The sequence below is a fragment of the Mytilus edulis genome, chromosome 8, assembly GCF_963676685.1.
Source record: "Mytilus edulis chromosome 8, xbMytEdul2.2, whole genome shotgun sequence".
Classification (NCBI taxonomy): domain Eukaryota; kingdom Metazoa; phylum Mollusca; class Bivalvia; order Mytilida; family Mytilidae; genus Mytilus; species Mytilus edulis.
Window position 1 is genome coordinate 47,930,654 of NC_092351.1, and position 111,655 is coordinate 48,042,308.

Sequence of the window (111,655 nt, forward strand, 5' to 3'; positions counted from 1 at the left end):
TTGTCCGCGATGAAAGCAAATCGGTTAAAATGTCAGTGTAGGAAGCTCGGTTATCTATTGCTTAGACCACTTGTCAAACAAATCATTTTAAAACCTTACGTAGAAAATTCTCATATCAACTGTAATTAGAATTCTGAATCCCTTGATTGACCTGCTAAAAAAACAGTGATAAGAGATAAATTGCTCATATGATAAATGTACAAATATTGAAAACCAAAACATTTTAGGAGATTTTGCTCTTTTTTTTTTTGTCTTTGTTCTTCCTTTTTTGTACGCTTTTTATGTTAAATTATGATAATCTTTATATACACTTCAAAACTCATCTTTCTGAAAAGGATAACATTAAATAAAAACATATAAACTTTTGAAAGACCTTATGTAAAACATTGAAAACCATATCAAATAAATTCTAAAAAATTCTCAAAGTCATCGATTGATCTAGGGATTCCTTTTCCTGGTATGTTTTTGTCTCCTATTTATCTTCTTATAACCACATATTTTCCTGATGTTCTCTATGTGCTGTCGAAACATTACTAGGTCCATAAAAAAGACAGTCCCGAAAATAACAGTGATAAATAACGCACCAACATAACCTATCGTGTGAGATGACGTTCGTTCGTCTTTAGCCGAAGTTAGTTTGCGGATGGTTGATGAAAGCTCAGTTTTGTTTACTTTCAATTGATCTTGAATCTGCCTAATGACTGGCTCTAACTCTTTCCTCAATTCTTCAATTGTTAGATTTTGCTGTAATTTCGACTCCCAATATTCTAGTTTTCTTCTGTATTCACATAGGCAAGGACACATTTCTGTTGCTAGAATAGACAAAACGATTATCAAATAGTTTTGATTGAAACAAAAGAAAAATTCATCAATTGATATATGTAAAATGTATATATATATAGGACTAATGAAAACGCATAACAAAAAGGGCACGTTCATTATATTCGTAGGGGGGTATTTCGTCATCTCTCGTTGAAAAAGATTAAAAACTATCAGTAAAATGATTGCTATAAAAAGCATATTTTTGAAAGATTTTTTTATCAATTTTCAATACAATGTTAATATGTATAGCAACATACGCATTTGTACACCTTGTATTGTGCGTGTTAAGTATCACTTCACCAATAATTCCAATGTTGGATTAAAGAACGGTTTGAACTTGTAAACATCTTATTTGGGAAACTGCTGCATCCCGCATCCTGGTGCAGAATTTTCACGCTTTGTTGAAGACATATTGGTGGCCTTTGACTGTCTTCTGCTCTTTGGGATCAATTTTTACAGCCAGATTTGAATTGCACTAAATGAACCTTCTTGTACTTCGTACCATTATTCGTGACTAATTGTACACGTGTGGTATATATACACAACGTCATACTCTCATTTGCAAGTCCTGAGTGGATATCACGGCTGGTGGACAAAAGCTCAGAAGTCATTGATTTACAAGTGACATGATTTATAACATACATTCCTTAAAAAACACGCTTTGCTTGATTAGAAATTATCCAGAAACAATGGTTCTAACTTCCTCAAGCAAAGTTGATCTAAGTAGGTTTTAACAAGTATTATATTTTCTCTGTTCGTATTATTGTCTTTCTTAATAGCACTAAATGCGAAAAGAGATCGAAATTTAAGTTTACAATCTTACGTTCGAGTTATGTTTCTGTCCTAGACAAATATGTAAGAATTATTTTAAAATCGTTAGCATGGCTAATTTTAAAGTGTATTTTAAAACAATGAAATCAATTCAACATACAAGTGTTTACGAATAGTCTTGTGATTCTGGTTTCCAGTAATCCTGCGGTATTGGTAAAACTGCATTCATAACTTCCTTCATCAGACCACTTAACAGAATCTAATACTAGACTTGGCAAAGTCAAACCATTTGCATACTCAGACACTATCACACTTGTATCATTCACAGATCTGGTCCATTTAGTCTGAAGGGCACTGCCGCCGCCACAAGTAAGTTTAACACTTTCACCCTCGTTAACTATAATATCTGTAAAAAACATTTAACTTATAACCCACTTAAATCCTGTTAATATGATATATATGGTACACCGTTTGTTTCCCATTCCAAGTTCCTTAGCAATGGCTTTTTATAATATTATTTTATAGATAAAAACTAGCCATATTCAGTGTAGTGATAAGATATAAGTAGGGAACGAATGTGAGATCTGCGCTTGAGATTGTCGTCTTGAATTCTCAATGAAAATTCTGATTCTTATGAGAGTTAACGGTACGATGAATTTTATCTATATGACCATAGCAATGTAAGTGTTTCAAAAGTTGGAAATACCTTTCAGCTGACAAATTGCACTGAAACTAACATCAACGCTACAGGAAACGTCCTGCCATTGTGTTACGTCCTTATTAATAACTACACAATTTTCTCCAAGACCCCCTTCTGGTTGTCCTACAAAAAAAAAAGCATGCACATTAAATACTGTCAATGCATGTCTAAATGAAACTAAAAAGATACTTTATTTCGTAACTGGTTTTCAAAAACACAAAGTGATACCTAGTAGTAGTCTATGACCATTGAGACTACAAGCTTATATTTTTATAAACCTTGTTTTAGTATCATATGGGAGAAACACTTTATATGCTGGTGCTGTTGGTATTTGGCCACATAGAAATTTAAAGTTCCCAATAAGGAAGCAGATTTGTTAACTCTCACACAACCCTCTTTGTCAATTGCTAGATACAGTGAAACCTGGCTTAACCGAATCCTGCATAAACCGAAAATCTGTATAAACCAAACATGTTCTTAAGCACTGTCATGTCAAGTTGTATGCGTTATGAACCTGATTAAATTGAACATCGGTCAAAACCAAACCAAATTTTAAGTCCCGAAGAGGTTCGGTTTAAACAGTTTTCACTTTATACGTCATGATATGAGACAGACTCATTTATTTTCTATTATTTCAAGTTCATCATGATGCTTTATATAGAAAAAAAACTGGCTTAACAGGATCCTGCATTAACCAAAAACCTGTATAAACCAAACATGCTCTTACGCACTGTCATATCAAATTGTATGCGTTATGAACCTTATAAAACCGAACATCGTTCAAAACCGAACCCAATTTAAAGTCCAAAAGAAGTTCGATTTAACAGGTTTGACTGTATACCAAAGCCACGAAACAAGACATTTTTAGCGAGAACACATCGTCTTTATAGCGGATCTGCGAGTAGAATGTAAACACTAGCTGACTTTTCATTCATCTGGTATCAAGTTGTTGACGTGTTTATAAAGTTGGTAATACAATATTATCTGATAAACATTCTGATTGCTTGTTAAAAACAACAGCCGACAAGCTTACCGAACTTGTTGTCAATTATCATGTATCCCTTGTTGTGATCAGTTATTTATATTTACGTTGACAGGTTCCTTTTCTGAAACAATTTAAGGATGATATCTTTACTTTTGTTTTAAAAATTTAAGGGAGAATACTTGTTTAGGTAGGAAAGTCAAAAGTAAACCCACAAAAATACTGGACTCCAAGGGAAATTCAAAACGTAAAATCCCTAAAAAAAAAATGGCAAAATCAAAAGCTCAAACACATCATACGAAATTATAACAACTGAAATATTCCTGATTTGGTACAGGCATTTACTCATGAAGAAAATGATTTATTAGACCTGGTTGTGAAGCTAGCTAAACCTCTCACTTATGTGTCAGTCGCCAAATATTCCATAATATAAACAACGATATGTGAACAATACAAACAGACATAATCGAAAAAATGTTAAAAATAGGGGTACAAATGATTTTGAATGTTCGTTACTCTGTTTTAAAGTAATTAACAGTTTATAGATAAAGAAACTAAAAAAGCAATACAAAATAAGGGTTCAAGTGCTTGTTTTCGAGATATACGCCATTAAAAGTTTAGTGGGAAATACTTCTATGTAGATTTTTCAAACATTTTACATTAACAATGTTTTTTTCTTTCAAAAACTAAAAACGGATTGTATCAGATTTTCGAAGATGACATTTTAAACTGTGTATAATAAAATCATGCAAATAAACTCATCATAGATACCAGGACCGAATTTTGTATATGCGCCAGACGCGCCTTTCGTCTACAAAATACTCATCAGTGACGCTCGAATCCAAAAAAGTTAAAAAGGCCAAATAAAGTACGAAGTTGAAGAGCATTGAGAACCAAAATTCCTAAAAGTTTTGCCAAATCCAGCTAAGGTAATCTATGCCTGAGGTAATGATGTAAAGGAATTTAGGGGTTGTTAAAGCACTAGATTGATAAAATCAGAGGATTTTGCATATGTTGTAATAAAATCCAAAACAAGGGGAGAAAACATAATTAAATACTATCGTAAGAGAAACAGACTTAAATTGTTTACTATTTAAATCATTTGTAACTTACTTCTCTAGATTAGATACACTGCTATTTTTGCATATACCAAAACGCTGTAGTACTGGAAATCCTCTTTTGATGTTCAGTACTATTTTATTGATCATTAGAATATTTTGGTACCTGTATTTTACAGTCTATGATTTGTAATTGAAATTTGAGTACTACAGATGTTTGGTTATACGGTACCGTTACATTTTCAGCATTCTGAAAGTTTGTCGATTTAAAATATCTCAAAGTTATGAGGTTCACATATGAAATATTGTTATAACTGTTTCTGTATTTCTGTACCAACATTTTAATTACAAGTCAAGTACTTTAAAATATAGGTACCTAGATATTACAATAGTTTTAACGTAAAGAAATAGTACTAAGTATAAAAAGTAAATTTCCAGTACTACATATTTTAAGTACAGAAATAGTACCTATACAAGAGAATCAATGTAGTTTCACAATTACTCTAATGCCCGGTTTTTATTTCTAATGATAATTATTAAGAAAAAGGCTTCGTTGTGCTCCATTGTGCACGTGGAAATCTAGTAATGAAGCGCTGTTTTGAAAACAATTTACGTTGTAATACAACTTTATAATATAACTTTTGGTTAAAATTCCAAAGAAACATAGAACAGATTTATTATTATCTAGAATTTTCTACATTTGTATACGGTATATCTTAAGTTTCCAAGAGAATTTTCAGTACCTGATTCGTTTATCAAGCAGTTTATGTAAAGTGGTTTACGGCTTTATCTGTACGGATAAGATTTTTTTGTGATGGAAGTAGCAACATGGATTTCGTAAAGTAGATGTAGATTGATAATTGATAGACCCGTTTAGTTTTAAAAAAACATATTTTGATCATTATCGTGACAGCCTTATCGTCAACTATAAAACATATGTCATGTATGTTCCATATCGATCAACTATACTAAAATTGCTGTTTTCGATAGATTAAAACAAATCTTAAAGATTTCTTTATTGACGTATTTATATTTTTTATTTTTTTTTTTGTAAAGTTTCTCATCGAAAGCAATCTTTGTGAAATTAGGTATCTCCATTACGGTGATTTGGTATGATTTCAACTTTTCAAATTGTATATATCAAACAAAATATATAGACAATTCTAACCATGCAATTAAAAAATCATAAATTATGACACTAATTTGTCTGCCTTTCAAAACAATTACAAAAAAAAGATTTTTTTTTAACTCGGGTAATATTTGGTTTCAAATTAATTGTTGTTGTCTGCAAAAGAAACATATATTTATGACACAGACGTGATCAGTACATTGTGCAATTTAAAAATTATATAATACATAAATATAATGCAAAAGTAACACATATTGGATTTTTTATTTTAAACATAGGGATACCTTCTTTTTTAAACTCGTTAGTTTACGTAATTGATTAGTATTCAAAAGAAACTATCATGGGTGTGTACCTCCATCTGGAATCAACTAGAAATTTCAAATTTTAACATGTGGTAATTTTCCATCCTTTCGGACGGATTACAATAGATATGTGAAGGATGTATATTGACCTAACTGTTATGCTTAAAGACGTAGTCAGGTGATTTGTTTTTTTAAATATGTATTTTTTCAATTGATACTTTAAACTAGAACATCATTAGTTATCTTTGTTTATATTTGTTTCTAGTTGGTGAAAAAAAGAATTTGCCGAAGAAAAATTTTCTGAAGGAAAGAAGGTGGATGGTAGGGTCACCCTACCCCAACTTTGGACCTCAAAAAAAAAGTTCCGTAACTTTACCCACCTGGGTATTTGGGCCCAGGCAACCTTAGGCAAGTGCCTATCATTTGTAATTTGTGGGCAAAAAAGGTTTGCCGTAGGGAAAATTTTCTGAAAGAAAGAAGGGGGATGGAAGGGGTCACCCTACTCCAATTTTGGACCTAAAAAAAAGTTCCGTATCTTTACCCACCTGGGTATTTTTGCCCAGGCAACCTTAGGCAAGTGCCTATCATTTGTACCTAGTGGGCAAAAAAGCTATATATCCATGAAACATGATTACCAAAATCAGTCAACATATGTAGAATCTAGTTCTGTCCCTTCATTCCAAATCCATGTTAAAGCATATTCATTATAGGTTTGTCTAATCCAAACTCGATTTAAGATATCAGGAATCTTGAACTTGATCCTTTACACCTGTTCAATTCGATGTTGATTATACAGCATACTTACCAGATAACCAATCTTCAAATGCAGAATCTAGTGTTGTGCCATCATTCCAAATCCATATGTTTTCATTTTCTGTATCAGTTAGTCCAATCCAAATTCCATTCCATTGAGAAGAAATCTCGAACTTGACTCTTTATATTGTAAAGATATTATACAGGTTAATAATAAACCTTCAAGTATTATATCTTATCATAATGCAGATGTATCGAACAAAATAAATAACTAATTGAAAAATGAAACTTTTCTTTATTGAACTCATTTCCTCGCAAACAGTTAACAACTATGCTCTATATCATAAGACTGATTTGATTGCCCCGTGAGACAAATATCTGTTAAAGACAAGACTGTCTTTTATCACAGACTCTTAAATTGACCCTTTCAAGTGTAACAATTGTATGCATTAATATAACATATGTATATGTTTACATAATTCGAAGGCATCGAACAATGAAGAATACAACGGAAATAAAAAAAAATTGTTGTTTTTTGTTGTTGTTGAAATACCTTACTTCGCCATCAATTCAAATATAGCTCTATAAAATCAGACTGATGTGGTATGATTGTAGAGCCTACTATCTGTGAGTGGAATACCAATTGATAAGCGGGTTCTCAATATAACTCTTTTATATAACCTTAAGCTTTTCCTAGTTTTATTTTCTGAAGGTCAACTGTTTAATTTGTTGATATTGCATGACAGTCGTAGAATATAAAAATGTGAATCATTCATGTTACCTTAGTGTCATGTGAACGTTTTTGAGGTTGCTCGTCATTTGGTCTCAAGGTGTATGTAGTTTCAATGGCAATTATATCACATCTCCTTTTTTTATTGAGCGCTAACATATGTATACGCAGAAATACATTTGTGGTGAGGCTTCCTTTTAACAAATATTTATTTTTATGATTCTTAGAAAAACATCTTGTATTGGCATAAAATTACTTACTGATTTAGCAGCCTTTTGGCTCTTTTGTTTTCTTCGTCTGTTTTCGGCATGATCACCTCAGCATTTTGATCATGACAGTATTTTTGTGCATTCAAAAAGTTAGAAAATTTATGAGACATTTTATAACATTGCTTTCCATGAGATTCCCAACCAGTAGGACAAGTCCAAATACCTATAAACACAAACAAAATATTAAAACCCAATGTATTGTTATCGAACTATTTATATAAAAAAGAAGATGTGGTATGTTTGCCATGGAGACAAATCTCCACAAATGACCGAAATGACAAATGTAAAATAATTCAAACGAGAAACCTATCGGCCTATGTACAAAAAATGAACGAACAACAAATATGTAACACATCAAAAACCGACAACCACTGAATAACAGGCTCTTGACTAGCTTGGGATTGGCATATATCTACATACGGTTGCGGGGTTATACATATTAGTGGGATCCCAATTATTCCTCTAACCCGGGAGAGTGGTGTAACAGTACAACATAAGACGCTTGCACTTGTCGTAGAAAGCCATTGATTACTAAAAATCATTACACCTTAAAAAGAAAATTTGGTATAACTCTCCACCAGAGACAAAACGAGACACAGAAATAAACAATTATATATCATTGCATTTCAACAATAAGCAAAGCCCCTACTGAATTTAAGTACAAGAAATGATCAATTTAAAACAATTCTAACGAAAAAACTAATGGTCTAGTTAATGAACGAAATAATAAACAAAAAAATATACGTTACATTGCAACCAACAAAAAACACAAAATTCAAGCTCCTGACTTGGGATAGACACAAAAATAATGTTCAACAGTTTAGAGGATGCCCAACCCTCACACAAACCTAGGGAAGTTGTGTAATAGTTCAATGTTAGATCAAACTATGAAAATCAGTTGAAAAAGGCTCAACTCGTCAGATGGATACAAAAAGAAATACATCTGACAAAAACATAGTGTACGTGGACGGCTACTTGTTCATCTCAATAACAAATGGACAATAAGTACAGACCTGTCAGCACTCGCAGTTATTGGCAGCTAGTTCAAAGACATAACTAACAAGAAACAAGCATGCATCTAAGACTTAGTAAGCAAACTGTTCATATCCAGCATCCAATTGATTTATTAAAAAGACTTCATAAACTGTTTAAGAAAATCAAGACTTAAAATGTGAAAAGGCATTTAGACAATTAAATATTCTAAAACGTATTGGTAAATATTTAAACAGGCTATATGTATGTAGGTCAACAGCATACTACTCTTCATTCTTTCAAATTTTAACTTTATTCCAGTAATTTGGAAACAATTAAGCGAAAAAGATTCTTTTAAAATTGAAAAAATTCAAGAAAGAGCTCTTAGATATGAAGATTATGAATGTTTTAAACAAAAAACTGCTAGAACAATCAAAACTACTATCTTTAAAAAAGAAGAACAACAAGAATGTGTCCATAGTACACGGATGCCCCTCTCGCACTATCATTTTACATGTTCAGTTGACCGTGGGTGAAATTTGGGCCAATACTTTAATTTGGCATTAAAATTAGAAAGATCATATCATAGAGAACATGTGTATTAAATTGCAAGTTGGTTGGACTTCAACGTCATCAAAAACTACCTTGACCAAAAACTTTCCAAAATTTAAACCAGAACTTCGCACTATATTTTTCTTTGTTTAATGGACCGTGAAATTGGAGTCAATACTTTAATTTGGTATTAAAATTTGAAAGATCATATCCTAGAGAACATGTGTACTAAATTTCAAGGTGATTGGAGGACTTCAACTTCATTAAAAACTACCTTGACCAAAAACTTTAACCTGAAGCGACGAACGGACGGACGGACGGGCAGACGAACCGACGCACAGACCAGAAAACATAATGCCCCTCTACTCACTGTGCTTAAACGGCTGTGGGTAACTCCAAGATGGCGGACTCTAAACTCGTTGATATTTAATTCATACAAAATGTACCTTTTGCGACGTTTTTCATGCAAAATGTAAATATTTATAGGATTATTGAATAAATAAATGACTAACAATTACCATAAATTTGTTAATATAGAGTTCACTAAAGCGCAAGGTCAACTTTAAAAAATGCATAAGATGTCCGTAACTTTTTTATCGAAACTAAGCAGGCTGTCCGTAACTTTATTTTTAGATGTGGGTAACTTTTGATTTAAAATTTTAAGAATTATAATTTCAACAATTAGAAGACAATTAACATCATATTTGTAACCTTCGCGGCCGTTTATACTACTCATTCCCCACCAAATGTGATTTTATTAACGCATCATACTTACACCACAGAAGTTTTATGTGGGGTTTGTGGTACTCCATCCTGGTTATGGTTTGAACTTTTATTTACTGATGTGCGTCTTATCGACGTTTTTCGCTTGTCAGACCAAGGCTTTTCCATACCGTGGCTCTTTAATGTTTTGAGTTTAATTATATGTTTGAGGTTTACCTTCACCTCCGTTTCTTTCTATGTGTATTTTGATGAATACTCTTTGACGCGGCTCGGTATTTATACACCCCACCAGTTAGTTATAGTGTTATTTTGATAAATACTCTTTGGCGCGGCTCGGTATTTATACATCCCACCAGTTAGTTATAGTGTTATGATTTTTTGAATATGTTTCCTAGTATGTTTTTTTTCTCTCTTTGTATGTTATCAGGGGTTGTTAGACTATTAAATTATCCTGTTGTCCTACGTAGTTATTTATATTTTTATAAACTATGTCGAATTGTTACACTATGTTGACTGCTCTTTTCCTTTTATTGTCACTGACTTTTACCTATTGTATCTTTTAGTTTTATTCAGTTTAATGAGATTTAATGCAACTTGCATACAAATGAAATATGCAGCTAGCTTTAAAACTAGGTTTATTCATTTATACAAAATGTCCTTTTTTAAAGTTTTCCCGTTTACTGTAAATCTTGGCCAGGGTTGCGCAATATCACCGTGCTCAACGTCCCAGTGTGTCCAGATTGACACCCCTTTTATTTTACTGTCAATGCTGATTGGATTTGTTTTTGTGGGGATGAGAGAAAAGTGTTTTTGGCTTTTTCAAAAAGACGGAAAAAGTTTGTGCACTTAAGTCTCGTATAGTCTATCCACTGCATGCCTGGGCAATTTGGGTTCCCCTCCAAAATCCCGGATTCACGCTACCCTTGTCGTTGCTGGCAGAAAATCAGTAAGTGTATACATGCTACATGTATGTGTAAAAAATACTTGTGTAGTCTACTTGTTCAAAAATAAAAACGAACAATGATGTTTCAACAGTTTATCTGCTATGATCGGAAACAACCCTCCGAACTAGGCGATTTGGGTACCCCGACGTTTTACAAAATGAAACCCGAGTTTTGCGGATTTATCGTGATTTTTTTCATATTTTTTCCAATTTTGTCTTCCATCGATACAATGAATTATATCATACTAGACATCTACTTCGTTTTGTGAATATGTATTCGATGCAATCTCTATCATCGGTTTAAACATTACATCCGCGTATGTCGATTCTTTGAAAGTTACGGACATCTCTATTGGTATGATGAAAAAAGTTACGGACAAGTTGTTTTGAAGTTACGGACAGCCTAAGTGTTTTTTAAAATCGTGCTGTGATCGTTTATTTTGTAGAATTTAATCACCTTTCCAGTTTAGGGGTTTCCCTAAACGATTAATACAACTTTTAAATTCAGTTGTTTAATTGATGCATTCGTGGTATTGTTATTCTATAGGAGAAAAGTATCTAACCGACGCAAGGCGGCTCCATCTTGGGCTGTGGGTAACTTAAGTTACCCACAGCCGTTTAAGCACAGTGTCTACTATCACTACTATCGTATGTGGAGCATTATAAAAGCAATTACGATATGAGCATTTAAAATGATTCACAAATTAGACAAAGTGATGTCCCTTACACCTTACTCAACTCTGAAGTAACTGTATTTTAATATCAAAATCAATGTAGGACTTTCTTTAAGATATTATTATGTCTGGGATACACAATTGATGCCCCCGCAGATGCAAAGTGTCAGGTTAAAATTACTATAACATTAAACCGCTTATACTCCAAAAATGGCAGAGTTCAACTTCATGTATCTCCGAAACGAGAAAATATTGATAAAAAATCAAAACCTTGACCACATACACACCTTCAATATATGTTCAAACAGCCAGCTAAGTAGAAAAGAGAAAAGATCTTTCCTTAATCTTTTCTTTGCCAACAAAGGTATCGATGGCGTCAACTTAGGCAATATCCTTCATGATAAATTACTTCAATCGAAAATACCTCCTTATTTCAAAGACCAGTTTGTACCAATCATTTCTTATACCTATACCAAACCTATTGCAACTAAAATTGTCAATTACAAACACGTTTTGCAGGATCTCGATATTGACGACTTCAAGTCTAAACCTCCTGATTGCACTTGTGCTAGTTCCCAATTCACATATAATCCTGCTGGCCACGTTATTACCGGTGACCTCAACATTGTTAATAACACTTTTCTACGAAATGTGTTATCGAAAGGTCCGAAATATCGTCAGCCTAAATCCATCAATTGGAAATACAACTTTAAAATTTTGATGGATTCAGTTGAGGATTATGCCAGGCAATGGGCTAAGCGCGAGAAGGAAGACGTAGACACTCTTTCCGAATGGATTAAGGCAGTGAGGTTGTTGATACAAATCAGAATTAAGAAACTGAATGGGTCTATCAATGTCCATGCTACGTCAATAATTAAAGACCCAAATGTTACAAAACACCTATCCTACCTCAATGATAAATATGTTGTTGTTCCCGCAGATAAAGCCCCAAACAACATCGTTTTTGTATGTAAAACTCATTACATTAACGGCTTGATAAACGAATTAGGTATTGACAATTCACTTGGAAACTCAACATATACCCTCACGACACTTACCAAAGAGGAAACTCTGGATAATCATAGGTCTGTTCTGTGTTCCTTTTGGAATTTCAACCAAAGATGAAGAACTGGATCTGCCATCACTGTATTGGATACCTAAACTACATAAGTGTCCTTACAAACAACGGTATATTGCTGGATCTTCCAAGTGTATTAACATCTATTTTATCAGCAAGCAAAGACGGGCTCCAAAGTTATTGTGAAACTGCCTATTCTAGAGGGGGCGTGAATCAGATGTGAATACTTAAAAATTCCAAAGATCTTTTAGAGTTCATACAATCTAACTCTCTTTCATCTTGTAATAGTATGAAAACATTTGACTTTTCTATTCTTTACACTAGTATTCCACATTCCAAACTAAAAGACAAATTGAAAGAGTTGGTATTGCTTTGCTTCGTAAAAAAGAATGGTCATCGTAGATACAAGTATCTTGTTTTAGGAAGGGATAAATCCTACTTTGTAAAGGATCACTCTGATTCGAACAAAAAATTCTCTGAAACTGATATTATCAAGATGCTTGATTTCTTGATTGACAACATATTTGTTACGTTCGGAGGACGTGTTTTTCAACAGACTGTCGGCATTCCAATGGGAACAAACTGTGCCCTCTACTTGCCGACTTGTTTCTTTATTATTATGAGGCTGACTTCATTCAAGAACTTCTTAGGAAGAAAGATAAGAAGCTGGCAATATCCTTTAACTCTACTTTTCGCTATATAGATGATGTTCTTTCACTAAATAATTCAAAATTTGGTGACTATGTGGAACGCATCTATCCAATCGAGCTAGAGATAAAGGATACTACAGATACAGTTAAGACGGCCTAATATCTTGACTTACATCTAGAAATTGACAATGAGGATCGGTTGAAAACAGAACTTTACGACAAAAGAGATGATTTCAGCTTTCTAATTGTGAACTTTCCATTTCTAAGTAGCAACATTCTAGCAGCACCTGCATACGGGGTATATATCTCCCAATTGATATGATATTCCCGTGCTTGCATTTCCTATCATGATTTTCTTGATAGGGGGTTGCTGCTCACAAGGCAGCTATTAAACCTAGAGTTCCAAATGGTGAAGTTGAAATCATCTCTTCGTAAATTTTACGGACGCCATCACGAGTTGGTTGACCGTTATAGACTAACGGTTTCACAAATGATATGGATATGTTCCGTACGTCGTAACTACAATCCCCTCCCCTTTCATTAATGTGACCTACCAAATTAGACTATTTACCGGATTTGTTATCACATAAGCAACACGACGGGTTCCACATGTGGAGCAGGATCTGCTTACCCTTCCGGAGCACCTGAGATCACCCCTAGTTTTTTGGTGGGGTTCGTGTTGTTTATTCTTTAGTTTTCTATGTGTGTCGTGTATGCTGTTGTTTGTTTGTCCTTTTCATTTTTAGCCATGGTGTTGTCAGTTTGTTTTAGATTTATGAGTTTGACTGTCCCTTTGGTATCTTTCGTCCCTCTTTTAAATTAGTTTTTGTTTTATGCAGCCAAATCGGTCATTCACATAGTAACTAACCTCTGGCAATAACAAAACATATTATGCCGTTAAATAAAATATATGACAAAATAAATCATCCTTAAAGAATACAAAAATAAAACATTTTACTAAAACATTTTACTTAATGAGACACAAATATAAAATCTGGTTTTGAACTGAAGGGAATCGGAAATTTTAATTATTGAAATTAATTGATGGTTAAATCTACTTATCTTTAAAATACCCTTTTTCATCTAGATCCAAAGATCAATGATTATTGACATTCAGCATTAAATTTTACTAAATTTCAAGAGATCACAGCAAGTATATGCACAATGATGCATGACCAATATTATTTTACGCATTGTGTCTTTTTAAACAACACTCTATTATAACATTCATCTCGATTCAACAGTCTACATTATATTTTCAATATTAAAATTCCTCAACGGAATTTCTCAAATTAACATTCATGACTTTATGTCATCATTTCGAACCATCTTTAAGATTTTCATATTCAACATTTAAACTCATACCTCAAAATTCTATTTTATTGTTCAACAATTACCTATCATTTTCAACATTCACCATTTGTTTTACAACAATAGACAATCAATGTTAATTTCATGAATTTCAAACTGCAACTATATTTGATTTTCAACTTACAATATTCGTTTTATTTATTCAACATTCAGCTTTCATATTCTAGCCTTTCAACATTTTATTTACAAGATTAGACATTTTATTCCAACAATCGACTTCAATATTAAACCTTCTTTTTTAACACTTAATCTTCGATTTTAACCTACGATTGCAATTTCATTTTTATGCCATCAATTCTTAACACACCTGATAACGGACCGACGTGTATTTGTTTTATTTAGCAGCAGTGCTATTCTAATGGTAATCTTATGCTTTTTTGTTTGTAAGGGAGAATATTGGAAGGAAGCGATTTATATATGATAACATTTGTTTTTATAATTTGCTTTTATTATGAAACAATAAAATTAATGTTCTCGAACATGACAAAGACGATTGTCAAAGTGAGTAGCAAAAAACCTTACCGTCCATGATATAATCAACGATCGATGACAAAAATAACAACATGTCCAACCAACAGTAAAAATAACTAATACTAGTAACCGGATTTTTCCAATAACACACATTGCATGTGTGTTCTCCCTTTTAAAACATAGACAGCATGTTCTCTATGTATGATAAAAAAAAAAGAAAACACGTGTAATGAAATAGTACTTGTAAACAGTTGATTTTAATGTATATCAAAACCAGATATTTTCACATCTTAAACAAGGAACACCTATAGATTGACTGAATGACAAATTAAGAAATGAATTAATAGAAAAAACAGTAAATCTCTATTCACATGTCCATACAAAGTTGAAGTGTACACAAGTCCATACAAAGTTGAAGTGTATACACAAGTCCATACAAAGTTGAAGTGTGTACAGAAGTCCATACAAGGTTGAAGTGTATACATGAGTCCATACATAGTTGACGTGTATACATAAGTCCATACAAAGTTGAAGTGTATACACATGTCCATACAAAGTTGAAAGTTATACAGAAGTCCATACAAAGTTGAAGTGTATACACACAAGTCCATACAAAGTTGACGTGTATACACAAGTCCATACAAGAAACAGCTATGTATATTCCCGATCCATATGTGTTTTACAATGCAGGCCTTGTCGTGTGTTGATATATATTCTTTATCTTGTTCTTTTTTTTTACAATAATCAGGTCGGCCGTTTTCTAGTTTGAATGATTTCATATTTTTCATGTCGGAACATTTTATAGCTTGCTATTTATTATTGTTTTTTTTTTTTGGAATATTGTTTTCCTCTTCTTTGTAACGAGTCTTCAGATTACAATTCAAATATACAGATGTAACATAGGGGATAAAGACATGAAAGGGATATTGAAATTCATAAATCGAAAATAGACTGAAAATGTAATGGCTAAAAAAATTTAAAAAATTAAAAGAAACAATATTACACAAAACTCGACAGAAAAAGTAGAGATTAAAGTGCAGTTTTTTTTCAAACAAAAATTTTGTAAACGTTGTTTGGCGTTTGGTCTTGTTTTTTAAACGCTACAAATGTCTAAAAAAAAATACATCATTTTATCAGTGTTTACTGACCATGTTTAAACTTTCAATAATTGCATGCACAGGTTGCTGCTAAACAGGGGCCAATTTCACAAAACATCGTAAGTCTAAGATTACATTTAAGTCAAGTCTCAAGTCAAAAACCAATTTCACAAAAGAACGTCTTACGTGAAAGCTTACGACCAACTTTGATCGTAAAATTAAGAGTGCCTCTACCTACACTTAAGTGTCCAAGAAATACTTACGACCACTCTTGCTATTATCTTATAATAACTATTTATAAAATGATAGCCAAGTTGCCAATTTTATTCTGTATACGTCACTTGCGTAGCGGAAGCATGTAAAGAGACCGTACGAACCCACTAGATATGTGTACAGATGCCGAGATAATAAACCGCTACCGTGTCAGGTTAAATTCGATCACGCCGATTGGATAGTACCTAAATCTGACTGTACCGATGATAAATAACATAAAGTAGTAGGTCCGGTAAGGACCGATTTTGGCCTAAAATTTCAGGTTCTTCTGACGAAAGATTTTGACCACTTTTTAAACACAAAAGTGTCTATTTTATTTGAATTAATTAGTTTATGTGAAAGATTTTAACAGATTTAGTCATTAAAAAGGATCCGATTCAAGCTCAAATATGACAAATCTACCTAATATGCCGAAAAATGTCACTTTTCAGATGGTTTTGGTAAAAATGAAAGTGGCCGCATCCGTTTTCATCCTCAACCTTTATATATGTTATGTATTATCATAAAAAACAACTTACATTTCAATATTAAGGATGAACACGAATGCGGCCACTTTCGTTTTACACGAAAACCGTCTAAAATTTAACTAAAATGCTAGAATTATGAGGATTTCAGTAATTTAGCATGACTTAATGGTGATAGTACCGGATATATGTGTATTGTATTGTCAAAAAAAGCCCATATTTATGTAGCAGAAGCATTCTATTGTCCAATAAATAACTAAAGGTTTACATTTAAACAATTTTGTAAAACTGCTATATTTTGGGGCCAAAAAGGGGTCTTACTGAACCTACTCCTTTATACCCGTCTGCATTCAGCTCAATCACCGGTTGTCATCGGTACAGTGGATATAGGCACCAACCAACGGGGCGTGATCGATATTTTCCGAAGCCGGTAAGGCAATCTTTGTGTTGTTTACATAATATCAATGTTTAATTCATTCGATCTAAACATACATTTGTAATTGGGTTTTTTTTTAATATGATTTAATCGTAGGTTGATGATTAAAAACAAATACAACGTTTAATCAGGGTGAAGTTAGAAACAAAAGCGTTTGTTCTAACAAACGATGAAGACAAACTGTAGACGCATTTTTAGCGAGTGCATAGTTTGTCAAAGTTTATGTAAACTATGCAAACGTTTGTTTGAAACAAATGATCAAAGAATGTGTGCACTTAGCAATTTGAATCGTTTGTGTTAGAAAGAATTGCACCCATAGCAAACCCAACCCCACCAAAAACTGGGGAGACCTCAGGTTCTCCGGAATTTGATGTGACAGGCATGATAATTATGGTCATTAAAGATTTAATGTTTTAAAAAAGCAGGTTTATAGTGCGTTTTTTTAAATGAAAAAGACTTGTTAACATATAACAAGATGCGCAAACATAAAACTACCAGCTGATATTTAAAAAGTTTATTCCTTTATTTGCGTGATCTTTTTCACATATATAGGGTCAGTTTGGATATTCAAATTGTGCTAATTGCGATAAATTCACTATTGGAATACATTCCTATATTTTGATTCTGAACATCGAGAATTTAGCAATTACAAATTGTTAAATACACGTTAATAAACGGTGAATTGCATTTTGCAATATCAAACAGTTAAAACATTGAATCCTTTTTGACAATATATTCAAATATGTATGGTACATTTCACATGTAGTACAAAAGTTTTCTGTCACAAAAATTGGTCATCAAAGGCGAAGACACATACGTTTAAAATGCAATTGTAATTTATATAAAGAAGAAATTAATATGATAAATTACGAGTGACCGAGACGAGAATTTAATTTAAAATGGAAATGCTGAATATGTCAAAGAGACAACAACTCGAGCAAAGAGCAGATAACACCAAAAGGCCATAAAGGGGTCTTCATCGCACCAAGAAAATCCCGCACTCAGGTGTGGATCTCAGCTGGCCCCTAAAAAATGTGTACTAGTTCAGTGAAAATTGACGTCATACTTAACACTAAAACAAATAAATATACTAAAATCAAATAACATACAAATAAACTAAAATCAAATAACAAACGAGTAACAAAGGCCAGAGGTTCTGAATTGCAACTAGTTTAACATTTACATGTTTTGTGAGTTTTCAGCCCTTCCGTATTCCGTATTCCTCTAACCAATGTAGAATTAAGAAACACACAGTAATACCCACAGTAAACCTTAGTTTAAAGAAGCCCGAGTCCGAGGAAGAATTTATTCAAAAACAATATCAATTTACTTACTTGGCAGTGATCCTGTCACCATGGTCAACTGATGGATCATAAAAATGATCCAGGGACGTACAAAGTACAAAATGTATATCATCTTAAATATGTACAGACACAGCACATGGTATTCATTTAGACACTAATAACTGATAAATAATAACACTATAACTGTTACATTACTGAATCAGATATTGGATATTTTAATTATTGAAATATGATGATATGCATATTAACTTTGACTTAAACTTTTACATACGGGTGCTCCGATCGATGATAGACATTTCTTAGACATTCAATATTCTTTATTAGATCTGTATAAGCAATAGTAAACGTATTATTTTAACATTTGTCATTCGTTGAACATTTAATTTCGCGCAATACTGTGATATTGTGCAACACTGTGCTATTGTGCAATAGTGTCATACTGCTCAATACTTTGCTATTGCACAAAACTGTGCAATTGAAGATTTCTTTCTATAGTGCGATACTTTGCATTTGGATATTTCTTGCTATTCCGCAATACTATGCAATTGGATATTTATTGCTTTTGCGCAATACTGTGCAATTAAAGATTTCTTGCTTTTTGTAATACTGCGCAATTGTTGATTTATTGCTATAGCGCAATACAATGCAATTGAACATTTCTTGTTATTGTGCAATACTGTGCAATGAAGATTTCTTGCTATTGTGCAAGATTGTGCTATTTTGCAATATTGTTCAATTGAAGTTTTCTTGCTTTTGTGCAATATTGTGCAATTAAAAATTTATTGCTTTTACGCAATACTCGCCAATTGAAGATTTTCTACTAATGCACAATTCTTCATATAGTAATTCACTCATCATGTTTGGTGTGTATTTCCTGCTAAATAACTATGTTTTACTTTTATATATAATTCCGAAATAATCAATGGAAAAATGGAAACAAAACAAAATCATTAATCACCCCCCAAAATCAATCCCAGCTTTCCCTTTGTGATATCGTACCTTACAGTACAATTTCAGAGAGATCCATACACTTAAGCACATGTTGTTGGCTGGAAACTAGAAAAGTCTTGTTTTAGCCCCTTTCTAATCCCTAATTCCTAAACGTATAATGGAATTATCCCCAATATTCAATCCTAGCCTTCTCTTTGTTTTACCTTGTTGTACAATTTCAGAAAGATCCAGACACTTACACACAAGTTATTGCCTGGAAACTTTAAAAATGTTTATATGTGCCATTTTTTTTATCCATAATTCCTAAACTATTTGTGGTTACAAACCTTTGTGTTTAAATTTCATAGATTTCAAGTCGCTTATAAAAAAGTTATTGCCCGGTGTAGTATATTATGTTTATTTGGTTTTGTGGTAGTTAGTCATAGTAATAGACATTGTAATAGTTTCTTTCCCTTTTCTTTATAGACTCCTGTAATCATGAATGATGGTTTGGATTTAAGTTGATAAATAAATCATGTATCTACTTGAGAACTCTTTTGAATGATTATTAACTACACTACAGTTTTATCAACTTAAATCATCATGCATAAATACCTCAGACCTAAACGATTGGATGCCAATCCTGATTCACCTACAGCAGCAAAAGAATGGTTTCACTGGAAACGAACTTTTACAAACTTTTTAACCTCTGCCGGAGAAGAAGCTCCAGACAAACTAATAATGTTGATCAATTTTGTTTCGCCGCGTGTATATGAGTATATTTGTGAATGTGAAACTTACGATACCGCTATATCACTGTTTAATAGAAGCTGTGTATGTTCGACCAAAAAACGAGGTTCTGGCTAGGCACTTGTTGATAACACGCAGACAACAGACAGGTGAGACACTTGACCAGTTTCTACAAGAGCTTAAAGTATTGGCAAAGGATTGTAACTTTCAACCAGTGACGGCCGATAAATACAAGGAAGAATACACAAGGGACGCCTTTATAAATGGACTTTGCTCACAAATTGTTCGACAACGTTTGTTGGAAAATAAAACTCTTGACCTTAAGACAATGTTTGATCAGGCGCGAACATTAGATCTAGCTCAACGCAGTAATGAAGTGTATGTTCAGCCATTTTCTGTGACAGCCGCGATTGGACAAAAATCAGATGAAAGTGTTCCAGATAGCACAACAAAACTTCAATTCGTTACTGAAGAAGACAAGCTTACAGCAGCTGCTGCACAACGACCCGGAAGTAAACAAAAGTGCTTCTTTTGTGGAAATAATGCTCACGCGAGACGTTTTTGTCCGGCAAAGGATGCCTCTTGTCATAACTGTAGTAAGAAAGGACACTTTTCGAAAGTGTGTAAATCTAATACAACAAGTACTGGGACATCTGCCTCTTGTACTCCCATATTAGCAACCGTGACTGCTGCATCTCCGCAATGTTTAAAGAAAGCGGTAATAAATGTGCGCGTGAATGAACGTCCGTGCAAAGCCTTGATAGACACGGGTAGTTCTGAAAGTTTCATTGACAGACAATTTGCAAAATTAATGTCAGTAAATATAAATGACGCTACCGGAAGTGTATCGATGGCATCCAGTGCTCTCAGTAGTCCTATAGTAGGAATTTGCAAAGTAAACTTAAACATTGATGGACATTTCTATCGGAATATGCAGTTGTCTGTCCTCAATAAACTCTGTTGTGACATTATCTTGGGACAGGACTTCATGAAAAGACACGACAGTATAGAAATAAGTTTCGGTGGAAGCAGACCAGCCGTAGAAATTAATGACTCAAATACAGTTTGTGGTTTAGCTGCTTCAAGTGTTGATCCCCAAGAAATATTTGCCACCTTGACAAGTGAATGCCGACCTATTGCTACAAAATCAAGGAAGTACAGTGCAGTCGATAGAGAATTCATAGAAAAGGAGACAACAAGATTACTTACCGAAGGTATAATTGAGCCTTGTATGTCACCATGGAGAGCTCAAGTTTTAGTAACTTCAAATGAAAGGCACAAGAAAAGATTAGTAATCGATTACTCTCAAACTATAAACAGATTTACTGAACTTGATGCTTATCCGTTTCCTAACATTAATCAAATGGTCTCAGATATCGCCAAATACAAGGTATACAGTACGCTTGATTTACGTAGTGCCTATCAACAAATTCCGTTACCTGAACATGAAAAGAAGTATACAGCTTTTGAAGCCAATGGCAGTTTGTATCAATTTCGGCGAGTCCCCTTTGGCGTTACGAACGGAGTTGCTTGTTTTCAAAGGGTAATTGACCGTCTAGTGGCCGAAAACAAATTAGAAGCAGTATTTGTGTATATTGATAATATCACAATAGGCGGAATGGACCAAACCGAACATGACGAAAACTTACGTAGATTTCTTGATGTTGCCGACAAACATATGCATCAGCTAACATTTAATGAGGACAAATGTGTGTACTCTGTCAAGTCAGTTGATCTACTTGGATATACCATCAGTCAAGGTGTTTTACGACCTGACCCTGATCGAATGAAGCCGCTAAGGGAACTCCCTGTTCCCCACAGTCCTAAATCAGTGAAAAGAGCCATGGGAATGTTTTCGTATTATAGTCAATGGATACCAAGATTCTCAGACAAAATCAAACCTTTAGCTAACGCTACTTCTTTTCCGTTAGACTCTATTGCAGTGAAAGCATTCGATGATTTGAAATCCGATCTTGAAAACGCAAGCATAAGTGCAATTGATGAAGCTATTCCTTTTGTCGTAGAAACCGATGCGTCAGATTCTGCAGTAGCCGGAAGTCTCAATCAGGATGGAAGGCCTGTTGCTTTCTTTTCGAGAACTTTAAATGCTCATGAATTAGGACACTCATCTGTAGAAAAGGAAGCATGTGCCATTATAGATGCGGTTCGCAAATGGAGACACTTAATTAGTGGGAAACATTTCACTCTTGTCACTGATCAGGAAGCAGTTTCTTATATGTTTGATTCAAAGAAGCACGGTAAAGTGAAAAATGACAAAATAATTCGATGGAGAACTGAATTGAGCTGTTACAGCTATGACATAAAATATCGTCCTGGACAAGACAATGCATCAGCCGATTGTTTTTCTCGAGCTTACTGCTCATCCATCAGCTCCGATTCTTTTTCTGAACTACACAGTGCACTTTGCCATCCGGGCATCAATAGACTTCTTCACTTCGTCCGTTCAAAGAACTTACCTTTCTCAGTTGATGACGTCAAGAGAACAATCAAACAGTGTGAGATTTGTGCAAAAGTAAAACCTCAGTATGCTAAACCGAATGCATCACCTCTTGTGAAAGCTACACAACCATTTGAACGCTTAAGCATGGATTTTAAAGGACCACTGCCGTCTGTTAGTACAAAGAAGTATATTCTTACCGTTGTTGACGAATACTCAAGATTCCCGTTTGCCTTTCATTGTTCCGATATGACAAGCGCAACAGTTATTCAGTGTTTACGACAGTTATTTGCTCTTTTTGGTATGCCTGCTTATATTCACTCGGACCGTGGTCAATCTTTCATGAGTGCCGAACTCAAAACTTTTCTACAATCGCAGAGCAATGGGCAATGTGAACGCTATAACGGTATCATCTGGAAAGCCGTGACACTAGCATTAGAATCTTTGGGACTTAAAGAGACGCAGTGGGAGAGTGTATTGCCAGATGCACTGTATTCTGTTCGCAGTTTGTTATGTACATCAATAAACTGTACTCCACATGAAAGGTTTTTCAACTTTACAAGAAGATCATCATCTGGCCAATCTATTCCGTCGTGGTTAGCCAATCCTGGACCAATTTTAATGAAAAAGCATGTGCGTGCGACTAAATATGATCCTCTCGTCGAGGAAGTAGATCTTTTGGAAGCTAATCCAACTTATGCTGATGTTAGATTGCCTGATGGACGCGAAACTACTGTATCAGTCCGACATCTAGCACCAAGAGGACAATCAATAAGCAATGACAATATTGATCATTCTGTTTTGAACGATCATACAACTATGGACATTTCCGAAACCGATGTTGAAAATACAACACAGGAAGCTACCAACAACACGGACAACACTATGGAAACATCTCCCGTTATTAGACGTTCTCCACGTGAAGTTAAGAAACCATCTAGATTTGGATTTGACGATTAACTGAAATTTTTAATTGAACTATTGTGTTGACTTTTAGAGGGGGTGAATGTAGTATATTATGTTTATTTGGTTTTGTGGTAGTTAGTCATAGTAATAGACATTGTAATAGTTTCTTTCCCTTTTCTTTATAGACTCCTTTAATCATGAATGATGGTTTGGATTTAAGGTGATAAATAAATCATGTATCTACTTGAGAACTCTTTTGAATGATTATTAACTACACTACACCCGGAAACCAAATGACTTCGGACTACGCTGACGCTGACGCCGACGACGACGACATGCTACAAATTAACGACCGCTGTTTCTGTTTCAACATAACAACAAAGTCTGAAGTGCCGGTATGAATTCTAGTATTGAAAAAAGTGAAAATTGCATGACATTCACACGCAGTTAATGACTCATCATAGATACCAGGATAGAAAGTGTGCAATTTTGTGTCAAATACAGCTAATGTAATCTATTCATCTGGTGGTAGAATATCCTTAGTAAACTTGGGAAAACTAGCTTTTGAATCTTGAATGTAGTATTTATGCATTCTCTGCATCGAGTAATTTTACTTAAGCGTATAAATATATCATACTTCTGGCCGTTTAGTAGTGGCACTTGCAAGTTACATGGACAGGCAGAGAGGAGGACGGACTGACAAATAGAAAGGTTAGTCCTTTATACATTTACTCTAAAAAAAAAAGAAAAAAGGTAATTGATATAATAAAATATAATTTTTACTCAAGATATTCTCTTTAAAGATTTTATAATTTTCAATTATCTTTATTCGGTGCATAAATTATATTAGGTTATAAATAATTAGAACTTTTATTATATAAAATGAAAGAATATAACTTTCCGCTGCTGATTTGACATTTTCCCTACGGATGAGAAACATTAATTTGACTTTCAATGTATGATATGTCATTCAAATATTATTTGAGTAGGCCATTGAGACATACCTTATTTATGAAATACAATATTGTACAAATTGTTCTAACATAAAGGATCAAACAAAGCTGATATGGGATGGTTTTGTTTTTCATGTTGTATTTTCCAATTTAATATAAAAAAAAAGAAGATGTGGTATGATTGCCAATGAGAAAACTCTCTACAAGAGACCAAAATGACACAGAAATTACCGCATAGTTAGCTATAAAAGGCCGAGGAATGACAATGTACAGGATGTAAAACAATTCAAACGAGAAAACTAACGGCCTTATTTATGTACAAAAAAATGAACGAAAACCAAATATGTAACACATAAACAAACGAAACCACTGAATTACAGACTCCTGACGTGGGACATGCACATACATACAGAATGCGGCGGGGTTAAACATGTAAGCGGGATCCCAACTAGCCTAGGACAGTGATATAACAGTACAACATTAGAACGAACTATAAAAATCAGTTGAAACAGGCTTAACTCATCAGATGGAAAAAATATAAGTAAAATCATTTATTTTCTCTTTGTTATGTTTTGCCATAGAATATTCTTTAACTTTTCAATTTTATTTGTCATGATTGTTTTTCTAGTTTAAGAAACTTTAAGGTTCAAGTTGACATGACGAAAGTTTTTCGTTTTCCTTTAACTAAACCTGTTAAATGCTGTTTCTATCTTCAAACTGTTTTTAGAGGGCGGGGGAGAGGTTGACACGAACTTCCAAACCTGAATACCAAACAACGACGCTTGCATATTAGTTAAATAAAATACAAATAGGGCATTCATAGGCATATTTTTCCGTGTTGGCTCAGTGGCTGTTTCCATAATATTTTCATGTTTTTTGAAAATTGCGAGTTTCTGTTGGCACACGTTCAAATGTTAACATTCCATATTGCAACACTTAGTCAGCCATGAAATTAAAACTCTTGTACTAACCATTACAATACAACAATGAATTGCTTCATCCAAATATGACCAAAACACCATCGTATGGGAAATCAATTGTTTCTCCTATCTGATGCATCAAGTCCTTGCAAGAATAGATTATGTAAAGTAGTTTTAATTAACCAGGTTTAATCTACCATTTTCTACATAAGAAAATGCCTGCAGGAATATGACAGTTGTTATCCATTCCTTTGATGTATTGTAGCTTTTGATTTTGCCATTTGATTGGGGACTTTCCGTTTTGAATTTGAGTTCAGTATTTTTGTGATTTAATTTAATACTGGTGTTCTGTCGTATTTAATGAAAGTGGTCCGTTATAATTCTGTTGTTTAGATGTTGTAAAGTACTATTCTATTACTAGTATTTGTATGTGTGAGACTGTCTTGGAGTGTTCTTTTGTTTATGTGTACTGTTTTCCTGTCACGTTATGTTGTCATTTTAGCAGTATTTTAACATTGGCATACAAGAGGGAGGAAGTTTGGCTATCCATACGACCAGGTTCAACCCATATTTTTTTCTTTAAATGTACTTACCAAATCAGGAATATGGAATTTGTAATTAAATAGTTAATTTATATATGCGTTGACGTGTGTTCTTGTGAAAGTTCGGTGTGTCTGTTGTTCCATTGTATTCCTCTTATAGTTGATGTGCTTCCCTTGGTTTTAGTTTGTAACCATAATTGATTGATGCCTATTGAACGGCTGAATACTACTGTTGCCTTTATTGAGGTCTCCTCGGAAGCTGGAACTTAACCAACAAGACAAAAAAAATCAAAAATTACAACATATACATAACATACATACAAGAGGGTTTGGATGGGGTTAAATGATTAAAGAATAATGCCCTTTGAAATGAAGATTAGAGAATAACGGGCAAAAAAATGAAGAATAAAGAAAAAAGGGGTTAACTTTTTGAAGATTATAGAAAAAAGGGGTTAATTTTTTAAAGATTAGAGAAAAAAGGAGTGAAAATTAAATGTTTACAGAATAACAGAAACCACCCCCACCCCCAATCCAGACCCTCGTACAAAATAACAAGATAAAAAATATCAGCATTGATTATTACACTGGTGATGAACCTTCACATTTATCATTTTGAAGAGCTTTCAATGGTATTTTCCATATCTTGCTTTATATTGCAAAGGGCCATAATATAATATAATTTACCTAAACATAAGCCAACGTTCTAGTTTTCTAAACTTTATCAAGCGTCACTAATGAGTCTTTTATAGACGAAACGAGCGTCTGACGTAAATATAAGTTTTTTTTAATCCTGTTATCTATGATGAGTTTATTTAAAATGGAACTTTTATTAACATTGCTATTTCATGTTACTACAAAATAGCAGACCTGTGTGTTGACTAAACGTCCATCAGTACTGACATCGTCCATTTAGTTATCTGATCAAGGATTCCAGGCCTATGTTTTGGTACGCCAGATAACAGTTGGAAGGAGCATATGCAAGAGTGCTTAGAAAAGTAAACATTCTAGTAATTTACATAATAAGAACATGTTTAATTCGTATGATACTAGAAAATAACATAAGGTTGATCTGTTCTTTATCAAAACACTGAGTATTTTGTCAAGTCATTGATATTGTGCCTCTCTTATAATCTTATTACATATACGTTTTGCCTTCATTGATCTTAATATATAATGTTTGCTAGGTCCCTTACGACATATAGCTTCCTATTCATCATATATCTAAATAATGATACATCCTAGTGTAAAAGATATTTGGTTTTGAACTCTTTTAAATGTCGTTACTATTCATAGCTAAACTATATTGACGTACGTATTTACACCTCTATGGCCTTAAAATGTTTAAAATAAAAAGAATATATAGGTCTTGATAAGACAGAAAACATGCTTCAACAAATTAAATACTGAAGTCAGTTACCTTTTGAATTAAACGTCTTCATCTTTTTATATAAGCTTTAGATTTCAAATGTTTTGGTATCGAGCATAACTGAAGTGACATAAATTGTCGAAATGCGCATCTAGTGCAGGAAACTTTGTACCGTTAATGTTATTACAGTATGCTGAAAGATTTTTTTTGTCAATCCATCGGCTCTGTTTCTAGTCTTAAAAATCAACAAAATAAGACCTGTTTTCATTGAACTGCCGTGGACAAGTAAAATTGTCCACTATTTGTAACATTATGAAAAGAACCCTAATTTGTCATGTATGTACATTTTAAGGGAAAAGCCTATTTTCTACCTAGTAATTATTCCAGCTATATTAATTTTCAAAATCAGTCAATAAATCCTAGTCTTAAATTTTAGCTGGAAATAGGTGCCATATTGGAGCCTTATAGTGACTTATAGGTCCAATGGGCCGGGTGTACAAACATTGTATTGACGAATATTATTATTATACGCACTATAATAAACAAATTCGTATTCGTATAGAACCTACTCTACCTATAACTACCATTTTCTACATAATAAAACGCCTGTACCAAGTCATGATTATGACAGCTGTTAACCATATGAACCATTTATTGGCTGTGTTTACATTGGTGGTAAGCGGCTGTCCTTAATCTCCGTCACGTACGGCTCAATATGGCAGATGACAGTACCGATTGGAATTTATAATTCCTAATTACTTTTGATCAAAAGCATTGTTGGTCGAGGAAATTGATAAATGTCTGTATAATATGTGGGACAACATGAATATCAAGCGTTCTGGGGAAAGAATATCGAAATAAGGATGTTATACGACGTTAAAAATTCAAGACGTTGTATATAACTTAACAGGTAGTCGTTCGTAACGTAAAGTTTTCATATAGAACGGCTGTTCGTAAAATTGAAAGATCAAAAATAAGCATAATGTGAACATCATCTATATAGCTTTATAATATGCATATTGAAAAAAAAGTTCTATTATATCAAACAAAATGTACGCATTGGGATGTTGTATTGAAATTTTATTTGACAAGTAATAAAAAGACATTTTACTGAATAAAACATTAGCACTTTTAATAGAGATGTGAGAGATAATACGGATGGCAAACATTGCCGTCCCAATAGACGTCTAGAAATAGATATTATACAAAAGTACAAATTTCGATTTGACGCTATATATATTTATGCCATGTAAAACCTGTTCTTTTTATTAGTGTGTACTTTGATAATGAATAAAGTCATATAAAATAAAATTCAAAAGATAAAGAATCGCCATAACGCGATATTTGTTATTTGTTTTTTCATTATAAATAATTGTGCATCTGTGGTTTTAATTCTATAAAACTCCGACTAGAAGCAACCCACATATAATCATTCATTGGACAAAAGAAACATCCTACAGAAAAAAAAAAACAAAGAATATCTATAGAATAATCAACAAATTGTAGGATTTGACTATGGAAAAATTTTCAACGATGGCCCGATTAACACATTAATTCACAAATACGTGTAGCGCATGAGTTATTTGTCGGTTTTGTCAGTTTTGTTAAGTCACGAGCAACGTAGTTATATTTTGATCATGCATATGGTGTCTGTAAAAAAAAATAAAAAAACATGAACGCTAAAAGCAAAACATTTGAAATCCGAGGAAAATATAAGTACCGAAACATTACCACTGCTACAAATAGACGAAACGCGCGTCTGGCGTACTAAATTATAATCCTTGTACCTTTGATAACTAATTACAGTAAACTGCAAGTCAACAGGGAAAATCATCAGCATACTTTCCATCGAAAAAGCGCGTTAAAAATGCCATACTGTATTTTCAGACAAATTAATGTTGTAACAAACTAGATGCAAACATCTTTGACATTTCAAAAAGGCCGGAAATGTCTTTATCAAACTTCTTTAGTCGTAAATTGGAAAAATATCAAAAAGTGTATAAAAGTACAATTATCATCAGATACCAGGGAAATAGTTTGTTACCCTGCTGTTTTACTCTTTGAAACTTTTTTTTAGTTCCTTTGAATACCTCTGACAGAGATGACAACATCTGAAAATTTGTAAATTGTTTAAGATATTTTTGGGATTTCTTGACTACAAAGGCCAAAATTTGGACTACAAAAGACAAAATTCTGGACTTCATAAGGCAAAATTCTGGACTACAAAAGGCAATATTCATGACAATTTACAGCTCCTATACAAAAAGTTACTTATGCAAATTCTTTCGTTACATATTAATGTTGCTGATCCTGTTGTGTATTTGCTATCTGGTTTACTACCCATAGAAGCAAAAATACATCTGAAAATCCTTATAATGTTTGGAAATATTACAAGGGCAAATAAAAAATCATCTGAGTCGAAGCTAGCAGAAAGACAACTACAGATTACAATGGATTAAAAGCATGGATAGTAACAGCTGGTTCATAGATATGAAAAATAGTTGTATCAAACATGATTTAGAAAATTCATTATTAGTACTTTATAATGAACCGCCAAAAGGAAAATTATGGAAGAAAATGACTACCACAGCAGTAAATAAATATTGGACAAGAATCAACGAAGAAATAATGTACTACTCCAGCAAGAAAAACATTCAGACATCATCATTTAAAGTTGGAAAAATTCATCCTTTGGCCTTTGCGAATAGAACTAATCAGAATAGAACTAATCAAAAAGTTATCAAGAGAATTCCAATTAGAATATAAATTGCAACCGGGACCTTTATTCTACAGACAAATAGAGCAGCTTTCAATCAAAACAACGTTGATAATATATGTAAATTATGTGACCAGGCTGAAAAAACACTATCAAACTTTTAGCTGAGTTGTAAAGCCCTAGACCAAATTCGAACACCAGGACAATGTACTGAAAAACATTATATGTAAATGTAGTGAGCTTCCTGCTTTGCAATTTACTAATATACAGTTAGACATTTTGCAATTAATTATTAATCCATTCCACTATGCTAGCAGTGGTGAGTCAGAAATTGATATAAGCTGTAAAATAGAACATCTGCGTAGGCAATTAGCATATAACTTGCACAATACGAGATATGAAATACTTTCAAAAATAGACTTGGAGTAGCAGGAGTAAAATGAACTTTAAAGTCAATTAGACAGGTCGCATAGAGTGTTTGCAGATCGCCTAGGATAAATCTTATAAAATAAAAATTTTAAATTCCTATTTTAATAATATAGAGACAATTTTTATCTTTAACATAAACAAGCATAAATTAATATCTTTATTGAAACTGTGAACTGTGTACATAATGCTTAAAGTGTAAATATATTGCGGTGGTGGAATTATTTTATTCTTTTACTCCATATACGGAGGTGTGTCTATATTGTCAGAAATTCATTGGATACAGATACAGATGACATCCCTTCATGATGTTCGAAATACTGATTTGGAAAATTTTGGACTGCAACTAGAAAATGAGGATATATTGCCACTGAAGGACATCACAAGTATTATTGCAATGTTTCTTAACTTGCAGAGAGAGGGTTACTCTCCGTACAAAAGGTATCTAATTTGATTTCAACATTCTGACGGGTCGTGGCTATGTGCCTTTATATTCTGAACAGCCAAACCGGACAACCGTGGAAAGACCTAAATTCCGTTAAAACCTGTTCTAGGGCCGTGTTAACATTGTAATAAACTTTCTTTTCTATTTTAATGGACATGATTTTGAGTTCATGTAAAGGACACCCTTTAACAAAAATACATGTTTTGCAGTGTTCATTTATTTGTCTTTGTAAATTAGTTTATACCTTTAATGATTGTTCTTTTTTTTTTGGTAATATCCTTTAGGCGTGGCTATGTACTTATGTATCACGTGAATGTATTGTTGTGCTGTGGTAATTTTTTGTATTCTCGCCTTTCATTTTAAATTTGCTTGTGTTTGTGTGTATGACATTTTGTTTATCTGTTGACATATTTTTTATTGAAGAAACATTGTGTTAAATAAAACAAGAGTGCATACATACCCTGAAATGTCTCACCTTCTTTACTAATCATTGATATCATCTTGATAGTCATAAATATAAAGCTTTACTACAACTATCACATAAACTTAACCAGATCCAAGAAAATGAGGTCAAGGTCATATAAACCAAACAAGAAATACACTTACACTTTACAATCATTCAATACACTAACTGTGGTTGACCTACTGCTTAGTTTCTAAGAAACAGACTAAATCAAGAAAACTAAACATCTACCAATGAACCATAAAAAGGAGGTCAATGTTAGATGAACCATGCCAGGCAGATATGTACTACTTACAATTATTCTATACAACAAATATAGTTGACCTATTGCTTATAGTTTGCATTTGAGAAATCAAGGTAACAGTAGTATACCGCTGTTTTTAAACTCATAAATCGATTGAGAAAAATACAAATCCAAGTAACAAACTAAAACTGAGGGAAAAGCATCAAATATAAGAGAACGACACAACAGAAACACAACATTAAAATGTAACACACACAGAAACGAACTATAATGCAACAATGGCCATTTTTTCTGACTTGGTACAGGACATTTGAAGAAAAAAATGGTGGGTTGAACCTGGTTTTGTGGCATGCCAAACAACCCGCTTTTATGGCGATGTTAAATATAACATTAAAATGACAACATTACATGATAAGACTACAATACAAATAAATGGGAGAACATTTAGGACAGAGAAACACACGAATAATAGCTAACAAAAGGTACCAGGTTTAGAAGTTAATACGCCAGACGTGTGTTTCGTCCACACAAGACAAAAACTTAATATTTAGTAATAAACTGAAAATGAGGTCATGGTATATTAAAACCTGCGAGACTGACATGTACATCATAAAATATTCCCCGACACCAAATATAGTTGACTTATTGTATAGAGTATTAAAAAAATAGACCAAAACTCAAAAACTTAACATTGACCACTGAACCATGAAACTGAGGTCAAAGAATGATGCTACCTGCTTGCTAGACATGTATACATCACAGTCCTTCCATACACCGAATAAACTAGACCTACTGTTTTAAGTATCAGAGATATGGACTTAACCACCAAAACTAAACCTTGTTCACTGATCCATAAAATGAGGTCGAGGTCAAGTGAAAACTATCCCTATGTCGAGCTTTCTGCAACAAAAGTCAGAGGCTCAACAAAACAAGTTATCTGTTCGTAAATATGCGTAAACCAAACATACATTATAGAATAATTGTAGTATACATATCTTTGTGTATACATAGGATTCACATGTTATACTGACAATTAAAAGCTGCCTCAGGTTTTTTTCCATGTAAAGCAATTTTGCGCCTGTCCAAAGTCAGGAGCCTCTGGCCTTTGTTAGTCTTGTAAGATCTTTAATTTTAGTTTCTTGTGTATAATTCGGAGTTTAGTATGACGTCCATTATCCCTAAGGGTCCAGCTGAAGGAAGCCTACGGGTGCAAGAGTTTCTCGCTACATTGAAGACCCATTGGTGGCATTCGGTTGTTGTTTGCTCTATGGTCGGGTTGTTGTTGCTTAGACACATTCCCCATTTCCTTTCTCAATTTTAATGATGATTTCTTCACTAGTAAACAGGGTTTATCTTAGCAAAAACGGGTATCCCGCATTTATCTAAGAAAAAGAAAACTTGAGAAATTTTGGATCTACATACAAGATGTCACTTTTCCTGGTTTTTCTGGCAAAAGTTGCTTCTTTTATTATAATCCATGAATATAGAGAAAGGCACATGTCAATTGTCTTCAAACCTACTACAAGAACAACAATGAAACCAACAGATGTGTTGGAGTGCAGAATTACTCCCACTTTAAACAAATCTGAGACTACTATAGCTGTTATAATAGACTCAGTACAAATGAAGCATGTAAAGAGCCATTAATTGGATGCATTATTAGGTCTTTCCACTTTTCGTGGAAAGACCTTTTGTTTTTCTTCTGATAATTTTTTTTTTTTTTCTTCTGCCGTCTGAGATGCTTTTTTGTCAAAACAACATATCGAATGAATTTTTTGGCCAATGATGTTGTACAGTAATGGGGGTTTCAAAACTCACCCTGTGTGACCGAACACTTATTCTTATAGGAGTTATCTCCCCGCGTCCTTTTTTTCTTGTTATTGCTTTATCTCTAAAACTGTAAAAGATTTTAGCAAACTGTTTTCACCAAATTGTTCATCTACTGTTGAGAATGATTTGGTTTATTTTGACTTGAGTGATCGGAAGACATCTTATGGGAGTTATTTCCCTTTGAAAATTTAAAATAGGCGATTTGTTGGATAAATTTATACATTATAAGTCGTAGAGGCCTACAGTCTTTTATTATGAAGTCCTTGGTCCATTTGAAGGAACTTGAGGTCAAGGTCAAAGGTCAAGGTCATTTTCTAAATTTTGAATTTTGCTTGTTATCGTTATTCCACAGAAACTGTGTCAGTAAATGCTATGATGTGTTTGCCAAATACTGCTTATAATAAGGCGCAACTTCAACCTATTTCAGTCAAAGCGTTTTGGTTAACCCTTATAGGAGTTTTCTCCCCTTATGTATTTCAAATCAGTATTTCTCCACAACCATACAAGTGATAGACCTCCAGTCTTCCGTTTTGAGTTTACTGACCTATGACTTTGAAATTGAGATCAAGGTCGAAGGTCAAGGTCATGTTCTAGATTTTGACCTTGGCTAAAAATTATTTTCTGTTTATAATAAAACATTTAAGTCTTCTGCACATACCTATTAATCTTTTTTTATATCAATTTGAAGAACCAAATTACATCAACAAGGAGTGACATTTTTTAACATTGTTTTTTTAAATTTCATTCTTATTATCGAGGTGGAAAGACCTTCAATTGTTCTCTGAAGAATTGGTTTTTAATTTTTTTTGTAATTCGTATTCTCCAACTTGTCTGTATTTTGTAAACAGCACTATGATGAAAAGAAGTTTTCAGTCTAAAGTTGCAAAAGTTGAGAAATCAATTTATTTATAAGCAAATTAGGCACAGCTGTAAAATATGTTACAGCTTTTCTATTTTCATTCTTAAAGTTTTGAGTTTTTTGTAATATAAAACCATGATTTCTATATTTTGTCTCCAGAACGCTTGATATTCATTTTTCTCTCATATTATACAGACAATTACTGATTTTCTCTACCAACAATGCTTTTGATCAAAAGTTTTTAGGAAATGTCATAACCTACCAGTACTGTCATCTGCCATATTGGGATAAAGTAACAGAAATTAGGAACAACTTTATTCCCCCAGTGATTATGTACTTTCGATTTTGAATTATCTTCTGTCAGTTTGGTATTTTTGTTATTTAACTTCTTGACACCATTCTAATTAAAGTCATCTGGATGAGTTCACTATTTCTATAACAGTGGAAATGGTAGACGTAAATAACGAAGTAACTTGACTATATTGCTGTTATTATACATTTATGTTGGTGTAGCTAAATACCAGTAGATAATTAGTGACAAATAAGAATACAAAAAGCTGTGTTAATAGCTACATGTATGATATGTCTAAATACCTATATATAACAAATATAAATAAAAACAATCAGATCTAAATGATATAAATTAAAATAAAATAATGTCTTTTGCTGTCCTGTTATACCATCTCCATACTTTTTGCCATCTCTTGTAGCTGCTTTGAGAGATTCTGCAAAACATGCAAAAAAAGTAATCAAAGATTGTGAATAGGCAGTCCACATTCTTAGCAATTAGTCTGATGCCCACAACTAGTAAAATTTTATTTTAGAAATAGTAGATATTTCAAAATTATGTTTGGATACATGATAGAATGTTGGAATCTTGGTCTTTTGAAATATAAATCATATAAAATATTGAAATGATCTAAATATGGTTAATAAACAAAATGTCCAGTATATTGATCACAGATAAGACCTATTGTCATTATCAGCATGTTAAAAGGCTTGGCCTGTAATTGCCAATCTGTTCACATCATCATGGTAGCTTAACAAATGCTAAAAGGTCTTCTTAAACATGATAAATGAAATTTACAAATACACCAGATAACATCTTTTGTGTAGATATATAGTCTAAGAGCATTTAGAATAAGAAATGACAAATTGTGAATGTCAATTTAATTTAATTTCAATAAAATTTATGATTTGAAGAATCTGACAGACATTACCTGAAGGTGTTGAAAAAGATTTTAGTGCATACTGAAAAAGCAATGTCTTTGTGAAGGAAAAAGAAATACACATAAATACTGATATAGAATATTTATGCAATGTCTGACATATAAAAATCAGATATAGATCTTTATTTCAGATATTGGGGGATATTTCAAAAGTACAATACCTTAAACTGTGGAATGGTCATTTCAAAGGCATGTGATGTTAGGTTTCCTGAGGTATCTGCTACTTTTAAGGTCATAGCAACAAATGTTGAATTGAGATTCCTGCAGTCATCAGAGCTTACAGCAACACCTAATTTCCACTGCATATCTATAAGCTAAAATAAAACAACTGATTAATATAAGATTTTCTCATTTCACTAAAGACATTTTTGTTTTTTAAGTCACAACCTGTTTTTGTCTCAAAGCTTCATTTATAAACATACACTGTGGTTGTTGTCTGTTTATGTGGTTCATAAGTGTTTCTCGTTTCTCGTTTCTTGTATTTTTTATAGCTTGCTGTTTGGTGTGAGCCTACGCTCTGTGTAGAAGACCATACCTTTACAAATAATGGTTTACTTTTATGAATTGTGACTTGGATGGAGAGTTGTCTCATTGGCACTCATACCACATCTTCCTATATCTGTATAAGTCAATAAAGAAATGACAGTTTTAATATAAATAGTCAAAAATAAATTGAACGTTTATCATGTTTTCAATTACCATTCTTTTTTCAATGCCAGCTTATGCTTTCCACACACACAATAATAATGTTATTAACAGTTAGTAACAGAGCTTAAATTATTAGTCTTGCTAGAAACCTGTGGTACTGGTGAAATGAGACATTCTTGTATGTTTGTTCAACTAGTTGTGGTGACATTTTTTTTCAATTTGATAATTTCTTTAATCACAAACAATCTATTTGTAAAAGGTAAAATGAAAACAAATCATCCAAACTAAGGTCAATAAATTCAACTAGAAAAAAAATACTTTAAAAAAATACAATCCATAAGATCTTAGAAAATATAACAGCACATAAATTACCTTCCCTACATCAAACATTGGAAAACTATGATCACTCCTCAATACATCTCCCTATAAAATGTAGAGTAAAAAATGGTAATTCTCATATTTTATTTTTTTCATTTTTAGAAATACATGTAAAAAAAAATCCATTCTTTTCATTTATATCAAAAATAGATGTGAAACAGCATTTCATTTTTTTTATTTGTATCCTTTTTACTTGTTTATCAGTGTAAACTATGGTTTTCTTGTTACTTTCCTAAAATAATCAAGTGGTTAAGATACAGCATGCACTATACTCCCAAATTTACAGCAAAAAGCTGCATTTATGTGCACCTGTCCTAAGTCAGGAACCTGATGTTCAGTAGTTGTCGTTTGTTGATGTGGTTCCTAAGTGTTTCTTGTTTCTTGTTTTTGATATAGATTATACCTTTGGTTTTCCCGTTTAAATGGTTTTTCATTAGTCATTTTTGGCGATGATTATAGTCTGCTGTTCAGTGTGAGCCAAGGCTCATGTTGAAGACCATACTTTGACCTATAATTGTTTTGTTTTATTTTTAAAAATTGTGACACAAATGGAGAGTTGTCACATTGGCACTCATACCACATCTTCTTATATCTTTTTCATTTGTTGGAATGGACAATACCCCTTCACCAATAAAGTCCAATAACTCCGGAAAGTCATCAATTGAAAAAGTCATCTCTTTTCACTTATTCAATTTTCTGAGAGGAGATAACCTTTCAGACCTATTCTTATTGCCTTTTTCTGTTTTCAATCTGAAATTCTAACAATATATCGACAATTCAATACTGTTAAAATTAAGAATAATTATTTGCAGATATTGATAATCTCTGAACAATTAATTGCAGACATGTTTTTTTAAGAAGACAAACAAGTTGCATTTATCCTTTAACAGTCTTTTTCTATTCAATAGTAAGTCATAACTGAGTTATGGTTGGCTTATATACTGTAAATTCAGAAAATACTGTGTGCATTTATTATGGTAATTTTAGACTAAAATGCACTTTTAATTTTTGCAATATTAAGAAAAATCCTGTTTGATTCATGTAAAAAATTATAAAATGTGAGTTTTAATTATTGTGATTATAACCCTGTCGCATTTTTCACTATAATAAAAACATCGCAATAATTTCTGAATTTACAGTATTCTATCATACAGATTATTGTCCTTACATATTCTTTCCAGTTATAAGCTATATTCTCTGATGTTTCTTCTGTAAATTTTAAACTTGACAGAAGTTGCTTCTTCAAGCTGTCATGATGAACTTTCAGTTTACCTGCAGATCTGAAAATAATAACAGTAATAAATGAAAATATTAATGTGAATGAATTGAAGTGTATTTCTGAATGATACAGTAACTAAAAGATATCAAAACCTAAGTTTCATTTTACAGTCTGCACAAATAATTCTACTTGCAAGAACTTCTGAGTATGCCTTCTTATCTTGGAAAATCCATTCAGGACCAATTAAGGTGGTACCTAACACTACAGGGAGATAACTCTTTAGAATCAGCAAAATGTTTTAATGACATTGTGTTCTCATGGGAATATTAAGCTCCTCAATGATCAAAATAAGTGTTTGTCAATCTGCTATATAACCAGTGTTTTTTTTCTGATTAAACGGTTGGTTCAAATTTTTTGAACTTTTTATATTTTTGTCAAAGGGTCAAAGTAAATACTTTGTCAAAATTTTAAGAAAATTAAACGAGCCAAATTAATTTTAGTTAAGGTGTTAGGTACCACTTTAAAACATTTAAGATAGTCAATTTCATGTCTTTGAATTGTGTGTTACAATCTTTGTTGGCGAACCAAAATCTGCCTCTGAAAGAATGATTTCTAATGGAAAAAATATTTGCAAAAGCCCTCTTTAATATCTTAATTGATTTCTTTAAATTGTAACTAGGCAGATTAATCATATAAGCTTAATATAATTAGAGCTGTATGGTCCTACTGTGTGAAATAAACAAAATAATGATAAAATTGAAATCAGTCACCAAATTATAGATATATCTTACACTTTAATTTATCTCTCAACTTTGTATAATTTCTGTTGTCAAGGTTGCAGATTTGGTCATATCTAAAAATAGATTTTACCTGGATCTTTTCATATTCACACACATGCATCTCGTCCAAAATCTGTTATTAACTTTCAAACATATTTTGTAGAGAATGACGATCCTACCTATCATATTAAATTAATTGTTAATTTGATCTTGTACTGAATACACATGAAATATTTGCCAATGGACAGTCTGCATCATTTGCCACTAGTCTGATGCCCCAGACTAGTAAAATATCATTCAGACTATTTAGTAAGTATTCACAAAACTTTGTTCAGACACAGAAGAAAAATGTCTGAAAATTGGTCTGCAAATTATGATTCAAAATGATTTTGCTGCAGACTGCTTGACGTGGAGAAAACAACAAACAGCAATGTATCAATGGTATTTTAAAACAATTTGCATACCTGTATATATATTTGAGTATGTGTAGGATACTTTGAAGATCTTTATCTTCAATATGAATGTTGTTCTCGTCAAATCTCTGAAAGAAAAAACATATTTGGTCATCATGGTCATAGGGAGTTATTGATATTTAACAGATGAAGTAGTTATCAAAGGTACCAGGATTATAATTTAGTACGCCAGACACGCGTTTCGTCTATATAAGACTCATCAGTGACGCTCATATCAAAATATTTATAAAGCCAAACAAGTACAAAGTTGAAGAGCATTGAGGATCCAAAATTCCAAAAATTTGTGCCAAATACGACTAAGGTAATCTATGCCTGGGATAAGAGAATCCTTAGCTTTTCGAAAAATTCAAACTTTTGTAAACGGGAAATTTATAAAAATGACCACATTATTGATATTCATATCAACACCCAAAGTATCAGACAAAGGATAGTTGGATGGTTATAAGATACTGTGTTATGAATTTTTCAAAAACTAAGTATTATCCTAGGCATAGATTACCATAGCTGTATTTGCACAACTTTTTAAAACTTTGGGTCCTCACAGCTCTTCAACTTTGTACTTGTTTGGCTTTATAACTATTTTGATCTGAGCGTCAACGATGAGTCTTATGTTGACGAAACGCACGTCTAGTACATTAAATTATAATTCTGGTGCCTTTGATAACTATTATTAGTGTCAGTGTAACAGAAAAACATATGAACAAACTATTAAAATCAGTTTCATTTTTTTGTTTGAATTTGTAATTTCAGGGCTTTTTGTAGCTAACTATGCAGTATGGGTTTTCCTCATTATTGAAGGCTGTACTTATAAATCATTTGGTATCTTTTGTCTCATCAGCAATACATTAATTATACCACATCTTTTTATTTCTATAAATCTACTTTGAAGCTTTATTGAAATTTCTATTTAGATGTATTTAATCGCAAAACCTTAACTCTGTTCTGTTGGATATTTAATAATCTAAAGGCAGATTGATACATACTTAAAGTCCACAAAGACCATATTCCTAAAACTTTGTTTTAAATTTCCTAAAAAATTGCTGAAAGTACTTATATTTGTATATCATTTTATGATATGTGGTGCAAAAGTTCTTAGGTAATGGATTTTTCTATTCATGAAGAAATTTGTTAGCATAATGAATTAGCATCATTTTCCAAATAGATATATGCCACATATAACAGTATATTCAGTACAGAACTTTTAAGTTTTTAATATGAATGGAGGAATAAATTATTTTCCTGTCATGCATAAATTCATGAGTCTTGACCAATATTTTCCCTTAACTAGACTTTTAAAGAAAAAACAAATGCTTCTTAATGCAGATTTATTTACTTTTTTTCATTGAGTAAACAGGAATAGTAAATAGAAAATACATTGTTTCTTTAACACACAATATATACATATATATACCACATCAGAGAGTATACAGATAAATAAAGTGGAGCCTTGAAATCTAGCAGTTGCTATTCATCTAACCTTTTTAGGTTCATACAAAATGACTTACTTCTTTCAGTGTTTCAACATCAATGGCTGAAATTTTAAACTGTAGGAAAAACAAAACATCATGGCACTGAAAAATAAAAGTGAAAAGTTACTTCTGATGATAAGCATGGTTTTTAGCAACCTTGACTACATTTGTACCCATTAGGGTCTCCTACAGTCAGTCTGTTATTTCTAATAGTCAGGGGTAATACTTATTATTTTCCTGTCATGCATAAATTCATGAGTCTTAACCAATATTTTTCCCTTAACTAGACTTTTAAAGATAAAAAACAAATGCTGTGATTTTTATTTACTGGTAAAGTTATACTTTTTTTTATGTAGAGTTATTTCCCTTAGACAGTCAGATTATTTCATAAATAAAATAAATGTCTTATTTTCTTCTTTTCTCGACTTCAATAGATCTGTCAGTAAAGGTTGTCTCTCCCATCCATAAAAATATCACTTTATGATCAATGAAAATCTTATGTATCAGAGTTCGCGAAATCTTTTTTTTCCCTAGTGGTCCTTCAAAAAAATCTACTGGTCCTCGCTACTAACTCTATTGAAAAATACTAAAATTGTGTCAGTCCTATGCAAAATTTTGGTGGTAAAATCCTGCAGACTGACACTTTTCTAAAACTCTGATGTATTTATCATCATTCAAATATTGCTCATTTACCATGTTTACAAGGGGCAATTTTTGAAGGACTTGTCTGGTGGGTTAACATCTGTGTGCAGTTAAGATTTCTTTGTCTAATATTTGAAATAAAAGGTTGGGAAATTATCTCTGTATCGTGTTTATTATGGTCAGCTTTCAACATAAGTATTGTATCATGCGTTTAAACTTTTCGTCAATGGATGAAATTTCTGTTCAGAATCAATATTTTCTACGCCAAATACTTACAATATCTGAGAAAACTTCACTTGGTAGTTTGTTTAATATATCAATTGTGTGATCACAACCTAAAATATAAAAATTACCATTTTTATTCATAGACATTGTACATGTTATTAAGATAAAAGTCAGAAATTTAATTTCAAACATTTGATTTGGAGATGTGAAAATTAAGAGACAAATTTCATTAAACAAATTCATGAAATTGTATTTCTTAAGCATTCAATTTCATTTATATCGTGTTTACATTACAAAATAGTTTAATCTTTAATGCTTAATAATATATCCTGATCATCATATGATCATTATTTTTTTTGCAACTGTCAATGACTGTGATAAAGGATACTAGTATATAAAATCAAATCTTATTGTTAAGTCTATTAAAGTGGGATTATTGATTGTTCTAAATAAAAATAATGTGCTTGTAGATGCATGACATGTATTAAACTTCTGGTAACATACCTAAAATTGATTTTTTTTTATACTTCAAAAAAGAATTTAAGGAGAGGTAACCCCACCACCCCCACCCCCAAATAAAAGAGGTACATATATAGCTCATAGACTTTGTAAATGATCTACTCTTATTTTTGACTAGGTGGGGGATACTCCCTTTTTCAAAATCCTGGATCTGCAACTGGTGTGACACCCCCTGAAACCTTTCAAGACCCTCCCCTGTTGTAAAACCAGGCAGATCCAGAAATTTCCATTCAGGGGGGGGGCTGACTGCCTAATAGGGGGCCTGCTCCAGTCAATCTTCAGCAATAAACTATGCATGATAATATATAATTAATATAAACCAAATGTTTCCCACAAAAGGGGGAGGGGTCTTGGCAACATTGACCCCCTCTTAGTCCGCCTCTGTCAAGTGTACTAAAACTAGCATGTAATATTATTAAGGTATAGACATAATGGGCGTTGAACTACTGTGTCTATATACTGTCCCACTGATAACAGTACAATTTAGACAGTAGACATCTGTACATAACCAGTCCTGACCTATGGACACCATGTGATAAATACAGGACTATCTTGTGACAATATTTGATTACTGATTAAGATAGTTATACGATTTTGTAACACTAATTGTGACAAAAAATTAAAGATAACAAAATTGTGATCAGAACCTTGTGGTAATTTCTCAAGAACTTCCGCCATAACCGGATTTTAAATCATAAATAGAGCATTTATGACTTGCGAATAAATAACTGTCGAAATGGATAGAATTCTGGATAAATATTGGATACTAATTTGCTGTGTTATAGCATTTTTAGCAGGAACTTCTCTTGCAGGTCCTTGGCCAGCTCCATACAAGTAAGTTAATTCTAAAACTGTATTGTACTCGGATATGGCCAAGTAAAATATACGGATAAGATAATTTGATCATCATGATGTGTGTTTAAAAATCGTAACTGACAAAATATTGATCTATTCATTCACATACACGTTTGGAATGATTAAAGTTTAATTCTTGTTTGAAATTATAGAGATCATGCTCATAATAATGAACAGCCACTTTGAATTATAATAGGCACTTTTCTCGAAAATAATGCCATATGTACCTCAGTTATACTAGAGGGGATTCCTCCCACGAAAGCTCCAATACGACCGGTCAGAAATTTTGACTGACTGGCTGGCAATTTTATTCACAATTTTATACAAAATATAATCAATTTTACAAAGAACTATATAAGAGCCATATTGCACATGAATCCCCTTGCAGAGAAACAAAACTATAAACATTACTAGTTTATCTTTTTCCAATATTTTGTAGCATCAATCATTTATCATGTTTGTATGAAAAATTTATATAAACTAGTAAATATTGCTTATACTTCATAATTATCTAACTAAGTTTGTATAATTGAAAAAAATCAGATAAACTAGTAATGTTTATAGTTAAAGATATTGTAAAATTTATAAATTTTTGACAGGTAGGTAAAAAAAGATGTCTCAAGTCCGAATAGTAAAACTGTTAACATTGTTAAAGAGGGACTAAAGAGGCAATTGATAATTAAAAAAATATGTAAAACATTGAAAGATATATGAAAGGAGACTATGCCATATCATTTCAGGGTTGAGTTCAATATCATAGCAGCTACGTATAGTGTTACGTCGATTTTGACTATTGAACGTGTAGCTATAGACTAGTTGCTACATAAGTATTGATAGCAGCTATGTAGCCGCTTCGTAGCTGCTACGATGTTGACCTCAACTCAGGATAAACGAACGGCTCAATCGTGTAACCATCGCAATTGACTTGTTAGTACCTATTGTTCAATTCAATATGTTATATAATTCTAGGCGCTATACTGTAAGACCTCAGTCGAACCCATTCTGTAATGCAGGTGTCATTTCGTTCTGCCCGACGGGCGAGCCAGATAATATCATGCCCGAATTCAATCCCGCCGATGCCATAGAAATATATGCTCTGAAGAAACCTGTCTGGCAATTTAAATTTGGTGATGTTCTTGGAAAACTAGTAAGTTGATTTACATGATTTATTACATTTTTTTGTATTATACTATATATGTTCTTTCTATTATATCTACCTAAAATTCAGAATCAAATATGGCTAATCTAGATTGGAGTTTCTTGAAGGATTCTTATTATATATTTTAAGTTCAAGTCATAATATTTACTTTGAGTCTACTATGCTGAAAATGTATATCAATTATTAATAACGACTCGAACGTTGAAGTCTTATTAGACAGTCCTTCATGGCTCGTTTGTTAAACAAAAAGCTGTAACTTTGAAATACAAAAAACTAAAAATTAAACACAAACAAACAAAATATAAACTGCATACAAACATGGAGTTAATTCTAGTGTTGTACTGGAGAAAAACATATATATAGGAAGGTGTGGTGTGAGTGCCAATGAGACAACTCTCCATCCAAATAACAATTTAAAAAAAGTAAACCATTATAGGTCAATGTACGGCCTTCAACACGGAGCCTTGGCTCACATCGAACAACAAGCTATAAAGGATCATAAAGGGCCCCAAAATTACTAGTGTAAAACCATTCAAACGGGAAAACCAACGGTCTAATCTATATAAAATTAAAAAAACGAGAAACGAGAAACACGTATAAATTACATAAACAAACGACAACTACTGTACATCAGATTTCAGAAATGACTATTACTAAAATATAGATTATGGAAGATACAGTTAGTTGAAGGGACACGGCTAAAGAAAGAAATATCTGGGATGGTTTATTTTTCTGTGATCATTTATAATTTTCTTGTTTGCTTTAATCATTACATTTTACGTTCCAATCGACCACCAAATTAGTCCTTGTTCACTAGTAGCTGTAAGTTGCTGTAAAGTTTTTGTTTGCCGCATGTACAGAGAAGAACAAATTAGAAATAATTTTAACTCGCTCTATCATGGTCACACATTTCTTGATTTAAGAAAACAACGCATTAATTTCACAATTCTGAGAAAATGGATATCAATGAAAAATATTCTTAAATTTAGCGACTCGATCAAACATGAAATATCATATTTACTGTTAGTATAGAAAATTATTAACGATACGTATACATGCATATATAATAATAAAAAAAGAAGATGTGGTATGATTGCCAATTAATGAAACAACTCTCCACAAGAGACCAAATGACACATAAATTGACATTATATATATTTCACCGTACGCGCATTTGGCTTTAAACCAATACAATGTGTGGCTAGTTTTACTTTTACCCATTTCAGAATATAATGCACGATGCTTTAGGATTTAAAAATCTTAACACTGGTATGAATTACACCATGGAATGGTATGAGCTATTTCAACTTATGAACTGTACGTTTGCACATGTGCTGAAAAATGAGACAATACAGTGGTGTAATCAAGGAGCTGTGTGCATCTACCCTGGAATCGAGGACAGATTATGGTCAGAAAATGGAACATTAGCAAAAATAGCAACAACTACAGGTACTAGACGTTCGGAATTAGTGCTCTCTGGGATTTGTATGTGTTTTGACAGTCAATTAATCCCAAAACAATCTGTTTGCATGGGTTTTGGAGTAGACATGTGTTATAGACAGCTATCGCGAAATTTTAAAATTAAAGAAGCAGTAAAAATTAACTCGGACTGAAATCCCTAGAATATACATTTCTGAAGGGGAGAGCAGTTCGCCCTAATTCAAGGATTCGCCACTGCAATCACCCACTTTAATTACGTACCACCATGAGCCAAATCACATGTACTGAACTCGATGGTGACTATGTTCTTTAACGATTTAATTCGCAAATGGCTCAGAGTGGGTGATGGAATATTTTTTACTCGACGGGAACACATTTTCCACTTTTGAAACCGATAAAAGATTTTTAATTAAGATGTAGGCAGCTAGTGATTTACATTCTGATAAAGATTTCAGTATACTTCATCGTATCGTTCGTAAAGTACATGTATAATAGTAAAACCTCATCACATTTTGTGCAGGTACCAATTATTTGGACGGCTTGCATGGATCTTGCTGTTTGACTTTATTTGTGGGTCCCAGTCTTACGTATAATGGTGTTTGGTTATAGTATGGTTTGTTGTAGTGTCCAGTATGTTTTGGTGATTTTTGTAATCCCTTTAATATGCATTATGTGGCTTAATTTTGTAAACTTTTTCCTGAATAATCAACTATATAGTATTTTTTGGTTTACATGTTAGCCTCCCCCCTTTTCCGTCCCTATTAATGTATAGCTGCGCTAGTGAAGTACTTCTTAGGTTTAGGTTGGAAGCTGGTTTAGGGGATCAGGGGGTCGAAGATAAATTTATAAAACAAATGTAGTAGTTCATGCATAGTTTTTAAACATATTTTAATCCGAACGTTGCCAAACGTTTGCAACAACCCCAATGAACATGTTTTACTTCTAGCGATGTCTTCCTGGGGTAGGGTCTCGGAAACTATTGCCAACAGGAGTTATTATTTTTTTGTGTCCTCATGCTACACATGCAGTAGTTGATGTTTAAAAAGAAATGGTTCAATACCCAGAAAGATAGTCTAAACTAACATCTTATTCATATGTTTGTCATGAAGTCGGGAACCTGGGACACGGTTGTCTCTTGAAAGATATTCATATTGTTGATCCTTCATGAATAAAATAAGGTGTTGAAAATTGATTTTAAACTCGAGATTGATTGTTGCATGAATGACGTCCAGCAGCAAATTGTTCATTCATATCTTTAATAGATAAGTCCTACAATGCGGGTCATACGGGATAAAGGACCGCAAATTGAGACTAACTTTGGGAAATGATGGTATCAGGGCAGTTGCAATCTTCGTTACCCAAGGGTAATGAACCGCCTATCTACTCTTCGGTGGGCTGAATACAAGCGCTTATTGTATGGCTAGCAAAAATGGACAGGGACAGATATTTACACACTGTCAGTGTATGTTGTGTTAATCTTCTCGATCGCAACACAATTGCTAGCTCTTTTATTGTTTCGTCAAAATTGTATAAAATATGTCTTCAATCAGGTTTTCGCGGTGATGTCAATTCAAATTGTGGGATGATTCAAAAGTTAACTTTCATTTTGCCAAAACATATGTTTCATAGTTTTAAATTTGTTTAAGTAAATGAATATGTCTGTTTATATACAAAACATAATAAGCATTATAAGAGTCCAATAATTAACCTTATCTTTTAGGTCTATTGATGAATAAAGACCATGCAGATTTTTTTTAAGTCGTTAGGTTACTGTCTCATTGACATTAACCCAGATCACTGGGTTTTCATATTCAATATTTTGTATTTCTTTTTTCAGGATCAGTTTTCAATAGTTTTTCTGACTGGGTGCTTTGGGATAACAGGACTGGTCTGTTTTACGAAACATGGACTGTAAAAGATAAACCAGGTGTGTACTTAATTCATTTATTGACTATGCTGAACGCGTATCTATACTATTGAAATTGAGTTAAAGGATACAACATATGCAGTTAAGTCCGTCTAATGTCTTAAATTAAATGCAGAAATTGACAATGAGGGTCAGTCGAAATCAAAACTCAATAACCAAAGAGATAATTTCAGCTACCCTATTGTAAACTTTCCATTTCTATGTAGCACGTACCATTCCAGTACCGTCTGCATACGGAGTATATAATAATAGATCTCCCTGTTGACACAATATTCCAGGGCTTGTATTTCCTTAATGGAGGATTGCTCCATGCAAGAGTTTTAAATGTCAGTCAAGGATGAAGATGAAATCATCGCATCGTAAATTTTACGGCCTCAATCACGAGTTGGTTGACCATTATGGAATATCTGTTTCACAGATGACGACGGATATTTTCCAATTGTCGTAACAACAATCCTTTCCCCTTCCCCCGAAAGCAACCTACCTAATAAGAACCTATCACCGTGTTTGTACATACAACGGATGCCACTCTTTTTAAGCATCACTGCAGATACATTAAATGTTGTAGTGTGTGTAATCTGGTGTAATTAAATTGGTACTGTTAATCTTATTGCATCAAATATATGTGGGTCTAATTCATTGACATGAACACCAAACTCCTTTTATTATTTTTTGTGATTGAATATAGAGTAAAACATAATATATATTTCTTGATAAGTCAACCAATATATCCTTTTTAGAAATTACAACATGCAAATATTGCTATCAAATATAAATAAGGAGTTTATTAAAGAAAATTTGATTTTACAGTATTTTATTTTTTCATATGTCACTTGATTTTTTTTTTCCAGATGGGAAGACCTAATGAATCTGATTTTACTGTATTTTATTTTTTCATATAAAATTTATATATATCACTTGGATTTTTTTTTTCAGATGGGAATACTTGGTTTCAGCCTTTTGACTGTGCTAGCTGGGTTATACGTGCCTTGGATAAATTTGGTCGACTTGGTGTCAGTTTTAATCAAAGTGTTCAGTTGAATTATACCAAAATCAATCTCTATTCTGACCAACCAGAATATTTAGGAACTTCTGCTGAAGTGTTTGACAAAAGTGCAAATAAAACAATGAAAGCTTCTGCAACAAATATTGTGAAATTTTACTCAAAATTCCAGTCACAGAAAAAATGGGAAGACTTAGCTATTGAAATAATAGAAGATTTATATGAAATATTCGAAAAAAATGAGCCTTTCTACTTGTACTACAATGATGCATACTGGCTTCTCAATTTGACATCTCCCATAGCCAAGCTGACATATGAAGAAAGTCCCTTACCGAAACCAGGACGACGGATAGATAACAAGCTATACGAAGAAAGTCCCTTACCGAAACCAGGACGACGGATAGATAACAAGCTATACTTTGAAAATCGTTTTCCATGAATATATTACAGTACATAGCAATATGAATGTTTCACAAATGAAATTCTGATTTCTGTATTTTGTAAATAGAAGCATGTGTGATAGGTAAATAAAAGGTTCTACAACGACTTTCAAACAATTATGTGGTGTAGTTTGAGATACTCACTAATTAAAACAAATGTTCCTTCTGTTGTCTTAATTCATTTAATATCTAAAATATATTCTGCATAGTTTTATCTTTACACCACTGAGTCATATGCGTAGGATTTACTTTTTGAATGTTCATTTTTTATTGGGGCCGATTTTGTAACATCATAAAACTCTATCTGAAGCATTTTGTAAAGAAATCTGCTAAAAATAGTGATAGGGGCCAAACTTGCATTGGAGCAGTGTTCTTTGTTGAAGACCTCACTATACTGAATTCGTGAGGAAGAACAACAATAAAAACGCTGTTTCTTTGCTTTTTTTTTGGATTTTTTTTTGCTGATTTTATGTCATAGATGGATACCCATATCATTTGTGTGCCGTTTTTTTTATTATTATGCTTTACACATACACTTATGGTTCTGAATTTTTTTTAACCTCCCAACCGGTGTTTTTGGCAAATACCCTTTGCAAGCATGATATATTTGTATGATAACAAAAATGATGAATTAAGATATGATAAATGCTGGTAAAGAAAGGGTTCCAATCAGAAAATGAAAACATAGAACATTTAATCAATTGAGGGTACATATAAAAAAGAAGATGTGGTATGATTGCCAATGAGACAACTATCCACAAAAGAGTTCTTTTTCTTTGTACAACTATACATCAGAAGCTGTGCTATTGTTTATTTTGACAGGGAATAAGAACATTCCGAATGTCGGTTCCAGACTGAATAAGGCTGATCAAAGACAATGACTGTGATACAAACGCTTCTTATGGATTAAATTAGATGGCTTCAGTTTAGAAAATGTTTATTGTCATTATATCTCATTATGCAAAGTTGCATACTTTTAACTAAACAGTTGGCAATTGTACAAATATATTTAACTTAGCCTCTTGACTATTGGTGGCCATTTTAGATTTGGCAGCCATATTGGATTTGTTAATATCGCCTCATGTTCAAAAGTGTTTAAAACCCTCATAACTAACACTGTGCAATGTTATGACAAAAATAAGAAATCTGTTAATTACAATTTGTAGTAGTAAAACTGAGAAAGGAAATGGGGAATGTGTCAAAGCGACAACCCGACCATAGAGAAGACAACAGCTGAAGGCCACCAATAGGTCTTCAATGTAGTGAGAAACTCCCGCACCCTTAGGTGTCCTTCAGCTGGCCCCTTAAAAAATATGTAGTGTTTGTTTTTGTTACTGAGAGGCATACAAGACATATTTTAAAATGGTTGACATTTGTATTTCATTGATTTTACGAGAAGAGTTATTTCCCTTTATCAAAATCTTAATTAATTTCTCAACATACTTGGTTTTTTTTGTAAACTTTGAACACAAACATGATGTCATAAAACATCAAAAGGTCATTTTAATCTATTTAAGTTAGGTTGTTCTCTAATCAATTATTATCACAGTTAAGAATTAAACTCAAATAAAAACATTAAATGTGTTCTAGAAATCTAGGTTTCACTGATTATCATACTATGTTTTAAACCCACTGCAATCGTTTGCATCTGTCCTATGTAAGTCTGATGTTCAGTAGTTGTTGTTGTTGATACGGTTCATAAATGTCTCTCGTCTCCTGTCATTTATATAGATTAGACCGTTGGTTTTCCTGTTTGAGTGGTTTTACACTTATTATTTTTGGGAGCCTTTATAGCTTGCTGTTTGGGCCAACCTTAAAAATATGTTTGTTTGCAGTTTTCCGACTGTACCTTCAGACTGAAGGGTCGGTAGGTAGGAAAAATATTTTATTTTATCAGCCAAAATACAGTTTAAACAAGCAGTTACACTAAACCAAGTTTCTTGTGAAGAAAAAAAAAACATTTTAAAGCAACAAACACTGGACATGCTGAAAACCAACATCAAATCAAGGACGTATATTATATATAGTTATACGTCCTTGATCAAATGAACAGGCATTTTCAGTTAAAAAAACTTTTAAACCAAAACTGAAACTTTAACATAGTGTCATTATCCAATTTATGACATAAAATATGGTATAATTATAAAATACTGGAACACTTTAACAAGGAATGTCATTATGACTAGAATGTTTTCATGAGTAGAGTATTTTCATCAGAAAAATGTAGGTATTAAAGATTTATAAGACAATGTATTAAAGAGTGCATTTTTAATAAAAAAAAAAATAACCATTGAAAAAAAGGCAACTTGAAAAAAAAGTATTGTAGTTCCACTTTTTAAAAAAGACGAAAGGCACCTAGCATCTAACTACAGACCAGTATCTCTAACTGCCATCACGTGTAAGGTCTTAGAACATATTGTACATAGCAACATCATGGACCACTTTGACAAAAATAAAATACTAACGGATGCACAACACGGATTCCGCAAAAGAAGATCATGCGAATCCCAACTAATCGTAACCATCAACGACATTGCATCAAAATTAAAAAGCAGCGGCCAAGTAGACATCATCCTGCTAGACTTTGCAAAAGCATTTGACAAGGTACCACATCACCGCCTCCTACACAAGCTGGAATACTATGGCGTCAACCCCAAAACCAATAAATGGATTCGCTCCTTCCTACATAACAGAAAGCAGAGCGTGATATTAGAGGGTGCTGTCTCCTCACAAGTACCAGTACTCTCTGGAGTACCCCAAGGCACAGTCCTTGGTCCATTACTGTTCCTGGCCTACATAAACGACATGCCAGAAACAGCATCTACATCAGAGACCAAATTGTTCGCGGATGACAGCCTACTCTTTCGTACCATCACCAACCAAGCTGACAGTGAACTACTTCAAAAGGACTTAACAGCATTGGAAGACTGGGAAAACAAATGGCAGATGAGTTTCAATGCCAAAAAATGCCTTGTCATCAGAATATCCCCAAGAAATAGACCAGTGATACAAACATCGTACCAGCTACACGATCATACTCTAGGCACAGAAGAAGCAAGTAAATATCTTGGAGTAACCATCAGCAACAACCTAACATGGGATAAACACATAGACAATACAGTAGGCAAAGGAAACAGAACGTTGGGATTTATACGTAGAAACCTCAAAGGCTGTACAAAACCTGTAAAGGCAGCTGCGTATGTATCCATGGTAAGACCTGCAGTGGAATACGCAAGCACAATATGGGACCCAACCGCCCAAAATAAAATCAAGGCAATTGAACAGGTCCAGAAAAGAGCTGCACGATTTGTAAATAACAACTACACAGACCGAACACCTGGCTGTGTCACAAATATGGTTAAAAATCTTAAATGGGAAAGTCTCGAAGAACGGAGGAAAACAAATAGATTATGCATGCTATTTAAGATCCAGCATGATCTTATAGATATAGACCGTCACCAATATCTGACACCGAATGATAACCGGACCAGAGGTAAAAACCGCTTCTTCCAAGAAAGAACAAGTACAGACACTTACGGCCAATCTTTCTTCCCGAGGACAATCAGGGACTGGAACAACCTACCAACAACAGTTACAGCGACCAACACCGTTGAGGGATTCAGAGCTGCCCTGAAGGCATGCTCTGAAAAGAAGTAGGAAAACCCAGTTGTACATAATTTTAATTGTATATTTTTGCGAACGTTTTAAAATTATTTGTAAATAGCCAAGAGAAAGCTTTCTGTGTTGCCCGACACTGCGTAAAGTTTTCGCGCGGAACCATGAACATTCAATAATGAGTCCGGTTCCGGCTTTAATGAAAACCAAAGAAATCTAAAGTTTGGGGTGAAATTCATAGCACCCCATTAAAAGTAAATGGTCTGTACGGAAATGTTTTTAATGCATAAAAAAAATTGGCAGCATAGCTCCTAAGGACATGTTTTAATTGAATTCACACAGGTCACACAGTTTGGGTATATTTAATATTTCAAGAAAGAGAATAATTGCAATGAGTGGGGCAGCCCCCCTTATCCTAAAGGAGCATACTCATTGCAATCGAAGATAGATTTAATATAGAGAGAGTATATTTATTTTTCAAGCTAACCATTCATTTTCTATACATCTTTGTGTACCGTAGTTAGGGTTGCTTCTTATTGATTTGGCATGATCTATATCCATTAACATTTCAAATGAGCCCTTCCTCTGTACAGGCATGTTTACAGATATCCATGAAGATTTAAGTCACGGAGGAGTGGTTTCATCTTTGTCGTCTTCACAACGATTTGTAGAAAATATGCCATACTTCAAGCTGCTGTCGATTTATTTAACCACTGAAATTGGTTCCATAAAGTCAGGCTCCACAGATTCTGTACCCGATTTGTTTGAGACAGAATGGTTATCGTGTCAGTTATGAATATCCGCTGCATCATCGTCAATGATATCATCACACATCATTACATGTGCCTGAATCTTTATAAACAGTTTACTAATAAACTTTTTTGTTTGTTATTTGTCTTAAAATTGACACGAGACGACAGCCTAAAGTACTCCTCCGTGACTTCATGGATACCTGTAAACAATTTCCATGTGCTTTATCATTAAATGGTCACATGAACGCTTGACGGGAAGCTAAGAAAAACCGAACTTGAAATGCGTAATTGACCCAGACTTTAAATCATTTCCGGAAAGGACACAAAGTTCCGGATCGCGTCAATAGAAGTATTAAAAAAAATTTCTTCAAATTTAAAGCAATAAAATTTTCACAGTCGGGAGGATTTTCAGGGGTCGGTCGGTAAACTGCAAACAAACAATATTTTAATTTAAGCCTTGGTGTGAGCCAAGGCTCCTTGTTGAAGACCGTACTTTGACCTATAATTGTTTACTTTTATAAATTGTGACTTGGGATGGAGAGTTGTCTCATTGGCATTTATACCACATCTTCTTATATCTATTAGTTTCATATTAGGGAGCTACCATTTGATTTTTATGGGGGGGCTAGGATGAAAAATTTTGTCCTGCATTTTTTTTTAGCTGTAATCTCTGTCCTGCCTTTTTATTTTTCACTCTGTTCGGTCCTGCTTTTTTTTTTTTTAGTTTATCCAGACTTTTTTTAACCTAATTGTCGTCCTGACTTTTTTTTTTGCAAGAGTCTCATCCTGCCTTTTTTTTTAACTCAAAACTCCTGTCCTGCCTATTTTTTTCAAATTTCATCCTAGCCCCCCCATAAAAATCAAATGGTAGCTCCCTTAGCATGACTTAGAACATCTTCACATAGAGTTATCAATATGTATGAGTCTATACCATGTCAGGCTTCCTTGTTTAACTATGCCTTGTTTTTTGTGTTTATATCTATTGTTTTTATGGATTATGTGCAGTTTCAAATACTTTTAGTATTTTCTGTTACATGAACAATGTATTTAATTTATGCTTCAAAAACACAATTTCTTTAACTTTTCATTAAAAATTTATTTATTTTTATACTTATTTACAATAAAGTACACATATACAATAACAAGTACAAATTTATATATATATGAAATAAATAAATAACTTGAAAATATCTAATTGAGACGACATTCAAATTAGACAGAACCTGAAAGTATGTGAGGTCCAATTGCATCTGTTTGCTAGCAGCTCATACATGTACTTGGTTTCTTTTTTAAAGACAGAAAAGTCAAAAATGCCAGTTGCTAAATCATGTTTTCTGTGATGTATAGATGACTAGCAATTTATGATTGAAACCAACCAAAATTTGAAGATTCTTACCCATTTCGTCAATACTTTAATTTGTGCAGATACATACATTGTTTCTTATTTTTCGTTATAAAATGGCAGTATTTCAAAAGCAGAATGCAAAAATATAAAGAAAACAATATAAAACTGCATTTGAAGTAAAGTTGACTGGGAAATAATCAATAAAAGAATTATTTTAAATACAGAGAAAACCCCTTTTCTAGCAAATGTCAATGATATAACACTAACATGACTAACAGTCGTGGATTTTGAAATGAAATTTCACTCAGAATAGCTTCATCAGCACCTTTTACTCACTCAAACATCACATTCATATCAGATATACTTTGGTCCCATTGAAATAGTGGTAAATGCTTCACAATATTCAAAATATGATTTGAAAGGGAGATAAATCAGATCTAACAAATGACACCAATGTCTCTAATATAAACTTGTCTTTTTCATGATTTTGAGGAATTCTTCTTGATTGATTTCGCCATCCCCATCTCTGTCTGCTTCATCTATCATCTCCTATAATAAAATACAGCAAAATTTAACATAACATACAGTACTGTTTTAATCTCACCCAGGGTGAAAGGTTAAATTTTGAAGGCTTTAGTGGCTTCAAGACCAATAAAACCTGAATTATAAAAGAACAGAGTTTCAATGTCCCCCCACGTTGCACTTATTTTTAAATCCAAGAGGCATAATTTTGTTTTTTAAAGTTTGTCGTCAACCAGTATAGAACTTGTCCAAAATATTGTTGATATTTACCTATAGTATAAGTTTTGTAGAAATCTGGCAAGAATTGTGAAAGTGAGAGTGCTAACGAGGCCATTTGAATTTGAAAAGTTATTTTTTTAAGTAATACCATTGACTGGTTGTGATAAGGAGCACTGATGCTCACTTTCATATTTAACCATACGCCAATCTATTGAATCTAAAACCAGAAGCCTGTAGTCAAGTGGTTGCCATTTGTTACTTTAAACAATAATTGCTTATTTTTTGTTAAAAGTTATTAGCTTAAACATGTTGAATTGGGCAGTGGTTTTCTCATTAGAATTGCTTTGAATATCAATATTGTAACCCCTAAAAAGACCTTTCATCTCTTACTTTCAGAAATAAGAGATAGTTCAAGCAGAGAAAAAAACATTATTATTCATGGGGTAAAAGAAAGTCCAGAAAATCTTCCTTCTGATCGTAAGGAAGCAGACAAACACTTCTTCTCAGAACTTTTAGAGTATCTGCATGCAGATAGCAACTGTTTTAACAATGTTGTTAGAATTGGAAAGAAAACAGAAGATAATGAGAAATCAAGGCCTATGAAGGTAACATTAAACAATACCGAAAGTAAAAAGAGTGTAATGAAAAAGCTTTCAAGATTAAAAAACACAGGAACTGAAAGCCAATTTTATAACATAAGTGTGACCCATGACATGACTAAAACAGAGAGGGAACAAAACAAAGCAAAATTAAATGAGGCGAAAGAGAAAACAGAAAATGACAAATCGGGGAAATACCACTTCATAGTTCGGGGGCCCCCCTGGGCAAGAAGAATAGTAAGGGTATTAAAGGAAGAGTAATACCAAAAGATGACAATGTAAATAATGTAAATTCTTTTAAAGTTATTGGTGACCAGCATTTTAACGGCCAAAAACACGCAAGTGTTTTATCTTAACTTAAGTGTGTTTATACTAACGCAGATAGTTTTATAAACAAATTTGATGAGGTCAAAACAAGATTTATTAATGAGGAATCAGATCCGGATATCAAAACAATAACTGAAGTTCTTCCAAAGAATAGTAGATACCGTATTTTAAAGGCAGAATTGTCAATTGATGGATATGATATCTTTCCTGAGAATTTTCCAACAAACAGTGTTCGTGGAATTATTATTTATGTAAAACAGGAACTTCAAGCAGTTGAGAAAGACATTAAGCATGAATTTAAGGAATATGTTTGCTTAAAGATAAACCTAGTGAATAACGATAAACTATTAGTAGGTTGTATTTATAAGAGTCCATCTTCATCTGAAGAACAACACAAGGCATTAAACGATTTACTTGTGAAAATTAGCAAATTAGAAGACTCATATATTCACATGTGCTCTTGACAGGTGATTTTAATTTTCCGGATATAAACTGGGAAACTTGGTCTGCTAAAGATAATATTAGAACTAACTTTTTAGAATGTATACGTGACTGTTATTATCAACAGATGGTAGATAAACCAACACTCAGGGCTCACGCTACCAGGCGACTTGGGCGAAGAAGTCGCCTTCCCAACTGTCACTTTGCTTTCCCCGACCTCCAAAAGCGAAAACAAGTCGCCCTGTTCTTGACGACAGTCGCTTTCAGTCGCTTCCGTCATCGGACATTTTCAATTTTTACCAAGTTGATGAAACATCAATTTTTTAATGATAATTAAAGAAATTCAGACATAAACGATTCATTATCTTTAGAAAAGAGGTTGAAGCATTGTCTTCGCAGTGTGTAGCAGGTTATTTGATAAAAATACAACTTTTTATCACTTCGTGCAAGTCCCGGTGCTTGTTACTCGAAAACGTACATCAACCTAAATTTCGGCGGCAAAATAAGTTTGTTACTTCATTTAAACGTGATAAAAGTTGCCTCCAGTAAATGTTTAATCCATTTATTGCATTAAAACCGTCATGTTCCTTTCCAAATAACTTGACAAACATCGTTTATTTTTGTAAATTTTCTTGCATTTGTCCGCCATTGACCGATTTCTAAACTACGGATCTGAACCGGACCAGCTATGACCGAAATCCGTACTTTTACAATAATTACTACGGACGCACGGATGGAACAGCTGACAGAAGAATATTGATCCCAAAGGGGAAAATTACGCATTCCACACGCATTAAGAGACTTTTGGTTACATCTAATTGATTGGTGTTTATAATTCCCTATATTTTTTATGGATTGTTTTAAACTATTGATTAAAGTTGCTTAACTCTGAGACTATTCTACTAATATCAATATATTATGGCCCAGCTTAATAACTTTTATATTTTTTTATGAGAAACACTGAATTTCATACACAAGATAATTTTTAATTAAATTGTAATTGATATATTATAATTTCTTTACATTTTTTAAAATATTTTTTTTTTAGTGCTAGATATTTAGTTGGTTAGTTTCTCACAAGAACCTTAGTAAAACTGAAACAACTTTTAATTTCAAATGTTACTTTAATTGTAAATTTTTACTCATATGAATTGAACAACATAAAAAGAACATTATTTACATATGGCCCTTTATACTATTGTAAAATCCAAACATTGTAGCGCACCGCACGAATGAGCACTTCTCTTTCAAATCTCACCACTTCTCCCTATCAGTTTCAAAAAGAGAAGTCACTTCTCCCTATAATTCTGAAGTAGTGTGAGCCCTGCAACACGATATCGTATTAACCAAGAACCATCATTGCTTGATCTTATATTAGTAAATGATAAGAACTTTATCCAGAATATTGAATATCAAGACCCGATTGGGCACAGTGATCATAATGTTTTAGCTTTTAACTTTAAATGTTACTTAACATATGAGAACTCGAAAAGCGTAAAATTTAACTATTTTAAGGCCAAGTTAAAGGAACATATGAATGTTAACTGGGAAGAATTACTAGCTAATAAAGATACAAAAGATATGGTTAGCATGTTCATGGACAAATTATCGGATGCTATGAATTTACATATACCGAAAAAACATATTTCAAAAAAGAAATTTAAAACACCTCTTAGTGCTGAGGCTAGATTATCAATCAGGAAAAAACACAGAGCATGGGGAAAATATAGAAACAATAGAGATAACGAAAATTACAGGGGGTATACAAAAGCTCGAAATAAAGCAAAAGCAACAGTTGCTAAAGAAAGGAAAAATCGGGAGAAGTCTATAGCAGAGTCTGCAAAAACAAACTGTAAAATCTTTTGGTCTTATGTTAATGCAAAGCGAAAATCTAAAAGTGGCGTATCAGAACTTCATGTAAAAAGAGATGGTAAAAACTTTATTGCAAGTACAGATACAGAAAAGGCTGAGGTACTGGCTGAATTTTTCACTAGTGTTTTTACTGTAGAGAATGATAATGAGGATACATTTATTGAAAATATACCATATATTGAAAAATCTAGCAATGATAACTTTAAAACCAAAGAAATCAACAAACTTCTTAAACATTTAAATACTTCAAAATCACCTGGACCAGATCAGGTACATCCAAAAGTATTATTTGAACTGGCTGATATAATAGATACCCCACTAACCATGATTTTCAATAGCTCATTCAAAACCGGTACGGTACCTAAAGATTGGAAAATTGGCCAAATTACAGCTCTCTTTAAGAAAGGTGACAAAAAACTAGCTTCAAATTACAGACCCGTAAGCCTGACTAGCATTATATGCAAGCTGATGGAGAAACTTATAAGAAAGAAAATAGTAGACCATATGAACCGTTTTAACCTTTTCAGTGATAGACAATTTGGTTTTATTGGAGGAAGATCTACCTCATTACAACTATTAAAAGTCCTAGATCACTGGACCAGTATTTTAGATAGTGGTGGGTCAATAGATGCAGTTTATACCGATTTTATGAAGGCGTTTGACAAAGTCCCGCATAGACGACTTATCAACAAACTAAGATCATATGGCATGAGTTTACAAACATGTAATTGGATCAAGAACTTTCTGAGTGACCGCCAACAAAGAGTACAAATTAATGGAAATTTTTCAAAATGGCATGATGTTACTAGTGGTATTCCGCAAGGATCAGTTTTGGGCCCAATTCTGTTTGTTATCTTTATTAACGATTTGCCGTCATGTGCAGAGTCTGATGTATACATGTTTGCCGATGACACTAAACTTTATAGAGCGATAAACAACGAAATCGACAACACCATAATGCAAAACGACATAAATAGTATGTTTAAGTGGAGCGAAAAATGGCTATTACGTTTTCATCCGGACAAATGTAAAGTACTTCCAATTTCTACCAAATCCAATTATGGGCAAGATAGCACTTATAAAATGTCGACATACGATGGATCCGAAATAACACTAGAAACAGTTCAATCAGAGAAAGATGTTGGAGTAACTATAGATTCAAAGCTAAAATTTGATAAACATATACAGACACAAGTCAACAAAGCAAACCAACTAGTTGGGATTATTAGAAGAACTTTTAAATATTTAGATTATAAAAGCTTCTGCCTACTATTTAAGGCATTAGCCCGTCCTTATCTTGAATATGCTAGTAGTGTATGGAACCCCCACAAAAAGAAAGATATAGAGACAATTGAAAATGTCCAACATAGAGCAACAAAAATGTTACCCAACCTTAAAGATTTGTCATACGAAGAGCGCTTAAAAATTCTGAAAATTCCAACTTTAAAATTTAGAAGGCTAAGAGGCGACATGATAGAAACATACAAGATAACTACAGGAGTATATGACTCAAAAGTGACAGAAGGTCTATTTACTCGTAATACAAGCTCGACAACAAGAGGCAACTCTATGAAATTGGTAAAATATAGAAGCAGACTAGACATTAGAAAATACTACTTTACTAACAGAGTAGTGGAAGTATGGAACAGCCTACCAGTACATCGTAGTGACCGCAAAGAATGTTAAGATTTTTGGAAATCACCTAGACAAGCATTGGAAAGAACACCCAATGATTTATAACTTTGACACTGAATACACCTATAACACCGGAAGTAGCACAAGTGTAGTTAGTGACGATGAACCAGAGCCAAATATAGAGGAGCAAACTGATCTCCTGCGTTTGGAAACACTTAGGTAGACTTAGGTAGGTATATCAATTACTCATACATTTTGCACATTGTTGAAGGTAGTGTGGTAAACCTCAAGTTGTACAAATCCTTGTGTTTATCTCCTTGTTTGATTGTAATTTTTTTGAATTCTTATGCTATGATATATGTGCCAGTGGACATTAATGACATAAATCATAACAATGCTACATGTAATTACCTGTAATTCTTCATCTGTGAGATTTTCCCCCAATTCTTTTGCGACTCTTTTTAAGTTTCTGAATGAGATTTTTCCTGTCTCATCATCATCAAATAACCTGAAAGCTTTCAGAATTTCTTCTTTCACATCTTTTTCACTCATTTTCTGTGTCATGATGGTGAGGAAATCATTGAAATCAATTGTACCTGAGAAAACAATGGAAAATAAAAAAAAAATATCATAGATAATTATTTTATACTACATGTACAAATGTATGTTTTGTGCATGTTGCCATACAAGTTGAGTCTTATCAGTTTTCCTCTATTTACAGTAAAGCAAAACTGTAAATCTTTTCTTCCAGAACAGTTCCCTATCTTTAAAGAGATTTTTTTCTTTTACTTTAAATTTTTGAATTTTCCTGTCTGAATGTCTTTTCTTTTTAATTTTTTTTTTTTTGGTCACCAGTTTCCATAAAATGGCTCTCAATAAGCACAATAGTGAACATAAGATGTCCAACTACACTACTGTCGGCATTTCAATGGAAACAAACTGTGCCCCCCTACTTGCCAACTTGTTTCTTTATTATTATGAGGCTGACTTCATGCAGGAACTTCTTAGGAAGAAAGATAAGAAGTCAGAAATATCCTTTAACTCTACTTTCCTCTATATAGATGATGTTCTTTCACTAAATAATTCAAAATTTGGTGACTATGTGGAACGCATCTATCCCATCGAGCTAGAGATAAAGGATACTACAGATACAGTTAAGTCGGCCTCATATCTTGACTTACATCTAGAAATTGACAATGAGGGTCGGTTGAAAACAAGACTTTTTGACAAAAGAGATGATTTCAGCTTTCCAATTGTGAACTTTCCATTTCTAAGTAGCAACATTCCAGCAGCACCTGCATACGGGGTATATATCTCCCAATTGATACGATATTACCGTACTTGCATTTCCTATCATGATTTTCTTGATAGAGGGTTGCTGCTCACAAGGAAGATATTAAACCAAGAGTTCCAAATGGTGAAGTTGAAATCATCCCTTCGTAAATTTAACGGACGCCATCACAAGTTGGTTGACCGTTGTGGAATAAAATGTTTCACAAATGAAATCGGATATGTTCCTTACGTCGTAACTACAATCCCCTTCCATTTCATGAATGTGACCTACCAAATTAGACTATTTACTGAATTTGTTATCACATAAGAAACACGACAGGTGCCACATGTGGAGCAGGATCTGCTTACCCTTCCGGAGCACCTGAGATCACCCCTAGTTTTTTGGTGGGGTTTGTGTTGTTTATTCTTCAGGTTTCAATGTTGTGTCATGTGTGCTGTTGTTTGTTTGTCTTTTTCATTTTTAGCCATGGCGTTGTTGGTTTGTTTTAGATTTATGAGTTTGACTGTCCCTTTGGTATCTTTCATCCCTCTTCTATTGAGCTATTGAGACCAGTTACGATGGAAATAAATGGGTTAGGGTCAGTAATATAGAGAATTCAATTTGGGGAGGGTCAGGTAACCCTATACATGCTAAACAGAGTACTTTAATTCATTGGCCTTGTATGTGAAATGACATGGTACATTTTTTGTAACAAACCTGATCCATCTTTATCTATCTCTTGTATCATTTTCTTTATTTCTTCTTTCTTTGGCTCAAATCCTAATGCCCTCATAGCTACCTATAACATAAAATACTTGTTATTTACATTTTGTAATCATGGTTATAGCCCCATTACTTTTTAACAATGTTTAAATTGTGTATGGTAAATTCAGAATTTTCAAACATTCCTACATAAATTTATCTGTTGACATACAATGACATAGAGATACATGTACATTTGTATGTCACACCTTTATAGTAGTTTTGATAGTATAAGTCATTGTAAGTCAACACTTGGAGTTAAAATGGTAAGACTTTTACCATGTAATAAAACTGTACAAATATAGATGCAAAATATTCAATGATAAATGTATACAAAAAAAGGACATAATATAATTAGGGAAAGCACAATCAGGCTAAGTAATAAACATGAATGGAATGTTTCATTGAAATCTAATCAACAATTTCAGAGAAATGGGCTCAATTCAAATAATTGATTCCCTTAATTTACATCATTACTTAATCACACCTGCGAAATTGCCTCATTTAGAGTATGGTTGAAAGTATGTAAAATGTTGTAGGATGAACTTTTATAAAAGATTTTATATCTGGAGAATTACAGGAAGGGTATCAAAAGTCATAGGTACTTGGCCTTGGACACTGAGGACAATTTGATTTTGCGTATTCCTATATATATAATAAACATACATAATGTAAGTAAAATATATTTGCTATTAACTTTTAATCAGCCACGGCAATCACTGATATAATATACAGATTAAAGAGACTATCTATATTAGTGACCGCCGTGGATAATTAACTAGAAATGAAGGTAAATAGCAAATAAACATTATTTATAATACATGTAGTATATGTTTTAGTGTAGAGAAAATTGTGAATATAATTGTCCCCAAGTACCTTTGAAAATTAATTACAAATTAAGAGTCCTAAACAGAAGTTGTCTATGACTTAAAAGTCTGTCAGATGACAGAAACAATATCCGGACACCTTTAGTTTTGCTTTTCTCCCAAAAGAACCCAAACGAAATAATCATAAGCGAGGATGACAAATGCGACTATGCATGGTACCTTTAGGACACAGAAGCATGATGATTAATTAATTGTGGAAGGAAGACAAGCAACACACAAAGTGAGGTCTTCTTGATTAATAGTATAAATCCTAAGTTTAAAGAATACAACAAACAACACAAATATACAATGTATATACATGTACATGCACATGTATGGTGCTTTATATGTTTATTTATAATAAGTTACATAATATACTCCCATTACTGTAAAATGTAGATTAAGAAGGTGGGAACTGACCAGCAAACCTTACTAATGTTCACATTCCTTACCAGCTTATTATATATATTTTAAAATAATTGAACCAATTTTCAGAAACAAGATTTAGAGGGAACATCTATTTACCTTTAATTCTTTGGCATCTATTGTTCCTGAGCCATCTGTATCAAACAGATCAAAAGCTTCTCGTATTTCCTGTTTCTGTTCTTCTGTCAAATCTGGTTTGGCACCTCCCTTTTTTCTACCCCCTCCTGCTAGAGCTGTCTTTTTTCCGTAGCTAGACTACAAAAGACATCAATGTTTTCTAAGTTATCTTATTGACTTATAAATTCAAATAAAAATACACTCGTGTTGCTATTAAAATATCAAGTAATTACAATGAATCAAAAGACAAAATGTGTAACAATTATGTGGTTCGCTTGCAATTTGGATATGTATACAAAGTTATATAATAAAATAGAGAAAGGACATGAAGGATACATGTACATGTATTATATAATCATGCTAATGTTATAATGTACAAGAAAATAGAATGTATCGATATATCCATAAGACACTGATGGCTCACTCGCACAAAAAACATTTTCCATGTTCAGTGGACTGTGAAATTTGGCTTTAAAATTAGAAAGATCATATCATCATGATCATAGGGAACATGAATATTCAAGTTGATTGGACTTCATCAAAAACTCCTTTGACCTAAAACTTTTACCTGAACATGTTAACATGAAGCAAGCAGACAACAAGACACAGACCCAAAACATAATGGGCATGAATTAATGGAGAATCAGTAGGCCAGTTCCTGTATACAGTTTTAAACCAAATATTTCACGTGAGTTCCATCACCAAGTGACTAAAATGTATGCATCAAAATTTCCGACACGTGATGAGCAAATGGGTGAAATGCTTGATTTCATACTGCACATAATATATTGGAAATTAAAATCTAATAAGAGGGTCACCCTCCCTCAGTCGAACAGTAATCAAGATTATGTACTTATGGAAATAAAAATATTTCAACACTACATTTTTACCCTTCACTCTGATTACAATTTTGAAAGTGCTGGAAACTTTTAATAGAGCAGTTGAAACAAACAAGCCTTCTTTCTAGTAAATGACCTCATAAAGGGGTGCAAAACTGACGATCTTTCCTGGTGTTAGTAGATATAGGAAGATGTGGTATGAGTGCCAATGAGACAAATCTCCAACCAAGTAACAATTTATAAAAGTAAACCATTATCATGTGATTATAGGTCTAGGTACGGCCTTCAACACTGAGACTTGGGTTACACCAAACAGCAAGCTACAAAGGGCAAAGGAAGATGTGGTATGAGTGCCAATGAGACAACTCTCCATCCAAGTTTATAAACAATTTATAAAAGTAAACCTTTATACATTGTAGGTCTGAACATGCTGAAAGGTATGGACTTCAACAAGACATGATTCCAGAAATGACATGTTGGGTCAGTTAAGAAGAAAGCAATAAATATACCAGTTGTAATGCCCTATATCATACAAAATGTATAACTTGAAACTTTTTATTCTAATATTAGTTTAATTTTGTGTAAAAAATGCAATAATTAATTTGTATTTCAATGTTGTTAAAAATGTAAACCTGTTGCATAGCCTTCGTTCTCTTTCACGAACAACACTTGCACCATGGTCCGCAAATATCAAAAATCATCAAAAGGACCTTAAGAGCTACGTTTTCGCAGCTAGAGCCTGTGCCGCTCATACAAGCTCAGTCTTGCTCAAAATTAAGTTCGTATCTTGTTCATGTTGTTAGTCATTATTTAATGTATCTCTCATAGATTTATTATCATCTGCTCTTCTTTTACATGCTTGAAGATGAATTTCGTGAAATGAAAACGGCATTATTGTTCATACTAGTGACCGTTTTAAATATAAATAACATACCATAATCTGTTTTGTTGATCTTCGAAACGGACAGGCGCTTATTTCCCGGATGTCACAACGCACTGAATTATTACGATAAATCTGATTGGTTTAAAATTTAATCAATTTAAGTTACAGGCGCGGTCCATTTAAACGTACAATTGTTACCGTGTCATAATATTCTAACTACTACGCGGACGGACCAGAGACATATGGGTCATGTATCTACACATGTATGTATGTGTCTCTGGATCCGGGCTCTGGATATACCTATTATTTTTTCTTTTTAAGTCTAAACATGATAATATAATAATAGGAACAGTGTATAAGAGCCTCGCATTTCCCCCAGTTTCTTAATTAGCCTCATACAAATAAATTTCATATTTCAACTTGAGACACGTATATTGTCTAAATATATGTTCCTGTTCAAAGGACAAAGAAGAAATGAAACGTGATGATCAAACTACAATAAAATCGGAAATGAAGTATTAATATATTATTCAATAACGATAAAGGCAAAACCAGAAATTGTGATTTCGCATATGATGTTTCAACTTCGTTATTTATAAAGTTTGTGTAATTCGATAAATGTTCATGGTTTCTGAATTTCAATAAAAATATGTTACACACTGAGAAGAACAAGTTATCACATGCTGGAGTTTCTTATTGGTAACATTTTTGAGGGGGGGGGGGGGGGGGGAGGTAAGAGTTATCCTGATCCCGAAATCCCGGGCTTATAAACACGAAATCCCAAGGTCCGAATTTAAATAAATTTAAATCCCGACATCCCGAAATTCGAAAAGAGAACTTATGATTCCCAGATCCCGAAAGGGTCAATCCCGAAAGCCCGAGCTTATAAAAACACCCAATCCCGGAGTCCGGATAAAGGTCCTATCCCCCCTCATAATTTGTTAAATTTGAAAGCAGAAATTTTCTTCAGGTTGTGCACTTCTCCTTCCAGACCTACCTTATTTTCATATAAGACGGAGTTCCTTTATTCACTTGTAAAACATCAAAGAGATAGACATTCCCTATTTCTATTCTCAATTTTATTTACATCGAATTTGACTGTACAGCGGTCATCTCAATGATTCTCAATAGCAGAAACCACGAAAAACGAGACTATTTCAATCATGAAAACATAAATTTTCCCCGATTTAGCAGCCATATAATATTTGATAAAGGCTTTGCTCATCGAGTTGTTGTAGGCTGTATAGGGATCTTAAGTTGCTAATATTTGAGTCATTTGGTCTCTTGTGAAGAGTTGTCTCATTGGCATTCATACCATATCTTTTTTATATATACCAATTACACCCCCGTATGGCTAAAACATTTCTCAACTCTACGATATTCAAGGGCTCTCAGCTATATTCTACTTATAGACTTTATAGTCAAAACATTTACTAAATTTTATCATCGGTACAAGGACATCATTCATAAATATAACTCTACATGCAGACTTCTTATACGTTCATGTATTTTACATCCAATCTTTTATGGTAATATTCTTTATAAAGCACAAAAATTTCAGTATTCACCTCAGAAGCTAACAAAACCTTTAAATAGACTTATTTAAAAAATACAGTTGTTGGCATGACGTGGGTTGTGTTCTTCTCATATATGTTATGATGGTATGATACTAAACCCCTGACGGCCGGAGGGATTGTGCCTGATATTCATATGATGAAGACATAATCTTTTAATCAGTGTAATTGAAGTCTGGAGCTGGCATGTCAGTTAACTGCTAGTAGTCTGTTGTTACATCTTCTGACATCAGACTCGGACTTCTCTTGAACTGAATTTTAATGTGCGTACTGTTATGTGTTTACTTCTCTACATTGGCTAGATGTACTAGGGGGGTTGAGATCTCATAAACATGTTTAACCCCGCCGCATTTTTGCGCCTGTCCCAAGTCGGGAGCCTCTAGCCTTTGTTAGTCTTGTATTACTTTTAACTCTCTTGTGTATAATTTGGAGTTTAGTATGGCGTTCATTATCACGGAACAAGTATATATATTTATTTAAGGGCCAGCTGAAGAACGCCTCCGGGTGCGGGAATTTCTCGCTGCATTGAAGAACTATTGGTGACCTTATTCTGTTGTTTGTTAAATGGTCGGGTTGTTAATTGTCTCTTTGACACATTTCCCATTTCCATTCTCAATTTTATTTATAAAACGTCATGTTTATCTATGATTAAAAAAATAGTGAGTCAGGGCTTTGTCAAAGGACGTCTGGTCCTTTTTCTAAAAAAAAACCCATCGAAATGTACCAAGACCTAATAGAGAAAAAAATTAATCAGTGTCTACTTCACAAGAAAAACATTCACAAGATGGCATAGAGTTATAGTCACTTCTTGATGTGAGCAAGGACTCCGCGATGAAGGCCGTACCTTGATCTACAATCATGGTTCACCTATATGAATTGTTACTTGGACGGAGAATTTTCTGATTGGCTCTTATACCACATATTCCTATATCTAATTACAGATTAGATGTAATTCGTCTTAAACATAATTATAATTTTCATATAGCAGATCACATGTTTTAAGGAATCGTGAAACATGTTCAGTGCCAAAAAATCTAAAGCAAAAGACGTGAAATTATTTCCGACTTCTTCCCTGAAATAATTTAAACAAGAATGTGTCACCAGTACACGAACGCCCCACTCGCACTATCTTTTCTATGTTCAGTGGACCGTGAAATTGGGATAAAAAAACTCTAATTTGGCATTAAAATTAGAAAGATCATATTAAAGGGAACATGTGTACTAAGTTTCAAGTTGATTGGACTTCAACTTCATCAAAAACTACTTTGACCAAAAACTTCAACCTGAAGCCGGACAGCCGGACGGACGCACGTACGAACGATCGGACACACAGACCAGAAAACATAATGCCCCTCTACTATCGTAGGTAGGTGGGGCATAAAAAGGATTTAGCTAACATACACATTGTTACTCATTATATATTTTATTTTAATTAAAAAGACCTATCAATGTAACAGCAGTGTTGTAAATACCAAGACTTCTTAATAATCCAAGCTGAACAGCAGCATCGACAAAGTAACTACTAGCAAGTTTGTCTATTAAAGCGTCAATTTAGTCATCGTCACCAATCACATCGGTGAAAAGTAAGTCAAGAATAGTCTCCCAGTTTTTCACAATTCTTTAATATGTTACCACGACTATAATTTTTAAAATATTTATTTTGACTTTTGATATTTTCTAAGAACGACCAAAGGACTGTTACCGTTTAAAACGGAAACAAATGATGTGTTCACTTCCGCAATAGTTGGTTCTATCATATAAAATTGAGAATGGAATATATATAGACATTGCAGGTGAAGATTACTTTGTGGGAAAAAGTCCGCAGATATTCTTCGTTGCTCACGTCATCAAGCACACATATTTTTGCATTAGTCTTTCAGACAAAATACTTTTAAATATAAAATAAGAAGATGTAGCCGGATTGCAAATGAGACAACTCTCCAAAAGAGACCAAAACGACACAGAAATTAACAACACTATTGGTCACCGTACGGCCTTCAACAATGTGCAAAGACAATACCAAAGGAAATTTTAAACGGTTAAAGAAAAGTACAAATCGCTTATCATAGCTCCGAAATACCTTTTCATATATGACAGTGTAAATATGCAATGTTAACTGTAAAAAGTGAGTTTCTTTATCCGGAAAAATACAGAATTATTAAACTTTTTCTTCAGATGCTATCTCTTGATCTTGATGGTAAGCGTTTGTCAAAGTTTCATAACAATCAATTTATATAGGTTTAAAAATTTACCATGAAACAAATTCAATCCCTGACTGTCTGTGAAAGTTTACTGTTACAACTAAGTTCATTTATCAGAAAAATACTGAATATGAAAAAACAAATATATATTCAAAAGTTTGCTTCAGACATTATGTCTCAATTATAAAAACGCTTCTGCCACCGTTCATAAAATTCTATTAAGGTTTGACAAGTTATTGAAATTCCCATGGAGACCAACTGTGCAACACTTATTGGCGACCTGTTTCTGCATTGCTATGAGTTACAATTTATGACTAAAATCAGCAAAGAACCATCGAAACAACATCTGATTCGAAAATTTCATAACACTTTTAGATATTTAGATGATATATTGGCTCTCAATAAAGACGACTTCAGTATGTATACCAAAGAGATTTATCCTGCCAAACTGACTTTAAATAAAGCCAATACTAATAACGAACACTGCCCTTTCCTGAATATCTATATATATCTTAAACGGCAAGCTTAAAATCAAAATTTATGATAAATGAGATGATATTTCATTTCCTATTGTAAATTATAAATTGTCTATTTAAGATGGTGACATTCCCTTGTCACCATGTTATGGTGTTTATATATCTCAACTTGTTTGATTCGTTCGTATTTAAAATAATGTATTTGATTTCAACGAAAGAAATCTCTGTATTACTGAAACAATATTATACCAGGGTTTTCAAAGGCGATATTACAAACTAGTCAAAACGTTTACCAAATTTTAACATTGGTATAAGGACATCATTCGTAAATATAAATCAACATGCATACATCTTATACGTTCCAGTATTTCGCATCAAATATTTTATGATAATGTAGGGTTATTGCATTAATATTGGGGAATATTGTCCCGAGTAGAATTTTATATTGCACGAGCTTGTGAGTGCAATATATGTTCTACGAGGGACAACATTCCCCAATATTGATCAATATTCATGCAATAATCCTTTTATTGTATAGCAATATAATATTTGAAAGTAAAAGGGCATACGATACAGTTGCAGGGGAGGTAATGACGTTGCTAATGTAAAATGTTATTTTCGCGACGTCAAACTGTGACATATCGGGAAAAGATGCATTTTTCGACTGATTTTTATCATTCAAACTGATTTAATTTGAAAACGAGTGCATGGACCCCTATTTTTCAAAACGGCATTTTGTTTCATATTGCAGGGAGATTATGTGGACCAAATTTCACAAAACTATAAATAGTGCAATTTTTTTTAATTTTGGTAAATATACAGCAAAAAATGACGTTTTTTTTCTCAATTCAATATGAGTTATTCTGAATAAAAAATGCATAAATTGTTATGATACTTATAAAATGCAGAAATTACAAATTATTTAACAAAAACCAACTTGAGTTTATCTTTTAAAATAAAAAAAGTTATGTCTTTCTTTCGAAAGGAAAAATACGGCCACAAATCCGAATTTTGAGCAAATATACAAAATTTCGACCTCATTTAACTCAAAAAGTAGCACATGAAGGCTTATTTTTTATTCCATATTTGATTTAATCAGGCAAAAAATGGGCGCGCGCCGAATGGGACTATGGTGGTTTTGTACAAAATTCAATTATGTCATAACAAAATCATTTTTGTCTTACAAAACTATGTGATACAGACTTGTTTTATGAGAACTTCAATTTTGTGATGACAAAATTCATTTTTGTAGACAAAATTTGTTTTTGTCATGACAAAAGTCAATTTTGTCCAAAAAGGTATGCAAATATAAACTTATTTGCATACACAATTGACTTTTGTTACCTGATATGGAAATTAAAACACAAAAGTCAATAGTGTGAGACAAAATTCAATTTTGTGAGACAAAATTTGACTTTTGTGAGACAAAATTTGACTTTTGTGAGACAAAATTGACTTTTGTGAGACAAAATTGATTTTTGTGAGACAAAATTGATTTTTTGTGAGACAAAAGTCAATTTTGTGAGACAAAAGTCAATTTTGTGAGACAAAAGTCAATTTTGTGAGACAAAAGTCAATTTTGTGAGACAAAAGTCAATTTTGTGAGACAAAAGTCAATTTTGTATGCAAATTTGTTTAGTTTGGATTCTGTGAACTAATTTGCATACAAAATCGACTTTTGTGACACAAAATTGACTTTTGTGAGACAAAACTCAATTTTGTGAGACAAAATTCAATTTTGTCAATTTTGTCTCACAAAAGTCAATTTTGTCTCACAAATGTCAATTTTGTCTCACAAAAGTCAATTTTGTCTCTCAAAAGTCGATTTTGTGTCACAAAAGTCAATTTTGTCTCACAAAAGTCAATTTTGTGTTACAAAAGTCAATTTTGTGTCACAAAAGTCGATTTTGTATGCAAATTAGTTCACAGAATCCAAACTAAACAAATTTGCATACAAAATTGACTTTTGTGAGACAAAATTCAATTTTGTCAATTTTGTCTCACGAAAGTCAATTTTGTCTCACAAATGTCAATTTTGTCTCACAAAAGTCAATTTTGTCTCACAAGAGTCAATTTTGTGTCACAAAAGTCGATTTTGTATGCAAATTAGTTCACAGTATCCAAGCTAATCAAATTTGCGTACAAAATTGACTTTTGTCGCCCAATTTTCAAATTAGGTAACAAAAGTAAAGTCTGTGTTACAAAAATGAATTTTGTCATGACAAAAGTAACTTTTGTCCACTGAAAGATAATTTTGTATGACAAAATTTTAAATTTGTAGTATGCTACAAATTTTGTTAAACTGAACTCATTTTTGTTGAACAAAACTCACTTTTGTCCGTTCAAAATTGAATTTCGAGTACAAAATCACAAGAGTCCCATTCGGCGTCCTGTAAAAAATAGCCTATATGGAAATTTTCATTAAACTGTAAATACGGGATCAAAACTGTATCGTATGCCCTTAATCGTTGATGACGTCATGAATTTTGAAGATTTATTGCACTAGTGTAATATTAGAATTTATTGCACGCTAACTTTTGGTTACTTTCTGTGGGAAATATTATATTTCTATGCAATAATATTCTTTACTTAGCACAAACATGTTGGCATTCACCTCAAAAGCTTAACAAAAACTTTAAACAGACTTATTTGGAAAGGATATAGTTATGATACTGTTTTCAGGTCATTAAGGATAACATATTTTGGTATTAATATTGATTCACTCATAGGGTCTTTGTATTTGAAATAAACAGATTTATTTTAAAACCAGCTGTTCTCATATATTTTAGGATGGTATGATACTAAACCCCTCACAGGAGGGATTGTACTTAATTTTGATATGATAAAGACATAATCTTTCAATCAGTTTAATTGAGGTCTGAAGCTGGCATGCCAGTAACTGCTTAATTGTTAATTTTATTTTGCTGAGTTTCTTTTTTGACCAATTCTGACATAGGATTCGGACTTCTCTTACACTGATTTTTACTGTGCGTATTGCCATGTGTTTCTTTACTCTACATTGGCTCCAGGGGAGGGTTGAGATCTTACAAAACATATTTAACCCGGCCCGCCACACTATCTCAAGTCAGGAGCCTCTGGTATTTGTAGGTCTTGAATGTTTTCTTAAATTTTAATTCATTTATATGTTTTGGATTTAAATGTGGCGTGCATTTTTTCTCTAAACTAGTACACAATTTAATTAATGGGCCGGTTTAGAAACACCTCCGGGTGCTAGATTTTTCCGCTGCGTTGAAGACTCATGTGACTGTTTCTGCTCTTTGGTTGGGTTGTTGTCTCTTTGAAATATTCCCCATTCCCATTCTCAATTTTATTGAAAGCGTACTAGTACTTGATTTATAAGTGAAAAACTATAACCACAGACTGTATCTATACAAATCTGAGTGAAATTATCGAAAATTTGAAGAAAGTTATTTTGGAAACTTCCCTCTGCATGGATACTATCATTTGATCATAAACAAGATTTTCATCATATACAATTCTATATTGGTTTGAAAAAGTTCTTGGTGACTGTTAAACTTTAAACTTAGACTAGTTTAAAATGTAAACTCTAAATAACGAACCCGTTTATCGATGAAATACGAAAAAATTAAAATAAACATGTTCAAAATTGCTCAGAATACTGTCTATTGGTTATAAATCCAATGAATGTTTGACGTATTGACGAGGGAACTGGTTTTATTCTTTACCACTGACTAGTCTTAAACAGACGAAATGTGCGCGAATTGAACTTGGAAGTTCTGACCATATTAATCAATTTGGCAGTCTCTATTTATAATGCTGACCCTTGTTCGCACAATGTTTCCTTTACTTTATAAAATGTAAAAGCTTGGTAGATTTTATAAAATCAAAGGAAACATTGTGCAAACAAGGGTCAGATTTATCAAAAGAGACTTCCAAATTGATAAATATGGTCACAACTTCAACCAGATTGGTCACCTCAGTAAATGTACCTCGATAAGTACAACATAATGCCCCTTGTCGCAAACCCTTCTCCTTGTTCCCTTACCCGCCAATTGTAAACACACTTGATACATATGTCATGTGAATACTTCGTTTTTAATTGTTTCAATTGCATAATATTATATATGACCACTTAATTGGTAAGAATCTTTAAGCTAGTGAGAATAGAAAATTTTCTATTATGATCTTATTTCACTAATGTGTGTCTGAAATTAACTAACAGACGTCTGTGCAACAGAGATGGGCTGGATTATATCATATCTTGTCTTTTATTGTTTCACCAGACAAGTAACAGGTATTGTAATGATTTAAATGTTTTGTATGCGAATGTAGATGTGAAGTGAATCATCTGTTTAATCGCTCTGTGTCGGGTTGACATTAAAGTCGGTATTCGACCCAGGAAAATAATTTTTTTGGGAACTATTTAAAACAACCTCAAAATATGAAAACAATGCCTTTACATTAGATGTACAAATCAATCATACGAGATCACCAATCATGGTATAGTGTCGTAATTATTATCTTAAAGTGGTGAAATTGATAACTTTCAGCCGATTTCCATCCATATTTCGTTTTTTTTTAATATTGGGCAATATTCAAGATATTCTTTACAATAAATGTACCTTTCATATTTTCCATCTGATCTAGAAATAGTTATAATTTGTACGTTCATAATTTTCCATCCCCAAAAAGCAATATTGATACAAGTTTTTATTTCTCAAGAGGGTATGGCACAGTAGTATACCAATGTTCAACAGTTATAATTAGATCAAGCGAAAACAATACCGGGTTACAAACTAAAAACGAGGGAAACACATGGAATATATGACGAACATTTATACATATTTCGTAATGGTTTGTAGTCGTGCTACATTTGTTACTCGTCATATGTGAAATTATTATTTTTCTTTTACAATATTTTATGAGTTTTATTTTTGTTATTAGATTGAATAAAAACCAAGCAGCAATATCAATTCCATACAAATGATTAGGGACCACAATTTTCATCTGAACCAATTTTCTTTCAGGTTAGGTCAAGGTTGGCACCAGAAAATACGTTAAAACCAATCTAATTAAAATATTGATCTCTGATTACGTTATAATACTCATATGTAGTATAACGTAATCAGAGATCAATATTTTAATTAGATTGCGTTAAAACCAGATGCCGGCCGTGTTTATTGTTTTTATATTCTGATTTTTTTTTTAACTTCGTGTTCTGGTTTTATAAAATGTGTTGAAATGAACCTTTTTTATAAGAATTATTGAAATATAAGGAGGAAAGAAATCAGTAAAAATTTGCTTATGAGGATTTAAAAATATCATCATACTGAAATATTGAAAAACATCTGTGTATAAAAGAAATAAAGATAAATAGTGTAAACACAGAGTCTGACTTATATATGCGCAAAATATGCGCAAGAGTCTTTTGCACTCGTATATTTTTTGTGTTATTAGGAATTTCTTAGACAACACAATGTATTTATGAAAATCATACCTATCCCCTATTCCGTGTATTCCCCAAAGTTTATTTTTCTATGTGGGTTTGGTTAATATCTTATTTGTGCTGACATCTTTATCTGTATAAATCACAGGCTTACTGATTAGATATACTAGGTACATTGAACTGCTCTTAGCTATACAACAAGAATGTCACGGCCACATACTAGTATATACAATATCCGGTACTACAACACGGTACTTGTTCGTCTTATAAGTGCATGCCATGTTAACTATTTTACACAATTATATGTATACACAATGTTTGCATCGTAGTTCAAAGAAAATTAATTGAAGTGCGAGTTTCAAAACAGCCCCCGTTCGGAAACATCGCAATTTATTTCCCTGTGTCTAAGTAATAAAAGTACATTGTTTTTAAAGACGAGCTAATTTTTGATTTATCAAATGAATATCTTTAATTTCGTTCTTATCTAATCGTGTTGTTTTGCAGCTTTAACTGTTGCTAGTGTTTTAGAAAAATGTACTGTAAATTTTAAAGGACACTGAAATAAATGTAACCCGTATGGAAAAAAGTCTTTCACAAATGATTTATCCGATCAGATGTCATTTGTTGATACGATATGCTACTGTTACTGGTTGCATTAACAGTTTAATTAAGAATCATATATCTGCAATGTGTTCCTTATAACAGAACACAGTGTATAACTTTACATTTATTATTTAAGAAGCTATGCAGTCCTTAGATGTGAAAGGAGTAGGTCCGTCCGGTAAGGACCGATTTCGGCCTCAAATTTCAGGTTCATCTGACGAAAGATTTTGACCACTTTTTAAACACTTAAGTGTCTATTTTATTTGAATTAGTTAGTTTATGTCAAAGATTTTAACAGATTTAGTCATTAAAAACGATCCGATTTAAGCTCAAATATGAAAAATCTACCTAATATGCCGGAAAATGTCACTTTTCAGATGATTTTTGGTAAAAATGAAAGTGGCCGCATCCGTGTTCATCCTCAACCTTTATATATGTTATGTATTATCATAAAATACAACTTCCATTTCAATATTAAGGATGAACACGGATGCGGCCACTTTCGTTTTACACGAAAACCGTCTAAAATTTAACTAAAATGCTAGAATTATGAGGATTTCAGTAATTTAGCATGACTTAATGGTGCCAGTACCGGATATATGTGCATTGTATTGTCAAAAACAGCCCATATTTATGTGGCAGAAGCATTCTACTGTCCAATAAATAACTAAAGGTTTACATTTTAACAATTTTGTAAAACTGCTATATTTTGGGGCCAAAAAGGGGTCTTACTGAACCTACTCCTTTATATTTGTCATTTAAATATTAGTACAACAACATTATTTATTAAAGCCCTTTCGACCAACAAATGGAAGACTTTTGGTAACTTTTTCCTTTTTTTCATTTTTATAAAGATGACACAGACATTCGTAATACGAGTATAAACACTGTGCATATTCATGATTGAATTCCGGTGATGTAATTTTGACGGACAGCAAGAGAGTAGTTGAAGTTAGGCACACCGACCAGTCGGCCTGGGCTTATAAACGAATTCGATCTTATAAATTTGAACCATCATACATGTAGCTAAATATTACCCCTACCCAAAGAAATGGTTGAAGCAGAAAAAGTCATGCGACCAAAAAAGAGGATATCTTTCAATTTAATAAACAGAAATCTCAACTTTAAAATTGTACTGGAAATCGTGTACTTACGGGTACAACCATTTAAGTCTGGGGAAGCTTAAAAAGTTTCCCTTTACGTATTTAAATTATATTCTACCAATATCCTTGCAAAAACCATGATTTGTCTATTGTTTATATAAAAGATTTACATATAAAGTATAATTATGGTTTTCCAGATGCATCCCAAGTAAGACTTGTTGATGGAAAATCCGTTTACGAAAATGGCGTTGATGTCTATCAGGGACGGTTGGAGGTGTTTTACAATCAAGAATGGGGCAATGTCTGCGATGATAACTTCAATCAGACGTCAGCTAGAGTGGTTTGTAGAATGTTGGGATTTGAAGGGTTAGTATCAATACCATCTCTATCATTTATTTCAAAATACTAGTATACTAGACAGAAATGTCTTTTGATGTAATTATAAAAAAGTAAAATACCAAAAAATACTGAACTCTGAGGAAAATAAAAAAAGGAAAGTCCTTAATCAAATGGCAAAATTAAAAGCTCAAACACATCAAACGAATGGCTATTTATCGTTCATAAATCTAGGATATGGATTTTGATTTTTGTGTGCAGTTCTTTTGAAACATAGTTTGGTGTAAAATATGTTCGAAAATAACAGAATTTTTTTTGTCCCACTGCCTCTTACAAACCAGATTTAACTATATGTATTTAAGTAATTTTTGGTCCTCAATGCTCTTCAACTTCGTACTTTATTTGACCTTTTTAACATTTTTTTATTCAGCGTCACTAATAAGTCTTTTGTAGACGAAACGCGCGTCTGGCGTAAATATAAAATTTCAATCCTAGTATCTATTACGAGTTTATTATGAGTTTATTTACAACCCCTGGGTCGATGCCACTGCTGGTGGATTTTTTATTCTCCGAGGATATCACCAGTACAGAAGTCAACACCTCTGTTATAAGTAAACTGTTTACAAAACTATGAATTTTTGAAATACCAAGGTTTTAATCTCAGGAATAGATAACTTTAGCTGTATTTTGCAAAACTTTCAGGAATTTTTGGTCTTCAATGCTCTTCAAGTTCGTACTTTATTTGTCCTTTTTAACTTTCTTCGAGTCTAGCGTCACCGATGAGTCATTTGTAGACGAAAAGTGCGATTTGCGCAATAACAACGTCTCAATCTTGGTATGACGAGTTCATTTACAAATATTTTGCAATATTTTATGTTTCAAAATACCGAATTTTCATGTATTATACAATTGCATTTATACCTGAAGAATTCTAAATTCTTTAAAAAGAAGTAAAAAGTAATTTTCGGGAATTTTCTAAACAAGTATATCTTTTTTTCTGTGGGATTTCCTACGAACTGTAACAAGTGTTTTATCAAACTTCTATGCCGTCTTTGTATGATAAATCGTTGATTGAGACGATTTAGAAGCGGTGATATGTCTGAATCAGTTTAAAACATTTTGATATTCTCCTTCGAATATGACCCAAAAAATTGTAGAAAATCTTTACTACTTTGGCTAACTTGATATTTGGCCGATAGCAGTCAAGTCGTATACATTTCAGTCCCAAACTGACATGTATCTCATAGACCTTATGCAACAATACACAATTTAAGATGTACATATTTCAAGGAATAAATTAAAGATTTTGTTAAATTTGAAATTGTTGCGTGCATCAATTATTTTAAATTTTAATGAATGGACACTTTGGATTAATTATTGTGAATTGAGGAAAAGGTTCATACTAATATATATATTATTTTCTTTGACTGTATCTTGCATTAATTTGTAGGATCCTTTACTATAGATAATTGAGCTGATCTGTAACAATAACATCTCCATGCCTTATATATCATGTACTGTAGTACGCCGCTAAATTAAAACTGACGAGGAAAGGTAACACATGGCCACCGAAAGCTTTATTTTGAAGCCCAGGTGGTCGTGTGGTCTAGCGGGACGGCTACAGCTGTATATATATAAGTACGTCTGAGTCAGTGACAACTATCCAACAGATTGATCCATCGGATCACCAGCAATGATGGTGATACATGGCTGTGTACATTATGTATATACAACTCGTCTAAACATCAACCCAACAATGTTAGATCTGTAAATTTGCTTTCGCAAATTTTTTGTTCTTTCGTCGCCGGAATTCGAACCCATGCTACTGAGATATCGTGACACCAAATCACCTGCACTGTAGCCGTCCCGCTACAGTACAAAAAGAAGAGGCGCAGCAACATAGTTCCATTTGTTTTAACATACAATCCCCTTACTAACCTTTCACGTTTGATCCGTGCCAATTGGCAAAGTATTGCCAATCACCCAAAATTATCCAAAATCTTTCCCGATCCTCCTGTCTTAGTTTTTCGGAGACCAGCAAGTCTAAAAGACTTATTTGTGAAAGCTGCCGTCTCCTCTAATAAAAGCTGTTCAACTACAGGATGGTGCAAGTCATGTGGTAACAAACGATGTCTGACTTGCCAACAAATACTGAATACCCAAACATTTACTTGCCACTCCACTGGGTCTGTGTACACAATATTTTGTAATGTAACTTGCAAAACCCAGAATGTTGTATACATTCTTCAGTGTCGATGTGGCATGCAGTATGTTGGCGAGACAGAACAGCCATTCAACAAACGCATGAATGGTCATCGTACTGACTACACCTGCAAGCCCGACCTTCCCGTAAGTCGTCATTTAAGATCACAGTAGTAAGTAAGTAAGTAATTAGTTTATTACAGTGTCACAATCTAACATTATACATAATATATTATACATCAGATAAAAACAGCATAAAAATATATTAGATTCCTGCCTTAAAAGACATATGAGACACTTTTACCTCATGTACATTAAATGCATAAACAATTTAATACATTTTTCAAAAGTAAAATTTAAAAATACGAAACAATTACTTCGTAGATCAACAATTTTAAACTTACAAGAACAAGAAGGGCACGCCCAAGCTGATCTAAAAAAAACTTACCATCACCATCATAGATCACAACGAGGATCCGTCAAAGGCCGACAGACTTGCTCGGGAAAGTTTTTGGATAAGAAAGCTCAGGACAGTTTCCCCAGAGGGCATTAATGAAAAAACATAGAAGAGTCACTCATTTTCCCTACCATCACTAATTTCCTGCCATCGCTTGTGTCAAGTAACTCCGGATTCCGTACTGGACTCTTCACTTTTCAGGAATTTTTTAAATTATACTAGTTTTGATTACAGTTGGCAGGGATGTGTAAATACGCAGCCACGTTCTATTACTTAACCTTAGTAAAAATTTATTACTCATTTTTCTTATCATCAAATTACTAAATTTTTGGGATGTTTTAAAAATACGCAGTCTCTGTTGCAATTGCTCTACCGTTATTATATTTTAAATATTATACCAGCTTAGATCGGTCAGGACTGTTTATTGGGACTGTATTTACACGCAGTTGTTTAACATCTCAACTGTCACCACCTTTGAGAATTTAGGGAAGGTTAGTAAAGATGGGATTGTATGTTAAAACAAATGGAACTATGTTGCTGCGCCTCTTCTTTTTGTACTGTAATAGGTCATTGCGGCTGTTATTGTTATTGCGCGCAAACCCCTTATCTTATTTTGGCATATCTTTGTAGTCTTTGCGCCGTGTTTGGAAATTTTAAAATTGTTCCAGCTTTCGCTTAAATTGTATAAAGTTCAAGATTTAGATAGAGTCTTAATTTGAATTGACATGATTCATTTGTCATCGTGCAATTACCGAGGAAGGATATCTGTTATCCGAAATATCTAACATATTGTTCGTTTTATTGTGTTTTTGGTGATGTTGTACCCTTTTAGACTTGTTATATATATATATAGAAAATGAAAGCCCATACAATGAAGAGGGATTATAAAGAAGTTTAATTGACAGAATGTCTCCATCAAATGAATATTGATTACAATCCCTCCCGTTAAAATATATTTTGTTTGGATGTATTAACAATTTCCTGGAACGTAATAAAATAACTTTTTTTTGTGATTATGTTTTTTTCCTTCTGTTGTAAAATATAACAGTTTAATATGTTCATATAAAATAAAGTCGATCCTCATTCGTTTAGGATCTACCGCTCGATCGAGTGCGAGTGGTCGTAGGTTCATATTGGCAAGTTGGATGTATGAAATATCAACTTGGAAGTAAGACACTTAATTTCCAGCTGGAAGAGAGAACTATCAAATTGGTAGAGAAGTACAAAATTGAACTGACAAAACTTAACATAAGAAGGAGAATATAAAAACATAATGTTTGAAGGTATGTCATCTTTTATTTGTACTGTATGTCTTTGTTTTCCAGTAATGCGGAGGTGAAACTTAATTATCGTTATGGACGTAAGGCAATAACCCTTGACGATGTTACATGTACTGGAACTGAACAGGACATAATGGACTGTAAACATGCAACCTGGGGAACTCATAACTGCAATCATGAGGAGGATGTAGGCGTTCGATGTGGTAAATTTTTATCTGCCTCTATAGTTTTTTTTTTTTATCTTTTCGTTATAACATTGACATATAAGTCTTTTATTTTATTTGAAAAGGAATCGTATATCTCATTTTTCTTCATATCTATTCGTAATGGGAAGGCCTAGAGTATCAATAATACTAGCAAGACGTTTTTTTTTTTTTTGGGGGGGGGGGGGGGGGTTATATCTTCGCCATTATAATAGATTTCATTGAAGTGATAGATAAAAATTGTTGGTCGTCAAAATTATTTTACAGAGCAGATGTGGAGGATGAGCAGGTTTAAAGAAGACGTTGTACTTGAGTTTTTCATAGATAAATCCTATGTGCAGGTGTGTAACACAAATTTTGCTGACGAAAAGGTTTGCCACATGCTTGGTTTTGAAAGGTATTTAACATTCATCAAATTATCTGAATTAATGGAGAAATAGGTCGAGTAATGAGAACATATTGCCATGAAATATAAAAATTAAATTGAAAAAAAAGAACAGCGTTTTTTTGCATCTCCCCTTCATATATATATATATAACCTGTTCGAATTAATTTTCATTGTGTTATTTAAATTCAAGTAAACGAAATATGGCATGCCTAACATGTTAATTTCATATCGCAGATATTACAGCACACGAAAGTGTCAGTCACTTTTCAAAATGTGAAAAAAGAATTAACGCGACGGTACCGAAATTGCACATATTTTTACGTTTTTAGCTCACCTGGTCGACAAAATCAGCTTTTCTCATCATTTGGCGTCCGGCGTTCTTCATCTTCCTTCGTCGTCCTCTAACTTTTACAAAAATCTTTTCCTTTGAAACCACACTTGGCCTGAATCATTAGGGTATCTAGTTTAAAAATGTATACATCGGATAGGGAAATAAATCATTTTGGTGTGTAGTGTTGTTTCAGATGCACAAATGTGTAACGTAACGGTACCCAAATTGTACCTATTTAGCAAAAATAGCAGCGGAAATCTTACAAGATTCCTAGAGACTAAACAATTTGTATTTTTTTTATTTGATACTATGCACATCTGTCAACATAGGTAAAACTATTTAGATATGCACAAAACGTTCACAGTATTATCAACAGATGAAGTGTTAACTGAAAAAGCAAAATGTACCGAAATGTCGCCATGCGACGTCATCAAGACGTCATCTTTTTAAAATGAGAAAATACAATATGTTACAAGTATCCATTTAAAAAAAAATGAAGAGTAAACATGGACTAGTATCCAATTGTTTAAAATATTTGAAGAAATTAAACAAATGCTCTGTTATTAGACTTTTGACGATGCGAATTTAAGCATGGATGCAATTTGGGTACTCCTTATTTCAGAATCATTGATGGTTTGGAGATTAGTTAAGACCAATTTTTCTATGGTTCTTTATGGATTAAAAATCAAATTGGTGTACCTATATAATAAAGAAGGATACGGCTACTAAGTAAACACAGAATGGACAGTTTTGTCTTTATCATAAAAAAACGTAGGTGAAACAATTGTCAAAATAGGTGCAATTTGGGTACCGTCCCATTACATTGCAACTTCAACTACGGATGTAATAAAACGTTATATGAGTTGTTAGTGAGATAATTTATTAAAACGTATTCTGATTGAGTTCAAACTTGTCTACAAAACAAAATGAGGATAAACCTATGTAAAAGAAATCAAAATTTTACTGAAATATTTGATATAAAAGGTAAAATCTACCGATTTAAGATTGCATAAAATAAAAGTTAGTATTGAAAAACAAAGGTTCGAAATTGAATATTTCCCTTGATTGGCAACATGAGAGTTACGTAATGAAGTATTACATTAGATTCCATAAGAAAGCCATGCATTTTTATGCCCCACCTACGATAGTAGAGAAGCATTATGTTTTCTGGTCTGTGCGTCCGTTCACCCGTCTGTTCGTTCGTCCGTCTGTCCGTCTGTACGTTCGTCCGTCCGTTCGTCCGTCTGTCCCGCTTCAGGTTAAAGTTTTTGGTCAAGGTAGTTTTTGATGAAGTTGAAGTCCAATCAACTTCAAACTTAGTACACATGTTCCCTATGATATGATCTTTCTAATTTCAATGCCAAATTAGAGTTTTTATCCCAATGTCACGGTCCACTGAACATAGAAAATGATAGTGCGAGTGGGGCATTCGTGTACTGAGGACACATTCTTGTTGTTTCTTCATTTGTCAACTTAATATGCGATACTATTATTTATCAAGCAAGCAAGCAACTTTTTACATCCTTTTACTGCGTCTAGTTAACAAATGTGTACGAAGCAGATTTCATACAGTCCAATTTCATTTATTCAATAATTCCAATCACCCTTTTCAGCAAAGATTTTTCCATCAATGTCATTCCTTCCACCAAGAAAGGTCGACGATTTATGGATATGAAGTGTAATGGAAACGAAGATCTATTATCACAGTGTCGAAGAATGATTCATTTAATGGGTGATTGCAAGGCTAGGTCGAAAGCTTTTAGATGTGAGATTAATTATATTTTTATAATGGATTTATGAGACTTGAACATTTGGATACTTCTGCTGCCTCTTATTACAAATGCTTGTTTAAGTATGCAACACGTGATCTTCCACCTTAATGTCTGTTCAACTATAAATTTAACGTTACTTCATCTAGTCACAAAACCATACAATTGCATACAATCATTGTAAAATTATGTTAACTTATATTATTTTGCGTGTATTAACCTCTATTTTGATCAGATAAGTCATCATATGTTATGATTGATATTCCACAAAAGAAAGAGTTCTAAAATGCATGTAAACAGTCAATCGCCCGATAGAAATAGAACCACAAACGCCAAACTATACCATTTAAAATGTATATGATTACACGAACAAATGTTTTCTAAATGACATTGTTGTCTGATCAATGTCAAACGAAATTTGCATCAATATATTGTAATTTTATTGATTATGTCCCCTTAGTATTACATACTCATCAGAATCCAGTTAACTGAATACTTAAATATTTTTTGAAAAAACATTTGAATGTGTAGCATTTTACTGGCTATTGGAAACAACAAATCAAAGCTTTCTGATATGTGTTATATGGAATCCTTTTAACATGCTGTACCGTTTTAACATGCTATACCGTTTGATGCGTCATGATTAATATATCATTAACTTCCTAGGTCTTCCTATTTATCAGATTACCGACAACCTAAAGTGGGAATATCGATAGTGAAAAAAAGCTTACACCTGTAAATGTTGTCATACAATTTAGGTATAATGAAATTACTACTAAAAGGTTGATTCAAACTCAAATGATTATTTCCCTTAGTGTATGTTGTACCTTTCAGGCTTTGGACAGAGACTGACACACGGTGATACACCTTACAATGGACGATTAGAGCTTTACCATGATGGACAGTGGGGACCTGTTTGTGATGATGGTTTCGACGATGATCAGGCATCCGTAGTGTGCAGATATTTAGAACTATCTTGGTCAGTTATCTTCTTATTTCTCATAAAAATCATTAAAATGTTAGAAAAGATTGTCTTGGGGTACGTTTAAAGACGTAGATCTGATAATGTAATGATAACAAGTCGAGTATACTCTAGCAAATTGAATTTGGTGGAATTAACTTCGAACACAGTTAAAGTTGTTATTGATATTGTTGTGATTGTAATTGTGTTTTCATACAAAAACAATTATTAAAGATCTTTCACACATCTTTATGAGTTTGACTGTCCCTTTGGTATCTTTCGTTCCACTTGCACATCACTTTATTTGTTTAGGTAAATACAGCTGTTGCTCAAAACACGCCTCTTTTGGGGAGAAATTGAATATTCATAGAAAATTAATTTTGTTTACATACTGGTTCCCAGTTATGCTCTATGTGTTCCATATCGCAGAGACAAAACTTGGGAATGTTACCAGTAAATAAACACGTGCATATTGTTTACATTGAAATCTGTGGTAACCTTTCATTCGAGGTAGAGGTAGTTAAGAAAATTAGTGTAAGTTTAAACTCTGAGAAGTTCAGGGCATATAAACGTTGAAAATATGCCGTACAGCCCTATATTTTGAACTTTGAAAAAAATTGTAGTGCATATGAACTTTCAATTCTAGGATAAAGTTTTTTTCAAAACTTCATAGTAAAAGTGGTACAGTTTTAGCCGTAAAAGGAGTTTCTATGGGAAATTGCATTGTCAATATTTACAGAAATGCAACTTATAGATAATCTAAAGAAAAGTAAGATCGATTTAATTACAACATGTAGAAATAGTAAAATAATCCACAAACACAATACCAAAAACAATTGATTAGGCAGCATTAACCCAACTCACATGCGCAAAAAGATCAGCAGTTATACCTATCTAGTGGCAACATTGTGCTGCCAATGGCAAATGCAAGTCCTGTAATAGATTAAGGTTTTATAAAGAATGATAATTGGATATCGATGGATATCAACAAAAAAGCTATTTAATTTCAATATAATTATAACTAGCCTTCGACAAGAGTATCACTATAGTATTAAACGCCTTTTTAAAGAAATTTATTGGTGCATAAACTCGACCAATTCACTTACAAACAAATAAAAGTCTTATTATCATTTAAACGAATGTTTTGTGTATAATTTGATTTACGATTAACGTGCAGTGAAAATAAATTTGGTAACGTCGGTGTTATTATTGCCATCATCTTGTTACATCGGTTACGAAAAGAAGTTCGGTCAACGTCGTCTATCGAAAAATAACCAACGTCAAGATCAACTACCGGAAGTTCTCTCGACCAACCATATCAACGTATTCTTTTATATGCAAATCATATCAGAATTATTACAATCTAATTTTAATAATCCAATTCTCAAAAGTTCTTAAACCTATTTCTCTTATATGGTCAACACTCTCATTCAGTTCAAAAATTACAAATTTAGCGAATCGTTGATCAACATACAAAATGACGTCATATATCCTGTCCTAAACCTTTCTTTTCTTCTGTAATCTTTGTCCTTACAACAATTCAGGAATGGACGTTTTTCCTACGAGTTTAAAGATCGGAGTGACGATACAAATTACATACTAGACGACATTGTTTGTACCGGAAGAGAGACAAGTATATTAAATTGCAGACACACTTCATGGAATACTCACAACTGTGACACCAAACACAGAGAAGATGTTGGTATTCAATGTAAGAACAAATAATGGTAATCAATTTACACAAATTTGGAGACAAAATACATCATGTACATGAAATTATCTACATTGTATATTTATTGTGAAACTCTTTGAATTTCATTGGTGTGATTAACAAACATCTAGCTATAGTTTTTGCCGCTTTAATGATTGTTATAATTATTTCCTATCATTCTTAAAAGAATAAAAGATCAAAAGATCCCTGAGGGACATTCAAACTCATAAGTCGAAATAAAACTGAAAACGTTGTGGCTTTAAAAGAAAAAAAAAGACAAGGACATGTATTATTTTTTAAACTTTTGAACATGAATAAGATCAAATATTTGAAATTGTGTGAAAAATCATATAGCTTAAATTAAACAAATTTTCTCATTAAATCATGTTTTGATTTAAATGAAATATTTTCTGAATATTGCACCTGAAACGACGACGGAAAAAAAACAAATTTACACCCGTAGACTTTGTTCATTTTATATATTGATTTAAAAAAAATAAACAATAAGATTATTGATCCAAGGTACTGAACTCTACATGCGGTTATTTTTGCGACTAGCCTGTGATCCTTACATGTACTATTTTTTGGAATAAATTGAAGTCGAATCTGTTGGTGGATATTTAACATTCTTGGGTATATGCCTTAACAACATTTATTGCGGGTGGAGAAGTATTAAAAAAACACGATTTTAATATTGTAAAGACCTCTTGATGTTTAGGTTTTATTTATTTTCGCTTAGTTGCTGTTTAATTGATGATCTATTACCCAGGTCTATGTATGCAATAACTGTTAATCTAATATAGGCTCACCAGATGAAATGGCTCTTGCACTTGAAGGTGGCACAAAGTCGAATGAAGGAATAGCTCAGATTATGTTAGGGAAACAAAGAACCAATATATGCAGCTTAGGATTCGATAAAAAAGATGCAACTGTCTTTTGTCGGGAATTAAACAGGAATTACAGGTAAGTCAAGAGTAATTTCTGATGCTAGTATAATGTACAAAATCCCAGTTCAATTTTTCCCAAGCCCCAATTCATGTATTCACGTTTTTTTGTCTTCGATTCTTTTTTAAACATGCTAGAAGCAAAGTGGAATACCTGTATTATTGGTACAATGTGTATTTGCTTTTTCAATATTTAAAACTATTTTAGTAATTTAATGTTGAACTTAATAAGCATCGGACAAGGATTTGGCAAGGGAACAAATAGCCGATCCTCTTGACTCTATATGGATTTGGCTATTTTTTTAAGTACATGTACTTTTTATTCAAAGCTCTTCAACGTTCTCGGTTTCTATACATCCTTTTCTTTCAAATATTCGGCTTAAAATGTTCCTGACGAATGGTAATTCAATAGAGCTATTTGGACGCATGAAATTTATGACGTGTTGTCTTCATTTTCTTTTTACAAGAGAGGAAAACACTTTGGTTCTCATTATGCCCTGCCGGGGACTTTAATAGCGTATTACACGATAAAAATTAAAACAAAAATACCGAACTCCAAGGTTAATTCAAAAGGAGGAAGTCCTTATAGACTGGTAAAAATAAAAGAGCACACTTTATTAACCAATAGTAACGAATGGAAAATAACTGTTATCTTCCTAACTTGTTGCAGATATATCCAGGGGAAAATGGTGGGTAAAGCCAAGTGTTACAGCTAGCTTGTTTTTTTATCCTATGCGCTTGGCGAAAAAAATCAAAGTGAAGGTTCGTTTTCAGGTTCAGAACATATACTTGTATAGTTATCAAAGGTACCAGGCTTATAATTTAATACGCAAGACGCACGTTTTGTCTACATAAGATTTATCAGTGACGCTCATATCAAAATAGTAAGAAAGCCAAACAAGTACAAATTGATGAGCATTGATTACCCAAAAATTCCAAAATGTTCTGATAAATACGGCTAAGGTTATCTATGCCTGGAATAAGAACGTGTATGTTTATCTTTTTAAGACATGTTGTAGTAGTATCAAAGCATACATACAATACATCATCAGACGATATTTACCATGAAATGTTCAACTGTACTGGTAATGAAACAAAGCTTGTACTTTGTCCTCGATATACTGTAAGATGTCCAAGGGAATCGAAAGCAGCTATCGTCTGTGGTAAAGTATATATTTTCATCATTCTTATATTATTTGCATATCTATAAATACTTAAACGGGATTGGTCAAATACATTTTTTCTTGGTTTACACTTCGAAAAACCATGTTTCCGAAACTACTTTCATAAACTTCACGATGATCTATTCATGCGCAATACACATATATAGTTATCAAATGTACCAGGATTATAATTTATTAAGCCAGACGCGCGTTTCGTCTACATAAGACTATGCAGGAATCTAGGAATTTTCAGCAAATTGCTGAGATTGAAAAACAAAAAAACATAATAGTTGACTTGTTCCTATTTTAATGCATATAAAACATTTAAAAAAATAATGCATTCAAGCTTTGAAAATGTATAAAAAATTTCAATTCGTATGAAATTCCGGGAAATTTCACGAATGATTTGGCGAATTTACGTCATGGCAAAACACGATTTCATACGAATGAAAACTTTCAAACGAAAGATTATTTCGTTACTTTAACGTTTCAAATTCGGATAATGTATAATTGAAATGAAGTTTTTGAGGTAGATGCTATTTCATTTTGGATTCTGTTGCATTTATCGGTCGTTCATGGTTTTTAGAAAGTCAAGATGGCGGCGTACTCCTTAGTTACGAAATGTCATAATGCTTTTGATGGTAAATATAATAGCCATCAAACAAAAAATATTTATTAAACATCGCAAATGTTTGGATGAAGGATCAAACACACTTTTTCTAGAGGTTATTGATGTGTAAACCGGGGCTTTTATTCACAAACTCAACATAAAAGTCCTTTGGACTTTTATTCAGTTTGTGAGTTAACCTCCTATGTGCCATAGGGCCGATTTGGCCGATCTTGTTATGCTCCCTTTGAGTGCCAAAGATCGGCCCAGCCCAATTTTTGAATTTGGTTTAACGTCACAAAGTATGTGACGTCACAGCCAAACCTACGGCAAGCGACGCTGTCAAAAATGGCCGCACCGGGAGATCAGCCAATTTGGTTCCGTGTGTTTCCACCAGAGGCAGAGCAGAACACACCATTTCACGGAGCTGCATCTGGACCCATCAGGATGCCAGCGAGAGATTCTCCTCCTATTCTGTACTTTTATCTACTCTTTTCATTGGATTCAATGAAAGAATTTGTGAAGCAAACAAACAGGTACAAATTTTGAAAGATTTTTATTCAGAGATTTTTATTCTTAATTCTCAGTTTTCAGCGATTTCTAGTTTCGCAACCAAAGGGAAAGTTCTTGCAGGAAAAACGATAAATTATTCTCAATTATTGAAAAGCCAAAAAACAAAACACACACACACACACACACACAAGGACCGAGTCAATGAAAACAAAAGTTTTCACGGGAAGAACGAGTGATAATATTCCGATAAATTGAATAAAATATGTTTTTGGATGGGTTTTCACTTATATATATATGACAACATAGAATAATTTGTGTCAGCTAAAATTATTCTTTTATTAAAGATTCTTTCTGAAGGACATAAAACTTGGCAAACGAGAAAGACGGGTTACATTAGGATTATTTCCTCCGGGCATACATTTAGGATTATAAAGGTGCTTTTTCTAAAAAAAAAATTTACTTAATTGAACATAATCTCTCAATTACAATCATTACAATTTTCAGATATGCTGCAGACCTATATGACAGAACTAGACTCCAGACTAGTAGATTTTCCAGGAAATGTCAGTGGAGAAAAGAAGGAAAGCTTACAATTTCCGAGTTCAAGGCTTTTTATGCGTCCTTTTCAATATGGGATTAAATAGGAAAAGCTCTATAAAAGAATATTGGAATCGAAAAAACATGTCTCAATCTATTCTATGGTTTAGAATGACTTTTGCCCGCAATCGCTTTCAAAATGTTTTAAAATTCTTGCATATTGTAGAGTGGAAAAAGATCCCGGCAATAAATAACCAAAACTACAATTCGGCTTCAAGAGTTAAACCATTAATTGACTTCGTAAATAGAAAATGTTTGTACTTCTATAGACCAAGACGGGAGTTGTCAGTCGACGAGACGTTGGTCGGAACAAAAGGTAAAACGCCAATGTTGCAATACATTCCGAGCAAAAGATCCCGCTTCGGAATAAAATTCTGGGTTCTCGCGGAAGCTGTTACGGGATACGTTTTACAAATGCACATTTATCTCGGCAAAACTTTCGAACCCGCTCTCCCTGCGGGTACATAACAAGGAACAAACGTGGTAATTAAATTGTTACAATCTGCTGATCTGCTCAATAAATGGTATCATGTTTTTACGGACAATTTCTTCTCATCCTTAAATCTTGCAAGAACATTCCTTGTTCAGAGAACCCACCTTACAGGCACTTTACGAAAAAATCGACCCATGCCTAACATGATTAAGAACGCTAATCCCGATCCCGGACAGACAACTTATGCTAGACAGGGACCCATACTGTTGTGCTCCTTCCGAGAACAGAATCGACGTAAGCAGGTAAAGCTAGTGTCTACGTTTTATAGCGCAGTCCGAGCAATGAATGCAAAACCACTTATCGTTAACGCGTACAACAACTTCATGGGCGGTGTAGACCTTTCGGATCAAATGATGGCATTTTATAACGATCACAGAAAACAAACCAAAGTATGGAAAAAAATTATATTACACATATTTCACAGAACACTGCTTAATTCTTATATCCTGTATTATCAACACACATCTCATAACCCAATATTAACAAGATTTGAATTCGTGAAACAAGTAATTGACGGACTCACCGAGGAACATCTATCAAATAGACAGCAGAATCCTGGACAACGACAAAAAATACGAAAGGTAATGGAAAGGAAAGAAAAAGACTGTACTGTGTGTTCCGACAGGAAAAACGGCAGACGAAGAAGAGCAAGGACCGAGTGTCCACGCTGCGCGAAGGGACAGCACAAGTTGTGTGTTCATAGACACGAATGTTAATAATGGAATTATGACTATCTTAAAATTGTTTTGTGAATTATGATAAAAAATATTCTTGTAAAAACATAAATGAATTTAAAGCTGTATTTTTATTTTCTAATGACAAAGTTTTGTCTTTCTATAACTTATGGAACGACCATTTATAACTCGGAGGAAGGAGAGCATGTGTTTTTTTCTGAAATAAATAATTTGATTCTACACTTGAACAAAATAAAAATCTGGCATTTAAGGGAAGAAAACAAGCTAAAAGGGAATATTTAACATAAACTATAATGCCAAACTATTAGGAAAATGTTGCATCACGTAAAAAAAAATGATCAGAGATTTTGTTTTAGCTAAAAGGTCGATCCCTTTGAGGCGGACAATTTAACTTGCAAAAAGGGAGACATGGATTTTTCGTAGAAAACAAGGCAAGAAAAAAATATTTCAGAGAGAAATTTTGGCGATAAAATATAATTTATTGCTTCGTCTTTCAAACATAAATAATTTTGAGACAAGAAAAAAGCACCCTTTTTTATAAGTTAAATTGTTCATCTCTTTCGAACTCAAAAGGATGAAGAAGTACACAATCTAAAAGGAAGAAAGTACAAAAACAAACAAATGCATAGTTTTCGAACTATTAGATATCGGTTTGCATGTTTAAATCGTCAACAAGTCAGCTCTATTTATCCGTCTTCTTGTCTGAAAAACGCCTCTCCGCAGAACAAATTAATTCCATTGACGTTTATGACGTTGTATAATAATTACGTCTAGGACGTTTTCTCGAAAAAAACAACTTTATGTAGGGCCGATTCTTGGCACTCAAAGGGAGTAATCAAAAATATTCCTGGCACTCAAGGGGTTAATTAATCACCCTGGTTGACACATCAATAACCTCTAGAAAAAATGTGTTGAATCCTATAATAACTTCACATGTTTTCTATATCAAAGTAGTTAACTTACTCTATCACTAGCCTGTCAAAACTGATTTTGTGAGATTGAGTTTGTGAGTTCGAACCCCGCACTTGGCATGTGCGTTATACTCAAATCTTACAATCATAATTGACTAGGATTGTCAGTATTTCTGCTTCTGCTTTCCTCAATCAACAATGGTTGACCGCCACAATATAGCCAATTGTCTATAATAATTAATACAAACAATCCATGAATTAATCATACAATTTTTTTATTACTACATGAACAAAATATTTAATCACACCAAACGTTTAATTATTCCATTCATTGACACAATTCGTCTACAAAAAATAAAAAAACCCACGAAAACTACTATAGGAACATTCAAACTCATAAGCCAACACTAAACTGCCTTTGACGAATAATGGTTTACCTTTACAAATTGTGACTTGGATGGAGATTTGTCTCATTGGCACTCATACAACATTTTCTTATATCTATTGAAAACACCATGGCTAAAAAAAACGTCCACCAAAAAAACAATTAGACACAAAACACAACATAGAAAATTAAAAACAAAGCAACATGAACTCCATCAAAATTTTGATGGATCTCATGGAGGTTGAGCAGATCCTGATACATGTAATTGCATGTTGACAACAAGTAGGACGGAATATGAATGTTTAATTTAAAGCAAAATTATTTTTTGTACATTATATAAATTGAACACATTAGGTTTATTGTATACTTCGACCCCGGACCAAAAGCAATGGCTGCGCTAAATGACTGCAATATTACAAGAAACAACAAGGGATATTACTTATGACATCGTGCTTTAAAAATACGTAAAATATATTGATATAAGAAAAATATTGAACAGTATAAGGGATTCGGAAGATACGAAAGTTATATTCAAAGTCGTTAGTCGATAATAAACAGACAAGACCATTGCGTAAAACGAAAATCGACCAAAGCAAACAGTATACAAAAAACAAAAAACAAAAAAGTCCAAACCACACTAAATACCCGGGAAGTGATCTAAGTGATCTAGAAGGGTAAACACAAACTGTTGCACATGTTGCACCAGTCGTGTTGCTAATGATAGTATATACCCGGTGGTAAGGCTTATATTTGTAGGTCACATTCGTGGTAAAGTGGATGGGATTGATGTAACGAAAAGTAAAATATAACAGTCACCATTCGTGTAACAAATATTCAATAAAGGTCAACCAACTCGTGATGGAGTCTATAACACGAAAAGGGATTGTCAAAGGGATGATTTCAAGTACTCAATATTGAGTTATTGACAACTTGTATACGGTATGGATTTTTTCTTCATTGGTGTAAGCCATACGGTTGCCTATTATTTCTTGCATCTACTGCTGTCTACAACTTAGTGTTGGCATATACATTTTAGCTCACTTGGCCAAGTGAGCTTTTCTCATCACTTGGCGTCCGTCGTCGTCGTCGTCGTCGTCGTCGTCGTCGTCGTCGTCGTCGTCGTCGTCGTCCGTCGTCGTTAACTTTTACAAAAATCTTCTCCTCTGAAACTACTGGGCTAAATTAAACCAAACTTGGCCACAATCAAAAACCAAAGCATTTAGAGCAAATCTGATATGGGAGTAAAATTGTTTATCAGGTCAAGATCTATCTGCCCTGAAATTTTCAGATGAATCCCACAACCCGTAGTTGGGTTGCTGCCCCTGAATTGGTAATTTTAGGGAAATTTTGCCGTTTTTGGTTATTATCCTGAATATTATTATAGATAGAGATAAACTGTAAACAGCAATAATGTTCAGTAAAGTAAGATTTATAATTAAGTCAACTGCACCAAAATGGTCAGTTGACCCCTTTAAGAGTAATTGCCCTTTATAGTCAATTTTGAACCATTTTTCGTAAATCTTAGTCATCTTTTACAAAAATCTTCTCCTCTGAAACTACTGGGCTAAATTAAAGCAAACTTGGCTGCAATCATCTTTGGGGTATTAAGTTTTAAAAATGTGTGGCGTAACTCGGCTAACCAACCAAGATGGCCGCCATGGCTAAAAATAGAACAAAGGAGTAAAATGCAGTTTTTGGCTTATAACTAAAAAACCAAAGCATTTAGAGCAAATCTGACAGGTGTAAAATAGTTTATCAGGTCATGATCTGTCTGCACTGAAATTTTCAGATGGATCAGACAACCCATTGTTAGGTTGCTGCCCCTGAATTGGTAATTTTAAGGAAATTTTGCCGTTTTTTGTTATTATCTTGAATATTATTATAAATAGAGATAAACTGAAAGCACCAATAATGTACAGCAAAGTAAGATCCAAAAATAAGTCAACATGACCAAAATGGTCAATTGACCCCCTAAGGAGAATGGTCCTTTATAGTAAATTTTCATAAAATTTGTAAATTTTTACTAACATTTTCCACTGAAACTACTGGGCCAAGTTCATTATAGATAGAAATAATTGTAAGCAGCAAGAATGTTCTGTAAAGTAAGATGAACAAACACATCACCATCACCAAAACACAATTGTGTAATGTATGCGTCCTTTGTTTAATATTCACATAGACCAAGGTGAGCGACACAGGCTCTTTAGAGCCTCTAGTTCGTAAATATAAGGAATCTTTTACAAAAATCTTCTCCTCTGAAACTACTGGGTTAAATTAATCCAAACTTGGCCACAATCATCTTTGGGGTATCTAGTTTTAAAAATGTGTGGCGTGTCCCGGGCAACCAACCAAGATGACTGCCACGGTTAAAAATAGAACATAGGGGTAAAATGTAGTTTTTGGCTTATAACTCAAAAAACAAAGCATTTAGAGCAAATCTGACTGATTTTTAAATTGTTTATCAGGTCAACATCTATCTGCCCTGAAATTTCCAAATGGATCGGACAACCTGTTGTTAGGTTGCCGCCCCTGAATTGGTTGTTTTATGGAAATTTTGCCGTTTTTTGTTATTATCTTGAATATAATTATAGATAGAGATCAACTGTAAACAGCAATACTGTTCAGTAAAGTAAGATTTACAAATAAGTCAAATGACTGAAATGGTCAATTGACCCCCTAAAGAGTTATTGTCCTTTAAAGTAAATTTTTAACAATTTTCATAAAATTTGTAAATGTTTACTTACATTTTCCACTGAAACTACTGGGCCAAGTTCATTATAGATAGTAATAATTGTTAGCAGCAAGAATGTTCAGTAAGTTAAGATGTACAAGCACTTCACAATCACCAAAACACAATTTTGTTAACACAAATTGATGTTATATTTGTTATTCTCGTGGTATTTTGTCTGATGCTTGGTCCGTTTCTGTGTGTGTTGCGTTTCGGTGTTGTGTCGTTGTTCTCCTCTTATATTTAATGCGTTTCCCTCGGTTTTAGTTTGTTACCCCGATTTTGTTTTTTGTCCATGGATTTATGAGTTTTGAACAGCGGTATACTACTGTTGCCTTTATTTGTCATGAATCCATCTGCTTCCTTTGTTTAATATTCACATAGACCAAGGTTAGCGACACAGGCTCTTTAGAGACTCTAGTTATTTTCAGCACAATCTCTGACCAGACCAGTCCTAAATGTTTAAATAAAAAAAAATAAAAAATTGTTAACAGATACAAGTGTTTGTGGTTGTATATCCAGCTGATACAATATTCAAACTTGCATTTTCTTTAATGATTTTATTCCTGCTTACAAGTTTTTGAAGAAAGTTGCCTATTATTTTTGCATGCATTTGTTGATATAACTGCTCACAAAACTCAAATGACACTATGAGGTCATTGAAGGACTTCGTTTATAAAAAGGTGTCAATTTCTTTTTATGTCACTAAATTTTGAATTGGCATTAAAAAAAAACGAGAGGCAAGGATACTCAAGGAAAATTTGACTTATTTGTTAAACCATTTTATATATTCATAGATCCAACAACCTCTTCAGTGGAGTTGGAAGTACCATCCCCAATGATAGTTAATATACCTGTGAGTATAACATGCTCTGCCATGGGTGGAAGTCCAGTGCCTGACATTTGGTGGAACTGTTGTAATAATGACAACACTACACATGTGGTATTGTCTGAGAATCAGATATTGTCAGTTTTAGAATTTATGCCTTCCAGAGAGTGCAATGGAGAGACATGTACGTGTTTTGTTCATCATTATGAGACGACCTTTCCTGAAATTCAAAAAGCAGAAAAACTTGTAGTGTATTGTAAGTTTTTAGATGGTTTATATATCTAAAATTCAAAATGAAAAATGCTATACATGTTGTAAGTTAAAAACAAAACAAAAACAAAAACAAGAACTATGGGTACAATGGCACGTAGATAATCTTCCTAGTATAACATTTTTCCTATAAATATATAACAGCATAATTTGAATACTAAAAGATGTAGGGTAAAGGTCAATAAGCCAGTAGCCAAAAAACAACAAAAAAAAAATCCAAATGATTAGGAGATCATTAAAGAACTTTATCTATAGACAGGTGTCAATATTTTAATATCACTTGATTTTGGATGCGAGATCAAAAACGAGACCTGATACCATAGGGGTATTGAAACTCATTAAACGAAAATAAACTGACTATGTCATGACAAAAACTAGAAACGATGATATAACTAACTTAACACAATACCCATTAAAGAAAACTTAAGACTAAGCAACACGGATCCCACCAAACCGGGTTTTCCCTAGGTACCACGACAAGGTAAACAGATCTTGCTTCACATATTCACAATGGAATGTGAAGCTTCAGCCTCTACACCTTGTATCATATATATCTTCATATATCATCTAACATCTAACGTCTAAATCATGACAAGGCTTTACACAGTTAATACACGATAGATGTTTGTAAGTTTTTACAATCCATACAATATGAAAACATATTATGTAAAAACTCCATACATATACATATAATAATATGAATTATCTGATTTCCTAAAAAGAAATGAATTTGGATCCTCATTGCTCTTCAATTTTGTACTTGTTTAGCATTTTAACTGTTTCGATATGAGCGTCACTGATGAGTCTTATGCAGACGAAACGCGCGTCTGGCATACTAAATTATAATCCTGGTATCTTTGATAACTTTTTGGTAACGACGAACAACTCGTGCTTGATATTAGCACTACTTAACACGACTTAACTTTATATTTTCTGTCTATATATTCTGTCTGACGTTGTTCTTCATCTTATTAACGTGTATTTTTTTATTCTTGTTTTTCATTTTTGCTGATGTGCTTTGTCTTTATGTCTTTTGTATTTCGTTGTTATATATGGCGTGTCTCTGTTCTTATACATTCCGTCATTGTGTAATCGTGCTATTGTAAATATTTGTATTCTTGTTTTTCATTTTGCTAATGTCCTTCGTCTATATGCCTTTTTGTGTGTCTTTGTTACATATTTGTTTGATTTATAGTGATTTAGATTTATAAAACAACATATATATGGCGTTGCTCTGTACTTGTACATCCCGTCATTGTGTTATTATGCCATTTCGCCAACTGATATATTCTAAGAAAATTTAGTTTTTTTTCAAATACATTTGGTTTCCCCCTAAACAACTTCACATATCTGAAATCTTGTGGTTAAGTCTGAGATAATTACAGCATTTTACAGAATCTCAAATACGGTGTAAAGTATATGATAGTTCCCTAGTGTAAGGTATGCCTTTAAAGCTTTCATGTTTTCAGTTAGTAAAAAGAGGGGAATTGGTCTTCAATCTACAAAAACAATGTAGAGGGGAATTGGTCTTCAATCTACAAAAACAATGTTTATACCTCGCGGCCTATCATATGCTTTAACTGTATTATACGCAAAACCTGCCTTCAGCTGTAAGCAATTAAAAAGTTATCAACATCAAATCTTTTTCATCTTGAAAACCAAATCCGATTTAAAAAAAATAAGATCTTTTTTTTTTAACTGCGAACGGATAGGAAATGGGAAAAATTTTCTATTATGTAATGATTGAAATCAACTTTGAGTTTCCTATGATAAGTTTTTGTGTAACAATATGATTTTCATTTACAGAAAAAAATAAGATTGAAATCTTTGAAAAAAAAAATTATTTTAGGAATAAAATCCTAATTTGTCTGATTTATTTTTCAATCAAACACCTAGATATAAAATAATTTTACGTTTTATAGAAATGCATTTTTTTCTAAATTTAAGATCCTGTAAGAGATGATTTGAATGTAACAGTTCCAATTCTTATTGAACACCATCCAGACATTTTGACATGCGAGGTATCTGACGGAAATCCTTTGCCAGATATTTGGTGGACATGCAGCGGAATACCTTATGATAATGTTACCTCGGTTGTCACACACAATTCATCTACTTCTATCTTGTATTTGACACCGACTGCTGATTACCACAATAAAACGTGTACCTGTATCGGGAGGCAAATTAACACTACATTTGAAGAACTATCCAAACCAGCAGTGTTGCATGTGTTATGTGAGTAAAATAATGTTTAATATACAGATATGGTGACTTTTGATTGCGTTTATCCACGTTTTGGCATTCATACCACATTTGAATAAATCAACTTGTCGGCTTTAATGATATAATCTTAGTAAATTCATAAAATATTGATGTTGTAAATCATTGTGATGCTGTACTCATTTTTAAGATAAACATTGCCATATGAGCGAGGGGATTGTTTAGCCATAAAACTAGGTCCAACCCACCATGTATTTTTAAAACGTTTTGTTCCAAGTCAGGAATATTGCAGTTAATATCAAATGGTCTGTTTCTAAGTAAGTTGGCGTTTACTTTTATTGTATTTCTGTGTTCTTGTTTTCAATTGTTTTTATTTTACAATTGATGTGTTTCATTATGGTTTACTTTGAGACAGGAAATTGTTTTCGCCGATTCGATTGGTGACTATTGAAAAGCGGTATACTAATGTTGCATTTATGACATATATATTAGAAGATGTGGTATGAGTGCCAATAAGACGACTCTCCACCATCAAAGCGTGTTAAACTTACAACAATTGTTTAAATTTTGTATTTATCTTACAAATTTTTTATTTCAATGGAAGTGATAATTTGAAGATCTGATGGTTCGCGTATATTTTGTGAAAATCGCAAAAATTTCCTTTGTTCACATTTTTGCACATAATAATGTCACCCTAATCCACATATTTTTTTTTTCTGGATTACAGATGCAGTAAATGAGTTAACAGTGTCTTCAACTGACCTTTTGGCTGGACTCCGATCTTATCTTATTTGCCGGGTCGCTGGTGGTAATCCAAAACCAGTTGCAATTAAATGGTTTTGTGATGACGAGTTGCAAACATTTTTTGTTATTAGATCACCAGACGCCGTCATAGCACTGATGTCATTTATTCCAACGCAAGCTCATGAGGGCAAGCGATGTACATGTGTTGTAAGCCAGCCTGGAACAAATTTCAAGGAATTGTCACAATCATTGTTTCTACGTGTAACACGTAAGTGAGTTTAAAAACAATACTAGTATATATTAACAACTATATCAACTAGTGTCATTTTGTTTGTAATTTTTCTTTGTGTTCTGTATTTTTTCTATTTTACTTTTTTTGTATATTGCGGTGCTAAAAGCGATCCATTTTTGTTAAAAAAATAATTTAGGAGTAGTCAAGACACCCATTTAAGGGAATGGACTTTAGTGGTAACATATGCTCTGAATTTGTGATAAGTTGACGTAGATACAAGTATCTTGTCTTAGGGAGGGATAAATCCTACTTTGTAAAGAATCACTCTGATTCAAACAAAAATTTCTCTGAAACTGATATTATCAAGATGCTTGATTTCTTGATTGACAACATATTTGTTACGTTCGGAGGACGTGTTTTTCAACAGAATGTCGGCATTCCAATGGGAACAAACTGTGCCCCTCTACTCGCCGACTTGTTTCTTTATTATTATGAGGCTGACTTCATGCAGGAACTTCTTAGGAAGAAAGACAAGAAGTTAGCAATATCCTTTAACTCTACTTTCCGCTATATAGATGATGTTCTTTCACTAAACAATTCAAAATTTGGTGACTATGTGGAACGCATCTATCCAATCGAACTAGAGATAAAGGATACTACAGATACAATTAAGTCGGCTTCATATCTTGACTTACATCTAGAAATTGACAATGAGGGTCGGTTGAAAACAAAACTTTACGACAAAAGAGATGATTTCAGCTTTCCAATTGTGAACTTTCCATTTCTAAGTAGCAACATTCCAGCAGCACCTGCATACGGGGTATATATCTCCCAATTGATACGATATTCCCGTGCTTGCATTTCCTATCATGATTTTCTTGATAGAGGTTTGCTGCTCACAAGGAAGCTATTAAACCAAGAGTTCCAAATAGTGAAGTTGAAATCATCCCTTCGTAAATTTTACGGACGCCATCACGAGTTGGTTGACCGTTATGGAATAACCGTTTCACAAATGATATCGGATATGTTCCTTACGTCGTAACTACAATCCCCTTCCCTTTCATGAATATGACCTACCGAATTAGACTATTTACCGGATTTGTAATCACATAAGCAACACGACGGGTGCCACATGTGGAGCAGGATCTGCTTACCCTTCCGGAGCACCTGAGATCACCCCTAGTTTTTGGTGGGGTTCGTGTTGTTTATTCTTTAGTTTTCTATGTTGTGTCGTGTGTACTATTGTTTTTCTGTTTGTCTTTTTCATTTTTAGCCATGGAGTTGTCAGTTTGTTTTAGATTTATGAGTTTGACTGTCCCTTTGGTATCTTTCGTCCCTCTTTGACACTGCACATTTTTACAGGACATTGGTTTGTTATTATTGCGGTTCATTTGCTGATTAAAACAAAAATACCGTTGTCGTAACTCCTTATATGTAATTTCGATCATGAATCGTTATCTTTCTGGAAAATAAGAGCCAATAAAAATAATACAGTAAATATTCAACAATTCCCTTTTAAACATCAATGACATTATATGATGTCAATGCTTCTAAAGAAAATAGCCTTAATAATCCAAAACCATTTTGTGGTTACTCCTGTGTGTTCTTTTTTCAATAATTCTTATTTTTCCAGATGACTCCACGACCACAGGGGAATAAATCACAGAAAATGGAAGAAATCGTGGTCAAAGTTTAACTACCACAGATTGAATTTGTAATATAGAGGACAAGGATAATTTTATGTGAAAATTTGATTAATGTTTTTTTTAATGTCAAAATGCTTTGTGACAAAGGAGAAGGTTTAATAAGGCTACTTTCTTCGGGGTTTATTAATTACAAAACATGATATATGTTTAATACATATTGTAACTTATTATACCACAATAAACTGTTCACAACATACCTGCAGTCATTTACATAAAAAGTATGTTTTTGAAATAACTTTCAATTGCTTATTGATTTTTTAAAATTGATTAGAACTTTGAATTGTTATTGATAATGCTACACATGGTTAAATAAAATGGAGAATGGAAATGGGGACTATGTCAAAGAGACAACAACCCGACAAAAGAGAAGATAACAACCAAAGGCGAGAAATAGTTCTTAACACAGAGAGAAAATCTCGCACCCGTAGTTGAACTTCAGCTGGTCCCTTATCAATACTTATCCACCAAACTCCAAATATATTAAGGAACTAAAGTTAAAGAAACATACAAGACTTATAATGGCAAGAGTCTCCTGACTTGGGACAGGCACACACTTGAGGTGAAATAAAACAGGTGTTTAGGAATAATCAAAAATACAGCAATAGGCACAGTTTAAATCATCATGTTGAAAAGATGTCCAAGTCCGTAGTCCTAGTAGGTAACAAAAGAAACTGACAATAACAAGGGACTATTATCAGTTATTGACATGCCAGCCTTATACCTCAATTCAACTGATTGAAAGATTATGTCTCCATCTAATTAAAAGCAGACACAATCCCTCCAGTCATTTTTGTAAAATAATTTATTTAGATGATTTAGATATCGTTAATGCTTTGAAAAACATATTTTCAAAAAGTTGTGTCAATAAACTAAATATTTTTTTATCTTATGGATTATATGTTAGATGCATGTATTTCAGTTGTACATGCAATATATCATAAAATATGACAAATCTGTTAAAAATCCAATGAAAAACATTCATAACCAAGGCATATGCATATTTTTAATATAATCTGTTTAAATTTGAAAGTAAGAAAATAGAGAGTATTTTGAAGAAAATGATGACAAAAGTCGGCATTTAATTTCTTCGAAGATGAGAGTTTAGTATTACAATATCTGCGAAGGCATTCACATTATTAAAGCAGACAATGTTTTAGTTTAAAGTTTTAAGAACTGATATCGATGTTACAAGTTTTGGTTGAAACATACTTTTTTTGAAATATCAAAAGTGAAAAAGTCGCGTTTTTGTCTGAAATGAATCGTTTTGATAAGAAAATAACACTATAAATATTAGACCAAATTGGCAATTATTTACCTTGGAACAGTATTTCCAATTTCATTATGTATGGAAAATGTTTGTCTTGTATCGTTTCTTTTGTTGACTTATATATTATGCTTAAAAGGGTCGAAAACAAGAAGGTTAATGTAGATGCATAAATATTTTGTTTATGTATAGCATTGGCCTATATTTGTTTATGCCTAGCACCGTGTAAAAATTGTCATTTTATGTAAAAACGTGACTGTTGTGACATCAAAATTGACATTTAATTATTAAAAAAAAAAAGATTACATTGAAATTACCAATATTATACAATCTTCCCATAGTTTTGTTTTATTAAAGATTGTTTTTTAAACAATAAAATTCAACGACAATGACACAGTAAACCTATACACTTAAATCTGCTATAGAAACAGAAAAGATACTAATGCAGACATCCCTCATCTTGCAATTTTTAAATGATGTACTTATTGAAAACTTTTCCCAATGATATCAAAGCAACAAAATTATTTCTATTACAGTGACCCAATATCACCTAGTTTCATATGCAAACATATTAACTAAACCTTCCAAGCCGAAGACCTCTCTAAAAGTAAAATAATGAATGTCTTTTTAGAGTGTTGTAATGCAAAAAACAGTGACTTATAGCATTTGCATATCTATAATAAAACTATACGTTTGGGTTGATTCACACTATACGACCTCATTTACGACCTTATTAACATGAGCGATCTTTTCAGTAGACTTAGCAAACTGAGTTATCAGGTAGCATGATTCAAAATCACACTACATACATTTTACAGTCATCATTACTATTACAGAATTGATAGCCCGATACGATGTGTTAATGTTTTAATCTTTTGCTTTTTTTTCAATCAAATACTAATATAAAAAATTTAGAACGCTATCGCTTTTACATTATAAATAAATGTTAAAATTCAAATAATGTCTTGGTATGGCTTATCATATCAAGCATATCACCAGCATGAGTCAGAATCATCATGAAAATCTACTTCTATAAATATGAAAATGTGTTTTAACTTTGTTATTGTTTCGACTAGACTAAACGATACATATGTATTATTATTTGGTAGCATCGGTGGTGGCGGTGGCGCCGTAAACTATTTGTGTAAAGCTTAATATTTTAGAAGGGAGAATTTCTGGATGCTTCATACTTTGTATGCAAATAGCTCACGTTACGAAGTTTCCGTCTGTCATATGCACATTGACCTTGACTTCATTTGATTCCGTGAATGCTCAGGAAATAAACTATTTTTATTGTCATGTGAACTTCTCACTAGTTATGAGTTGCAGGATAACAATATTTAGTATTTGTGTTCCATACCACTCCTACATGTCTGACATTGATTATATCAGATTATATCAAATATTTGCCAGTGATCAATCTTAGTTTTTTGTTTGGTTTTCCAAATACTTATAGGAATAGGTCAGCTTTATTTGGTGTTTCAGAAAATTGCAATGGTGTACATTTCTTTCTGGCAGATTTCATCTGAAGCGTTTTTTGGGGGTTAGTTAATATATGAACAACAAAAATTAGATCTCTAAGTCCCTTATTAAATGACAAAATCAAAAGCTAAAACACATCAATCGAATGAATAACAACATATATTTGAGATTCTCCATGGATATTCCGTACAACGAATCTAGTTTTTATTGGTTATTTTAATAAAACCCGGTTGTTGTACTCTGTATAAATGTAAAAGTGGCGTTCTCATCGAAAACAAAAACACCTTAAAAAAAAGCCACCGAAACAAAGTGTCTTATGTCAAATCAAATCTTAGTGTTCCTTTATTGGAGAATAACTTGCAGATGAATATGTTCCACAGTTTTACTTTAATTTGGTGACAGCTTTTTAAACAATGCTGAAATATAGCCTATTAAAAAGAATATATGTATGATTGCCATTGAGACAAAATGACAAAGAAACTTACAACGATAGGTCACCGTTAGGCCTTCAACAATGAACAAACCCCATATGGCACAGTCAGCTATAAAGTGCCCCGAAATGACAAATGTCAAACAATTCAAACGAGAAAACTAACGGCCTAATATATGTACAACAAATTACACAAAAAAACAAATATATACCACATCAACAAACGACAATCACTGAATTAAAGGTTTCCGACTTGGTACAGGCACATACATACATAATTGACGATGTATGCCAATTGTACCCGTTTGTGATTGTCAACGTTACATAATTTAGAGAGAAACAATAAGTCAATTATTTTCGAGTTATTATATGTGTTGGATCATTGTAGATATGACCATAAAAAAACTCCTGACTTGGAGATTCAAAATGCGACTTCTTTTTATCATGTATAAAATGTCATGCGTCTCTTTTAACGAGACAATGAATGATAGCTGCATTCACGTTCTATACAAGGGAAACACTTCATTTTAGATATGATACCTGCACTTAAACTGATTTTGAATAGTTTACTCAATCTTTAGTTTTCAATGTGTTGGTTTTTTTGTATACTGTTATATGTGTTTTAGTTTTTTTTCTTCTTTGTTCATGACATTGTCAATTAATTTTATGCGTTTGGATGTTCTTTTTGGTATCATTCATCTCTCTTTTACTGAACATTCCTTTTATACAATTGTTAAAAGATATATGATAAGGTGGTCTCTTTTAGGAGTTATCAATAAAACAAAAAGTCGATTAATGAGAGACGGATTCAGCAATCTCGAGGAAACGACCGTTCACAAAACGTATAGTACAGTGGAAGACATAACTGAAACAAAAGGTAATTTGAAATAGGACGGTTAGTTAGGTTTTTCTCTCGATTTGGTTGAAAAGCTCTGATTCTTTGCACGGCTTTGATTATACTTTTTGTACCTTTTTGGATTAAAGCTCTTCATTTTTTCAATAAGCTCTTGATTTTCAAATTTTTTGGCCACGACATCACGCAAGAGGTAGTTATTGTCGAAAGATGTATCAGGTGAAGAAAAAGGGACTGTTAATGTTATTACTACAAACCTGTTCCTAAACACATACAATTCGTTTTACCTGTCGACTTTCTACTTTAAATCTCATATTTAAATTGTTAACCTTTTTGTTTTTACTCGTATTGTTCCACTATATCGATATAGAGCAGGACTTCTTGTTTAGAAACCAGTGCTTTGTAGTCGTTACCTTCTATTAATTGTCTCTTGGTTGTTTGTTTGTGCGGGTACTGTCTCATTATCATATACTCCACATCTCCTTTTATTTATACTGTTTGAGCATTTGGTAAAGTGCAAAATGACAGATTTGTAAGACAGTCACTTATGAATTCAAGTTTAATCACTCAATTTCAATGTCTGAATGGCAATATATGTTCTCTGTTGGTTTATTTGCTTAAATAAATACTTGAAAGAATAAAATCACTGAGTTTTTCCTCGATTGGTTTTTTTTTTCACTTTTGATTCATTACATAGAAACTGAATCTTTCCTTTGTGTCATTAATTAATACCATATAAAAGACTAATTCAATCTCTTTAATGATTAAACAGTTGGCGGATATCGCACTGTGGAGGAATTGATAACTCATCAATCGTACATTCCAAATGGTCACATTGCAGGTAAAATAACAGAAACAAAAAACAAGTATAAATTTGAACGTCTATATTCATAGTTTTTAAACATCGGTTTTTGTCTTTTCTTGCGTGTGTTAAGCATAGTTATCTTAAATTTGCAATCAGGGTTTGAAAATTCTATTTTACATGCACCACCCACCAAGCTGTCCATGTACGAGCATTTTATTAAGCAAGATATGAAGACACCATATGATTTAGCAGTAGTGTGCTATTAATGTAAAATGACAAGTACACATGTCAATATGAAAATTTAAAGTATCAACTTTGTTGGCGATTCTTGTAAGAATTACCCATCTCTGTCAATATCAAGAAAAGATCGAAATATGAAACAATTTTATGTAAGAAACATCGTCAGAATGCGTTTAATGACATATCTTAATTTCCAATTTTTCTTCTTTGAATCATTTGTTACGGAAGCAAATTTTTAGAAAATTTTAGTTTAAATTGTTTGCAGCTTTAATGAATGGTATTTGATTACAGTGTCGATATAGATTTTGACTAATTGTTTAGAAACTGTTATTGTGTTGAAGCTGTAAGTTGACCTTCTGTTGTCGTATAGTAGTCTTCATTATGTAGTAACTGTCTTAATGACGATATCTAACAACTTATCGTATTCATACTTTACTATCAGATCGTATAGTGCCCAAATTTGCTTATTTGAAAGAAGTCATTTCTTTCTCTCAAATCTTACGTATCAATATTTATGTGATGTATCAATATGTATGATTTTTCATTATGTATCGACTTGGAGAGTATATATACATAAAATGTTCATGCAAACATATAATAACATGTAATTGAACTGAATATTATATGTAGTTTTTTAGTCTATAATAAGTACAAAATTATCACATTTAGGATTAAACAATGAAACACAAGACCAGCCTTCAGAAGGAGAAATAAGCACTGTCAAAGAAACGAAAAATGAAAACATAAAAGAAGATTCTGTGACGGAAACCTTTGCAGGTGAACATATTTTTATATTGGTCTGATAATTTCCCTTTAATTATTTATTCCTGTACGTTCACTTCTCTTCTCACCTTTTTAAACAGAAACAGTTAATAGTCTTTTTGTTCATGATATCCGGTTTACTTCTTTTATCGTTTTTGATTCCCTCTTTTATGATTTTTTCTTTCTTTCAAATATCAATTTGTTCATACACATCAAGACCTCCTCCCTTAAAGAACCTTGATTAGGTATATATTATTCGTAATGAAGGATACGTATTTGATAAACAAACTAATGTAGGCCAAACAAACAAAAACAACACTCAACTTGAAAACTAAAATATTTTTGACTTGGTTGGAGGTATTTTCCGAAGGTAGTTATGGCCTCAACATTGGTAAAATCTAACTAAATTTTCAATCGTTATTAAAGGTATACATATCACGATGTTGCTCATACCTCTAATTTTAAGAAAACAAATTCTAGGTTGGAAGATTTGGTTCAAAGTTGTTGGCTTTTTTTTTTATCTAAAAGTGGAATTATCTTTGAGATATATACATAAAAAATAATGAAAGTGAAAAAGTTGTATATATAGTGGAAAAAATAATTCGCTTTTATTCAATTCTTGTCAAAATAATCTAAGAAAAAACGCTTGTGATCTATTCACTAGCATGCCCTCATGGAATCCGTATCCATGTGACACTCAGTTTTACCGATAAGCTGGAGAGGGTTTACGCATGTATTAATCGTGTTCAGACATGAAAAAAGGAAAATAATTTCAACCTGGAAAGTTAATCAAAAGCAACCTGTTTCTGTGCTTGCTTTGATCGATAGGAAATCGTTCTCATACAGATAAAAACAATGATAATTTTAACTAATAAGATAGTTCAAACAGACCACGAAAATTGCACGAGGGTGCTATGTTTTTATTTATGTTTATATTTTTATTGGGTAATGTGACCGTCAGTAATCTTCAGATGTCACCTCGATGGTAATATAGGGACGAAAGATACCATAGGGACAGTCAAACTCATAAATCGAGAAAAAAAAACGACAACGCCATGGCTAAAAATGAAAAAGACAAACAGACAAAAAATAGTACACATAAATTAGATGGATTAAGACTAAACTATACTCGAAATGCGGACATATATTATTTTGTTTAAGACTTTTTGTTATTCGGAAATAAGTGTTAGTAAGTTATACATCAAATATAAGAATTAAAGTGAAATTGGTGAATATAAATTTGAAAGCTAACACCCCCTATGTTTGACCAAGTAGTCCATAATTTAAAAACGACATCAAAACAAAGGGACGCACAAAAAAGTGTCCACTACATAATTATACTTTACAAAATAGCAAGTAGATTCAAGATAAGACACCATGTATACAATTAATTTGTATTTACTAGTAGCCTTGTTTTCATTACTTTATAGTTAACAGTGCATACAGAAAAGAATTGAGTAAACAAATGACAACTTCCTTGAGCACTGAATCTAAAGAAGAATCATCTACAAATGTCAATCAGAACGTCAACACCAAAGACAATGACACTCTCTCGATTTGTGAGTTGATTCTTTCAACTTCACAATTCCTGATTGTTTGTTTGTATTTTTTTGTTTTTTTATGAAGTTGATATTTAAGATAACATAATAATCAATAGTATGCATAAAAATGTCAATTGGGCTATACCTGTATACATAAGGAAAACAATGTTTGCCCCTCTTTCAACGGACAAACCGTAAATACAGTCAAAATTTAAACTTAATTACGCTTTGTTGGTTGTTATTAATCAATGTTTTGATTTCGGAAGAGTAAGTTGTGGTTGAGGTGGTATGTTTAACTTGTAGTATTATTGAGTATTCCTGATATCGCTTTTCATGTTTCATTCAAATATATATCAAAAATTGTAAATAGCTGTTATGTAAGATATCAATTACTGTGGATTCTATAATGTGCCTTGAATACCAATTTTAATGGATTTCGTGGTAACAGGGGAACCATTTTAACAGCAATTTAAATGTTCAACTAATCATGAATTTTCTATAGGAATGTATGCAAACTTTGCAAAACCACGAATTTAAATATCCACGAATATGCAAGTTTACCTCACTCAATCCATGAAAATTGGTACTCACGAAAAAAGATGAATCCTCAGTATTCTCTAATATCTAATTTAGCTATAATAATAATAATAATAAAAAATAATACATGTATTTATGATAAGTTCAGCTTTTTTTATGTACAAAATGTAGCAATTTTCAGCATTCATATTTTTTTAGTAACACAGGCTAATGAAACCAAGGAAGAGTTGCATCTTACACGGCCAACGGAAGTTACAATTATCAAGTCAAACACAGACAATACCACAGACAGGAATTTAGGTAATTACCGTGTACTGTGGATTCACTTATTTTGTAGATACCAATTTTCGTGGATTAGGAAAACTTGCATATTCGTGGATATTTTAACTCGTAGTTTTGGCGAATTCGTGGATCCACTGTTAGCACAAAATCCACCAAAATTAGTATTCAAAGAATAATAATGAACCCACAGTACTCATTTGTATTAATTGAGTATTAGTTTTTGTGGGTTTCTTGGATATTAGGTGTTGTTAAGGGGGGAACAATTAAAAATATAGGGGTTGTGAGGCAAAATATTTTCCTAAATGCCAAAAAGAAACAGCCAGAAAACATATACTTGGGTTGGAAAGATTATATAACTGACAGAAACCGTAGATCCATTTTCCCAATGCTTACAGATGTCGTATCATACTTGTTAAGTGTGAAATAATTCAGGTGTTTTTATATGTAAAGAAACAGCTTTTAACAATGTCTAACGACAAAAACCATATCTGCATTGCAATGTGGTTCATAAGTGTTTCTCGTTTTTTGTTTTTTATATAGATTAGACCGTTAGTTTTTTATTACCAAATAATATGAGTAGCAGTTTATGTTATCAATATATGCAGTTTCTTGCATTTTCAGATGATTCGTCTGTACTTACTCAAATACATGTCTCGGCAATTATCGGTGGAAGTATCGGCCTAGTCGTTCTTTGTATCGTGATATGCATTGTCTTAAAATTAAAGAAAAAAAGAGCATTAGCAGAGAACGCCGTTTATAGTTATGTGAATGCTGTATATCAACCGCCTGGAATCCAAAATAGCGAAAACGAACTGATATTACAAGAATAGTGGGTTTTGTCTTCAGTATAACATTTTGACGATAAAGTGAATACAATATATGATAATAAAAAAAATTGTTAATAAGTTATTTTGTAAAACTATTTTTGTTTTATTCTTTTTTTGTCTTGATTGTTGAACTTGAGTTTAAGTGACTCTTATCTATAAAAATGGATTGGAACCAAGTGAATAATTGTTCTCTACATTACCAAGCTGATGTATTTTGAAACAAATGATATCAATGAAGCATCAATTAAAAAAGTTTTTCAAAGGAATGCTAATAACACAATAATACAAAAGGGACATTATAACTCGCAAATATAACCCTTAATCGTTATGCTAAGAACCAGTTAAACAAGATTAATTGACAAATATTAACTTATTTTCCCGTACCTTGTTTCAAACAAATATTTCATGATTATTTTGTCTTCACATAACCTTTGAATTAAAATTGATTGGTTTGCTTGTACAAACAGGAAGACATAAATTGTAGTGTTTGCTTTTTATTAATGATAGGATGGTGACTTTTAAAAACCAGATGAGACAGGTGATTGAATTGATACACTCAAAACAATATAAACACTTTAGTAAAATCAGTACATTATACCATCTTGGCCATGAACACCGGATGAGCTAGACACTTAATTGATCAGTCAATAACCCATCGAGGCGGTTGCATACGATTGACATATTTGTAACTTTTCGAAAACTAGACGATGAAATTGATAAATTTCACGATTTCATATGATTGATACGATCGATACGATCATGACCCTAAAACTCAAGAAAAGTTAATTGACTGAATTGAATATGCCTAAACTTATCGTAACGATTGAATACAAATAATAGGACAATATAAAAGACAGTCTGATTTGTCTCGAACATTACTGAGGAGACATTTATTGACGAACCAGATGACTAGGATAGTAAATAAAAGATTATTCATGCTTCATCAAAAAAATATTAAGAGGGAGAGCACTGGGAATTATCCAATGTTCACCCCTCAATTATAGGAGTAATAACCATATGAAGATGGTAGGAAACAAGGGATAGTGTGTGCTTCACTAAAAAAACAGTAGTAAGGGGAGGCTAGTGGAAATCACCTTATGTTTACCCAAAATTTAAGGGGAACAAATCACTACATGATTTGTATGTCATATAACAAACATTTCCAGTTTTCAATTGATCATCCAGTTCATTTGTTAGAGTTTAGTTTGGACCAACGAAATTTGCATTATAAGTTTTGATATTAGTCAGTAATGTACTTTTCACTGTTTATAATATAATAAACGTTAGAGAAGTCATACACATCAAATCTTGTACTCCATCTATATTCTTTCTTAATTTTGAG

General features: G+C 32.9%; 4 protein-coding genes across 6 annotated transcripts; 2 read left to right on the plus strand and 2 right to left on the minus strand.

Annotated features, from left to right (window-relative positions):
- Nucleotides 1-34,814: 34,814 nt before the first annotated feature.
- LOC139485771 (COMM domain-containing protein 6-like) lies at nt 34,815-42,698 on the minus strand. The gene is made up of 8 exons (XM_071270410.1): nt 42,561-42,698; nt 41,446-41,504; nt 40,564-40,629; nt 39,050-39,126; nt 37,756-37,867; nt 36,582-36,632; nt 35,723-35,875; nt 34,815-35,057 (listed from the first exon to the last, which is right to left on the minus strand). Exons 1-8 carry the CDS (start codon nt 42,589-42,591, stop codon nt 35,007-35,009), a joined length of 600 nt encoding a protein of 199 aa, XP_071126511.1. The 5' UTR covers nt 42,592-42,698; the 3' UTR covers nt 34,815-35,006.
- On the plus strand, nt 42,607-48,903 carry LOC139485769 (bis(monoacylglycero)phosphate synthase CLN5-like). Its single transcript, XM_071270409.1, has 5 exons — nt 42,607-42,747; nt 43,738-43,915; nt 45,154-45,376; nt 47,205-47,294; nt 48,231-48,903. The coding sequence occupies exons 1-5, from the start codon at nt 42,650-42,652 to the stop codon at nt 48,734-48,736; spliced, it is 1,095 nt and encodes a 364-aa protein (XP_071126510.1). The 5' UTR covers nt 42,607-42,649; the 3' UTR covers nt 48,737-48,903.
- A 5,272-nt stretch (nt 48,904-54,175) lies between these two features.
- LOC139485772 (uncharacterized) lies at nt 54,176-65,370 on the minus strand. Its single transcript, XM_071270411.1, has 5 exons — nt 65,282-65,370; nt 63,491-63,646; nt 62,055-62,136; nt 60,476-60,660; nt 54,176-54,998 (listed from the first exon to the last, which is right to left on the minus strand). The coding sequence occupies exons 1-5, from the start codon at nt 65,282-65,284 to the stop codon at nt 54,909-54,911; spliced, it is 516 nt and encodes a 171-aa protein (XP_071126512.1). The 5' UTR covers nt 65,285-65,370; the 3' UTR covers nt 54,176-54,908.
- An 8,209-nt stretch (nt 65,371-73,579) lies between these two features.
- LOC139485773 (uncharacterized) lies at nt 73,580-110,537 on the plus strand. 3 transcript variants are annotated; one of them, XR_011655396.1, is made up of 18 exons: nt 73,580-73,757; nt 76,813-76,981; nt 80,936-81,093; nt 81,361-81,490; nt 83,426-83,577; nt 84,416-84,560; nt 86,087-86,253; nt 87,057-87,216; nt 88,206-88,360; nt 96,087-96,374; nt 98,336-98,623; nt 99,336-99,620; nt 105,233-105,343; nt 106,092-106,160; nt 107,003-107,141; nt 108,557-108,685; nt 109,403-109,504; nt 110,108-110,537. XR_011655396.1 is itself a non-coding variant. In XM_071270412.1 (18 exons), the coding sequence occupies exons 1-18, from the start codon at nt 73,703-73,705 to the stop codon at nt 110,314-110,316; spliced, it is 2,880 nt and encodes a 959-aa protein (XP_071126513.1). In that variant the 5' UTR covers nt 73,580-73,702; the 3' UTR covers nt 110,317-110,537. The 3 variants fall into 3 exon arrangements, 1 of the variants encoding a protein (XP_071126513.1); XM_071270412.1 differs by having other exon boundaries at nt 107,034-107,141; XR_011655397.1 differs by lacking the exon at nt 107,003-107,141 and having other exon boundaries at nt 106,092-106,185.
- Nucleotides 110,538-111,655: the final 1,118 nt, after the last annotated feature.

What these genes read in the sequence shown, in the direction of transcription:
- LOC139485772 (XM_071270411.1), bottom strand. An exon ending in GATAGATAAAGATGGATCAG is followed by an intron (nt 60,661 to 62,054) that starts GTTTGTTACAAA and finishes TTGTTTTCTCAG; the next exon opens with GTACAATTGATTTCAATGAT. An exon ending in TCACAGATGAAGAATTACAG is followed by an intron (nt 54,999 to 60,475) that starts GTAATTACATGT and finishes ATTTTATTATAG; the next exon opens with GAGATGATAGATGAAGCAGA.
- LOC139485769 (XM_071270409.1), top strand. Translation starts at nt 42,650, where the DNA reads ATGGATAGAATTCTGGATAAATATTGGATACTAATTTGCTGTGTTATA. An exon ending in AAAAATAGCAACAACTACAG is followed by an intron (nt 45,377 to 47,204) that starts GTACTAGACGTT and finishes TTCTTTTTTCAG; the next exon opens with GATCAGTTTTCAATAGTTTT. An exon ending in GACTGTAAAAGATAAACCAG is followed by an intron (nt 47,295 to 48,230) that starts GTGTGTACTTAA and finishes TTTTTTTTTCAG; the next exon opens with ATGGGAATACTTGGTTTCAG.
- LOC139485773 (XM_071270412.1), top strand. Translation starts at nt 73,703, where the DNA reads ATGGGCTGGATTATATCATATCTTGTCTTTTATTGTTTCACCAGACAA. An exon ending in GAAAGCAGCTATCGTCTGTG is followed by an intron (nt 88,361 to 96,086) that starts GTAAAGTATATA and finishes ATATATTCATAG; the next exon opens with ATCCAACAACCTCTTCAGTG. An exon ending in AGCAGTGTTGCATGTGTTAT is followed by an intron (nt 98,624 to 99,335) that starts GTGAGTAAAATA and finishes TCTGGATTACAG; the next exon opens with ATGCAGTAAATGAGTTAACA.
- LOC139485771 (XM_071270410.1), bottom strand. Translation starts at nt 42,591, where the DNA reads ATGGCGGAAGTTCTTGAGAAATTACCACAAG. An exon ending in TCTTGAGAAATTACCACAAG is followed by an intron (nt 41,505 to 42,560) that starts GTTCTGATCACA and finishes TTTATATTTTAG; the next exon opens with GTTGTGATCACACAATTGAT. An exon ending in GTGAAGTTTTCTCAGATATT is followed by an intron (nt 40,630 to 41,445) that starts GTAAGTATTTGG and finishes TTTATTTTTCAG; the next exon opens with TGCCATGATGTTTTGTTTTT.